This window comes from Diadema antillarum, unplaced genomic scaffold (genome assembly GCF_040938485.1).
Source record: "Diadema antillarum isolate AM-2024a unplaced genomic scaffold, OU_Dant_1.0 seq00000891_RagTag, whole genome shotgun sequence".
Classification (NCBI taxonomy): Eukaryota; Metazoa; Echinodermata; class Echinoidea; order Diadematoida; family Diadematidae; genus Diadema; species Diadema antillarum.
In genome coordinates this window covers 708,071-852,249 of record NW_027271755.1, presented here as the reverse complement: position 1 = coordinate 852,249, position 144,179 = coordinate 708,071, and the positions used below count along the sequence as shown (strand labels likewise).

Genomic DNA, 144,179 nt, shown 5'->3' with positions numbered 1-144,179 from the left:
CACGGTTGTGAACAAAACAAATCACAAAGTTAGAAACATAACAAGCTACCTTAGGTACTTGCAAAGTTATAAGAAAAGAACATTCTTACACACCACCCTATAGAACTTATTAACTAATTGTAGAAAATGTTGCTTAAACCACCAGTGTAGTTTGATTATACAGAATGTTGCTCAAACAACCATAATATTGTATATTGTATATTATATATTGGTATTCTTAAGTCTATGTGCAGCATTTAGACTAAAAGTTTGAAGGAAGCATACATGTACATCAGGTGTATGTCCATACATTGCTTTAAAATTCAATAACAATAGTTGAGTTTCTATAGCATATGACAAGCAACATTCCCTTTGTGTTGTACAATAATTCATCCATTTATATCAGAAATAAGATTCTCCAGTTTGAATGGGAGTGGTGAGTGGTCAGCTTGTGGTATTTGGGTTTGTGTGAGCATGCATGGACTTACAAGGTAGGTCCATGGTGTGAGCAAGCAGGATAATGTTGGAATATGGATATTGGTGATTTAATCAAAGTGCCTGGAGTGCATAGTGTGTATAATCTGGTCTCCATGGGGGGACAAAGGAACCTCTATGGCTATTGGGTTTGTAATCACCACCAGTGTCACACAATCAATACAAGGTGGGTACTGTATGCAAGCATTTATTGGCCTCCTCTCCCCCCCCCCCCCCCCTTCTCTCCCTCTCCCTCTTGCCCACTCCGTCATTTCCTCTCTGGCATAACCCCCTGTTCAGACGCAAGCCAGTTTATACCAAAACTCGAAAAAGAAACGACGTAAAGAATCATCGTATAGCCGACAGACTGTTCAGACGCTGATTTCAACCATTCTGGGAAAACGTCGTATAGACATGCAGTTTCTCACTGCACATGTTGTTATGGTCATGAGTGACAGGTACAAAGTCACCTTTCATGCTCGCTCCCATTAAACCCCGCCCAGCTATACTGTTCTATGGTCGCCATACGTTCAGACGCACAATGGACACGATGGAGTGCTGATTCGGTATTGAGTTCTAGTTCGCAACAATGCTCTGACTGTCGTTTCGCTATACGTCTTTTTGTTAGTCAGCGTTCAGACTTGTAAGTTCTCATATAGCTACATGTATATCGTTTTTGTATAGCTATACCATTCTAGTATAGATTTTTTGCGTCTGAACATCCTGTTATTCTCACCTAGCATTCACATACTAAGAGTGCTTGATTTGAAACATGATTGTAAATGGCCCATCACTAAAATCGTGTTTAATTATTTCGCATTGTTGCTGTGTAAATGCGAACTGGGATCATGGATGGTGATTTGAATCATAATTCCAGTAGTGTTTCAAATGACTGGCCGGAGGTGTTTTCCAATCGCGTTTTACCAGAATTAAACAGCGAAATGACCATGAATGTGATTGACCTCCATTTGTGTTTCGGGGCGGCGTTTATGGTGACCTTTGGACCCCTTCCACAAAAAGACCGGACTCCTCAAACACTCGCACTGCAGTCAACATTTTGCGTTTTTAAGGCTCAAAAGTGATTGATGTGAACTTGATAAGAAGCCAAACCTCCCCTCCTCGCTCTGAAATTCAAAATCGTAGAATCCGCGAAGCCTTCCTTGGTCATATGAACGAAAGATGAATCGAATCATGATTGCAGTCATGTTCGTAATTCAGCATTCAAACCAGCACTCTCGTAACGTGTGAAAGTAAAGTAATTCTCCTCCACTCTTAATTTTCCTTCTTTCCTTCGTGGTTGTTGAACCAATTTCTCCTGCCCTCATAGCTCTTGTCTATCTTTACCTCCCTTCCTTTTCTCTTTTCTCCAGTCCTCCACTTAGTTTTCTCCCCCCCCCCCCCCGACTTTATCTGCTTCATCATCACTAACCCTTACGCTCTCTGTTGTACCCTAAATCTTTCCCAACCCCTGTGCTATCATTGTCATCATCATCATCGTCGTCGTCGTCATCATCATCATCTTCATCATCATCATCATCATCGTCGTCGTCATCGTCATCATCATCATCTTCATCATCATCATCATTGTCATTATCGTCATCATCATCATCATTGACATAACCATCACCATCGTCATCATTATCATGTGTTCTCTGAGCATCATATTCGGTGCGGTGGAGTTGTGGCATTATAAAGTCTCATTCTCATTGTTACCGTCATTATTACAATCACTATCATAATCATCGTTAAAATGATCTTTATTATTAGTAGTAGTCAAAGTTGTATCAGTATCATTATCATTAAAGATTGTTGTTATTGCAACTCCTGCTATTGATATTACGATACTGCTAATATTACCGTTGCCATTATTGTCATCATCATCTTTCATCTTTCCTTCCAGACAATTCAATATCTACACATGATGCCTTGTTCTGTTCTCCCAAATTCTGCCCCAGCACCTTCTGATATATCCTTTTTTCAGGCTCACTTTCTAAAACACTTCTCCAGATGTGAGCTGGGTATCTGGTTCCTCCAATCCTCCATCCCCTACCATTTCTAACCCTTCTTCAGTGATGCTGCCCAGTGATGCTTCCCATATACTCATCTTCACATTTCCAGCTGATACTCCTTTTGTCTCTCACATCAGTATTCTATTACTTTCCGAGAACATTCATGTCTGGAAAGAAAGTTTCCCTCAGCATCCCTGCCTTCTCATCCACTCTGTTTGTGTTTAATATTGTTCTCTACAGAATTTTCGAAGCCGAGGGTTTCTCTTTTGTTCTGTTTCTGTATGAAAAAGCTTTTTTTTTCCTTCAACTTCTCATATTCCCCCCCTCCCCTCCCCACTCATTGTTATGGCTTGCCTGCTGTTGTTTCATCTGTGCAGAAAACATTCTCTATCTTCATGTACACAAAGGACAATGTGTCCAGACAAGTTGCCAATAGTAAGGACAGAAGCGTCACTATCCTTTGTCTTGCTGCCCTTTTAAAGGCATAATTTACAATTTGCAGAAGAAACAAAAACCCAGCATTAGTGCTCTAAAATAGTTCTAAAATGTGAGTTAGGGATCAAAAACAACCACTGTAAAAATTTGAAGCTGTATTATCAATATTAAGTATTGTTAAATACACAGAATGTGAACAATAGTTATAATAAAAATGTTTCCAGACTAAACCGTCTACAGTTATGGTTTAATGAGAAAAATTCTGATATCTCCTTATATTTTAGGATTTATTGCAAACATTTTATGTGGTAGGATGTTTTGTGATACAACAGACCTACACATATGCATTAAATGTGATATATTGAACATTTTTTTAAATCACTGCTCAAAAAGTAAACAGGACCTTTCAGTTGCACTTCCCTGCTTTTCCACACCCCAACATCACTACCACCAATGCCACCAATACCACTCACTACCACTAATACCACTAATACCACTACTTTCTACAACTACTTCTACAACTACCACCACTACTACGACCACCACTATCATCACCATCACCACCATTACCACCACTACGACCAAACCACCAACAATACCACAATCATCACCATTACTACCACCATTGACACTACAACCATCACCGATCCAACCACCTCCACAACAACAGCAACAACAAACCCTCCCCCTTCTTGTAGCTCGCCACAATATAGGTCCTACAACCAATCTGTAGCAATTGCATTCTTTGTCAGTGTGTACACATAGATGGTACAAGTATCTGTGGTACGCATCTACACCCCTCTTCTTTTGTCTGTCTCTGTGTGATGTCCAATCTTGGCAACCTCCGATCCTCCGATCCCCCCCCCCCCCCCCCATCCCAACTTCCTCTCTTCGTGACTGTGATTTGTACTCTGCCTGTCATCATTACTCTCACTTCTCATTTTTCTGAATTTCTTCCCTAAATGTACACACATTTCTCAAGTATACAGTACAACAGGGACACACACACACACACACACACACACACACATACACATATTTCACATGCATGCACATATACAGACATGTAAGTATACACAGGCAACACATGCGCACACACACTCTCATGGACCCACACTCACATGCAAAGTTCAAGCAGCAGACAGAAAATATGATAGGCCTATACAGTAACGTATGTACAGTCCCCAAAAGTATAAACACTGACAGTTTTACAATTTTTCTTCCTCTTTTATCAATCAGCTGTAAAGGCAGTGTACTAGATTTATAATTTGTGATCTGTGCTACATATTGTACTTTTTAAAAATTTGTGTCACAATAATGATTATTTCTTCAGGTTGTATAATCTATAACACTATAATAGCATGGTAATCTGTGTCATATTTGACTCTCTCTATTCCTGTTTTTTTTTTCTTGTTTTCATTCACTTGATATCTCCCCCCTCCCCCTTTCCTTCACACGCACACCCTTTGTGCCTCAGCTGTTAGCTTTAGCCGTGGGGAGAAAAGCTCATTTTGGAAGTAATTACAAAGTCAGTCCCGTCTTGAGGGGCTTCCATAGTTACGCTGACCCCCTACCCCCCCCCTCCCCCCCCCCCCCCCCCCCCCCCACACACACACACACACACATCCCTGTAGTTTACAGCAGGCCATTTTGATTGTCCTAGGTAGACCTATTGGGGAAAGTTGTGTCCATATTGGCTATAATGATGTGCCGGTAGGGAGGAGGTTTGAGCTAGGGGAGAAGAAATACATGTAAATTGTAGCTCTGACAAACAAGCAAATGTTTTTCTCCCCTTAAAAAAGAGAGACTTTTGTTGACACACTTGTCAAGTATCCTTGTCGCATGTGGATTTATCTCCACCAAAGCTATGTGGAAGACCACCACACCACTGGGCTCTGAATTGTTCCTGTGTGAGTCTACAAAGCGGGGCTGGTGGTTGATACTCCGGCACAAGATTAGGGTGTGTGTGTGTGTGTGTGTGTGTATGTGTGTGTGTCTGTGTGTGAGCAGGAATTGTTGGATTAGCCCTGGAAGACCGATTCGTGGCTATTCTCATCTGTAGTGTTCATTCACGACAAATCCTCCTTTGTGAAGTTGCTACCGGTCGCATTGCTGGAAACTGGATGGGACATAGGTTTGGTATAACGGTGTCACGTGTGGAATAATTGCACGCTTTTTATCTGGTGGTGTCTGGACACTTTCTTTTTTCTTTTCTCGTGATGAAAAGTCTTTTTAATAAGGTGAGGACATTTGTCTTCGAGAGAATGTTGACCACTTCATCATCTCTTCAATTTTTTTTTTTTTTTTTTTTTGGGGGGGGGGGGTAAAATCGCAGGTATTTTTTGTTTTGTTTTGATTTGTATTTTGTGTTTTGGTTGTCGCATTTAAAGGACTGGCAATCAGATCCTTTGTTGGAACATCAGTGCATATAGCTGATTAGTTTTCTGAGGCAGAAATGGAAAGGAACAAACGAGGATAATGAAATGCCATGTGTCAGTAACGGACAAGCAGTTATTTTCTGCTTCTCTGCTCGACCATCTGGATGTTGACAGCTGAATGCGGAATGCAGACCAAAGTCAGGTACGACATTAACCATAGTGCTTCAGAGAGAACTCATATTTTTTCTCTTCTGTTTTGAAGTGCCAACCAATTTGACAGTGTATTCCACAGATTTGTGATTTATTGCTGTGACGTGCAGACGCAAATATCAGATTGGTGTGACATTGAACCGAAAATGTGTCAGCCCAGTGCTGCAGCAGTGTGGACCATTGTGAATGAAATGGAACAAGGAAGGAATTCCTTCCGAGACGGCCTTCCTCTTGCTGAAATTGACGACGACCCATCGCATCGAGAGGGGAAGCCAGAACAAATAAGAGGCATGTTTTGGTAATCCTTATCTGGCAGATGAATTTTGTGAAATGACATCGTTGCAGGACAAGGGGAAAGTGTATGTGTGAGTGTGTGTGTGGTTATGTATGTGTGTTTTCAATGCATACATCCAGTGAAATTACCGGCGACCCAACCACGGTGCTGTGAGCGATTGAACGTTGACGGAATCAGGAGTTATGGGATTATGTTTGCTTGATGCTAGCATCAGTGGAGTCGGGGGTTATATTAAATTTCCCATGCCACTGGTTGCCCCTGGGCACTCTTCATTTAACCTGCATGGGAGATGACGGCACGACGACCACCAGACCACGGGGATTTGAGATTGGTTGGGCTCATGCATGCACAAAAGGGATACGGAAAGCTGACTTCTACAAGGGGGCAGCAAGTTTAATAGCTGCAGTGTATAACTACAGGTGGTTTTATCTCCCCATAAAACGAAGAAACCTCAGATGCAGAATATTGCCTCAAGATTCTTGAGTTGTAGAGAACTTCTCCTCCTAGTCATGGCTGATGGAACTTTTGTGCATTGTAAAATTTGGAGGCCATCTTCCATCTTAAGGCAGTTCTTGCAGCACCTTTAAAAGATGGTGGACATCCCTCCTGCCAGTTTGTTTTGCTCAGAATGAAATCAGCATCACTGGATGTTAATCACAATTTCGCCACGACAACCTCTGTGCGAATCTCGGCTTGAGGTTAATTGGATCATTGACCATTCGATTGCAGACAAGCAGGTCGTCCATGGCAAGGGTCTCTCAGATTTGGAGGATATTCGTGCTATCTTTGCGGTGTCCGTCATGATGGAATTCGATTCGATTTCGTGGAGGACATGGAGCTCATTTCATACCAGCTTGTCGAGCTTGGTGCAACCTGCTGGGTAAGATGCAAATGAAAGTACAGTGTATGATTCAAACTAACTTCAAATGTGAACACTTTGTCAAAATGAATTAGAGCACATTGAATTGAAAAAGTATGTATTTCTATATCTCTCTTGTTTTTTTGAAAGCTGTATCATATGTTGTCCAATGGAAGTTCCAGAAATTACACTTTGCGAGGACCAAGTGATCTTTCCCTAACCCGGCTTCTTTGAAGACACATATGTTTGTTCTACTGTCTAATTCTCATAGCTTATCCTTCACTCTATCTAGGGCTCTTTTGACCTGCTCTACAGTTTTTACACATTCGTCTCACGCACAATAGGTGCCTTTCATCAGAACGAAGTTCAAACTAGCAGGCTGTTGTGCAGTTTAGGAAAATAGCCCGACACTACGAACGGTTGCATCTTGATCTTCAGCTCTAAACCAGCCCTTTTGGGAAATTAGCCTGAAGTTGATGCTACATTAGTTACGTTCAGACGGGAGCCCTTAACCTCGAAGTTAGGAAACTTTGAGGTTAGAGCTTGTAGTTAGGGACCGTGAAGACGCACTCGTAGTTAGCAAACCTCGAGGTTTGCTCGATGTTTCGAGCCACGAGAAATCTTATGGTTAGCGCTCTAACCACGAGCCGCGGGGGGTCCCCACTCGTAGTTAAGCACCGTGTGGACACAAAAAACAACGAACTCGAAGTTAAGAGTGACCTCGTCGTAAACTCCAGCCCCCACAATTTCCCTCTGCTTCCGGGTCAACCTCCCAAACGTACACCACAAATACACTACACGTGAAAAATCTAGGACGCACGACACAACATCATTTTTTCTTCCCATGCGCTTAATCTCTGAAACTGAACACGTCGAACTCGCTACTGTATTCTATATTCTTCTCCGACGCTAAAAAAAATATTTTCGACGAATATCTTCATAAAGGCATAAAGTCATCAGTGCAGTGCTATCTCTGCATACCATGACAGAGAAAAAGAGTACCTGTAAGCGAGTCCGACAGGATAAAGAATAAATAGACGCCTTGTTGGCAGTGTGGGCTGAAACTTCTGGTTTTGTGGTTTTAACATCGAGTGGGACCCACTCGTTACGGGGGGGGGGGGGGGGGGGGGGGGCAGAAGCTTTACTTTAAGATTCGTCGTGTGGACACACGTCGTAGATAGGGGGCAAGAGCTAAACCTCAAGGTTTCCTAATCTCGAGGTTAGGGCCTGCCGTCTGAACGTAACTATTGTGTACTTTGCATCATTACTTGGCTTACTCACTCAGCCATAGCACTCTGTGGAGAGTTCTGTGCGGTCAGAACACAGTGCCCCAGCGGTGTGGGCTTGTGCACAGGATCAAGAAAGTATCGGGCTGATGAAGACGCAATCCGAATGGTGCGCTAATTCACGAAGAAGCATGCTATTTCACAAACTAGACCAAGATTTTTGGGGAAATATATCTGGTCAAGTAGGCACTTTTTTTGCACAAATTGCAGGTTGTTTTGACATCAAGCGTATTTTCTATTATCATTAAACAGCAAAATAGCCCACTAGTTTGAACTTCGGTCTAATGAAGGCATGCCTATTGTATTTTGCCTGGACTGTCACTGATTAATCACATGGGGCTCTATTTGTCAAGCCCAAAAGGATGTTTGTCGGCAACATTTTGACAGATAGCTGGTATGGTTGACCCTCACTGTGTATATGCCCCACCACGTAGGGTTTACGAGGGATGCCTACTGGGCTGGAATGAGGATGTTTTGATGGGTAAGAGCCCAGAGTAAGAACTGAAAGAGCATTGTTTTAAAGCCTTCCACAAATATTATGCTTACACTTCTAACCGGATTTGTGTGTGCTTAAGAGTGTGTGTGTGTGCTGTGGAAAAATTGTGAAACTGTTGAAAGCAACTGCAGATTATATGGGAGCCAGTGGAATCTTGTGAAAGCTGTGTAACCCATTGAGGACGGGGTGTTTTTGCTACAACACGCATATTCCCATAGACACCTGCCTGAGTATACTCGCGACTCATCCTCAGTGGGTTAAAACTGTGGAGCTGTGAAGTATTAGGATTGCTATGCAGGTAACATGTGAACCTGCATGTGGTGACTTGTAGGATACATCAGCGAACACAGCCCCACGTTCATTCTGCAACCAGTAATTGATATTTAATTGTTCGTTGTGCCTGTGCATATTCATGCAACTTTAATGCAGTGTGATCTTTGTACAATGTAATAGTATTTGTACCATCCTGCAATACACATACACATGGGCCTGCGAGCTTTCTTTTCTGGAGGTGCTCAGGTTTACACCGTAATTTATCACAAATTCACAAAATGATGAAAACATGGTTTGTTTTGACACAACAGCAGTATGTCAAAGTTAATCACATGTTAATAGCTAGAATATCTGTGATTTTAATAGGCTCTGTGAATTCTAGAGGGAGTGAAATTTTGTTTGCATACTGTACTTTCAGAACAGGCCACTGTCAAGAGGGATTGTGTGGTCTACGTGAAAGTGACTATACTTCACCTCCAGTCTGAGACCAGGGCTGCCAATACTGGAAACTAGTTGAGAGTGAGACTCCCATAGGCCAATGCTATAATTTAGGAGTCAAAATGAGTGAGATCAATAGAAATGCATGCAAATGAAATAAAGTTGTAGAGTGAGAAAGGACCAAAATGAGTGAGTCTCGCGCTCAATGCGTGAGAGTCGGCAGCCCTGTGAGACTGAAATTAGTGCCATACATAGCAACTCTTTGTACTTGTTCTATATCTACTACAGACAACATTTTCTCACTATTAGAGAGGATGAATGTGATCTATCATGTTACATCAATTTTTATGACTCATTTGTGTGAACCATACTGTAAACATACTCTTCCTCGTGAAGAATACTAATATGCAATGGCAGTTTGGTTTAGAATCATAAAAAAAGGCAACAAACAAAGCAAAACACAAATTTTATATCATATTATCTGTGAAACAACCTGTCAACAATCAAAAGTGTGCTGTTTCCCTATAAAGAAAGTGCAGAGGCCTTTTAGTTTCCAATAATGGCTGTCCTTTTCAAGGGGAAACTTTCAAAATCTGTATCATTCCCTGCATGAAATAATATTGATATTATGTCATTTTCACAATGTAGTGTAGAACCCTACATTGTATAGATGCAACCTCGAAACACTGTAATGATGAATTTTCCCTTTACACAAAATGGAGCCTTGGCAGCTTAGATTTAAGTGATTTCTGCACTCTATTCTGAGTAAAGGGAAAGAAGAAGAAGAAGGAAAAAAAAACCCACCCAAAAACCAGACACTCACAAAGAAAGAAAGGGAAGCAGACGATTCAATTGGTTTGTCTCCTTTACCACTCAACGGTCAATTGGTTGGAAATGGTAATAGCTACCCGGCCACCATTAGGGGCAGGAGTGACAGTGGCTTCCCCAAACTTTCGCCAGGCAGGCAGCACAGCGGCCACCACGTAAAATAGACCCCCTTCCCCACCCCCCTCCCTTTCTCCCTGCCCCAATTGGTGGCCAGTTTATTGGATGGCAGCTGATGGAAATGACTTCTATTGATTCTTCACATCTATATTTGATGACCGGCAAAGGTCAGTGGGGAGTCGCTGTGACAATCCCACCCCTCCGAGGTAAAGGGTGTCGGCTCGACCGGTGTGTGTTGGAGGAGCACTGTGAATACGAGTCCCTGCTCATGATGACATTTTATACATAGACTTACAGATGGCTGTACATGAGAAAATTATAATACATGGGGGTGGCTGGAGAATGAAAATGAAAAAATATATATATTTTATCATGAAATGAAGTATTTGTTCATATCACCTCGAAAAAGTGAAAACAAATGCGTAAATTTAAGGTAATGTTTTTTTTTAATTGTCCATAGAATGAGTGCACTATTATCTGCACATTCATTTTATCCCTCCCCCCCACAGAACATTGAACTGAACATATTAAAGGACAAGTTCACCTTCATAAACATAAGGATTGAAAAAATGCAACAATATTAGTAGAACACATCAGTGAAAGTTTGAGGAAAATTGGACTATCGATGCAAAAGTTATGAATTTTTGAAGTTTTTGTGCAGTACCCGCTGGATGAGAAGACTACTGCAGTGTATGAATAACTTAGATGTCACATGCGTACAACAATATAAGGAAAATATAAAGAGAATTTCACAAAATTCCATCTTTTGAAAAAAGGACACACTCCCCTGACTCGTTACCGACAAATGTTATGGATAATATTATTCCCCCTGCTTTTAGAAAGAGGCAAGTCAAGTGCTCTTTTATTATGCGAAAAAAGTGAAAATATGTTGAAATTTCTTTTACATTTTCTTTATACTGTTGTACGCATATGACTCACAAGCTGTAGTAGTCTCCTCACCCAGCGGTTCTAACACAAAAATTTAAAAAATTCATAACTTTTGCATCGATTGTCCAATTTTCCTCAAACTTTCACTGATGTGTTCTACTAATATTGTTGCATTTTCTCAATCCTTATGTTTATGAAGGTGAACTTGTCCTTTAATGTCATTTGTTCCAACTTCATTCATTTTTATGTATGGATTCCACTGTGTTTGCATTAATTATTGTTGCCGTGATTGGGTAATCCTCGGGCAAGAGTTGCGTCATTAGGAGGGCTTGTGTACAAATGTGGAAGTGAAGTCTGTGTACTGTTGTGTACAAACTATGCCCAGCCAGCGAATTGTTTGTTGTGGTGCCATTTCTTCCCCATGATTCATTGCTTTGAGCTCTGATGACCCTTTCCATATTGAGACCCTTCCCTTGATGTATTGAAAATCCATAAAATAAAATTAGGAACCTATTTGTAATTAACTGTTTTGCTGCTAAAAGTACTCTCTGGCATGAAATGTAAAAAGAAGTACTGTATACGCCGAATATTTTGCGAGGTTTTTATTTTCGCGAATTTTGCAAGTCAGGTGCTATTCGCGAAATTAAAGACACGCGAAAATATTGACTCTGATCCCGATCTGAATGTGACGTACGTGTGTACACTTCTCCGTTCAATACAGGCCTCCATGATCACAAATTTAACCACTTGCGAAATTGTCGGGAAGTCCCGATTCGCGAAAATTTAGACTCGCGAAATATATGGCGTATACAGTATGCAGTGTGATGTGGCAGTTGCCTTACATTGCAGTGCACATGCACTGAAAAGTGAACAAATAGGCCTATTTTTGGTTTGTCCAACAGTAGTCAGCAAATGGTATCAGCTGGGCATAATGAATGAATAAATGAGTACCGGTATGTGCTGGTGCATACAGAAGCAGCAAATGAATGAGTGAATGAATGAATTTGAGTTAATGACTAAGAACATGAATACATGTACAGGTACCTGCTGGACACATAGTATCAAAGGGATACAAAACAAATGAATAATTGAACAAATGAATGAATGAATGAATGAATGAATGACTGAATGCATGCTGGGTATGTGGTATCAAATCACTATTATGTGTATGATAGAATTTAAATGAAATAGGAAGGAATAAATACATGCTGAACGCATAGTGTCAAATGGATGGATAGATGAATGAGTGCATGAATGGATGCATCTAAAATGACTGACTCGCTAGCATTAAATACTGAGTGAATCAATGAACAAATCAAATATCACACATATGGGTCATTCCATGGGGTTGGGCCTGCTCTAGATTTTCATGTTGTGCAGGGAATAAAAGTCATATTCTGAAAATTTTATCAAATAATTGCTTGTGGTTTGTGGTTATTCTTGGAGAGAGATGTGTGAAGAATTATTTGATGAATAAAAAACAAGCCTGTGTACAAATTTATTTTGTCTGTGACTGTTTCATTGTTGATGTCTCATGGTTTTTTTGTGGTACCAGTTGTGACAAAAATATATGCCATTTTCATGGCAATGTAATACAGAAATACACAACCTTTCAGCATTATGCCTATCATAATTAAGAGAGGCAAGGTGACTTCTACAAAGACTATAAGGCACATAAACATGTGTCACAAAATAAGAACACCAGAGCATCTTGAAGCAGCCTCATACCGATGTTACAAACGAAGTCCGCGGCGATTTTTGTTGTAACATCGGTATTGCATGGTTTTACATACACTTATAATCATAATATGATCAGAAACTTGATTTCTATAATTAGACTCATATTTTAGGAGTATTATTGTCCAAAAATTAGCATCAAAATCCTCCAAATAAAAGAGAAAACACAGAACATATTACCGTACTTCCGTCCGAAGTCCGGCCTCTTCGTGTAACATCGGACAAGAAAGTCGCGCTCGCGACAAAAAGACGAGCTACTAACTTCAGCAATCGTATTTACGTCACTGGCAGTACTTCCCCAACGGCGGGAAGACCACTTACAGCCCGTTCACACCTACCTGGACGGCGCAAGACCCGTTTTTCTGCTGCAGTCCGGGTTACATCGGTACGTGAATTTCGATGTTTCCGATCGGGAATTTCAATGTTTCCGATGTCAATCAGTAAGCTTGTACGCTATTTTACGAAGTAAATAACTTTTGTCACATTTTGTAAACTGTATTGAAGGAAAAAAAACGATATTAAAACCACTGAACTCGCCAAATATACGGTGGACGATGATGCTGTTAACACGCTGTAGTCCCACATACTGAGATATTTGTTACTTGTTCATGTTCGTAATTGTGATCGCCAAATTTCCCCTTTTATGCCCGTCTCTGCAAAAGGAGCATGTGTTCCTCTCTTAGAAAACCGTACAAAAGTATGTCCAGTGTATCTTCACGGCAATATCACATTATTTTACCTCCCGATTCTTGTGAATTTTGGACCTTACTTATGTCATTCGTATCTACCGAGTAGATATGCTGAACGTTAGTACGGTACTATGAAGTTGGAATACGTAGACGTCCAGACTGCGTCTGAGCTAAAGAAAGAGTTTGCCCAATTTTGTTGTTGATATTTTGGGAATTAAGAGCTGTTAGATTCTTTCTCTTGAACAGATTTACAATGTCAGTGTTTTCCTTTCAAGATTTCACTGACCTGTTAATAGTGTTAGATGGCTTTACGGTGCTCTGATGAAGCAGTACATGGGTTCACTGTTTCCATTCCACGTTCACCCACTGTAAAGTCTCAAAGCTAAAATGCCAGTTTCGTATTCATTTTTTTTTTTTTTTTGGTGGGTGGTACACATGGAACTCTAGCCAACTGGTATGACAAGAGGTAGAAAGGTAAGCAAAATTGTCCAAATTATTTAATTCCATTCATATACACAGATACATCAACAGGAATATAAAGAGTACACAGACACAAATTTTCTGTTAATTCTTTTATTTTATTTCTCTTCACACCTTTTGTCCAGTTTGTCGATGAATCTGCCATGGCTCCTCCTCTGCCGCCGCTACGTGATTAAACTATGTGAAAGAGTGAAAAGGGCACAGCCACAGCACTCCACAGACAGAGAGAGGAAGCTGACAAAGCAACACCAAAGAAGAGCGAACATAACAAACTAGACAAAAAGAAAACTGCACGGAGGGAAAATGGACATTGTAGAAAAGAGCAGGAATTAACTTCAAACAAAGAGCATGGAGAAGTCAAGAAAACTTGTATGATTTCTCTTTATTAGTTTTCATAGTTGACAGTTGATGAAGTTGTTAGTCAGAGTATCCAGGTCAAATTGTGTAAGGCTCGACATCATTCTTCTAATTATTATTATTAAGTCTACCTTCTTTCATACCAGAGTTACAAAGAATTGAAGTCTGTGTAACATAGGTATTGTTCCAAAGGTATACAGCAGGTATAATTCGAAAGAACTGTTACATTAGTGTTATTCATGGGAACATACATAAAGTCTATGTGTGTAGGTTTTAACATCTGACACCACAACAAAGGAAATCAGTTGATATGTCGTAATGTACCTATGTTACGAAGACATACTGTCCGTGTAACATAGGTAGTATACTGTGGACAAGGTTGTAGTACGAAAACCCCTGATGATAACAATAAAATCATGTTTTCACTTGAATGTCCATACAACTCACTTGCTTCGACTGTAGTTTTTTAAAGAATATTGTTATTGTGTCACTCTTGAGGAAAAAGTTAAACCTTTGGTTAAAATTGTAAATGGTTTGTAGAAAAAACTTGTTAATAAAAGTGTCTTGCAGTTGATATCAGAATGGACAATCTTACTAATAATGATCTCATGTGCCTGTCAGATAACATGTTGATGTGTTATGGTGGAAAAAAACTGGGATATGTTCATTGTTATCATTTCAGAACACAAAATTATTGAGGATGTCACAAAATGAAGTCCATGTAACGTAGGTATTTGTCATACCTGTTTACCCATGCTGACTGAAAGTGTGCGAAGTAATAAACAGATTTCTAGTGGAATAAGTTGAAGAATGGGAGTAACAAATCAGCGGGAAAAAGAAAATTTCAATTTACCCAACTTGAATTTTCAACTTGTATGTCACAATTTCAGTCCCAACCCCATGGAATTACCCATATATATGACTTAAACATAGCATTGCTTCAAAAGAGAGGCACTTATATGAAGAAATGTCGGATCAGTGTGTGTGATTGAGTAATTAGGGATAATTTGTTGTTGTTTTTTGTTCACCACTGCTTCTTTGCTTTCTCAATACTGTATGACTCAGAGATCATAGAACTACCCATACAGATGAATTATTAGATTGAATGAAATCTCAAGTTTGACCATGGAGATTACATGATATAGTTCCATGTCTCCACTGTTTTTTGTGCCCCCCCCCCCCCCCCAAACACATAAGAAAAGACCCAGGATTTTGTGAAAAAGGAATTTTTGATGTACATTTGTATGCTGCAGCAGAAGAAGGTAAAAATGCCAAACTAGGGTCCAAAGAGAAGTATTTTTAGGTTTGGAAACTGTCTCTCAGATTCCAGGGGTTTCCGTGTTCTCCAGACAGCGATTACATTATGTCAAATGCCGGGGAGCTGGAATTTCTGCCAACCCAACCCAACCCCAACCTCAACCCCCCCCCCTAGTTTCCCATCCCTTCTCTAATGAAGTAATGGAATATTCATTAGGCGCACATGTAGGACCGCTAATGACGGCTTGATTAGCCGAGATGAAGATGGTTTCTCATTATGTGTCCCCGTCCTGTCTTGGAAAAAGTCATACGAAGGTCTCTTTCCCATCTTGGGATTTGTATCTCGGTTGAGAATGATCTACCTTTTCCTGCGAGCAGCAGGATTTCCATATGCCCATCTGCGCTGCTCGATCTCGGAAGAATTTCAGCAGCTGCTACAAATGCCCTCTGCACGGCATGTACAGTATAGGCCCTACATGCATTACCCCGATGATTTCTGCATATTCAGTGAGTAGGTACAGCGAGTGATGAAAACCATCGAGTGCCCAGCAGTTTCCCTGTTCTACCTTCTTGGGTTTAGTAGCCAGTGAATTCAATTTGTAAGACACTGGCTCCTTACCTGCTTGATTGAATTTGTTATAATACAGAGTATCAGATACATGATGTAGAAGAAAAAGAAGATCCAACATGAATGTCCACACGTGGGACTTAGCTCCCACACCATGGCTAATAACTACCTGCAGTGGACAGTGCTTCACAAATGACATAAAGAATTGATTGAGTTAGGAGTAGGTAGATGAGGACTGACTGTAAATTCTTTTGTGTACTTATGCAAAATGCTGTTTAACCCCAATAGCCTAACTTAAAAGCACCATGATCATTTTTTTTTTTTTTGCTTACCAGTAAATTACAATGTTTAGTGTAGCTTACACACATGTACACGTACAACTGTATACCATGCTAAAAGATCATTGATGTCCGATACGTGAACTATACATTTTGACAAACGATTGTATTAAGTCCTCACTTTTTTTTACTGTTATGGAAGAGAACTTAAAAGACCATGTGTACTTTGTTTGCTTGTCCCAAATTTGTTGTTTACATTTACGGAAACAAGAATCATGTACTACGTATTCTCTGGCCTGGAGCAAGACTAGCCCAGCAAACCAAATGAAGAGTTCAACTCTGCCCAGTAATTGAGATAGATGTGATGTGTGGCATGGCTAAGGCTACTGCGAGGGCAGCTCCTGCAATCAACAACAGCCTGGCAGTTCTCCACTTGGCCCGTCTGTCGCTGGCCTGCACGCCACCCTGCTGTGCATTTGTAACACCAGAGGGAGTCCTACGCATTCTAAACCAAATTTGCGGGGTGTGATTATTATGGTTTTTCATTGGGGGGGGGGGGGGTGCATATATTGACCGAAGTGTGGCCGAGAGTTAATGGTCATTACGGAGCTATTAAAGTGTGTGAAATTATTGGCCGATGACTCATGCACTGATCCGTACCCCAATCAAACCCAGCCTGTTCTTTTCCTTCATAAACAACAGCAACGTTGGAAAACAACAATCTAAATGGTGACCAGTTTTCCACCACACGGTCTGGTTGCCTTTACTGCACAGATATTCTTTCAAGTTTTCTATCACATTTTGTCTCGCTCTGTAATGTGTGCCATAATCTTTTGCTGTGTTCACATCTGAAAGTCTTGATGAATGTTAAAAGATATGTATGCTATGATTATTAAGATATTGAGATACTGTCATGTTTTTCTCATGATAAGGGAGGTGAAATTGTCATTACAATATTTTTCTTTTTTGTGTGCTTGCTGTCACTAAGTTTGTGAAATCCCACTTATACTGGCAGGCTTTTGAGTTTATTTCCTGTGAGAATATCTTCTATATCATGCCCCTTTCTCATCAATCTGTTCCAACTTTTCTTCTTTTGTTATATTTTGTTTTACTGATGGAGCTGGAGCTAAGTCTTGTGATAAAAGGAGAGTAAGGGTATGGGGATTGGACAGTCTTTTTGAGTATACAACCTCCTCTGAAATCCACTCTGCTGATAGACTGGATCAGAAATAGCTGCCACTTAGCTCTTCTCACTCAGGTCCCATTTACGTTTCTCACGCATAGCTGAAGCAAGGGGTGGGATGGGGGGATCAGAACTTAAGGGGGGGCTGGAAGATTACGAAAATATTTGGTACACAGGGAGACTGCTGAGAGGGAGTAACGTCGTCAATCATCGGCCATCGTGGCCGCGGAGAGAAATGCGGGTACTGGCATGGTTTCCATAGTGCTATTCATCCAGACGAAGCTTGGATGCCACTTCTGTACTCTACCGGTAGGTTCAACGTAACCATCTCGCCTCGGGGAGGTTGGGGTTAGAGGCTGACAGTCGCGGAAAAGGAGGCACAGAAAAAGACTGAGTGAGCTCCTCATTTCGCATCAGTGCATCTTTATTTTCCCTCCTGTGTGCATTTTGTTTTTTCCCAAGCTTGGATTATATGATGGGATATAGCATTGTTTTACATTCTGGGGGACAATCTTTCTCCTATTGTGGTAGGGAAATTAACTTAGATTGCTAAGGAATGCATCTTGAATATATCGCTTGTTTGTGTGTATGTGTTTGTGTGTGAGAGAGAGAGAGAGACAGGTTACAAATATGTTCTCATGATACATGTACAGCTTTCTTTAAAATTTTGGTATCTTCTCAAAGTGTGGGTCAGTGTATGGTGATGGTCCTTGGTTTGCCTGCATGGTGACCGTACTCTCTTTGGACGCGCCATTTGAAGTAGTCATGCGGTTGTTAGCCGCTGGGCATATCTGTCTGGTGTGCCGACACGTGTCGCCTGTCTCTGCATTCTTCTCCTCAACTTCGCCTCTTCTCCCAGTACCCTCAGCTATTCAAGTGCATCTCAGTGAAGAGCGTGATTTTATGCTCCATCGGGTTTGCTGCTGCTGGCAGGAATTTGCATCCTTTCGGTTCTGCCTCTTTGTTTTTGATGTCAAATATGCTTTGCTTTTTATGTCAAAGATGCCAGATGCAGGGATGATAAAACATATGCTGAACACATGTTTTCTCTCCGTGAGGTTATTGCGAGCACAAAATATTGTAGTGATCAGAGAGAAATACTACCAGGGGTTTTACGTGCATTAGGATTTTATCTTTGGCAGGTGCGTGACATATAAAAACTTTTATTGTCATTTATCTCGTGAGGCTCTCTTAGAGATGTGGTTGTGTGATTTAGTGTCATAATTCGTGAGGAATTTGTCAAATGCAATTCAGTTCCTTCATGAGCTGAGGGGCAGTGATCTTTTCCTTTTTTTCCCTGTCCGCAATCATCATTTCGGTGCCACTACAGAGGGGAGGAGGGAAAACAACATAAACGTGACGGGAATGTTGCTGGAAGATAATCCAATAAATCATTTTGGCAGGACGGGAGATCATGGGGCAGTGAAAGCAGGAATGAAAAGGAAATGCTGTGTCTCCTTCTGTCCATGTCAGTCCCACCTATTTATAGATGTGTCGAGTTTTGGTCAGTTACTGTTTTTGTGCAAAATATATAGTCTTCCTTGGTGTCTGTGACTTTGTGGATACACTAAAAAGGCAAGTGAAATCAATAAAAAAAATGTAACAGCATGATCAAAATGTTGTTTCCATCATAAACATTGTTATACTGCACTCTAGTGAAGCTGTTGTCATCTCATGTCAAATCATGAATTCATTCATGCTTGAGTCTTTTCCTTGCAATCCTTCTAAAAAAACAAAAATCCAACTTTTTTCTCACTTGAGCAAGGCCTTTCTGTACGATGATACGATGGCTAATAGTGCAGAACTTTTTATCTCTTTCAGAACAATTGCGATATAATACCCATCATGTATGTTTTCTCATATTTTATCCTTCTGATTTAGCCTTCCTGTCTCAATGGAGGATAAAGTATTCATTTAAAAACAATATAATGCCATGTAACTTTCATATTGTTCTCCTTTCCCTGTATGCCTATCCTTCTTAAAAGCGTGACTGCGGTGAACCGTGTACCATCCCTGCCATAGCTCATCATTGCAATGTATAGATATTTCATCACCCCCTGGACAGAGACCATACTAGGACCCTCGCCGTTCTCGCTCAAATGCTCATCACGCCTCCCGTAGGCGAGGCGAGTTCATGGCGGTGTCACGGCATAATCGAATTAATCCTAGGCAAGCAGATACTGTTGACTTGTGCCACGGTGGCCCCTATAACAGTGTTGAAAGTATTGGCCTTCCTATGGAAGTCTCTTGCATCCCCCAGTATACAAAGAAGCCCCCTTCAATGTCAAAAGTGAAATTCCATCCCGCATTTAAGTTGGCTTGAAATTGGTAGACTAATCTTAATTGATTAGAACTGTAGACGTTTCCTGAAAATTAGACCTGGAATAAAGATTGCTTGGGATTCTCAAAGCGTTCACTTTTCAAGTCATTGGTTATAAACGGTAACCACATACATGTACTCCAATACACTGTATCTGTAATTTATTCCAATTTGTGGGTGTTTCTTTCCTACAGCCTAATAACAAAGTATTTCATACCTGCTTCCTCCCATTAGGTTCCATAGGCAGGATGTAAGAAATATCCACTAAATTTGAATACCGGGAACTGAGGAATGTTTGCCTGCATTTTAATTTTGCAAATTTTGTTGAACTGAGATTCCCGAAATTAAAATGCACGCAAAATTTCTTGTCTATATATGTGTTGAATGCCAGTGACAATTCGTGAAAGTTTCATGCCGCAAAAAAGGCGCTCCAATTCCAATATACTGAAATTATTACATTTTTACTATGAAAGTTGAGTAAAAGCATTTTTTTTTTTTGCTGTACATTTTGAAATGCATTACAGTAAAACCTGAAGGGTGAATGACCCCTAGGGGAAAAAAAAATCCATTAAATCTGTTTTGATAGTGAAATTATTGCAAAGAAAGACAGCTAGAAATGAGTGCCCAAAATATCAATATATTTCATGATCCATGATAAATATCAAAAAAGTTTAACTAACCTCTAATTGTTGCAGCTAATTCATCCTCTGGTACAGTATGTTCAGTGGACACCAGAAGAGAATTGTTTGTTGTTGTAATGAGATTGTGACATCACCTGCACCATAGCACTTTGGTCTGTTGAAATCATGATCACGATACATCATAAATATCAGGAAAAATCCAACCTTTAATTGTTGCAGCCAATTTAAAAATTTGTCCTCTGCTATGTTCAGTGGACATCAGAAGAGAATCAGCACTTTGATCTGTTTTGATCATGAAAATGTCTCAAAGTGTACTGCCCTCAAAATTCTTACCTTTTTTTCAATTTCATTTATTTGCCCAGTTTTTATACTTGTCTGTCCCCAAGGCATTAAGGAAGTTGTTCTTTTATGCATCCTTCAAGAACGAAGGAAGTTATTCCCCTTTAGGAACTGAATTAGGAAATGAGTTCTGTCTTCATATTTGGATGAACCATACGCCCACATACTTGTGATTTCCGTGGATCCCTTTGGCAATGAGAGCGCAAGCAATGCACGTCTTTTCAAACAAATTTCATTGAGCTAATGAATTCAGGTTGTATTAATGAAGGCTTTTCGGGGATTACAAAGTTACAGGGACATGGAGGGGTTTTACTCAAAATCCTTGTTATCTACGTAAAAACGAGAAGGATTCATTTCCATTTAATCCCGCAGAATAGAGTAGTATCCGTGAGCCTTCTCTTTCTAGATTATATTGTGTTTCAAACAGGGATTTGTTTTTGTTTTTTCTCGCTGATGAGATACTTTTCATTCCATAATGCATTTGTGAAGGAAAACATACACACAAAAAAAATTAATCTATTTGTGACGTATATTTACAGATACGCAGAAAGCATTGTCATCATTCATGGGGCAGATGAGTCAATTCTAATCTGTAGAATCACATGTCATACTCATTTCAAAAATGTGATATGATGTGGGATTCATCACACTAACTGACTGAAAGTGTCTCATACAAATTAACAGACAAGTTATTTGGCAAAATAAAATCAAGTTATACATCTACCAAATAGTCTCTCAGATCACAAACATGTCTGCTTCTGTCTTTGCGTATTATATACAGTAGGCGCAATATCTTCTCTAATTATTTGTTCTGAAACTGGCAGCTTGTTGGTATTTGTGAAGAAAATTTTGCATCACGTCCCTCTCCTGTCACGTTTTGGATAAGATTTTGTAAATTTTGTTAAAGTTTTGTTGATTCAGTACGAGGGAACCAAAATGAAATTACCAAAAGCGCATGACCAACAGGATGCTAATAGAAAGTCAAGTTGTCTTTAATGCGAGAAAGTTTTGAAGACCATTCAGTATTTCAGTTTGCACCGTTCTCATTCACAAAATATCATGGTATTTCTGGCTCAAAAGTACACTTCTGCTTGGAGGTAAGCACTGTGCATGTTCATCACTTGTAGGGGAATAAGACAGGAAGTGTGGTAGGTCACATTAGAAATACACAGTGGTATGCTTGTATATTATCGTTTATCAATACACAATTAACACACAAAGCTTGCATGCATATTTCTGGCAAAGTTTGATTTACCACCATGAATACCACAGTATTTTACAAGGTATTTCATAGTGTCTTTTGCAGTCACATTCCAAAATATGACACAAAATACCCCAGTAATTCACTGTAGCGGACAGGGAAAGATATCAGACTCACGGAGTAGCTGCACTAAAGTACGGAATACTGTTTACGCCGAATATTTCATGAGTTTTTTATTTTTGTGAATTTTGCGAGTTAGGTGCTGTTCGCAAATTGTAAATATTGATTCTAATCCCAATGTGAATGTGAAGTGCACATACATATTGCATACTTTTCTCCATTCAGTACTATACTCATGATCGCGAATTTAAACACTCACGAAATCATGGGGAAGTCCTGATTCGCAAAAATGTAGACACTTTTTTATATGGCGCATACAGTTGACTTCAAAGTGTTGGTTATTAGTTGTCAACTCACTAAGACCAGGAGCGATCAGAGTGCAGAGTAATCATGCTTAGAAGGGAGGAAGGGGTATCACTGCACAATCTGGAGACGGGAGGAGAACGTAATAGTTCAAGGATGCAGATGGAGCTTGCAGGGGAGGACTGACGAAGGAATGATGAAATGAAACAAAGTTCGAAGTCTCTCGAGAATTATCAAAACTGTTTTTAGTTTATTAAGGCGATGGTCTTTCATACAGGCGCAGGAAAGTACACAACAGCACAAACCCTCATTTGAGGAGCCACCTTCTAGCACCTGCCAGCTGTGGTTATTGCAGTTACCATGGTGGTATCGAGGAAGTGACCACTCAGCTGTGAGCATTTTAGTTGTTGTCATGGCAACTGACATTGTTGTGGCAGGCAATTATTGCTGATCTCTTTGAAGGAAAGAGTTCTGGATATTAATGTCATCAACAGGTGCTGTGCCATAAAATGGCAATACAGTTTTTATGCCACAATTCTGTGCATGTTTGTGTGTGGGTGTTTTTTTTTTTTTGTGTACAGTGTGTCTTTTTTAGTGTTTGTTGTATGGATGCATTCTCAACAAAGAATAATGCCATGGTGCTCCATCTTTCGATGTCATCGAATGTAGTTTGCATTAGGCTGTCATTTTTTGTCATTTGTATGTGAAAACAAGTGTTACCTCGTGATTGCCAGTGGACACCGTAGTGTTTTACAGACTGTCTGAAATCCATGACGTGAAAAATTGTAACTAAAAGGACTTTTGAATTTTCTCATTTCATAAGCTTTAGGTGTAAAATTTAATTTTACTTGGCTATTGTGTCCAATTATGATAATGTGCTATCTTCAGAATCTTGTAGGGGTAAAGATGCTCTTCTATGAGCTTTGAACAATGATATGAAATGTAAAGAGTAATTCCAGCAATGCTCTTAGTACAGTTATGATCTGTTTTTGTCAAAGGAAATCTTCCTAACGGAATCACCAAAGCAAGGAGAGAGAGAGAGGGAGAGAGAGAGAGAGAGAGAAGGGAGGGGGGGGGGGTGAGAGAGGGGAAGGGGGAGATACATGGAAAGGGAAAGGTGAATCAGAATCACGGTTTCTGTGGGGTCAATACAACTATGAGCTCAACACCTGTGATCATCTGCTTGATATTTGGCAGCATTTACAGCATTGAGAAAATTAGGGAGATTAGGGAACAGTGATATCCCAGCCAAGTTCTGTTGACCCTCCTCTTCCTCTAATTGTAGCCCAAATGCTCTGTGTGTCGTCTCTACGGCAGGAAAGTAATAATATTTTGCTTGAAAAGTTCAATTAATTATTCCTCGTTCTGTTGATGCAGTTCTCAATGGCCTACAAATCCCCTTGTGACATTCTTTTTACTAGTTCGGACTTGTGAAATATGCCATACCTACAAAATTGTTATCATTTATGCATGTTATCCCCCCCCCCCCCAAAAAAAAAGGGGGGGGGGAAACAGTATTAGATAATCTGTGGGAAGACTTGATTTATTTTGATGCAATACTATTGATTTGTCATTTGGAGCAGTGGTTCCTTGAAATGAGACTAATCAGTGCTGAGGAGTTTGCCAGGGCAGATGCAATAACTTCTTCCTGTTCAAGAAATGGTGGTCTGTGACTGTTGCCTGAGATGGGTTTCCTGAGTTTCGCTGCTAGTGAGAATGGCTCGCAGAATTTGGCTCCATAAAACATTGGTATTTAAAGTCGGACGTTTGTCACCCCTAATGGTACGTTATGTCACCCCTAATGGTACGTTATTTCGTAAACTCCAGAACGACCGAAGTTTGTGCATGCAATTGCGCAATGCCAGACTCGGTGCCATATCCATAAATGTGTGGGACAATGCTGCCACTGAGACGGTCGTGTGTGTATGTGTGTGTGTGTGTGTACGCATCATACACAAACATTGAGACCGCGAGCTGCAGTGATTGGAGGAGAGAGGTCAGAAGACGGGTGGCTCTTTTGACCTCTCTTCATGCGCATGCGCACTGAGAGTGTGCGTCCATTCGGAAGCTCGCGTGGCTCGGACAGCCATTTTGGGTCAGGTGAATTTGAGTCTCAGTGTTGTTCGCTGACCCATTGAGCCAGCACTATTCTCATTCGGTGTCATGACATTTGATACAGAATGGGGGGAGGCAGCGTGTTGCATTCGTCTCTGTGCTGCACAAACCACTCGCCAAGATTGTACGGCTTTAAAGGAGAAAATCGCAGCAAAGCCACAGGGAAGTTGGGGGAATTAGGAAATTAGGGAATTTTTGTGTTCATTACAGAATCATGGGTTATTAGGCAAATGGATTTTGATTTCTTCTTCTTTTCTTTCTTATTCTTTTTGCCTTGGTGATAGTGATTGGGATATGCAAAGAATGCTCATCGCTTTGTATGGAGAATTACAAAATGTCAGCGGAGGAAAAGTCACAATTTTTATTCATGCATATTTTTTATTTAAACCCGTTCTGAATTTTGTGATATCCACATTGGTGCTTGCATGAGTATTAGGTTGCATGCCACCGTAATTACTGTTGGTCAAACAATGGAGATATTTTTGAAGTTCAGCAATTTGGATGGGCGCTGGGTGATGTAATGAGAGCTGTCGTGCCATATGGGGCTCTATTGTCTAATTAGGTGCTTACAAATATCTGTCATTGCTAAATTGTTCCAAGTCAATCTGGGCACTACACCAGGGCAGCGTGCGGAGCAGGGCATTTTGGCTGAATATGTGGCAGATATACGATCGTAGTACTCTGTGTCATATTTCATTGCATGTATCGACTTCTATGATGCATGGCTATTTCCTTATATAGGCCTGTCTATTTTGTAAACTGCACTTTTGAAGAGGTATCATTTTTCGATGGGGATATATGTGCAATAATTATTGCAGTGGTTTGCATCATCGTGTCATGAAGTTGATTCTTTCCGAAGTGGGTTCCCGGACTTTTCATGGCTGCTGTTACAGGTTTAGGTTTCCATTCGTGTAATAGTCCTGACCAGATTCAGAAAGCCTGTATAATGGTCATGATGATATCATTGTGGATATTATGTCACTTATATTTTTGTCTGAAGCTGAACTTACGCGGAACTTCATGTTGGTTTAAACAATCTTGGCAGAGTATTCGGATTCTGTCAATCTGATAGAACTTGATCAGCTGCAAAAGGATTGCCCATCCTTCAAACTTTGGTGAAGCACATTCTGGATCTGTTATATCTATTAAAAGCAGCCTAGTGGAATGGAGTCAATGATGGATTTTACCTTCTCTTCAGGATTATTACTTTGAAGACACCTTAGGCATCTCAGACACCATAGATGCTAGTGATGATGGCGCAGTTATACCCAACTCTGTGGTTGCCATCTGCCTCAACCTCCTGAGTTCAAAAGGAATCGTATCCTGGAATTTTAAATGCATCACTGACGGCGAGGAAGTGGGTGCGAGGGAGTGAACGTGTTGCAAAGAAATCAAGATGCCACTGAGCGATGAGAGACAGAGCATTATTCTAGAAGAGGAAGAAGTGGCTGGAGCCGAGACTAGTGCACTCTACGAGAATGCAGAGGTCAAAGTGGTCTTTCGCAAAAAGAGCCAGAGGGGTCGGAGAGGTAGGCGACCACAGGCCCTCGATAGGTAAGTGCCCAGAGCTCCCCCCAGGGTCTTGAATCAAGCTAGGGGAGGGTTTCATTCAGACTTATTGTCTGTTATCATGCTCCTTAGACACATTTCTAAATATGTTTTAAGTGATTCAATGCGCACACACTGATACTTGTCTTTTCATTTATTCAAACAGTTATGTTCTTTCAAAACTTTTCTGTCAAAAGCATGTTTGAAGTGGTGTACTTGGGTGCCCATAGTAGATTAAAACCAGGAATCACGGATTAACCACCAAGTGGTGTAATATTATTTCAGAGATATTTCCGAGAAAGACTGAATTCCGGCGTGCTTTCATACGAATGAGATATAATGTGTTTCTAACACACATACAAACTATTTTTTTTTCTTGCGTGTGCTAGTCAAAGTGATGCTAGTTAATGCGGGTTGACCAAAACAGGAATGGCTGGAGGAAAAGTATGTATCCCAGGGGGGAAATTCCCATTTTAATGAACATAGCAAATCATCTCACCAGTGAATATAGCAAAAGCATCTTATCAGTGGAAAATTTGAACATGGTTGAACGAAATTTGTGGCAATTTTTTACTATTTATCATGTGTATGCCCATGCAAATATTGGCAGTTCATTTGTTATTGGTGCTTGCAAAGTTCCATTATACAATGACCTTGGTCTAATGACTATGGCATTGCTTCTTTTAATAGGCCTCATTAGTTTTATTCCATGCATAAAACATCACCAATTTCACATCATTTAATATTTTTTCAATGGATGAGGAAAGATGCTGTTATCTGCTTTTTGTGCCTATCACAGTCATATGAATAATTTTCATAAACCAAAATTTATGTCTTGATTGATACTAAAATCTTGTCTTTGTTGAGTGCATACATGTACATGCACGCTCAGGTACATACAATGTAGTCTCAGGTTTGCTAGTGGTAGAATGATCTGAAAGTGTGTGTGAATTATGTTTTGATGCATATATGCCCATTTATTGAGCTCTGTGTCGTATGTAAATGAATGACTTTGTTTCCTCCTATAACCGGAGAGCTGCTTGATCAAGACATCAGGGTTCCAAGATCATCAGGGAAATCAGGGAAGATTATTTCACTCTTTTCCAGTCAGGGAAAAGTAAGGGAATTTGATAAAAAGGCCTCAAATAGGGAAAAGTCAGGGAATTTTGATTGGCCAAAAAATCGAAAGTAGTCAGTAAGACTCTGTTATTTTTTTTTTTTTTTTTTTTGCATACTAAATAAAAATCCACTGGATGAAACTGAATGAAAAATGGATGTGAAAGTGGAAATGAGTTGAAATAGTTATCGTGGAAATTTGATATTTTATCAGGGAAATATCAGGGAAAAATCAGGGAATTTTGTTTTCTTGAAATGCTGAGAACCCTAGACATAGGCCTAAGTCTTTCTCTTGAGTCATTGTGATTTTAAAAGTACTGTGAGACATTTGACTGACTCTTGACATTTGACTGACTCTTGTACAAGGATGTTGTGATCTGGTTTTTGTCCAAGTCATGTAACGTGAGGTCATTCACTGAGTATTAAGTCTTGTAAGGTTGAGTATCTCATTTGTAATCATTAAAGATGTATGTGTGCATGGGATTGATTGCAGGTATCAAGGCCAGTGGCGCTCACTCTGCTCTCGAACAGTGTTTAGGTTCCTCTGCTTCTTGTACTCCTCGTGGGGGGGGGGGGGGGGGGGGGTGGGGGTGGACGGGGTTGGAGGGGGTTGACTCCAGTAGGATGCAGCTTCAGATACCAAAGATCATATGATATCAAAACCACTTTTTTCTCTTTGTTTATCCATTCATCTGGAACATGAGCATCAACAACTTGAAATGTTAACCCATTGAGGACGGGTCCCAATCGGGCAGGTATGTATGGGAAATGCGTGTTGTACTACAGTGTAGTTGTAGCAAAATCAGTCCGTCCTCAACGGGTTAAAGAAAAAAAAAGATTAGGCACATCGGAGACCCCTCAAGGAAAATATAACAAGACGTACATTCAAGCAAGATTGCCCTCCGGATGCAATTATTGGATTACTGTGACAATTTATTTCAGTTTACAGCCGACCAGGTAGCTTGTCGGATTTGATGACGGATCCGAGGCATGCTTGACAGTCATTAACCACTCCCACCACCATGCAATGTCTTGTCTTGCCGCTTCTTTGTACCCATGTGTGTAATGAAGTGAATTTGTTACACCGGTATTGACAAGAGGGTGGAAGGGAAGATGTGAGGTGAACCCATTTTGTTTCCATCCCTGGAGATTTTGGTCAGTGAGAGAGAAGCAGCCCTAAATGTGCTGCGGGCAGTATTACAGTACATACATAGGCTTTGGAAGACCAGCATTCGCCCGTATATAACACATTATGGTACAGGGGATGGTGGGTTGAAAGTGCTCATGTACATGTATAAGATGGCATGCTTACGGAGATAGGAGTGTGTTCTAGGGACGTTGCAAAGAGTTAGGTGCACACAACATTTGTAGTCTTTGAAGTTTTCAGCTTGTAGTTTTAAACTGTGATACACGTCCACACCACCCCTGATCCTTAAAATCAAACTTTCAAGGTGAACCCCACTCAATGATTAAACCACCAAACTGGAAGAAATACATACAGTGCTAGCCATAAACCCAATAATGTGTGACTACTGTAAAACCAAAAATGTTTGCGAGAGACAAGATTTGCAAAATGAAAATGCACCCAAAAGTTTTTGTCAACACAGTGTAAGCATTGAATGCTGCAGGGAATTCACAAAAATTTTATGCTGCAAAAAAAGGCCATTGGATCCAGTTTGTGAAAATTTCATGCTGCGAAAATATCTTACTTTTCAGTGTACAGTAGTATACAACATGCTCTTGATGTTGACCCAGAATCTACGGGGGGGGGGGGGGGGGGGGGGGGGGGGGGGGGGGGTTTCATGGAGAGGTCACTTTTGAATTTGTTGATTATGTTGTCCACACAATGCAAGACTATGACCCCACCCCCCCCCCCCCCCCACCCCTTTCTGCAGCAGCTTGTGGATAGAGAGTAAACCCTAAGAAATCTTGTGGTTCAGTTCTAAATATCAATCAAACATGTTGGAATGCTATTAACTTTTGAGTTCATATACGGGGTTGAGCAAGGAGCTACTCATTGAAGTTTAAAACTTTCAGCTAATCTTTAAAGGTTAGTAGCATCATGGGAACATAACTAATGTTTACAGGCGTGACACACCAGCACCGCACCATGAGACAAGCAGCTGGGTCTACAAACCCACCAAAGGGGTAAGATGGAAGAGGCATTCCTAGAATGACGCCGTGCTGGTTTGCGTGCAGCGTCAGTTGAGAGACGGAAGGACGTTAATGAGGTGTGGAATTAAAGCCCTTTGCTTCTCAACTAGTAACATGGTTTTCCCCATTCTTCATGGTCCATAGTGACTAGAATAGTAGTCTCATTCAAGGCTCTTAAACATAGCACTCGATTCATGAGATACATGTATATTGCAAAGGAGCATCATTAATGATTTGACTCTTCGAAAAAACACAGATTCCTGGTACGTAATTGGTGAACTCTGTCGGTATCCATAAGCAAACTGTATTAAGGTTGAGCTGGGAAATACCTTTTCTTGAGGTGTGGCTTATTTTAGGATGTAGGTCTACTGTGAAACACTAAATTTTCGTGAATTGGAGCCGACGGCCTTTTTCGCGGTGTGAAATTTTCACGAGTTACCTCTAACATTCAATGCATATAGTGTAGACAAGAACTTTCGTGTGCATTTTAATTTTGTGGATCTTGGCTCTCGCGAAATTAAAATGCACGCAAACATTCCTCCTTTTACAGTATCCTTGATGTTTGATTAGGTACTGCTCCTGGTAGGTTCTGCATTAAGAGTCTTCATCCTCAAAGGTTGCACTGGTGTCCGCACCACTCTTTCATTGGTAGAAAGCGGCTCCCACTCGGGCTGTCTTGAGCATTGTCTGTGGCCGGGGGCTCTTCATACGGTGTGAAAACCAGATCCTGTCTGTTGACCCTCAACAAATATTCCGAAGCATCCTCAACTTGTTGGTCGGCCTTCTCATGTGACCAGTCTCCATGGAGATGAGACAATTGGGTCTTCTGTGTGTATGTCTTTCTCCGGAGTTGAATGTTTGAATATTTCTCCAGCGATTGCTACAACATAAAGGGCTCCGCACGCCGAGCACGGTAACGGCGACAGTCCTTTTTTTCTTTTTCTTTTTTGCATTGGTGCGACAAAAGGAACCATTTCTGATTCTGTTACAATTATCACTTAACCCTACAAATAATTTTGTTACTAAATGAATCTTCAACTGATGGTTTTCCTGCTCTTGATTTTGATATGAGAATAAAATTTTTGGTGATTTTGTACCAAAATTATGATTTTTCTTTTTAAAACAAGACATGGTTCCTTTTGGCACGCCATAGCAAAAAATCGGACTGCTGGCATTACCATGCTTGGTGTGCGGAGGCTGTAAAAGACATTTTGATGCTATATGCCCGATTGTGCCCCATGAGTCATGAGTCATGAATTAAGTCTGCCATTGTGTGCTACTGTCAAGTGCATCAGCCAGAAGCTTTGGGGTTAATAAGCTTTGATGTGGTCATAAGGTGAAATATAAGACATCTCTGTAGCTGATTGCAAAATTTCAAAGAGATTAATTGAATATTCATTTTTACGGAGCTTCCTTCATTATATGCCCAATTTAGAAATGGATGGTAAAATACATTAATGAGGACTAAAAATTCACTCAAGGGAGACTAATAAGCCACATTCTCACACACAAGGCAAAAAAAAAATTGAAAAAAAATTTTGAATTCCCAAAGTACAATGTAAGAATTTGGGGGGTTGTTTGCCTAGTAGTTGTGGACAGACAAATTTCTCATATTTCTAAGAGTCTACTGAAAAATTTTTCTGTGTTTACATGTTATATTGAAGGAATAACATATGAAAAAAAAGAATTGCGAATAGCGTTATCTTATTTAGTTCTGCGCCCTTCAAAAAATAGTGCTATTTCTGCCTCCTTGGAATCCGTAATTTCAACTAGAGCCTCTTTGTGCAATGAATATTTTGTATTACCATGTGCAGTTTAGAAGCCCCCAAGCAAGTGTTCTGGTAACTAGTTGAGAACAATTTAGGGTTTAAGAGTTAGAATAATAAATGTAAGATTTGAAGAACCTATACTAGTAACCACTGTTGCGCTAGTTCATAGCGAAGCACTTAAATTGACTGTGATAATGGAAATTTGGTATGCCCTGCATGATGTACTGTGAAAGTAATCTTTGTACAGCCAGTCTGTAATCAAGGGAGGGTATAGGGTGGCAGACGATTGGATTTCCCCTAGATCAACCCGTGTCCGTGGGCCTGGGAATTAGCATGCAGCGACAGTTTCCTGACTGCCAGCGCAATTCCAATGCACTGTACGCTTGGCGGGAGAATGAAGGGAAGTGCATTAATCGGCTCGATTAACTAACAATGTCAAGTATATTGGACGTTTACAAACATATTTTGAAGTGGGGGTGGGGTGGGGGGAGAGAGGGAGGGGTGGAGATGAGCGTCCCAGTTGTGCACAGTTAAAGGTTATGTTAACCTGTGCTTAGATGCATATGCGACAAATTGCTTTTGCAGTGACATTAAAGCTCCAAACAAGATGACGTGCTGTCTGATGGGTGCCTTGCAATAAATGTTTGTGTTTATTGTCACATTTGCAAAATTTAGAATCTTTTCAGCCCTTATTCCACATTAGATATTAGCCACTTTGTGAAATCTACCTCTGTAAAATCACCCCAATCAATGAATAGGCATGTACATATTTCATTCTCATATTCTCAAAAGTAATACATGGACTGAAGTAACACACCATATAAATACAGAATATTAGCTTAAAGGTTAAAGGACTTTATCAGACATAAAGAGAGCCAGCATCGTTAGTCGTGCTTCTTCTTTTTTTCTGAAGAAATCAAGACACTTGGAGCTCAAAAAGAAGCTGTAGATCCATTCTCTGTAGGGAAAAGGGAAGCAGTTTAATGATTCTTCACTTCTCTTCGCTTTTAAAACCAGGATGAACTTTTAATTACATAAAGGAAACAGCCTCTTCTGTTGCTACGTGCTGTCTGCAAACAATGTCTAGAAGATGTGTTTAAAGTCACACTCCATAATCAAAGCCACAGTCCGCCTGTGCCCTCTGCTTTTTAGGGATGGCACATGGCTAGCTATCCCAGCGGTGTTCTATGTGAGTTCCCAGAGGAAGTGTATGATACATTAAATACATTTTACTTTGTGATTGGTTCTGTGTCAGACATCTATTATTACAGGGATGCCCTCCAAAAATAGCTGGGCAAGTAAAGAGACTGTCACACTGATGTGGATGAACACACACACTCACACACACACACACACATACATGTATGTATACCAAAGCATCGCTGTTGAAGCGAGGTTGGATTCTAGAAGCGAGGTAAGGTGACATTGGAACCGTGTGGTTTCACGTTTGCCCTATACACCTTGTGATGCGTCGATGACTGTTCATCATTGTCACATGTTGGGGTATGGGAAGTAGAGAGTAAGTATGTAGAGGGGGGGAAGATTCATCTGGCGTCGCTTGCCTCTGTGCACTTTCACTCCAGCGATGGGCACAAACCCCTGTGACCCATTCAGTCTCTTGTGACAATGAGAAAGTCATTTAAGTCGAATTCTGTCGCATCATCCGTAGACTTGGTCGCGGACACCAATATTCCTGTGATTTGGACTTTAAAATGTGCGGGACGTAAAATTTGGATACTCACCTTCACCATCCATTGAATGTGGGGTTTCCATTAATTTGTGTGAATGCAGTCAACAAGGAATTTATGACTTGGATTAAACAAGTGTCATATCGACCGAGGAAAAATGATTAAGAAAAAAGCTGGGAGGTAAGTCTACTTGATTCTTTGCCTTTCCAGTTTTGGAAACCATTTTTTTTTTTTCAATGACCACATGATTATGAGCTGTCATAAGAAAACTGTATTTATATGCCAGATCAGTAGAGAGTCTAATTTTTCGTGAATCAGGACTTCCCAACATTTTCAGGAGTGGTTAAATTCTTGAAGAGACCCCGACTTTGGAAATTCACGAAAATAAAAACCACTACGAAAATATATGGCGTTTACAGTATGATAATGTTTTTTGATAAGTGTGACCTATCAAAGTGCATTTTAAAGCTGATTTGGGAAAGGACGAAATTCAGATGAACAGAAGGATGGAAATTTTCTATGGTAGTCAGAAAATTGAATAAGAAAGTTGTAGAATTTTTGAAGTTTCACATGTTTTTGCCAAATTCCCATGAATGAGAGGAGACAATGATGTGATCACCTTACAGCTCTCCATTGAATTGTTCGAAGAAATATGAAAATTATAATTTTCTTTAAAGGCGTTATTTACCATTTGCAGATGAAACAAAAAACCCAGCTTTAGTGCTTCAAGATACAAGTTCTAAAATGTGAGTTAGGAATAGAAACTTCCAATGTAAAAATGTTAATCAGTATAATCAATGTTAAGTATTGTTAAATATACAAAATGTGAACAGCAGTTTTGATGAAATTATTTCTAGAATAAGCCATCTACAATTATGGTTTATTGAGGAAAATAGCGATATCTCCTTATGTATTAGGCTTTATTGAGAAATGTTTATATGTTAGGATGTTTTATGAGACAACTGATGACCTACACGTATACATCAAATGTTAATGTAATAACTAGAACTTTTTTTTTAAAAGTCACTGCTGCCAATGGTAAACAGTACCTTTAAGATGTGTGTGCAGTGGGAGACTTGTGAGATGATGACATTGATCATCACTGTTGCCAATTTGAGTAGACCTACAAGCTGTATGAGGTAGCAGTTCATATCGCTGATTTGTGAAAAGGTAATAAATGGAGTTGAATATTAGTATATCAGTCTTCTGCCTGTATATTGTTAGGGGGGGGGGGGAGGTTACTAGAAGTCGATATTCTGGACAGACATGCCCCCTCTATGAAACCCCACCCTTGACAGTTGCAACGAAAACATTTTGACACGACGGTGACGAATGACATACTTAGTTTTCACCAACAGGAGTTTCACAATATTTCAGTGTCGAGACAGAGACAGATCCAGATATCGGTGACAACTCCGACTCCGACAACCCGACAACTTTGTATTGTAGGATTAATGACAGCTGTGAATCATTTTGACCGGCATCAAACACTTTTGACTTTGGATGAAAACATTTTTTGAATCATTGGTGGGAAACAAGTGCCTGGGGAACAAGTCTACAATCCCATGCCTTTGCCCTTCCACAGTATGTGCCACATTTCATGTTGCAGACATAACCTGTCACTTTTAACTCCCCAGACGTGTCTGTGAACCTGACTGGCAACACTGTGACTCATGAGCAGTGGACAAAAGAAAAAAGAACTACAACAACAAAGAAAACATAACATCAACAACAGGGAATTACTATACTGTAAAACATGATATATTCGCGGCATGAATTTGTCGCGAATTGGAGCCGACAGCCTTTTTCATGGCATGAAATTTTCGCAAAGTGCCACTGGTGTTCAGTGCATATAGTGTAAACAAGGACTTTCGCTTGCATTTTAATTTCGCGAATCTTGGCGCTCGCGAAATTCGCGAAATTAAAGTGCACGCGAAAATTCCTTGTTTTACAGTATATGGTGTTTTTTTTCTGTCACCTTCACAGATTGAGGTAGTGGCACACTTTGAACAGAAATATCAGGTTTTTTGATTTTTTTTTTTTGTTTTGAAATGCTGGTGAGAGCTTTCTGCAGTTTTATGCTGTGAGGGATTTTCTAGATATTGTTGGCATCAATTTCATGATTCTAAAAGCTTTATTTGACTGAAACCATTTACTGGAATCTACACCAGAGCTTCATTGAAAGATTGATATGACAATTTTTTTTGTTGTTGGAAAAATGATTGTATTTTCCTTTTTTTATCAGATATTGAACGGTGCTTTGTTCAGCAGGTAAAATCCAGATCACATGTCATCTCATGAGGTGTTTTGAATTAGCCCTTCCCCCCAGGAAAAAAAAAAGAGACAAATTATACCAGGATTATGGTCAAATGACCCGAAATACACTCAACTGTTTTAAAAGCAAAATACTGCTGGCTTCATGTTGTGTGAATGCGAAAGCTGGTTGAAAAGAAACAAACTTCACAGCTGGAAGAAAAATATAAGGAGCTTCCAGCCTTCCCTTCTACAAAGAAACCATTCAAATGAGTTGGGCTTGGTTCTGGTGACTAACCACATTGAGATTATTGCAGACCAGTGAGAGTCAAGAACCTTTCTAGGGCCTGATTATTTACCGGATGTGTATCGAAAGTATCCAATCTAGGGATAACAAGGGATTGTTATTGAAAAAAAAATTGGAGCCAGGTTCTTACCATTGACTGGCTCTCCTTCTTTTACTCCTCTTAACTGTTGTTTGGTAAACATATATTATGTGGGTTCAGTGCATGCAGAAATATTGAAATAGCACACATCAGTGAAGTTTGAAATGAAAAAAATTTAGAAGTTTTGGTATAAACCAAAAACAAGGAGGTCCTAATAAAAGGTGGGACCCACCTTTTATTATGACCACTTTGTTCTGCTATGATTTTGGATATCTCAGCCATTCCAAAATCAACTTTGAATTCTTCTTAGAAGTGTATGCTCTTCAATATTTCATAAGTGTTTTCTAATTATCTTGCAAAAAGTTAAATCTGAATGCCCCATCTCAACCAAGACTAGTTCCTTGAGACTGTAGAGTTAGGGATTAAAGGCATAATTTACCATTTGCAGATGAAACAAAAACCCAGCATTAGTGCTTCAAAATAGTTCTAAAATGTGAGTTAGGGATAGAAACAACCAATGTAAAAATCTGAACCAGTATAATCATTTAAGTATTGTTAAATATACAAAATGTGAACAATAAATGTTCCCGGACTAAACCGTCTACAGTTATGGTTTAGTAATGAATTAGTAGTGATATCCTCCATATATCTTAGGCTTTATTGCCAAAATTTTATATGGTAGGATGTTTTGTCATACAACTGACCTACACATATGCATCAAAAGTGATATCTTGAACATTTTTTAAAACACTGCTCCCAAATGTAAACAGGACCTTTAATCTGCCCTTGACTTTTTTCCTGGGGGGGGGGGGGGGGAGGATGTCAGGGTCGATGATGTCTCAATCCAGAATTCACAGACAATATTTGGTATAAAACATTTTTTGTCATTAAATTAGTCATTTCCATCAAGGTTGAATAATGTTACCTGTTTTACAAAAAAAAAATCAATAAAATCTGAGAATTTTTTTTGTAAGCCTGTCATTCCAAACATGCATGATTGAACAGTGCATTATTAAACATAAGGGCAAGGGTCACCATTTTGGTAGGTTTCGGGCAGAGTACAGGCTGTCTGTGTTTGGTAACACAATTATTATTATTTTGAATACTATTTTTTTTTTCTAACCAAAAGTGGATGGGAGGGAGTGTAGGCAGATTCTATACATAGGTAGGATTGATACAATGTACAATCTTGAAGGCAAACAGCCTAAAATTAGACATATGCCAGACAGTGTGGAAGGGATAACAGCCCACGATAAAGGGGGATTGAATTCACATTCTTCAGGATTGCATCGATAACCGTCAGATTGGATGAGAAATTGCAGAGTAACGGAGTCAGATATTGCAGGTATCGGTTTTTGTCCCCCCCCCCCCCCCCCACCAGCTCACAGCGAGGGCATATATTCGGGAGCAGTGCGTGCCAGAGATTGGTTGCAACAGGCATAGTTTTGCAATCTGCGATAGCCCCCAGGGCGAGTCCCATTTGCACCTGTCGGCAATCAGACTGGCCACCACGGAGTGCGAGGGGTCCTGACCTCAGCATCAAGAGAGCGGCTTTGTCTTGGTTTCCGTGAAGAGAAAGTGCAGCCACTTGGGGTGATATTGGCTGTCTTTATATCATATTATATAGCCTATATCATGACCGATGCTTTGTTGATACACCATCTTTTAAAAGATGTGTGAATCTAATTGATGTATGAGGTTGATTTAAAGGCCATTGCAGCGTTGATTGAGGAGCATTAGTACTAAGAATTCACTTACCTTTTGTATGCTTCTGTTCATGTTGTGCTAATTTTTCGGAAGACATGAATTTGAAATAAGATCAGAAGCCAAAGTGAGATGTCTTTATATATGCTAGGAGGTAGTAAATTATATGTCTTATTTTCAAAGCATTTACATTAAGCTGAAGCTCATTTTAACCCAAGTGACAGCTTATATTATTATATGATTTTATCTCAACATTCAAATTATGGTCAATTCATCATAGTTTCTTTTTTTTTCTATTTGGGCCTTGAGAAGATGCTTCTAAAAGACTTATTTTCATTTGTCAGTGTTAAATACAGTGTATTTGGGTCTGTGGTATTTGGAAATGAAATTTGACTCCACAATACGCTCCCGTTTGCTGAAACAAAATTGACAGAAACTTGGAGAGTTTTGGAAAGGAGCTAACACCTTTGGAAGTCATGTTCTCAGATACGACTCTGTGTGGGCACTTGCATGTACACGAGTACCTCAAGCACTGATAGCTGTTTGAAATTTAATTTGTGTGTGCATAAAATTTGATGAATACAGTTATGCGATATAGATGAGTGCTGAAGAGAAATCAGGATACCGGAAGGAACAAGAAACATTATTAGAGACGCTCAGCAAACACCCTCTTGATGTGATCAATGACGTCGGTCCTTCCCCATCTGAAACTGATGCTCAGATGAGCATGAAACATACATGAGAAGTAGACAGCCACAGTGCTAAAATTTGATTGGTAAACCAGATCGTTGATTCGTTCAGCATGCAAGCAAGCGCCGCGTGTGGCGGCCCATTTTTAACATGTTTATTTTGGCAGCTCATTTATCACGCATCATTTCCACGGTTACGCCATTTGAATGTGACATCAGGAACCGAATCAGCATCCCACAGTAAGGTTCCTGGTAAAACTTCTGCTTCTATTCTTTGAAGAAGGATTCACTCATTAGATAGGTCTCTTTTCTTTTATGTTGGTTGGCAAAACAACCAAACTTTTTAACAAATGAACAAACAAATGTAAGTTGTGAAGGTTTGCTCTCAGAATAGCTTGATGTTTACTACAGTTTCTGAACATACACAAGGAAATACTCATCATTTGCAAAAAAAAAGGAGTTTCATTAGACTCTATATAATTCTGTTTGTGATTATGAATGCAAATTGAATAACAGAGAGAAAATCACTTGTGGTTAATTGTTACCAGGCTAAAAGGAAGTTGATATTATGTAAAGACACAACAGGTGCATACATACTGTATTAATTCCGCTGTCAAAAAAAATGTGTCATGAATCTCACTGGCTGCGTCAAGCTTATACGATGAAATCATCGTCGTATTATTATTATTTTCCATTTAGAATCCCCTCCCCTGTGTGTCTGGCTCCCACCTGTGTAACAGCCCCCCCCCCCCCCCCCCCCCCCCCAGCATGCACTTCAAAGCCTTGTTTGCTTGTGGTTTGATGGTCACTCATTATGGCATACACTTGTGCTGGTAATTCAAGCCTCTACATGTACAGTGATTTGCTGGGCTTTCACCTTGCGCTTTTTGCATACAGCTTTGTGTGTAAGTTGTACCAGCCGTGTCCCGAAAGTTACTAGCACTCCTCATCACGCCCATATGTGTATAATTAACACTTTATTCTCTCTTTTTTTTCCCTTCTTGCAAAGAGGTCATTGTTGCCATTATACTTTATTTCATGCAAGGATGGCAACAGTGACGTTTTTGCAGGGAACTTCTGACATTTCTCTTCCTCTGGATGTGACTAACCGCCCTCTGTTTCATTTATTCCTTTGTGACCATGAAGTCTATTTACCTGGGAAAATGTGAAAACCAAATTCAAGTAAGTATGCATTCGGCCCCTTTGCTAGGCCTTTGACTGTGCTCTTTTTGAGTGGTGTATATCTCATATGTACATATATATACTGTATATATATTTTTGTTATATATTCTTAATTTTATTTTTTGCAATCTTGATTTTTTTTTTCAGCATGATCTTCAATCAAAATGCTTTTAGTTCTTATAGTTTATGGAATTCACATGCATATGTTACTCAGAGCAGCACTAACTTGTGAATGTTAGTGAACTCTAGAGAGCCTCGATCAAAATGAGATTCGTGTGGTCGGTGGTGCTCTTCACTCGCCGCTTGCTTCGTGGCTGGCATGTTAGCCCGAGGGTTGCGGCCGAGCTCTTGTCATCAAATAGCATCCCTCCGTAGAACATGAGCCATGTTTTCTGCGTGTGTTGAGGTTGGCATGCAAACTTTTTATGTTTTCATCCGTGATTCTTAATGAAAGTGCTGTGGGGTATATTATGTAGTACCTAAAACTTGATGGTAGTCATCCTCCCGAGGATGGAGTCTCAAATTTTGATAATGAATATGTTTTGTCCACTGCCAGTATTGCCAAGTAGTGTAGCCATAATAACAATAACAACAACAATAAATGGGGAAAGGAAAAGAAAAGAGCTACTAGTTCATCAAACTCATTTTCCGTTTGATCCAATACTGCTTCAGCTATTAAAGTTTATTTTTACATGAAACTACATGTAACTTGATGTGGAAAGAATTCAAGGTGTAATGTGGGTAGGATGTACGTAAGTAGAAGTAACCACTTGCTCGTAATTACCTTGATGTAGGTGAAGAATTGCAGGTCCAGAATTTGGATTTTTATCAGCAAGGGCTATTTCAGAAAAAAAAAAGAAAAAAAGACACCTTTCAAAAGATGGATGAAGTTGAAATATTGCTGGGTTCCATTTCTTCTTGTGTTTATTCTGGTTTTGTTGCACTGGACATCAATCAAAACTCAATTAGAGACTTTATGTTTTTGTGTAATTTGCTTTAGCTCTTTTCATTTTGCTTGGTGTTGGGATACTTGGTGTGGCTACGAAAACAAAGTTCTCCAAAAATTGGATGTGTTTTGATGAAATGGGTATTAATAATGCATGAGTAACTTTAAAGAAAACTGTTTAAAACATCATATTTGTGACTTTGTACAATCTTTGATGATGAATAAAAGGGATGAAGATGCCATGTTGTGATTTTTTTTTTTCTGCATACCAAGTTTTTGCAGGCATGTGAAGTAAAGGAGCTGGTAAATGAGAAATTTTACTTCCTCCAGACAATGTTGCTGAGTTGACCACTCAGTGTCAGAGCCTGGCGCCTGAAGAATTTCTGGGACAGTGCTGTTTAATGTGAAATGTTGCCATTTAATTTGAAATGATACCCTTGACATCATTGTGGGGTATCATAAAACATTGCAGAAAGTTTTGCTGCTTTCACTACGTACTGAGATAGAATGCATTTTCTGTGTTCAGTAAATCTTTGATGTGGGAAAGTGGGGCATTACAAAGAATTGTCTGTAGGATAAACCATAATTGTGATTAATTGGACAGTCCAGCCCGATTATGGACTTCCATAGAGCTCTCAATGCAGTTTAAATGACCACACTGTCTGTGAACAAAAGTACGCGAGACATACAAGGCGTATCAAGCCTGACTTTATAACTTGTTATGCGCGGTGTAATGTGTCCCATATTTATGTTTTTGGCTTTTCGTTGGCATAGCAGTGAATTGTGGACTCCGCCAAATGCCAAAGGTAACTTTGACCTTTTTAGACCAGCATTTTGTATGTGTTACAGATGCTTTAGTGCAATCCAGCTGCATTTACACTCTTTTGGAAGGGGGGGGGGGGGGGGGAGGGAGGGGGGATAGAAATATCCCCATAGATGAAAACTAAAGGTTGGCATCTTCTCATATGCTTTCTGTAGAGAAATCCCTAAAATGTTCAAAAGTCTGTTAATGTATGGCATATCACTCACTGTGGGCATTAACTCTTTCTGTACCAGGGACTTTGGACAGTGTGTGTACAATGCTATGGGGTTTTCTGTGCCAGTCAACACTCAAAGTTCACATAGAGTTAAAGTTGTCCGATGTCCATGTATGAGTGGAACCAACCCTGTACTTCGCTAGAAGTGATGGGACATGATTCCAAGCTGCTTAAAACTCAGATATATTTATGGTATCAGTATCATTTTTCTTAAACAGAAATAAGAAAATATATGATGCACCATCTCATAAGCGATATGATGTCAGAAAAATACTGATATTTTTTAATTTTTTATACCAGATATGAATTTGTCAGATGCCGAGCTTTAAAAATTAATATATTTCCGTACTATAACACGAGGACAATATTTTCAAAAATAATTAAAAGTTTGAAAACTGTAAAGGTTATGGTTCTGAAGTCGGCATTACATGCATTTTTTTTTTTTTTAATGATCTCTGACTTTATGCGGGTAACGTGATGGCACATCACATATATGCTTTATAGATGGAAATAATTTCTTTTCAAAATTTGATTTAGCATGTGGGAGTATGCAATTAGCTTTTTTTCAAATTCAAATTTGATCTTTGCCTTCAAAATATGTTCATTAAATATATGTCTTTAGATCTGTAATTATTCACAGCCTGCAATTTATTTGATGTTCCAAGGTAGTATAGAGTGACAAGGCATGCCAAATGATGCCCCCGTAAAAAGTCGCCAAGATATTTCAAACTTCAGAATGCGACCAGACACGTATGTATACAAAACTTATCCCAATCCAGATTATTTAGAATGCTAGCACTGCATGCAGACTGCTGCCTTGAGGTATGCCATGTTTCGCTTGTGAAAAAGAAAGAAAAGGAAAAGACGCCAATCAGAAATTTGCTACTGTCAAGCCGCGCACAGGAAATGATGAAATTGGCTCCGCAAGCAACAATAATTGACTCTGTCCCCGCAAATCCCTTTTTTTCGCTGGGAGTGATCGGATGCCGGCATCAAAACCAAATGATGAAAACAGACTCTCATATGGATTGAAAGGAAGAAAGAATGTCAATTCTGTGTACCTGATATTATCCCTGTCTGATCCTGAAAACTGAGTATGTGCATTATTCGTGTATTATTTCCACCGTAAATTGCAGGATCATGTTTCTTGTGTATCTCCTCCACCCGCCCCCAGTTTCTCATGCCATAGAAAGTTGGAGGGGTGTCTGAGCAAATTGGAAATCTGATGGCGAGGAAATTGAAGTTGTGACGCAAAGCTCACCCCGAGCCCATTATGGGTCGTTGGACTCAAGTAGAGCGGCTTACGTATGTCCCAGCAGAGGGCACAAATAGATCTGTAATTCTCATTTCGCAGAGTGGTTTATTTTTAAGCTAGCTCCCTGTAATGTCTCAGTGGAATTTGAGGGAGGGACTCGGCTTGATAAATTAGCCGTGCCCAAAGCGCCCAAGAAGCCCTGCAAATTGGCAACCCCAAAATCCCTCAGACCTCTCTACCCACCCTTTTCCTGCCCACCACCTCCCCCAACTGTGATGGATACTGGCTATGCTAACTTTGATGACTGTCACAGAATTTGCCCGATTTCCATCCTTATATGTGGAAATAAACGGAACAAAGAAATTTTCATAACCTCTGAGAACTGTTGGCAGGCTGTAACTCATACAAGACGAAACGGAGGAACCAATGTGCATTCAGTTAACTCAAATATTTTAATTGTCTATAACCGTGAATCTTGGTGTTACAGCAAATGATAAAAAGAGAAAAAACGAACATAAATCATTCCTGCTCAGTGGCTTTCTGGCTCTTAAGACTTTATTATGTTTAACTTAAATTGGACTTATTTCACCTCGAATGGCTGTCGCGGGTGTACGTTGCGTGACGATGGCTTATGACGACGATGTATGACGATGACAATGCAGGTCGACGACGGTGTCGGTCGACGACGGGGCCCCGTTACGCTGGTGCTGGGATGGACTGTCGCGTGGTCTGTCGTAGCAACTCTTCGCGATTGCCGTTCGCATGGTCGCTCTCCTGACGGACGTCTTAGCGGTGTCTCCTCAGCATCCAGGAATGAAGTCCGGTCGACAGTCTATGCTCCCTTTACTGCCTCCGAGCTGGTCGACAGTCAACGCCTTTATGAACCTGCCTCTTGCAGTGTCAGTGGGCCCTTGACCCTTCGGGAAACCCGGAAACCCTTCAAATATTAAAATATTCAGATCACTTACAGCCAGAGCACTTGAGCACATTCATATTATCCTAATCATCGTTCAAATTACCTCATTATAAATATACAAATGTATCTCAGCTCATGCAACCATGAATAGCAACCATTCTATATCACATATTAACTTGAGCGTTTAACAATAACCATTGTATCTACATCACATATTAACTGAAACCTTTATCACAATTCACTCTCAATTCGGATATCCATTACACAAACGAATTATGCCAATTGAATACATAAACATTTCAGAATTAATGCACTTACCACTGTCTGTGGGTATCTCTAGTTAATACTGACTGGGGTGGCGGCCCCTGTCACCGTTACCGAGTGGACATTCTCATGCAATGTGTCACGGAGACAGCACCACAGCGTGATGTCCCCTTCAAGGCCTGATGTCACACTGCCGCTCCTTGCCACACATAGCACTACCGTGGCTCTATCGAGAGCGGTCTGGAATTTCTTCTATTGAAATGCTAAACAGTTTGCATAAATTTACATGCTTAAATGCTTATTTACAAATTCTATGCAAATTGACCTCAGTGGAGGAGAGCGTCTGTCACTCCACTCGTGACAATGACACTTTTTACTATACATTTGAGTGACCATAGTATTAAAATGATCCACCACTTTCAAGACAAAGAAATAACGTATCTGTCATATTTCCAATCCGTGTATGTGAATTCAGTATAATCATCTCTGAAATAATATTCTGGGACACTTGCCTGCACATCAATGAAAGTATCAAAACAGGCAGAAGTTGAAACTGCTTGTCCAATAGTGGCAAGCCAATGGAGTAAAATAGAGTCTGTTAGAATGGATATGGATATCTGTTAGAAGTTTAACAAGTATGAAAGAACCAGATTAATTCCCCACACACATTGTACTTGTATGTGGACACAAGCCAGCAATGATTTTGCAGACAAGCAAATCTCAAGACAATGTTCGACTTCTCAATAGTGAATTGAATTATAACACAAAGTGTGATATCTGCTTTATGGTCACACATCATGTGTATGACAAAAAGGTCATCACCGTTGTTACATTGCCCTTGATATCTAATACCCTTAGGCCTTTGTGCTATAGGGATTAGGAGAGGTGCACTTGATGATGAATCATATTAAATGAGGAGAGACATATATGAAAAGGTATTTTGTGTCAATATCAATATCAATGCACAGTAGAATAAAGTCTTGAATCTAGACTGGGCCCTGTTGCATAAAACCCTTACCGCTGGACTTACCGCTCCTTTCTAGCGGTAAGTCTTCAAATTAGCTGTAAATTTTATAATATTTGATGCTGATTGGCTGTGACGCCTAATTTTGACAGTAGTTACCATTGAAATTCAATGGTAAGTTTTATGCAACGGGCCCCGTTTAAGATTCAAAACGGTAGGATGTACCATACTGTACAATTGATATTTAAACGCAACGTTTAATTTTTTTTTTTTTTTTTTTTTGCTTTGGATATGTGTATTGATTTTAAAATGATTATATTAAAGGATGAAATGAGGGTCACCCTGTCAGTGCATTTGATTCGTTGAGCTCCAGAATCTAGGATGGTCATGCAGTGGGAATATCTATGTTGTAAAGCTGAAATACAATTGTAGATCAGGTGTGAGTGAATATAATACACATAAAAATATACATTTTATGTGTGTGAATGTAGTGTGGCAAGGACATACACACATTCCTCTTCGGAAGATGATGAACAAGCAGGTTGTGAGAGTATTACTCATGTCGGGTGGATTAAAGACAGAAGTTCCATGTCTCTTTAACCCGGCGGGCGTTGTAGCATGATATTTGAGGCAAAGCTGTGGTGATTAAATGGCACAACACGTGAATGCATGGATGGGACTGTTGCCAGAACTAGCTTTGATTGCTTTTGCCGCAATCAAAGTGATTCTTTCTGTAGTGTACTGTTGTTGTCTGAGAGTTGCATTGCAAGTCTGCATGGTCGGGGGCATCTTGCCGTGATCCCCTCCCCTGTCATACAATGTCAGGTGATATATCCCCCCTCCCCCTCAGCTAGCGGTACGCTTCCTGTGACTTTGCGCGACCCCTTCAGCCGTCACATCCTCAGGAACTCGCAGCAACGTCTGTACGTGTCATTGCGCATTAGCAAAATCTTGCTGCAAGAAGGGAAGGTATTAGGGAAAGGGAAGAAATAATGTTGCAGGATAGTGCACGGAGTGAATAGTTTCTAACGAAAAGACTGATTCTTGTGTATGGAGCCAACCTCTTCAAGGAACCATGTGCCTTTTGTGGATCCGCTAGTGTCTATTTATAGAGAGGGGGGAAATAGCTTTGAGTCATAGCTAACTGTGCTGGTGGTGCACTGTTGGCTTAGTTATCGTGCATTATGGGTATATCAAGAGTGTAACGTGGATCAACAGCAACACACTTATATGGACTTTTTAGGTGGACCCTTGTAGAGGACCTTGAAAATCTCACCTTACCCATGTGCCTTGGCGTTTAATGTGAGGTGACAGTAACAAGGAGGGCACAATGAGATACCTTAACAAGAAACAGACTGCAGCCAGATCCAGCCGGTATGACCCTTCAGAAATTATCGTTTTCTAATCTTGCAATTTATTACACCTTTCATTGCATTGTTATGTGATCCTACGAAGTATTATTTGTGATTCTTATTCATAGTTTGTGTCGTGTATTGATCATATGTTGGGACTTCAAGTTCCAAAAATCTACTTTGAAAGCATTTATCAGTTTTATAATCATATCTTTGATTGAATTAGACAATTATAAAAAAAAAATAGTTGCATGTGTTCAAAATTCATCAAAAAGTACACATCTTGTATGTCTATGTGATTCAAATTTACATACTGCAATGTACAGTTAGTATATCTCATTCAGTGTTGCGGTAAATTGGCGCTGTGCTTCATGGATCCCAGAAAGAAGGGCTTGCTTCAATTTTGCAGTCACACTAAATTGTTGCTAGCCCGCACAAAGGACGCTATCGCGCAACGTGGGTATACAGTTATACCAAATTCGCCGATAGCGGCCTTTGTGCGGGCAAGCAACCAAATATAAATCTACTGTCAATGAGATTAAGTTTGGGTTTTCGGCATTTTCTGAAAGAGTAGTTCTCATTTCTGTTGAAATCTGAAGTGTTGAAATTTATTGCACTGTACATTCAACTTGAGTGGAGATATCAGAAAGTTTTAGAGACCAATATGTGTGTGACTGTGTGTGTGTGTGTGTGTGTATGCATGTGTGTGTGTGTGTGTGTGTGTGTGTATGTGGGAGGCGAAGGTGTATTTCACTTTTTAGCTCACCTGAGCCAAAGGCTCAAGTGAGCTATTGCGATCGCCCTTCGTCCGGCGTCCGTCGTGCGTCGTGCGTCGTCCGTCGTGCGTCGTCCGTCGTCCGTCGTCCGTCGTGCGTCGTCCGTCGTGCGTCGTGCGTAAACTTTTTACATTTTCATCTTCTTCTTGAAAACCCCATGACCGATTTTCATCAAACTTGGCAGGTAGCATCCCTAGGGGGTTAGGAACTCAATTTGTTAAAATGGGCACCATGCCCCACCCAGGGGGCCCCCAGGGGGGCCCAAACCCCCCAAAATTAAGGAATCTGTAAAAAGCTTCTTCTCTAGAACCAGAAGTGATAGAGCTAAGTTAATACTATGAGTTAGTACATTGATGACTGTAGTTTCAAGTTTGTTCATGGCAGAATCAGGGGTGCCCCCCTTGGGACCCAGGGGAGGGGGGTGGGGAAGGGTTCTAATGGGGCCTAAATTGTACATTTTCATCTTCTTCTTCAGAACTCCATAACCCATTTTCACCAAACTTGGCAGGTAGCATCCCTAGGGGGTTAGGAACTCCATTTGTTAAAATGGGCACCATGCCCCACCCAGGGGGCCCCCAGGGGGCCCAAACCCCCCAAAATTAAGGAATCCGCAAAAATCTTCTTCTCTAGAACCAGAAGTGATAGAGCTAGGTTAATACTATGAGTTAGCACATTGATGACTGTAGTTTCAAGTTTGTTCATGGCAGAATCAGGGGTGCCCCCCTTGGGACCCAGGGGGGGGGGGTGAGGAGGGGTCCTAATGGGGCCTAAATTGTACATTTTTATCTTCTTCTTGAGAACCCCATGACCCATTTTCACCAAACTTGGCAGGTAGCATCCCTAGGGGGTTAGGATCTCAATTTGTTAAAATGGGCACCATGCCCCGCCCAGGGGGCCCCCAGGGGGCCCAAACCCCCCAAATGAAGGAATCTTTAAAAATCTTCTCTAGAATCAGAAGTTATAGAGCTGAGATAATACTATGAGTGAGTACATTAATGACTGTAGTTTCAAGTTTGTTCATAGGAGATCCAGGGGTGCCCCTCTTGGGGGTAGGGGGGGGGGGTGGTTGGAAGGGTCCAAATGGGGGCCTGAATTGTACATTTTCATCTTCTTCCTGAAAACCTCATGATGAATTTTTGTCAAACTTGGCAGGTAGCATCCCTAGGTGGTCAGGATCTCAATTTATCAAACTGGGCACCATGCCCCACCCAGAGGGCCCCAGGGGGCCCCAATTCCCCCAAATTAAGGAATCTTGAAAAAATTGGGCCCTTATTGTACATTTTCACCTTCCACTTGAGAATGCCTCGTCAAATTTTGGTAGAGCTGTGAATAATTTAGATTAGTGACTGCGTGAAAGGTGAACTTGCGATACTCAGGTGAGCGCTAGACCTGCGGGTCTCTTGTTTTTTTTTTAAATTTCTAGTCATAAAACATTTGAAAGTGCTCATAAATGGGAACAAAAATCCACCATAGATTGCCACTGGCAGCCAAACAATCAGACATAGCCTTGATACTCATTAAAGTTAGAAATTATAATGACTATATGTCGTGCCTAATAAGTACATTGTATTTTTTTATGCCAAGTTGCAGGATGATCGGATCCTGTAATCCCTTCCTAGCCATCACCGTGGGAGTTCGATATCCCCATTGTCATGTACACATTAAGAATGAATTGATGTGGTGTAGCTTCAGTGCTCCTGTTTTAATTCATCAAGTAATGTACCTCTGAAGTTTGGTTGTGTATTTGATAGATTACTTTTATTTTGGTGGGTTGAGAATATCAATTTTTCACAAATGGTAAGCCCTGTATCATAAATTCTGATAATCTCCCAGGCTCTTTGCTAATAATAAATAATAATATCAATTTATAAAGCGCAAAACCTAGACATATATTCTTCTGCGCTCAAAAGCTTCTTATGTTCTTGATGATAATAAACAGTTAAATGACAATATGTGTTTTGAGTCGTGTTTTAAAGACTGCTACAGTTGGGGATTTCCAGACTTCTAATGGTAGGTTATTCCAGAGTTTGGGAGCTGCACAGGCAAATGCTCTGTCTCCCAATGTTACTTTTGTTTTACTCATATCTTCTCAGGGAAAAAAAAAAATCTTATTAGATGGCATGGCTTAAATAAGTATATATGGTGCAAGATGAATTCACATTCATGTTATTTATGAAAATGTGTAGAAGTATTAGTAGACTCTTTATTAATTTTTTTTTTCAATTTCCCACTGTGGCTGAAAGTTACATTTACCTGTTCAATAACCGCTTTATAACTTTATAAGCTAATGTAAAAATTAACCCGAATGTATGATCTGAACGCTCACTGGCACTCGCTTGATGTTGGTCTGTTGCATTTTTCAGGAAGGTCAACATTGTCAGGATGCCAAACTGGCATAATTTAAAGCAAATTATTGAAGGTTTTAAAGTGAGAAAGTAAGGAAGGTCTGACATTCACTGGTGAGATAATGAAACCATAATTCTGTTCCACTCTTTTTAATTTGGAGATGGAACCAAGTGAGAGAAAAAAAAAAACAGCAAAAAATGAAAAATCTGTCATTGTCATTGCATTTCAGCGTTAAAGACAAATTTAGTGCTCATTTGGCATCATTTCAGAGAAAACTGCATTGTTGAAAGATAAAGCGTTTGAGTGGCGTTATGTGTAATATCTACAGGCACATTGCAAGAATGAACATGTAAAGTCCTGCTTTGAATTAGAGTGCTGATTGACTATCTACAACTGCCACTAGGTGGCAGCTGCAGTTTGTGGGTGAATCTCTACTGTCACACGTCAGTGTCAGGTGCCTGTGTTCAAGTGCCTGTGAGTTGCGCAAGGGTGGCTTATCGTAACAAGACCAGCGAAATGCCCGCTTCTGTACATGCAGTAGCAATGAGTAGACAAAACTGTGCCTTTGTGAGGCTGTGCCTATTAAAAGGGGAGCTTACCCTATTCATGAAATAAATAATGTGGATTCTGTGAATGAAGGGAGGTTTAATATTGAAACGCCAACTGACATACATTGAAAGAAAATCGAACAATGTGATCGAAAGTTAAGCATCTTTATAAATTTTGGGCCATTGCACACACTTCCTTTTCTACATTTGCAACTCTACAAAAATGTACATCTAGACACAATATTGCAAACATGTTCATAGAAAACTTCCCACAAATCATTTTCCCAGGACACTAAAAAAAGAAAATCAATCCCTCCTTCAGGAGAATGATGTTTTCTGAAAGTCAGTATAGGAGAATGTGTACTATAAACAGTGGCATGGAATCTTCGTGTGTGTGTTCTTTTATATATAAACTTTAAAGAACTTCAAAGATTGATAACATTAGAAATGATTGTCCAGGGTTCTTTAGTCTTTTACTTTATGTTTTATGTATCATTCACCATTCGTTAAATCCTCATGATGATATGAATATCATACTGATTATAAGATTGCAATGACAAAAGGATAACAGAGCTGATATCTCAATGTATTATGACAATAATTTTAGTTTTGATGATGTTGTAACTATTCACTTATTGTTTGAAAGAGCCAAAAAGATGACATTTTCATGAATTTTAATGGTTATGAACACATAGCACAAAAGACAATGATTTGCATGCTATTTCCACAAATTCTGCTGGGAATATAGGAAGTGTGTCTGGGCATATTTTCTTTTCAATGATAATTCATTTTCAGTGGCTAAACAAAGCTGTCTATATAGGAAATGATTATTGAAAATAATGTGGATAGATGTTGAGTGAACCGTTTAGGCTTTCATCCAAAAAAGAGGAGGGGGGGGGGGGCATTAGAAACCAACTGCCAGATGTCCCATAAACCCTTCAGCATCATTGTTTTGGGGTGAACAATGGGTGAGTCACGGTACCCCTTTCACTCCCGTGTACTTCCCACAATCCTAACTAGATTACTCATCTATACCACTGCTAGGTCATGCATGATACATCAAAGGAGAGGTGGGGGGGGGGGGGGGAGATGAAAGAGAACCCCAAACAAAAGCAACAAACATAAATGGGAGGGGGTATGAATTGTCAGTTGACGGGAGATTATAACTTGCAAATGCAGGGGTAAATAACTTGCAAATACAAAGGGGGGGGGAGAGTTTGGAGTTTTCACACATAATCAGATTGATCAACAAATATTTATGAAGGCTGGTGGTATATATAATAATTTGTGCTTTAATATCAACATGCCATTTCCTTGTAAAACATCTCATGAAACCTATGATTTATAAAAAATAACTTGAATTAGCAAAAAGTCTGCCTCTGCTATTGAATGTATATTTTGTTAGATATTACCATACAGGAAATTTCACTTTGTTGGGTTGCTTATTAGCCAAAGAATTATACCTAGTTCTCCACATTTCCCAATTTGTGGTACATTATGGTTAATTTTAATTGCTAATTTCCAGCGATGGGAAAAATGAAGATCGCTTCTCTCTTGACAAGCGACTTCAAGGACAAAAACAAAGGAGAGGAAAAAGAAAAGGAATTTCCAGACTGTTTTCAAATTTTGCAATCACTAGCTGTGTCAGACAAGAAGACCTTGGCCCATTTCATTGCTGCTTATAGAGCAACGGACAAGAATTGCAGACATTTAAGAAATACACTATCCCAGATTTTGTTTTCTAAAAATTAACCACTCTAGAGAGAAAGTGGCTGTCTGCTTTGAGTAATCCCTCTTCGGTCACTTGTTTGGCAGAGAGAGTTGTGGTCAGGGTAAAGCCAGAGTCTCCCACAATCTCCCCTCTGTATTCTTTCTGCTTCCTGCCCACACAAAATGCTATGCATGGGATATTCAATAATAACCCTTCAGCTGGTTGAGGTCTTACAGTTTGTGATGAGTCACTGTCCATGTTACACGTTACTCTGTTAGAGCCGTATCAGTACTAACGTGGTGCCAAGTCCTTGCTATGAATTCCCTCACATCAGTCAAATAAATGAAAAGCCCCGATTATTTAGAAAAGAAGGAGAAAAAATTATGATGTCACCTATTTAAATTAGAGAAACCTGAGTAGAAGAGTAAGAACAGGTAAAGGCATGAAGAAACAAAGAAGAAATAGGAAAGGTACATGCTGTACATTCCACATCATTTCATGGTCCCATGCTTTCAAAATCAGGTTAGTGGAAAAACACAAACAAGTAAACAAAAAACATTTAACTAGTGAAATGTTTTGAATAATTATGTTCCCATTAGCCTTCATAGGTAGACCTGTTAGATAGACACTTTGATACTAATTTTCTTGAACTGTCAGTATAGTACTTTATAAAACGTTATTGCATGAACATTATTGCAGAAGATATACATTGGCGAAAAAGGATACTAATAGTATGCATTATGTGCATTAATTTTTCAAATTGTAATTTTTTTCCCATTATTTAGAAGAAGCTTTATAAATTTGAATATAGCCTAGTTTGATAAACCTATGCCACATCCTTGTCAATGTTAGTGAACAGTGGGAAGATTGACCACGAATACAACATCAATTTTCTGTTCAACCATTTAAAACATGATAAAAACAATAATTTAAAACATAAACTGACATATTATGAGAGTCACTTTTAAAAGATATGTTCTTGAAGTAGATAACTAAATTCTATACTTGAATACTATACTTCAGTCTAAAAGAAACATTTGATATCACTTGAATGATGGCTATACATTTTATCAGCAAAGTTTCATAAAAGTTATAAAGCAGTCAATAATTACATGCATATAGTATTCAGAAGCATTTTGTGTGCAAGGTAAAAGCTTATGAGAGTTAGTTTAGTGACGTTATTTGATGAAATTGTAGGTAAAGTGTGTGGCATTGGGCTGTGTGACGTGCCAACCTGTTACATTCAAGTTGAGGCACCGACTTGCTATTAAATACCTGAGTGGGAGATTTAATGAGGCCATCGGAAGGTCAACGGAAAAAGGGGCACGTTGCCAATGTAAGTATGATATGAAGACTTGTGGATATAAAGGGATTATAACGAGCCAAATACATATGAAATCATGGTGATTGAATACCACAGCGATGCGCTTTTTTTGCTTTGAATCATTGCTTGGCACAGTGATGTTTCAATATTCATAGATTTCACATGTCACCTGTGGGATGGATTATGATTAATAATGCATGGTGTTTCAACATCAGCCTCAGATCAACATAGAAAGAAGACAGCGGATGTGATGAAGGTTAAAAGAACCAGAACAGAGGAAATACGTCAAGGAATAAATTTGTTACGAAGTGGCAGTAGGAAAACACGAACAAACAATAAAGCGATAAAAGTCTGTTCGACGTCAGACGAGATATTTAAAATTGCCAGTGTTTGAGATCGAGAAGTCATGTGACGTGGTGCTCAAGGTTGTATTGGTCACATGACACAGATATGAATGGCAAAGATTCTGTCACCTAAATTTTGTTACCTTTTTCACTTTCCTTGAGCAAAGGCCAAGCCTACTCTTTTTTTGAATGGATATTCTGATATGATAAACATCTTTTATGTCAGAGGGTGTATTATGAACATCTTAACCAATTCTGAAATAGAATTGTGCTGAAAATGGATCATGTAGTATTTCATCTACCAGATAAATTCAGGGTAGACCCTAGCAACCTCACATTGATTAGGCAAATACTTGAAAATAATATTCGCAGCATGAAATTTTCACAGATTGGAGCCATTGGCCTATTTTGCTTGGTTTGTCATTATATTATTCTTTATTTATAGAGTGACAGATGGATAAGATTGTGATAATACTATCAAACAATGATAACATTAATCTATTTGTGAATCATGGTATTAATCATCATGATAACAGGCCATTAATACAGACTTCTCTCAGAATTTCCTTGGCAGCTGGTTAGGGGAAGGTTCCATACTTATAACAATCCATTTACTTGGACTTGCCCACAAAATTCTAATTACCATGTGTAAGTGGGCAAATTGGTTTGTAGCACCTATTGGTAATGACAATGATGACAAGAGTAATAATGATTTTGAAATACAATGTGGGGTAGAGAATGTGTTCTCCTTAAAGATATATTTGTATTTAAAGGACAAGTTCACCTTCATAGACACGTGGGTTGAGTGAATGCAGCAATATTAGTAGAACACATCAGTGAGAGTTTCAGCGAAATCGGACAATCCGTTAAAAAGTTATGAATTTTTAGCTCACCTGAGCCAAAGGCTCAAGTGAGCTATTGCGATCGCCCTTCGTCCGGCGTCCGTCGTGCGTCGTGCGTCGTGCGTTGTGCGTCGTCCGTCGTCCGTCGTCCGTCGTCCGTCGTCCGTCGTCCGTCGTCCGTCGTGCGTCGTGCGTAAACTTTTTACATTTTCATCTTCTTCTTGAAAACCCCATGACCGATTTTCATCAAACTTGGCAGGTAGCATCCCTAGGGGGTTAGGAACTCAATTTGTTAAAATGGGCACCATGCCCCACCCAGGGGGCCCCCAGGGGGGCCCAAACCCCCCAAAATTAAGGAATCTGTAAAAATCTTCTTCTCTAGAACCAGAAGTGATAGAGCTAAGTTAATACTATGAGTTAGTACATTGATGACTGTAGTTTCAAGTTTGTTCATGGCAGAATCAGGGGTGCCCCCCTTGGGACCCAGGGGAGGGGGGTGGGGAAGGGTTCTAATGGGGCCTATTAAATTGTACATTTTCATCTTCTTCTTGAGAACTCCATGACCCATTTTCACCAAACTTGGCAGGTAGCATCCCTAGGGGGTTAGGAACTCCATTTGTTAAAATGGGCACCATGACCCACCCAGGGGGCCCCCAGGGGGCCCAAACCCCCCAAAATTAAGGAATCCGCAAAAATCTTCTTCTCTAGAACCAGAAGTGATAGAGCTAGGTTAATACTATGAGTTAGCACATTGATGACTGTAGTTTCAAGTTTGTTCATGGCAGAATCAGGGGTGCCCCCCTTGGGACCCAGGGGGGGGGGGGGGTGAGGAGGGGTCCTAATGGGGCCTAAATTGTACATTTTTATCTTCTTCTTGAGAACCCCATGACCCATTTTCACCAAACTTGGCAGGTAGCATCCCTAGGGGGTTAGGATCTCAATTTGTTAAAATGGGCACCATGCCCCGCCCAGGGGGCCCCCAGGGGGCCCAAACCCCCCAAATGAAGGAATCTTTAAGAATCTTCTCTAGAATCAGAAGTTATAGAGCTGAGATAATACTATGAGTGAGTACATTAATGACTGTAGTTTCAAGTTTGTTCATAGGAGATCCAGGGGTGCCCCTCTTGGGGGTAGGGGGGGGGGGGTGGTTGGAAGGGTCCAAATGGGGGCCTGAATTGTACATTTTCAACTTCTTCCTGAAAACCTCATGATGGATTTTTGTCAAACTTGGCAGGTAGCATCCCTAGGTGGTCAGGATCTCAATTTATCAAACTGGGCACCATGCCCCACCCAGAGGGCCCCAGGGGGCCCCAATTCCCCCAAATTAAGGAATCTTGAAAAAATTGGGCCCTTATTGTACATTTTCATCTTCCACTTGAGAATGCCTCGTCAAATTTTGGTAGAGCTGTGAATAATTTAGATTAGTGACTGCGTAAAAGGTGAACTTGCGATACTCAGGTGAGCGCTAGACCCGCGGGTCTCTTGTTGAAGTTTATGCTCAGTCATGGCTGGATGAGAAGACTACTATAGCTTGTGATGTCATATGAGTACAACTATATAAAGAAAGTATAAAGAAAATTCAAGATATTCTCACTTTTCTCACATAATAAAAGAACACTTGACTTCTCTCTTTCAGAAGTCAGGGGGAATGATATTACCCCTAACATAAGTCAGTGACAAGTCGAGGAAATGTGCACTTTACTCAAAAAGTCAAGTTTTGTGAAATTCTCTTTTTATTTTCCTTATATAGTTGTACGCATGTGACATCATACACTGTAGTAGTCTTCTCCTCCAGCAGTGATTACACAGATATTTTAAAAATTCATAACTTTTGAACAGATTGTCGGATTTTCCCCAAACTTTCACTGATGTGTTCTACTAACATTGTTGCCTTCACTCAATCCACATGTATATGAAGGTAAACTTGTCCTTTAAGTAATCTAGCAAGCATCCCCATGCACCCCAAAAAGACAAAATAAGGTCAGATACGTATTATATATGTTTTGATACAATGATACTGAAAAAAAAAAAATTAAGATGCGGATGTCTTGATTAGAGTCGCACTGATAGACGTCAGTGAGGTGTTTCATCTTGCCAACTCAAAGATGAGACAGCCATATGACTGACAAACAACACATACAGCCTCAGGATTGCATAGTTTTGACTCATCGCCTGTGCAACGTTTTCATGCACATGGTGTGCATTTATGTTCCCTTGTCAAATGTAAATTACTTCGTATTAAAAGTAAGTCAGTGATGCAGTGAACTGCTAGTAATTTAGAAGGAGAAAGAGAGAAAAAGATAGGAAGAGTACATATGTATGTATAGTACACATTCGTGCATATACCTTTTATGCCATGTGATATATAACTACGCCTCTTTTGGCAGAGAGTACTGTGTGAGTGGAAGATTTCGCTGTGTTTTTATTTCAAACTTGGGAATGTCATGAGCCGATTGATCCACAAAGTATCTCACAGAAATATTACCACCCATAACATAGAAATATGTGTATATTATTCACATCTCATATCCAGTTTGGGAAATACACTGTATGGCTGATTTCTTTTTCTAGAAAATGGATATACACTACATATTTCTCGTGCTATATGGCTGTGGTGAACATCACAAAGTAAAATCATCATTGTGCTAACTGGTTTGCCTACAATGTGGTTGCTTGTGACATTACTGTGTAGGAAAAGTATCCTAAACCTCAAACCTCTATGTTCTATTACACTCGTGTATGTAATATACCGTGAAACTTCGACTAACTATGCTTCCTTTTAAAAGCCAACTTAAACATGGATTTGGGCTTCCTTTGATTATTGGAAATGTAGCCTTCAGTATATATGAATATCATATTTTTTCTTTGAAAGTAATGTAATCTATTTGATTTGAATTTAAGCCACAAAGAACTCTTCAATTCTTTTTGAAAGCAAGTGCTCCCATGTACTAGTATAGAACCCCTCTGAGCCAGCTTAGCCGATTTTGAATGAAATAAATCTGTCAGTGACCAGATAGATTCTATACACATATTAGTACAATTATGTTGCATACTGTCCCTTTTGAAATACATTGTACATGAAGAGGTCTAATCAAAACTGTCCAAACAGTCGTAAGGTCGTTAAGTTTGAGACAGATGTCCACTTCAGTGACGAAACATGTCTCTGCCATTGAGTGTGATCCATATCTGACGTACATGCCCGTAAGCTCTTGGACCTTGAAGGAGCAAGCGAAGCGACAATGCGCGATATCTAATCAGCGCTTGATTTAAACCCGTAATATGGTTAATGCTTCTGGGCCTTGTTAGCCAGCGGACCGGAGTCTATAAATGTATTTGTGGATTTGTGTGACTCCAATGCCATTCTTAAAAGGATAACGGGAAGGCGGTATCTTCGTCACAAGATAGGGCATAAATAGTTAATTGTGCGTTAGAAGCCACCATAAAACATTCTCTGTGCGAGGCAGGGGAGAGAGAGTTTCCCTTGTAGAGGTGTTCGCCTGCTGTAGGGAGAGACTTGGGGGACGTTTGATCGTGGAAACAGACGGGCCATTCATTGTTGACTTTCGTAGCATGCCTGGCATGGCGCTCCCGTGAGTATCAGAATCAAAGGGGGGAAGGGGAGGAAGATTAAAGAGCCGCCAAGAGCGGAGACGGCATCTGGATAAAGTATGAGTGTGGCCAATTTGCAGAGGTGAAGCATTGTGTTGAAATATTCATCAAGATATTTCCTGTTGACACCTTGTCTTCCGTGCTCTGTGTAGTGCATTGTAAAAACATTTCCATGTTGATTAATCCCTTTTCAAATCTCAAGCATTCTAATACTTGGTAAAATATCTCTCTCTTTGATGGTAATTAGGTTTCTAGGATGGAGATTCAAAATATCTTGACGTATCATATGTTGAGATTCATTGCAGTGAAATTATCATTATGACATGGCAGGAGTTTGCTCTCATGATATTTTGGAACTTTATATGAGTAATTGATATTTGTGAATGATACCAGATCTTGCTTATTTGCACATTTGAGAACATTTATGGTATCACTGTATTGTGAAAAGAAGGCATGTTCAATTTCCTCAACCTCAACATTTTTGTCCCGTTACAGTTAATATTTTGATATTTTCTTTGAATGTACTCTATTATTCGTTCAAGTTGAGTTGAACATGGAACAGAGATTTTTCTTGATACATATAAATTAAATGAAATAATTAGAAGATGCCTATTGTGTTCAGAGAAATAGTGAAATAATTGGTAATTTTTGTGATGTTTCATAAATCATTTTTTTTATCTTCGAACTGTTCTTAGCTTAATAATTCAAATCAGTGTACCAATTAAAGTATAATGATACATACACCATGTATAATGTAATATCTTTAATATTGTTACTTTCTTAAAATTATGATATAAAGCCATTTGTTGAGATATCTCTCTGCTGCAATGTGACATCAGCAATCCCTCTCCCCCCCCCCCAAAAAAAAAAATAAATAAATAAATAAATAAATCAGGCTGTCAACTTATAGAAGAGATATGTGTGATAGTAGAGTTTAATAAAGAGTGTCATAAAAGATGAGACATATCTTTTAAACATCAATTTCAATAACCTTTCATGGGAGACTGTGAGGTGAGTGCATGATTGTTTGTCGGTAGCGATCATGCCATGAAAGTAGATTGATGCTGACATGTTCCCGTACTGCTTTTAACTCTGCGAGGTCAAGCTACAGGGTCAATTTTGCAATAAGTAAATGTAATTGCCAAACAAAATTACATTCAGCAAGATAATCAGTGTATTGACCTTAGCATTTCATTCTAGAGAAGTAATGGCCTTCGGAATGTATTTGTATCCATACAAATACTTTGATGTGGTACTGTAGCAATATTCTCCATTTGGACAATGCAATCATATCTTGTTTAGCCTGGAGTGACAATATTTGTTGTGTGATAAGTAGAGGCACTTATGCTGTCATTTTCAACTAGTGTAGACACGATGTTGTAGTGAACTCTCACTGTGTTATATTTGTAAATATATTTCGGGGTTGTTTTTGTGTTTGTGAATGTTGCGAGTTGACTGATTTTCACAAAATTAACAGCATGCAGATAGTCTCCTGGCACAAAAATACCATGTGTGTTGTCTCCAAAGTTGGAAATGACAAACTTTGCTTCTTGAAAAGGAAGATATTGATCTGTCGCTGTAGCTCTCAATCATGAATTTGACCACACATGAAATTGCCTTGCAAGTCTTGATTTGTTTAAGAAATATACTTGCAAAATAGAAAGTGTACATACGGTATGCCATGTCGACATTGGGTGTGGAGACTGTGCACTTGTATGGGAAGACAACGTACTGCTGTAATCTATAAAGCCCATTGGCTACCAGAAGCAAATGGCATCTGCACATGGTCTTCTTACATTTCATAGTGTGGTATGAAACGGGTTAACCAAAGGTGCCAACTTTTCAGCTTTTGTTGGGCGATATCCAGCATTGAGGCCATTTTCTGAAAATCTCCTGCTCTTGCGCTTGAGTTTGAATTCCTCCTGGTCCAGCCATGTGTCTCCTGTGCACAAGTTGTGTTTTCTTTTTCTTAAACTCTTTGCTTTCTCCCGACTGGAGTCCCGGTCAACTTTAAGTTTTGTCATAAGTTCAAAGAATGAGGCTTAGATAGCACCATAGAGTATCTGTAACCCCATCGAGCTTCCAGGGTCCTGAAGCGGTCTCTGGATTGACCCTAGCCACAAGGGATGTAAAGGTTGTGATGTGTGCTACCCGCACAATAATGCAAAAATATTGTGCCAGTGTTTTTGCAATCAGAGTCACCAGTTTGCTTGGGATTCCAGGTGGGAGAATCACCTCTTTAACCCGTTGAGGACGAGCTGATTTTGCTACAGTATGCATTCCCATAGACACCTGCCCAAGTATAACTCGAAACTAGTCTTCAATGGGTTAAGAGATGCTTGGGGTTTTAGTCTCAAGTTAGTCCTTTTAGATCAGGTTATACTAAGACAAAACTCCCAACTACAAAACCACTTCTCTCTCTTCAGGGTTGTGTGAGTGTTACTAGAAAAAAAAAATGCACACAAAACAACAACAATGTCGTATGCTATTTCAACATCTTCTTAAGATAACCGCACCACTTTGCTGAGATACTTGAGTGTTATATATTGATATACACATTGATGTCACATACTCATAACTTGTTCAGGAAAAGGAATGATACTGTAAAAGTGGATATTTTCACTCAGGTAATATTTTTGTGCTTTTCTTGGGTAGACAAACTTTGCATGTTAATTTTGCAAAATCAAAATTGTAAATAGTATTACATATAGCAAAATATATATTTACATACTTTTATTTTCATGCTAGTTTCTGCTCACATAAAATGCGGAAAATTTCTCTCATTGTAAAAATTTCAATTCCTACAATAATACCCTCTTTACCTTTCATCTATGTTTGATGTTCTTTGCTCTTCCTTTGCTGTTGCAGTCGGTTGATGTCCCAGACCGCCAACTTCTTTGGCGTCGGTGACAACTGTCAGGAGGACCACGACAGGTGGCGGCGGAGGCAGTCCCGGTACTTGAGCCGGCGGCATGGCGGTATCAAGAGGGAGTGCGAACCCGCCCCTCTTCAGGAGGACCTGTTCGGGGTGCCCCTCCCAAACATCGTTGACCCTCTCGGTAAGAGTGCACTTCTTCTCAAAAACCAAATTGAAGGGATGGTACAGTTTCGGTTAAGATGAGACTTCAGGTTTCCAATGTTTTTTGATGATTACTTGAGATAATGAGAAACCTTGTGAGATATGAAAAAGCATATCATTCAAAGTTTATTTGATGAATATTGGTTTTGAAATATATGAGAAATCCAAAACAAAGCAAACCTGATAAAAGGTGGAACCTACCTTTTTTTATTAGAATTGTTTTGTTTTACTTTGTTTTTGGATATCAGCCATTTCAAAAAGAAGTTTTGTCGAATCAACTTTTGAATTACTCTTAGAATTTTATGCTCCTTAACATTTCTTAAAATGTTTTCTAAGTATTAAAAAAAAAAATTAATGCTGAGTCCTTACCTCAACCAATACTATACTATCCCTTTAATAAGTCTTGGGAGAAAGTACCATTTGTGTCATCATTAGAGTGGTACCTGCAAATTTCACTGCATTTCTTTGTATTAGAGAAAGATGAGATGGAACTGGTCAAATCCATGAAAATTTGCACAAAATTAGAGTAATATGTTACATTATATTTGCGTAAATCCAAAAAAGAGAATTCTGAGTGTTATGCAGAGTACATGTGAGGTCTGTGACCAACCTGGTAGTTGGTTTGGATGCACAATATTGTGTTTATCATGAATGTTTTTTTTTTTCTTTCTTTTGCTGGTTAGAAAGAGCAACAGTTTCCTTTTTCCTGTGTAATTTCAATGCACCACTTTTTCTTTCTATGTACAGAAACCAGAGAGTCAAATAACTTGAAAATGAAGCTGGGATGATAACTGAAAACTTGGGTAGTCTTTCATTCCGTCTTTTTCTTTTTATCTCCAAAGCTGGAAATATTTGTAAATTCTCAAGCAGATGTATGACACAACCTGAGGTGTATATTCTGGTACTAAAGATGCATGCAGTGGTCACATCAGTGATGAAACCTGTGAAAAATAAGAGTTTGATAAAATGATACCATTCACCAAGTATGTTAGTATGACTATATCTCTCACCATTTATCAAATATTTATTGTATGTCACATTGCCCTTCACTGCCTGTGTGATTCCACAGTGAATCCACATTCACATGTAATTTGGAAAAGTGCCAGACTGATATTAGGGGAAAATCAAACATTTATTCCCACACCATGCGGTTAACCATGTATCAAACTAATTTATGGTATATCAACACACTCTGGCCTCAGACCATGCATTGTTTGCCCTACCTGCTGGAATTTTTTCCCCTTTGAATTGGAAAGAAGTGTATGTCAGAATGATGTACATTCATATTTGAAGGTAATGGTTCATGATACAGGCGTGTACTACTGTACCTTTAGACTTTTGACATACTTTATAAGATAATGTCAAATGGCAAGGCAAATTGATTTAAGTTTCCTTTACATGGAGGCATTTGTCTCTGGAAATGTTAAGAGAAGCACCAACAGTTGTTTGTTTGTTTGTTTGTTTGTTTGTTTGTTTGTTTTTGGATTGATGGATGGATGGATGGATGGATGGATTGATTGATTGATTAATTGTTTGTTTGTTTATCATGGCCAATGTATGTGCTGTGTTGTCATATATTATACATTCTGATGTGTATGTCACACCTCCCTGCACTCAGGGTATTCACTCATGGATTAACTGCTGGAGTTGTATGCTGCCATCTGTTGACCAATGCATTGTAGGTTCACACATCTACAGTCACTTGTTCAGTGTTCTGACAATAGAAGTACATTGTGTATACCCAAAGCAGTCTGTAAAGGATATTGACCTCTTACGCCTTAGACAGACACATGTTTGAAAATATAACCATTGTGTTTGAGATAATTGAGTACTACAAAGACTGTAGTACGATGAGGTGTACTGCTTAATGTCCCATTTGCTTTTAAACCTTTTGTAGTATCGATATTTTTAAGTGTCCTATTATTTGGTGGTATTATTTTTGTAATTGGTAATATCCCCCTGTGACTGTGTTGCTGTTCTTTTCCACAGCAGTTTTAAGTGATGGTTTCAGTATTTCTGCTCAAATAAAGAAGTGGTATCTACAGTATTTGTGGTAGCAATATAAAATGTAGCAGTAGTAGTAGAAGTAGTGGTGATGATATTAATAGTACTAGTGGTAGTAGAACTAGTAGTAATATTTTCAAAGTAGTATCAGTAGAAGTAGTAATAGTAGTAGCAATAGAAGTAGTACTAGTAATATATTGATAACTGGTAAAAGCTGAGGTACATGTACAATTTAGTAATAGTAAGTCTTATTGAGCAGCAGTAACCTCTTTAGAGCTGAAAATAGCAATAGTCTGGTGATTGGATGTTGGAACCAATTGTGATGCATTTAAACTACTCATAAAGACTGTTCTATTATTCATCTTCCTGTAGTGAAAAATATTGAAGACTCATTTTGTTTTGGATTATGAACTTCAAAGAGGCAAAAATCTTTGAACATTGCACAAAGTTATGGGTGTGTCATTCTGGAATTCTAGCTTACTTAGATTGGTGACACAGAATCCCCCCTTTTTTTTGGGGGGGGGGGGAGAGAGATTATAGAAATCAAAGCATTGTCCTTGCTGCTTGTAGGATAGATTAACATCATATTAAATTTCTTAAAATGGGTTGATTAGTATCACTGGAAATTTTGACCCATAGGGCTAGATGTAGACACTTGGGTATTTGTAAAGTTTAAGTTATCTAAAAATTGATCTTAATTGAACTGAAGTAGCAGCCGATTGATAAACCGATTTTTCAGGATTTCTATCACTTAAAGTTATGTTCACATGATGCTCCTAATCTTAAAGATTAGCTCAAAGTTATAAACTAACATGATTATCTTGTTGTTTAGCCCTGTGTAGACGCACTTGAAAGTTAGCAATCTTAAAGATTACTGTATACGCTGAATATTTCGCGAGGTTTTTATTTTCGTGAATTTTGTGAGTCAATTGCTATTCGCAAAATTAAAGACACACGAAAATATTGGCTGTGATCCCGAAATGAATGTTATGCACATGTATATTTCTCCGTTCAGTACAGGACTCCACGATCGCGAATTTAACCACTCGCGAAATTGTCGGGAAGTCTTGATTCGCGAAAATTTAGACTCGCTATTATATATGGCGTATACAGTAGCTGATGATTTGAACCACAAGATTTCTCAGGGTTTTTTACTCTAGCCACGAGCTGCAGGGGGTCCCCACGCGGATTTTAGCATCATGTGGACGCGATAATCAACTAAACTTGATAGTTAGCTTGACCTCGCCATGAACCCCATTTTCTCTTTAGCTTCTGGGTCAACCTCCAGCGCGAGTTGTACACTACTAGCTGTATCGCCATACATTATTAGGTTTTTTGCTAGTGCTGCTTGCATGTATTTCTGCTGTTTCTGTGGTTTAGTCATCAAGTGGGGCTCTTGTCAGAAGTTTAATCATAAAGATCTGGTATCGCGTGGATGCACACCATAGTTTAAAATTCAAACGTGATGTGAATCTACCTTTTATGTCATAACTCCACAACATATTGATTGATTTGGTAGTATTCCATGAAGGATATTGCAGCTTATCTCATGTAGAACTCACCCAAATTCTTTAACTTTTAACAAAATAGACTCAACCAGTAGGGGTGAAACCAATTTACAATTTCAGGCGACATAATGACTCAGAATATTTTTATGATCGCTCTTTTCCAAGCACAGCTTCGAAAAAAAGAAAAGATCAGTTCCTGCACTTGTCATTCATCTGAAGGAATTGGGGCCTTGCCTTTACCTGTTCATTGAATTTCCTGATCATGTAGATAATTGATTCTCTCTAAAGCTGTCCTTGCCTGGCACACTGTCTGAAAGATATTGCTGTTTTCATTGTATGTCCATCATTAAAATCCCCACAGAGATGATATCTTTTGTCCCTGTGCCTGGAGATACTAGGTGCATTCACATTTGAATGTTAAATTTTTTATTTTTATTGAAAGGTTTATTTATTCATATCACATCTCGTAGCCCAAGGGCTAAATTGCGTGTAATATAACATAAAATATGTACATACAAATTCAAACATTCAGACAATTACAGAATAAAGCATTTACACGTGTGATAGAAATGAGTGGGAAAATATCATAATTACAGAAATCAATAAGTTGAGCATTATGCAAGATAAGAACATATTCCGCATTTGTCAAAACAAACAGAATTACACAAAAAATACTGTGACGACTGATTTGCCTCTACTCCATTAAAACTACAAAACATCATACACAAAACATCAGGTTTACATGACTGATAAATAAAAGGTATTTCGAAATGTGATTGCACAACCCCAAATATAATTAAATCACTGTTTTTACATTTCATAACAAAATTTCATTCTAATGGCTGAGTTATCACATATGACTTATATACCCTACATATAGCACTCTCAACCGACCCTTCCAAAGCCCCGTAACCCACATTCTTCTTTAAACATCATCAAAATAACATCAAATTCACAGAAAAATTCGTCTAACTGTACAAAAGTATGGATACAAATTTCATATTTCTCCATTCAGAATTTGCAGAAATATTATATTCCATGTTATAGTGTTGTTGTACTAATCCTCAACACTATTCAGTGGTGGCCTTTGTAGTTTTGCTAGTACAAATGTATCTTAGAAATAGAGAAGTAGTATTTGTGGTAATAGTGTGAGTAGCGGTAGTAGTGGAAAAAGTAGTGATAATAATGTCCTAGCAGTGCTTAGTAGAAGTAGGGATATTTTCTTTTAAAGCCGCAGTAGAAGTAGTAAAAGGGCAGTTCTTGCACTCGCTGTGAATTCATCTAAATGCATTTGGGCTGTGCCTTACTATTTGCCACCATTCTTATTAGCTAAATGATTATACAGTAATGTACTACAGTAATAGATACATTGTACTGCTGTATTTTGGTTGGTCCTGTTCTCATTCACAAAATACCCAGATATTTCTGGCCAAAAAAAAATGCACCTCTCGGAGGAAAGCACTGCACATGTATGCCATGCATACAATGTATTATCTTCCAAGACAGGAAGTGCTCCGGGTCACGTAAGAAATAACACGGCAGCGTGATGGGTGGTACGTGTGTAGGCCTACATATTTCGTGTTGATGCACACTCAAAGTGTTTCGAACAAAGTTTGAATTACTTCCCTAAATACCACTGTATTTTGCAAGGTAAATCCTGGTGTTTTTGCATTCACATTATGAAAATACCACGCGAAATACCATAGTTTTTCAAATGCTTCAGTATTTCACCACAAAGTGCGAATGGACCTAGCTAGAACTTAAAGCAAATAGTTTCTGTAACCAATGGATTAACCCATAGAGTCCTGAGGGAATTTCGCTGCAAAACTCATTACCTTTTCATCAAATGTTATCAACATTTTAATTTCACTGTATGTTGTATATTTGAGAAAGGATAGATGGAAGTGATTAAGTTTCTTAACTCGGAAAAATCAGAAATTTGCAAGATGTTGCCAATTGAGCGAGAAATAGGATTTTTTACTTTTAAAATGTGTTGCCAGTTCATGAGGCAGTTGAAACACAGATAATGCCTTAATGGGACTGTATGGCTTATATTTTTGCTTATGCAGTGAAAGTTCTAGTTTCAGGTTGCTGACTTAGTCGAAGATGGTTCTGATTATGACACACACACACACACACACACACACACACACACACACACACACACACACACACAATCAATTGTACATCATACATGAATTCAGCATGCAGTTAGGATCGTAAGTGCATGTATTTCATTCATTTGCCATATAATTTTGCTGGGCCCCTGTACAGTTCCCGACAATATGTCACTCCAAATAAGTGATGTGTCTGATGCCAAATCCACAGACGAAATCAAAGCGAAAACGAAGTGGCATATGAAATGCTTGGATATCTGAAGAGTGCTTTCTCCCAACTCGGCAAAGTTAATATTTCTCTTTTTGTTATCACTCTCCCTCTTTTTCCATCTCTCTCCCTCTCTCTTTCTCTCTCTCTCTCTCTCTCTCGGTCTCTGTCTCTCTCTGTCTGTCTGTCTGTCTCTTAATGTACATATAGTGATGTCTTTGATATTTCAATATAAGCTCTGTAAAATCATCATGACCTGGGAAATTCTGGCCGTCTTTCTCTGTGCAGCGAATGATGGCGAGGGGAGACGAGCTGGAGGCAGATTGGAATGAACGTTTATTCCATCAAAATGCCATTTTCCACTAAGCTGCCTGGCAAATGTCAGCGTCAATTTCGACCTCCTTTTAGGCATCCAGGCTTCACTTCACACATTTATATACGATTTGTTACAAGTGAGGACGGTGCTGTTTGCGATGGAAGTCTCAAGCTACAGTGTATTGTATGTATTGCAATGAAACGAAACGATGCAGTGTAAATCTACTGGCAAAAAAACATCCGATTGGATCGAGATGACATCGTTTGAAGGGAAATATTGAAGCATTTTTTTTACCACTGAAAATGGCATAATTTTTGAAACTATTTTTAAAGGTATTTACTGTGTATTGTGAGGAGGAAATATTGATAGGCAGTGGAATGCATGTATAGACATTAATGGATAGACAGATCAATGGAATGATAGATAGATGAATTGAGACAGACAGACAGACACACAAGATTGTGAGACTGATTGAACTAAGGCTGTGGTATTGACTTCCATATGATAGCAATATAGCTTTTTTGATGGCGTGTATGATACTGTAAAACGAGGAATGTTCGCGTGCATTTTGATTTCGCGAATTTCGCGAAGCCAAGATTCGCGAAATTAAAATGCACATGAAAGTTCTTGTCTACACTATACGCATTGAATGTTAGAGGCAACTTGCGAAAATTTCATGCCGCGAAAATATCGTGTTTTACAGTATGCTTTCCTGTCGCAAGGGAAGCGTTGTTGTTATAGTTGTGAGAACCTTGGGATGATGGGAATTTTTTTTAAGGTCATTGCTAGGTGTGTGTGTGTGTAAACATATCATGTGATAGTGCAAAGAAATATGTATCATATCTACATTGGATCAGTGACTCAGTGATCATAATATTTACTGTCTGTTTGTGCCGAGATCAAGGTATACCAGGTGATACAACTTTTAGTTTGCTTAGAAGATTTTGTAGCTGTTCTTTAAAGGGATGGTATTGTATTGGTTGAGGTGAGGATTCAGCTTATAACTTTTTGTAAGATACTTAGAAACCACTCTATGTAATCTTAAAGAACGTACAGTTCTAAGAGGAATTCGAAGTTTTGTTGGTGAAAAGTCAGTTTTGATATGACTGAGATATCCAAAAACAAGGTAAAACAAAGTAATCCTAATGACCCACCTTAGTTTTATTAGCATCTCTTTGTTTTGTATATCTCAGCCATTTCAAAACCAACTTTCATCAACTAAACTTTGAATTCCTCTTATATGCTCTTTCATATTTCATAACAGATTACCTATTATCTCTAAAAATCATAATAAAAAAATGTTGGAAACCTGATGCCCCATCTTACCCAAAATTATATCATCCCTTTTAAAGGTTTTGTCTATGAAAGCATTATTAAAAAAAAGAAAAAGAAAAGATGACATGTTTGAGATATGATTGACAACTCTTGGCAAAGAGCCAATCGCTTTAGTGAGCATAGCTGACTCTGTAAGTCCAAGGAAACTCAAGACTTTATGATTTTTTTTTTTCATCATTTCAGGTCCCATTTTGATGAGACCTGTACAATTACATATTTATCATTTGACTGAGCTTGAGTTTGAACATGTACATGTTGTAGAATACACCATCAGTTCAAGGTGTGAAGTTAGTTCACACAGTACATACAATGTAGCGCTACTTCTGTTTGTAACACCCATGATGCTGTAGTGCCCGCAAAATTAGGAGCTGCTCACTCAGTCGCCTAATCCCCAGGTACGAAACGGAGCCGGGGAAATCTGAGCGTTTCATTCATGTGACTCAGTTGCGATGACTTGATGAACTTTGTCTGCCGTGGATGTCATTTCGTGTCTGTGAAGTTCTTAGTCACTCGGTGGGGGAGGGTGCCCCGATGAGACCCTGCCTGCCCGACTGATGAAAATTGGTGAGGCAACACCTCTCCTTCTATGCCACGTTCACTAAATGTCCTCCTTCCTCTACTGTTATCCCTGGCTTATGCCAATGACTTATACCTCCCTTTTACACCAATAACTTTATCTTCCCCCACCCACCTTCATACAGTTTTTTGCCCCCCCCCCCCCACATTTTTTTTTCAGTCTTTGAAAATTTGTGGAGCAAAACTGTTCCTTCTGTGTACCACTTTTATCAATAATGATGAGAATGATAATGATAATGATAATGATAATAATGATTATGATAATAACAATAATAATCCTAGTCATAACCACAGTAATAAAAACAATACCGATAATAATATTATCTAATAATGATAATAATAATAATAATCAGTTCTTAGAATGCGTAATGCTGTTAGATAGTCACAGTGCGTGTACATATGGAAATACAATCATTGTACAAACATTTCCATAGTCATATAAATACTGTCATACGTAATCAGCAATTATCAAGAAAGATGAGTTTTAGCACGGATTTGAATTTATCGAAATCTGTAATACATCTGCAAAGTGTATCTGTTCAATATAACTTGTAGATGTGTAAAACACATCTTTCATCACTGTCAAGCAATGCATTGCCATGATGACGGCATTTTTAAAATTAAAATCATACAAAAATATTATACATTGAGCCAACTCCCTCTGTTTTTATCATTCTCGGCATTGTACCAGTACAGAAGTGTTAGAAGGCAGTATTAATCACTTTTGGTGATATTTCTAGTTTTTCCTGTCTGTATGCCATTAATTCCATCCTTTATTTGATATCAGTATCAGGTGGTGGTTCTGTTTCATTTAGCCCATTGCTTACAGGAAAGCAGTAAGCACAGTACAGAGTTTGTGGGGATTTCAGAGTCCAAGAGTGAACAGATGAAGGGTATTTCCTCCTGTGTGTCTTGTTTATAGGATTCTAGCCGCTAGACATTCACGTGCATACTATTACTATCTGTCATGCTAAAATTCATTTTATATTTGTTTAAGGTATTGAATACATTTGCATGGAAAGAAATCCTTGCTGGGTAAAGTTACATTTTCGCCCTTCAGTGTCTCATTTGTGACAATTTCATCGTTGTCACAATTCTTCAAGAGAGGTCGTTTCCATTTTGTTTCTGCATATAGATAATTTTGTCATATAACTCTGTTCCAGAAATGTCAATCAGGCAACCTGTGCAAAGAGATAACCCCCAAACCTGCCAGACCATGGTTATCATCCTATGAATGTGAAAACATTTTGAAACTCATTGTCCTACAGGAATGTGGTTGAATTCATACAAAGTCTAGGGGGATTTCAAAGTCTCATAAGGAACTGGTTACTCTAAAACCAGAAACATTTGTGGTATAAAACTTTCAGGAATTGGAGTCAACAGCGTTTTTCGTGACAAGAAACTTTAGCAGATTGTGCCACTGGCTTTCAATGCATTGTGTAGACAAGAAATTTCACGTGTATGATACTTTTGTGAGTCTTGGTGCCTTCTACAAAATTCACAAAAGTTTCATGCATGAGAAAATTTTTTGGTTTTAGAGTCGCTGCCTGCATCGAGAATGCTTGCCCGACTTTCCCCTGTCCGTCAGTGAATTGAAAGCCCTGTTACCCCCGTTTGTCTTTTCGGATTGATACCCACTCTTCATCGTCATCGTCATTGTGTCTGACACGAAGGCCATCTCCTGATTGAAGGAAAGATGTGTCACATGACCAAGTTGTGGGAGTGCACATGGCTGTGCAGCTGACATCACGGTTTGAGCGTCGTCGTCAATCATCCTGTTAGCCAGTATTGCAAGCCGTGCCCACAATTTGTCTTCATGCCTGCACAGTGGAATCCGTCTTGGTGAGGGGGTGGGGGGGGGGGGGTGAGGGGGGATGAAGAGGTGTCAGTGCCCCCTTTTTATCATGTTCACCATCAAGGACTCCAGTCAAGACTTTGCCATTTCAGCCCATTGTCTTGATAGAGGAGGTAAGAATGTAAAAAAAGCAAAGCAAAACAAAACAAAGCAGAAACAAAACAAAACTCTAGCCGTTCAGTCTGATTGGGTACTTTTTACACATTTCTATTAACTAGAGATTATAAATTCAAAACATAAAGACAATGACCTGTCTCAGCTATGTTACTCTTGTTTTTTGGGTTTTTTTTTCCAGTTATGAATAGTTAAGTGTCAAAGGTCACATTCAATGGTTTCTCAGTGAAATTTGTTTCTCAGGTGCCACACTATTTTTTTTTTGCAAAAGAAAATGACTTTCAAGATATTTGATGGAGGAATGATATACTTTCATATACTTTGTCATTTTTGTAAAGTGATATTTGGCTTCCATTGATACTAGCACCAGAAAAAGGATAGCGAGTAGGGACATGATGAGTAAAGGAAATTAAACAGTAAATAATCTGTCCACTGAAATGTGGTATTCTAAAAATTAACCCATTGAAGATGGACTGACTTTGCTACAACACACATTTCCCATAGACACTTGCCCAAATATTGACCGATTCGGGTTCGTTGAGGGCAGCAGACGTTTTATTACACTGGGCACAGCCATGAGGTGTCTCAGCCGACCCCCCTGCTCTCCCCCACCCCCCGGGCAACATGTTTATCACGCACTTGTAACAAAGGTTCGCGCACTAAGCAAGCATTCGCGCACCCAGTACGAGACGCCCATTGGCTAAAGCAGTTTTTCATTCTGCGCGCGTGCTAATGTAGGGAGAGGGGTGGGGAGTGGATAGGGGGGGTCGGCTGAGACACCGAGTAATGGCGCTGCCCATGCCAAAAATACACATAGCGCGTCACAGAATCGGTCAATATACTCAGGACTAGTCTTTGAAAATGGGTAAGATCAGATATTAATCATAGACATTACTATTTTTATTTTCAATTTATATATCTCCAGAAAAGAATCGTCAGGGTTTCTTGGAAAGAAAACAGCGATAACCTGCAGAAGATTTCCTTCTTTTTTTTTCAAGCAATATTTGTTGTGATGAACAGAGGGTGGTAATTGGTTCGATATTTTGGAAAATGACGGTGAGGCATGTAAAGTTTGCAAAATTGCAAGAGAAATTAAACGATGATTGCCGTTGTATCCTAGTTGACTGATGACAATGTAATAGTCATTCATGATGTTCATATTTTCATGTGTAGCTGCTGAGTTGATATCAAGGTAAACTGCTGAAGTGCACTCACCTGCTGTCTGCTTCCAGTTAATTTAAAACAGGAATTATGGGGGGGGGGGGGGTACTAAAGTGGTTAGAACCTCCTGTGAGTGAGCTACATTCCATAGCAACATTACTTTGTCAATATGAACCCAATAATGTAGGGTAAACAAACAAAGATGGGGGGGGGGGGAGATACCAAAAATGTACCTCCCCACTGGGAAATGGTAATGATATTCAAGCAAATTAGCAATGAAGTTTCTACCAAATCCTAAGCCAACCTTGGGGTCTAATGGAAGGGGGGGGGGGGGGGAAATGCTCTGTTCATAGGAGAATGGCCCCAGGGAAACGGAGCAGGACCAGAGGTTGAGGAGGATGAGGACAGAGCAGGGTACTCAAACTTGTCCAGACTTGACCCAGTTGACACTTTGATAGGGGTCGTTGTCGATGTGATGCAATCCGCTGTGCAGTATACAATGGGGTTCCCCGCCCGTTGTCATATACATAGCAGGGGTTATCTCTGAGGCGGCCACATGCACCTGCTGGGCCGACAAAAAGATTACAGCGCTGCCAGTTCTTCAAGATGACTCTCTTCAACTTGGACTTGCTGTGGGTGTGTGCCCACCCCCACAGATTCTCTGGCGTTGAGAGTAGATTGTCATCCTGGTTTTAGAGGTACAACTTTATTAATAAGTTCATTATTTCCTCTTCGTTCTGGTAATAGTGATACAGTGGTGTATAAAGCATCTTCCAAATTTGGGTGTCATTTGTGGTCACCTTTAGCAGGTGGCATTCCCTGGTTGGCATGGAGCCGACTGCAGATCCTGTCTATTTTTATGTTGGACGTTGCCACTTATGATGGATTTTCTTTCCAAAATCATAGAGGCCTAATCTTTAAAGTGACAGTTTCACAAAAGTTTATGATATTGCTATTTGCCTTTTGCTAGCAGTGAGGGATTACTTGGTATTTAGAATAACTGAGCCTGTTAGAATTTGGTGCAAATGTTGTTCATGTACATATTTCATGTATTGATAATGATTATTGACTTGGTATGGTCATTTTGGACTGCTAGATCTTTTGAAGTGACTCTGTATGAGATATTTGACAATTAAGATAATTGTGTCAAAATGTATGGTTTAAAGCAAAGCCCTTAATTATATTGTCTATGGTTTTATAAACAAGGTTTATAGGTGCAATGAATATGACAGTGATCGATCTCAACAATCTATAAGTAATGACTTAATTTTAAGGGAAAATTATTGTTTGAGAGCAGTTATAAGTTTAAAAAAAATCCTATACCATGGAATTATCTTTTCCATTCACAGCTGTTTCATGAAATATAGCTGTTGTTGCAAATCTGTAGAATTCATTTTTGTGTAGCCGCAAACCAGATCATATGAACAGAAAGTGCCATTGCGTTGGTGCCTTCCTCATCGATTGGATACCTGGTAGTTTAGTTATAGTGAAACAAATTGTATTGCATTACTCACTGGTTAAATGTGGCTGTGTTTGGATGAGAGATTCACATTGTGATGTAGGCCTACAAGGTATAAATCTGACAAGTTTTAACTTGTGCACAGAGAAACTTTGAAAATCAGGTGCACTTGGAGCAGAAACCAAACACCATTGACTCAAATGTTCACTAATTTGGTCAAGTGTTTACCATGGGGGGGGGGGGGGGAGGGGATGTTGAAGGAAGATTGAGCAAATTTGATTTGAAGTTTGAACCTTGTGTCTCTGTTCATACATGATACTGATGAATACACATCAGTGACAGATGCCCAGTAGTGACAAATACACATTGCAGTATACAGTTTGCAGTGTGAATGCACCCTCGCTATACTCCTTGCTTTGCTGTGGTTGTCACCAACATTGGGCAATGTTTAGGGATCTGCTGTTATTAAAGGACAAGTTCACCTTCATAAACATAAGGATTGAGAGAAGCCAACAATATTAGTAGAACACATCAGTGAAAGTTTGAGGAAAATTGGACAATCGATGCAAAAGTTATGAATTTTTAAAATTTTTGTGTTGGAACCGCTGGATGAGGAGACTACTACAGCTTGTGAGTCATATGCGTACAACAGTATAAAGAAAATGTAAAAGAAAATTCAACATATTTTCACTTTTTTCGCATAATAAAAGAGCTCTTGACTTGCCTCTTTCTAAAGGCAGGGGGAATAATATTGCCCATAACATTTGTCGGTAACGAGTCAGGGGAATGTGTACTTTTTTCAAAAGATTGAATTTTGTGAAATTCTCTTTATATTTTCCTTATATTGTTGTACGCAAGTTATTCATACACTGAAGTAGTCTTCTCATCCAGCGGTTGCTGCACAAAAATTTTAAAAATTCATAACTTTTGAACGGATTGTCTGATTTTCCTCAAACTTTCAATGATATGTTCTACTAATATTGCTACATTCTCTCAATCCTTATGTTTATAAAGGTGAACTTGTCCTTTAACAAACTTGTACAGAGTTTGATGAATACTTTGCAAGCTTATATCAACATGTACAGTTTGTATCCATTAGGAAATGAATTTAGTTGATGATGATGAGGAGGAGGAAGACAACAATGATACTGATGATGATGTTGTTAAGGACAAAGATGATGATGAGGATGGTACTGATGAAGATGTTGTTAAGGATGATAATGATGATGAAGATGATGATGCTACTGATCACACTACAGATAATTCTGAGCTTCAGAGGGGTCCAGTGCCACCTATAACTCACTCAGCCACAATCAAGAACTGGGAACACCATTTTTTTTTTCAATATTTGTCTTCAACTGGGTATGTAAGGATGAATACAGTGGTGAAAGAGTTCACACATCAATATCCACTCCAAATGTTGAGACCCAAAGTGTATTCTTGCCAGGGATTCTTATGTATACAGTCTAATTTGAAAAAATTATGGAATTTTGAAGTCCTCATTTTCCCCCTGAATATTGATATCGGCTGCAACTAAACATGGAAATCTGAAGAGTTGATGATGTCATCATCTTACAGCTCTCTCATTGGCTAAAAATACAAAAACATTAGAAAAAATCATGTTTTGTGGTTCATACATGTTGTAAGTGATTGATTAAAAAAAAACCTTCTAAGAGTCATCATGGCTGAATTACAAAACTACATTACAAAACTACAGTAATTCTATGTGAAGGATGCAACTACAGTACAGTCAACCTTTCTTATGAAAGTTGAATTCAAAGGGACCCGTGAAAATCCTTCAAATTCTGGGAATTTTGACTTACAAAATAGAATTAACATATCAATCAGGGCAGAATTTTTCTTTAACTCAGTAAATTATTTGACTTGCGTGAGGTCGACTTTGGCAAGGATGACTGTGCTGTTGTTGATTCCTATCAAAAGGTAAATTAGAGATTTACAAACAGATGTCAATGTGCTTTAATTGCAACTAATAAACCTTCTCTTAAAGGGGAAGGCTAGTAACTGATCAGTGGGAATCAGTGGAAATGCTGGGAGATGATTGTTCCAATCCTTATGGGATTCATTCAAGAGTTCATTGTATATCTATTGTTGTGTGAAAATGATTTGCTTCAGAATGGTCTCATATTCAAGTAATGTGCAGTTTAATGCTTCCAGGTTAGCGTCCCTGGTCAGTGACGGAGCATTAATCTGCACATTACTTGAAAATGAGACCGTTCTGAAGCAAATCATTTTCACACAACAATAGATATACAATGAACTCTTGAATGAATTCCATAAGGATTGGAACAATCATCTCCCAGCATTTCCACTGATTCCCACTGATCAGTTACTAGCCTTCCCCTTTAAAGGAAATATGCATGAAATTTTGAAATAAGACATAACTTTCTCACATTTCGTTTGTTCTGTTCTTTATGATTATATCATGATATATTTATCAACACCAAATCGAACGTGGAATAGAATTGCAACCTCATGTCTGATTTGATCACTAACATCTACAATGTCAATTGATGGTATTTTAAGGTCTTGGTCCTCTATGGGTTAAGTCGAGGTGAATGGTTTGATCGCTCCTTTTTGGTATTACCCCTTTCATTCTAGATGGCAAGCTCTGTAATTTCCAATAGAGTACAACAGTGTGATGTCATCGCCATTCATCGCTATGGAAACTAGTTTTAAGCAACATCACCTGGCCCGAGTGTTACTGCATGCACCTGATTCCAACCCAAGCTACTTGTATAAACAAAAGACTGCATGGCACCATTACTTTCGTAGTCTATAGGTGATGATAATGCATTTTACCAGCCGTATGGATGCTGTTACGGCAGATAAAGACCAGAAATTAGTCGATACTGTCCAAAGTATGTAATTTGTGCGTGAAGAGAAGGAAATCTGGCAAGTCAAGAGGGGTATTCGTAGGCCGCCTTTGGCAGACATGACAGACTTTGTTTTGGTTCCTTTACTCCTCCCTGAGCTGAGGAAAGCCTTTAGCAGCAGATTGTATCCACAGAATTATCCAGGGAATAGAGCTCTGTCATGAAGTTCATTGGTGGACGTGATCTCCGATGGCAGGTTGCTCGTTACCGGCAAGGTCGACGCTGAATTTGCACATTTTCGGCAAGTCATGCCCCCACCCTAGATCGTCGTAATAGACTTCTCAAGTGTACCTCCACAGGAAAGCTCGAGTTTGTTTGTGAATTACCAGCTATTAGCCGTTCACTTACACTCTTTATGTTTCTTTGTGTTTGGCAATTGAGCGTTTAATTCTCAGATTTGGATTCTTAGCTCTCTCTCCCGTATCACTTTGCAATATTTGAGAGAATAGATGTGAAAATGCTTTAGTCCCATATCACTGCAAGAGCAGTCATGTGCTGTGGCAGCTTTCATCAAATTTCACTGCTAAGTTGTGTATGTAATGGTACTTTTCAGTCGATTGTGTTGTTTTTTTTTTTTTATAAATCATGAACTACAGAGATTTCAAAATACTGCAAAGAATCCAGTCTATAAAATTCACTCATTCTGTTGAAACCAAGTCTCCATGCTACCAATGTTGTTTTAAAGTACCCCTATTCTCCTTTGTGTAATAAGATAAAGAATAAAAATGTAATTTGGCAACTTATTAATGGCTGAATGCCTGTACTCTCTAATATACTGGTCACCCAAAAATTAAGGGATTTTATAGAGATATCTTTTCTCAGACAGAAAAGGAAAGTATGATACTTCCTTGCACAGTGTTAACTTGCTACATTATGCAGTGCAAGTGTACTTACCTCCATCTGTGATAGTACATGTGTATCTATTACAGGCCTTTGTAATGATTATCACCCCTCACTGATAATTGTGATCATTACGATAATGAAATGATGAAAACAATATGATAATACTAATAGTAGTATAGTAATGATAACAACAATAGTAGTGATGGGAAATGATAATTTTGATGATATAATGATTTAATATCATCAATGATATTATTTGTAGTAAAAGTAATTAGTAGTAAAAGTAGTTGTATCATTATAATTGTTTTAATTATACCATGTACTAAGGTTATGTTATAACATGTAGGCAGCTCCTGTATGAATCTCTGACCACGGTCCCAGCTGGATTCTCCTCTAGAGCATTTATGTGCATGACCTTTTAGCTCATGTCTCTGCAAATGAGCAAATTCTTCTTTGCCGAGGCTTAAACCTGTCCAAAGATCGTATTAGGTCTGTGGCGGGATGACTTGATGTTTTAGAGGGAGGGGAAAAGCCTGGCGAAAAATGAAAGGGGAGGGCTAAACTTTCTGGACATTTCACAGGAAGCGTCTCTGTCAAGTAAATGCCAAGGATCTATCGATATCCTCCAAGATCTTGATGTTTGTCCTCCTAAGTCAGATCTGACAGGGGCAAAGTTTCGTTTGATGAATTGCTGTCTTCCTGTTGCCATAGTGATGGGAGGGCAAGGAAAAAAACCTGAGGTTGCCTGTTGATGCTCTTTTGCTGGTCGTCGTCCGAAATTCTCCCGAAAGCTTTGACGCTGGGCAGCCAGCGGGTGATATACACTCCTACTGTTGTCAGTGGTTGTTTGCCGAAAATGTATTATAGCTCTCTTGTTTTAATGCGACAAGAACATGGATGGCTTCCAACGAATAAGGTCAGAGTACGAGGATGCATTACAGTCTGATGCTGTGTCTAAATTTGGAAATGCTCAAAGATTAAGTACAAGGAAAGTTTCTAGGTAAGGATTTACATGACCAGTGTACACATTTTGTCTGTTATGATAGATTCAGTTGGCCAAGTGGACTCAGTATTCAGTCAAAATTTGAAGAGAAGTAATTGATTCTGATTACAGTAAGCCTTTCTGAGCCAGGGACTTTGAACAAGGCTTACAATGCATTGGGGTTTTTTGTGTCTATAGATGCCCACTGATTGTATATTTCTATGAAGTGTTAACTGTTATTAGCAGTCACAGGATTCTAATTGATGTATTGTCATAGAGTTTCATTTTGTGGACAAAATCCATCTGAATTTGTCTCTTGTGAAAGACGTCTATAAACCACTATGTTAACATGAAATTGCTGTACACAAAATGTGATGTAACATGGAATTTACCTACAAACTGTACATACAGTGCGCTATAAAAAAGAATACTTCGTGAAAATGTACGATATTTTCCATGAAATTTGCCAAGATATTTACATTTAATACTAGAGTGATTAATTCATCAGTCAATATTAGTATACAAAATCAATTGATGTTACTTGTTATTTTGGAATTTATTCATCTCTTATCATACCAGTAAGCCTATATAATTTATTGATTTTCTTCTTCTTTTTTTGACAGAGTACTGTAAAAGTTAACATTTTTGTAGTATGGAAATTTGTTGCATTTCATGTGATGTAAAGCTAGTGTGAAAGAAAAGCATGCATGCTATTTTTTTTTATTTTATATTTTTGATTCCACAAAGTAGAGGCACACAAAACATGTCTTATTATACTCAGCTTAGTGCAAAATTTTACCCGCACTGAAATTTCCACTTTTACAGTAATTAATGTAGGCCTATTCATCATGTGTTTATGATAAACTAGAGGAAGAAAGTCCAGGAGTAGCCTCTGAGAAGTACAGTAGAGGAGTGAGAAGCTCGATGTCTTGACGTCAGGCTAGCTGCAGTCAAGCGTTTTATAATGCAAAGGGACTGGTACGAGGATGGGAGCTGACACTCAAAATGAGCTCGGAGGAAAAGCGTCTGGCAACTTGCCCTTATAAGGCCTTTTTTTGTCTCTGGGCACAGCCATGGCATTATATGGTCCCCAAACATGTTAAAGAGTGAAAAGCCATGCCATAATATTAAAAGTTGACTTTTGATATATTAAATTTGTCAAAAGTATATTTACCCGAACAAACAGGATAGGAAAAGTTGAATTGGGAAATGACACTGGAGTAATAAGAAATTTATGGGAAATCATCAAAGTTTTCCGTGTTGTCACAAAGCATATACACATTAGCCTCCAACTACTAAATGCAAATTAGATGAGATGGCAATGTTATCTCCTCAATCTAGCCATCGTTTTTGTACAGATATATAAAATGCAGAAATTAAGTTTTGTTGTTGTTGTTGTTGTAACTTTGCAAATCTAAATTTCAAAAGTCCCCATGGCTGCATTATCAAAGTGCTTCAGTCCTTTGAAAGTAGGATAAAAGTTCATTCTCATTCTATAGTAAGGAGAAATTTGTGATATTTTGTGAGTAGGTCATTGGTAGACTTCAATGACATCGTATTTGATTTGCATAGGTGTGATTGTAACTGATAACTTCTGAAAACCTGTCAAATTTTTCTATGATATAGGCCTACCCAGTTTTAATGGAACTTCTGTAATTTCATTTGTTTTAATTTTAACTATTCATTACCATAAGCATTTAATTCACAACAAACATTTTGCATCTTGTCATGAAATCTTTTGATCATCCTATGAGGTGAATGAACGTTCTCGAGGTTTACTGATATTATCTAATCGGGCTGAGGTTGAGACTAGCACATAACTATTCGTGAGAAGGTGTTAACGCAGAGGCGCAAATCAGTAGCCAGTGTGTTTGCGTAGAGGGTTCATTAAGAGCAGCTGTGATGCCCTCATGGGCGATAAATTTCCGCCGCATCCTAAGGACGGCTGACGGAATCAAAGGGTGATGATGATGTAAGTACGTTTTACAGTAGGACGATCGTGTTGTTGTGGCATTCCGGCGGCGTGGTACTGCCCGGATTCCTGCCTATCAGTTCTTCAAAGTTTCCTCATCATTCTCTTGATGCCCTCTGCCCCTCTAAATGAGCGAAAAATTTCCTCCTCCCCACTAGAGTGGAGTGATTGTTCCTTCAAACTTGTGAAAGGAAGAGGGGGGGGGGGATGGGGAGAGACAGCTACAAAAAGGTACGCAACCAGACTAATGCTGCCCCTCAGTCCTCAATTTTCCCCCCTTCCTCTCCTCGATCTCCCCACCCACCATCCTCCCCATAAAGCGCTCTGCCGCCTTCCCCTCGCAACAGTATCCTCCCTTCCTTCCCCTTCACATGAAATTTATATAACATCGGGAGTGCTTGCCTTTTATGTGGGCGCTACTCAGCTGCGGCTAAAGCGTTCCTCTTTTTTCTTTCTTTCTTCGTTCCTTCAAAGTCATTTGCCAGACTTCTACAGCTACTCTTAATATATTCTCCAGAATGGGGGCTCTTCACTCTAAAGCTGAGCCTTTCATAAAATGATTAACCTTTTTTTTTTTTTTTTTTTGCTCATCCTTGAGAGAAACTTTGTTCGGCTGCATGGGGTGTTTTTTTTTCCCCTCCTTGCTGCCTTGTAGGCCGGGGTGAGCTTTCATCATTTTGCACCACCTACGCTTGTGGCTAATTTTATTACAGGGAGCCTGGATGAATCCCTGTGTTTGGTCAATCTCCATTGCCCTCCCTCCCTAAGGCAAAGTGTTGTAGGAGGGGAAAAAGAAAGCAATGAAGAATGCCCGGCGTAGGCCAAGAAGTGAGCGTTTGGACGGCCAACCAGCGGATGAAAGCAGACAAGACAGGCAATGATATGAGAAGCGGGAACGTAAAAAGCGGTAACCGTAAAGAGCTAATGGGAGAAAGAAGCAGCAATGGAAGAGCAACTTTTGTGTGGGAGCCGAGGATGATCTCAGGGAATACCTCTTCCAGCGGCCTATTTGGATAAGACGAAATCAGGAGGTTATTCGGGGGGAGATCAATAAGTGATTCGTGGAATGTTTCTTCTGCGATGGGGACAGACACGCTGATGAGGCAGGTGCGATCGGCGGTAGCCAAGTCTCTGTTCAGTTGCTGCAGAGGTGCTCTTGACGCCAGATCAAGTTGTTTGCACAGTTTTTGCTTTTTAAAAAAAATGAAAATGTATTTGTATGTGTGAGTGTGGAAGTTTATGAATTGAACATTAGTCATCTATGCCAAGTGGAACCATGGAGTGAGATTATTTCAAGTGAAAAGCAAGAACATTCATTCAACTGCAAAGCTGTCCTGAGGTCTCATCCTCAATAATTTGTGAAGGAAGCGGCAGGACTGATTTCACAATTCGTGCTGGAAACTTGGAAGTTTTTGTGTGGGCTTTTGTCACTGAAAGCATTCAGTGGAGGCCAAGTCATAAGTACTCTGAGAGTTAAACCCACGGGAGTTCTCTCTTCTCTCTCAGTGTCCGTTTGAAATGGATCTATCAAGGAGCATCGTGGATGGAGGCTCCTCAACTAGTTTGGATTTAAATGGAATAATTGTCATCATGGGCTCTCTGAGTGGTATTATGTAGACCTATACAGGGTCTTCTCACTGGTGGAAGCTGTGTTGTTTAAGGTATGGCTTCATACGAAGTTGATATAGTATTTGTTTGAGTGATGCAGCGTCTTAAATACTCCTCCTGTGTACATGTACCTTACTTTCATTTGATGTTCTCATCAAGATGAGGATATCCTTAACATATTTTTTATGCAATCTCTCTTTTTCTTATTTGACTCTTTCTTTCAAAACTATTGGAAATATGATAGCTTTATACCAATTATTTTTGATATAAAATCATTATGTAGTCTTCTAAATTAACTCGTTGAGGATGGTTTGATTTTGCTATAACACGCAATTCCCATAGACACCTGCCCAAGTATACTCAGGACTCATCCTCAACGGGTTAAAGGCATAATGTACCATTTGCAGATGAAACAAAATCCCAGCACTAGTGCTTCAAAATAATTCTAAAATGTGAGTTAGGGATAGAACAAGTAAATATTTGAACCAGTATAAGTATTGTTAAATATACAAAATGTGAACTATAGTTATGATAAAAATGTATCCAGACTATAAACCGTCTACAGTTATGGTTTAATGAGAAAAATAGCAATTTTTGTTTTTCCCCAGCACTTAGAAATATGATATTAGGAGCTTTATAAATGTTATGTATTATTATTATTATTATTATCTCCTTATATTTCAGGCTTTATTGCAAACTTTTTATATGGTAGGATGTTTTGTGATACAAGTGACCTATATATATGCATCAAAAGTGATATCTTGAACATTTTTCAAATCACTGCTCCCAAAGGTAAACAAGATCTAGCTGTAGACCTTGAATACCTAGATGTAAAAATTGTACTGTACCAAACATAGCTGCCTTCTGTATTTTTATCTGCAGAATGACAAGGATGATAATAATGACAAAGATTATCATAACTGATGATGCACATATATACTCCTGTCAATGTTCAGTCTCTTTTTCTTGATTTGTCAGAAATATCATCTTTCACAAAACATCTACAAATGATGTACAAACTCTTAATCATTGCAAGACAAAACAACAAGAATAGGGAAATGATATTGATATAAAGATGCATTGTATTAAAGCAGGCCTGATGAAACTCAAGTCGCTGTCGAAACCTAGAAAATCTGAGGTGACAGATGGGAGCTTTTACGCTGTCAGTGGCTTTTCATCAAGTTCAGTGTGTAGGTGGTACTGAGGTATTTAAAAGAGTTTAAGTGTTGGAGAAAAGCACTGTAAAAAAAAAAGATCTACACAAGCAAAGACAAAATAAAGAAATATCTTCTGAAATATATAAAAAAAAAACAAGCAAAAAACAAAAATGGAATTTCAAAGCAGGTACAGGGTCAGTGGGTAGCAGATTATTGATGCAACTGGTATATTTAGGAAGAAGAGTACCGTACTTGTATCATTCAAATTTGTTCAGTTAGTTCAATGAATGTTATCTGTTCTTTTCTTAGAAATATTGATGTAGCAGTTTCTATGTGTCTAGTTTTCCTTCCTTCCTCCCCTCTTCCTCACACTAAGCTCCAGGATGAAGGTATGTTGGGTTTGATGTTGATGACAAACGCGGCATCATCAATAACAATCGGCAACACATTGAGTGGATGAGGAAGCGGATGATTCCACCCCAAATTAGGCAGCGTCAGTAAGGGGCGGCCCCGCCCGACACCATAATGGAATTATCAACGACTAGAGCCCCTTCCCCCCCCCCCCTCCCTCCCATATTCCATCTTTTTTTTTCTCCCCCCTTCTAACATTACAGTGGTAAATTAAAGGCACAGTTTACCTTTGGGAACAGTGATTTCAAAAATTTCAAGATATCACATTTGATGGATATGTTTAGGTCTGTTGCGTCACAAAACATCCTACCATATAAAATTTTTGCAATAAAGCCTAAAATATAAGGAGATATCAGTGTTTTTCGCAATAAACCGTAACTGTAGACGGTTTAGTCTGGAAACATTCTTATTATAGCTATTGTTCGCATTTTGTGTATCTAACAACACTTAACATCGATTATACGGATTCAAATTTTTCCAGTGGTTGTTTCTATCCCTGACTCACATTTAGATTTATTTTAAAGCACTAATGCTGGATTTTTGTTTCATCTGCAAATGGTAAATTATGCCTTTAAGGATGTTTGGTTGCGTTTGGGTCGGCCTGGATTGACCCATTAGCGGATAGCACATGTCGTCATCAGTTGAAGGTGAATGCAATAAGAGCAGTCAACGTCGATGATGCACTGATAGTCGGCATATAGGCGCTAAACTCGTGGTTCCGCCACTCCTTCCGGTGCAGCAAGAAGTGTCTATTAGAAGCATGTTAGTCTGAATCCCAAGTTTAATGGTATGGATTCAATGTCACCTGTAAATAGAAACCACTGAGAATGTTGACATCACTGGTTCCGGATATAAGCGCTGCAGCATCTAGTGACGCCATTTGAAGCGCGTTCACCACTGAGATGGCTCTGAAACTGTTTTTGCTGAGGTCATTGATTTCGGTTATTATGTAGTACACATCTCTTACACAGACATCACCGAGACTCGCAGGTATCACGCCTGTTATTGCTCCTTATTCCACTGAAATGTAAATTTACCACCACACAGGGCCATAACCACACATATATGAATATATGGGACTACATCATCAGGTGCCCTTATTCCTGTTTGAAACCTGATATTCCAGCAGATCAATTTTTTGTCGTACGTCACCCATGCATGGAACTTTTATATCCCTATGAGGTGAGAGGTGCAGGGGACCATTTTTTTTAATGGCACCCATTACCTTTGTTGGAATATTCGTTGTCAATTTTATATCCTCCATTCATAACTTTTGTTAACGTGTTGCACGCTTTTGTCTTTCTAGCGAGGCCGGGTGGGCGGCTGAGGGACGAGTACGACGGCCCCCGTGGCCAGCTGCCCTCCCAGCTCAGCACGGGAACGGCCACCAGCAGCATCCTGCAGAAACAGCGCTCGCAGCGGCTGATCCGACAGCGAAGCAAGCGCCAGTCCGTGGCCAAGATGGGATGGGAGCTTATCCGGCACTCAGTCAAGGTAGGTGGCCAGCGGATGCACATGGGCAAAATAGTGGGATTTTGATCGCAATCCAAATACAGGGATTTATTTTTTACGGCCATTTAGATGGCGATCGCAGTATTTTGTTGTTTGCACGGGTCATACCTGAAATCCACGTGTTGTGAATGATGGGATAGAAGATGTCGAGATTACTTACTCTACCATTCAGGCACCCACGCAAAGTGCTAATGATAAAAAAGGGGATCCACCTTTTTTTAGGACCACTTTGTTTTACATTGTACTAGAATATCTCGGCCATTTCAAAACCGATTTTTATCAAAATAACAAACTTGCTCTTTAGTCTGTCATATAAATGGTTTCTAATTATCTCACAAAAAGTGAAAGCGTGAATCCCCATCTCAACCACAACTATACAGGTATAGTTTTGGTTGAGGTGGGGATTCAGGCTTGAGCAGTTACCATGGTGATTGTGATAGCTGTGATGATGAAATCATGATGATGCTGGTAATGATGTGGGAGAAGTGATGTTGATGACCATTTTAAGATGGATGTGACTGGGGTAGCTAGTGGTGGTGATAGTGGTGGTGCTGAGTTGACTTGGGATGAAAGGTGATTACGGAGGCCGCGGTCCCAATGAGAAGTTGATGTCCGGGCAGTGGATGTGAATCGTCATCTAAAGATGATTGCTCATGTGGTGGTAGGTGTGGCTCGTTATGTGCAATGGATATGTGGGGGGGGGGGGGGGTACCTATTAGAAGTGGTGATGATGTTCAGGAATGGTGGTTGACATCCAATGGACGAGAGGTTGAGAGGGTTTGAGATTGTAGTGAAAATGGAAAGGATGAGAGTGAATATTTGAAACAAGGCTGTCATGTATGTCAAAAAGTAGTTCAAAGAAATTCATCAAATTTAGCAGAAAAGTGTATGAACCATCAAAGAGTAAGTAGCTTGGAAACAAGTGTATGTTGTGACTGCCATGTCACCTGTGTGACACACTTGAGTACTCATCTATTGAAATTTTACTATATTCTGTAATTCTTGTGGAAAAGAAGTTTTTTCCCATGTCTCTGCTTAAAGATTGATAAAACGACATCTATGAAGCATGGATTTGACAAATGAGGACAAGGTTATTTCTGTTCAACATTTTGTTTTTGTGTTTGATTGTTTTTTTCAAACAAATTTGAAATCCTTTTTCACATCACTTGACTATTTATGCAACGTATAGATTTGTGACAGGATGCTATTTTCTGAAGACTTTCAAGCAATCAAGATGCTATCACTCCTTTGATACTTGCCTGAATTCTCTCAGTAAATGTCATAATGCAAATGTGTACATTCATTTTAGAAGTTTTTTTTTTGTAAGAACTTCTTTTGGACAGAGGTAACACACGTATAATAAATGAAAGCACACTTTCAAGGTTCTCATTTCTCAACACAAAATGATGAAAAATGAGTAGGCTGTGGATGAAAATGAGATTATTTTTGGATAAGTCATTTCCCTTGGAGAAGTATGTATCTTTGGAGCACTAAAGTTTTATCCATATGATCATTCAAGGGATAAATTCGGCCATTAATGAAAGAGGGATTTGCCTCCGACTTGATTTCTGTGTGGTAGCATTAATATCAAGGAACATGTGGTGTGTGATTAATGTGACATTGGTTATATGATTCTATCCTTCCACATGGAGTGGAATTAAAGTGGGGCTTTCCCCTCACATCTGTGTCTCTGACTATTACATGATATTCCACATTAGCCTTGGTATTAAAGCAGCTAAGCTTTACAGACAATTATGCATGCATGTGTATTTGTAGCATCTTAAATCATTTGGGATGAGGGATGAACGTACCATGCGCGTTGACGTACCAAGACAAGAGACAAGGTTGGACATTTTGCAGAAGGGGCTTTTCGATAATCCCACCTTTGGGAGCTCTTGAGCTCCTGCAGGCTGCAAGTCGGTTTGATGAATCGTTTCAAAGACCTTTTTAAATATACAAATCAATCCTGGGATGTTAGCAGCAACTTGGCACAGAAATACCTTGGGAGTGGGGTGGGATGGAGGGGAGTTGCAATGACTGAATCATGAATGTATTCTGTAGGCCTACTGGATCATGCTGATACACTTATTTTGCTGCTCATTTTGTGATAAGTTCCACAGACACTCGTGCTGTTGCAACACTGCATTGCAGTGAGGTGAAAGCAACATTTTAAAGATTTTTCTCGTGTATGGAACACAATTTTTCTGCGGACATGTTGAGCATGTCATTGTTGTGGCTGATTTGATGTTCCTCAGATATGCAGACTGCAACATCAGGCACTTTTGATCTTTCATCTTATTCATCTTTAGTTTTAGATCAAACTAAGATTTTCCAAAATCCCTGGTCAACATTCCTCTGACAGTAACTGATTGTGCTAGTACAGTAGAGTGTAGGTATGATGACCTGCCTTTGGCTATTTTATGCAAATTAAACTAGGATAACAGGGAATATGCAAGGAGCTACGTGTAGGCATGGATGATGCTTTGCGTCTGTGAAATGGCTCTCTCTCTCTCTCTCTCCTTAACCCGTTGAGGACGAGTCCCGAGCATACTCGGGCAAGTGTCTATCGGAAATATGTGTTGTAACAAAATCATCCCGTCCTCAACGGGTTAAGACTTTTCTTCGTGTAGCACTTCACGTTGGCCCTTTAATGGCCACTGGTATCCGTGCCGCGGTGGTATCGTGACCATCAGTCACTGCGTATCAATCTCTCCGATCTTGACAGCCACTTTCCCCCCCAGCTCCACTGCTCGGCTTGGTAGGGGGAAAAGCCGTAGGAATTATCTCTTCCCTATCATCTCCCAATTTGGCAGCCATTAGGGGCACATTACTTTGTTCCCCTTAAAGTATGTACTCTTGGTGTATCTAATGCTGAGAGCAAGAAGGTTGCTAGTGCAAGAACTGCCGATCAGTGGCATTTTCGAAGATATCAATCCGTTTCCATGTGTGCGTGGGTACACACACGTCAAGCTACTGCATGTGGCATTGTTAAATTCTGATGTTCCGGTTCTATTTGCAAAGGTGATTGAAACTAAGTCTCTGGCAAGTTTTAATGGGCACTTACAATGTAGGCCTAAATGTTATAATAAAAGTTTGTTTTTTGTGGTATTACTATAAGCTACTGTAAAACGAGGAATGTTCGCGTGCATTTTAATTTCGCGAATTTCCCGAGCGCCAAGATTCGCGAAATTAAAATGCACGCGAAAGTTCTTGTCTACACTATATGCATTGAATGCCACAGGCAGTTCGCAAAAATTTCATGCTGCAAAAAAGGCCGTCGGCTCCAATTCGCGAAAAATTCATGCCGCAAATATGTCATGTTTTACAGTATATTATACATTGACTGTGAATACTTCTCTCAAAACAACTGAAACTGCCCATGGCCTTTTGTTTCCAGTTACAAGTTTGATATGGAAATGGATACGATATGCTTCAAGGCAGGCTTAACATATTCAAACAAATGAAGGAAGGAACAGTATTATAGCATTTTTTTTTTCAAGTTCCCTGAAGAAATGAGTTTAATGCCCTTTTGGCTCTGTCTGGAAAGCTTTATTTAGAACATTACAGCACCCTGCCATGGGCCTCTAGTCCCACTGGTTTCGGTTCGCCGAAGGCAGATTTAACAGTAACTGCCCCACATAATAAGGCAAGATTTATCCTGGAAACACTAACTGCCCGGCCAGACTGGGGAAAGGTAGACCTCTAGCCTTACTCGACCGGTCTAAATCACTGTACAGACAATTTCCCCCCTCTTCCTTCGCCAGCTGAGTGGATGCTATTTTAAAAGGCCAGATTAACTCTGTCACTGACCATTCGGAGCTTGCTTCTTTGCAGGGTCAATAGGACTTTGAGTCAGTGGTCCTGAGAGGGTTACATTGAGTATAGATTGAATTCATTATTGTGCTGAAAGTAGTCCTTGATATTAGTACCTTAATCGTTCAAAATGAGAATGGTGACTCTTTGCTAGGAAACTAAAGAAGACTGATGGCCCTTGGAATGGAAATGATTTATCTTTGTGTGTATAGAGAAGTGTGATTTCACATTAAAGGAAATTCCATCCTCATATTATGTTGTTCTGCATAAAAACAGTCAAATCAGATAAGTATCTGTGATTGAAAATTTGGAGAAAAAAACACACACACACACACACACACACACTTTAGAGAGTACTTAATTGGTAACCCAGTGGCATTAGGCTGGTCCCCATTTGTTTTGTCCACAGAAATTCACTGATTTTCTTTTTTTTTCTCAAATATTTTGGCACATACAAAATTTATCTGCTGATCAGGAGGAGAACATGTACAAATGTACTGCTCTTATCACATACCAAGAACAGTTCTGAACTTAAAGACAAAAAGAAAATTGGGGAATTTTTTTTTTGTACAAAAGGATGAATAAAATGGAAAACTGCTCCACACAATTCACTTCAATTCAATTGTTTATCTATTTCCATCAAGAAAAGAATGCATGATTAAAGAAAACACCTAGGGTCTACACATTTGTACATCACATTTATAAAGTTGTCACTTTTGTGTTACTCTCTAGACTTAAGCAGAATATATTTCGTAACTCTTTTATTTGTCAGATTTTTTCTTTAAATGCTCACTGATGTACTTCCTTGGTATTTCTGTGTATGATATACAAAGTAACATACTTGAAAATGGACTTTCCCTTTAGAGTGTGAAGATGTGATCACAAATTGCATATTGTGCTGACTGAATCATCATTTTGAAGCAGTTGTTTTCTGAAAAGGGGGCTACTGGCTCAATGATGACAAATCCTACCTTGTTACATTATGATAAATGACCTGAAAAGATCTAGCTTTCTTTGATGATGATGTCGCATCCAATTTTTGGAAGTGTGAATTAAGCAGGAGACATTGATTTGAGCGAAGCCATGCAAGCTCGGAACGCTAGCATTAAGCCACACATCTGTTAGGGCAGTGGATCAGTTGGGAAAATGGCCAGTTCATGGCTCTGGTGGGTCATTGGCTTTCACACATTCTCAGCTTTAATACGTGTCTGTCTGGGCCTTTCTGGGTACGAAGCCATTCAAAATCGTAGTATTTACCCAAGTCTTGCATTGGTCAAGGTTCTTGTACTGTCATTTGCCTGGAATGTTTGTGTGAAAAAAAATAAAGAGAAGAGTAACTTGCAAATCTGAGGCACATCTCTTACCATCCTGATGATGGTTGTAATTTTTGCCAATACATAGTCCAAATCAAAGGAAATTTCATTTCATTGCTTGACTGATATTATATTGTCATATTGAGTGCTCAGGCTACTTCAGTTGCAGTGTACTTGACCTCTATAGCAAAGATATATCTATGCAATATATCAATTTATTAAGATAAAATTAACACTCTCAATCAAATTTTGTTCCAATTGCAAAACCAATCTTTTCTCGTGAGCCTGTTCTCTCTTTGAGGCGAGATTTTCATGACACCTATAGATTTTGTCAATTATACAGCAATCATGCAATCATCGCTCTGTTTTTATATTCATTGGGACTGCAGTTCTCGGCGCTCCGATGAATCGACATGTTTGTGTGATGAGCGAGCTCTGGAAATGTCTTGTTTAATTCGATTATGAATCGATGGGGGTCTGAATGAATTTGATTATGAACTTTGAGCTAGTGAACAAGCTGCTGAGGACATCTTCATGAATCTAATTACAGGAAAGGGGTGGATGGGAAACGGGCAGAATGTAGAGTGCTGATGAAATGGGGTAGAAATGGAAACAGTTTTGATTTGATGCTCAGTTCATTGGCAGTAACACCTTCATTGCCAACTGGGGGGGGGGGGCAAAATAGGTTCTGCACAGCACTGAAATAACAATACAAGTGATTTCACTATTTCACTATTTTCTATTTCTATTTCTGTTTCTGATGCCAACTGATAAATATGTTTTTGTTGAGATGTACCGCTTTGTATGCTACCTGAATTGACAAAGAAGCTCCCACAAAAATTGAAAAGAAAGAAAAAGAGCATATTTATTGAATTGATAGTTAGAACTGCATTCCAACACTTGTGTTCATTTTATATATGGTAGAGATAGCTTATAAGATTGATGTTAGGGGCTCCTAAAAATGAGAGCCACAACGTTCAAAGAAAGATGTTTAAAGACAAAGATCAGACTTTTTGAAGGGCTTCCAATTGAGGCTACTCTGGAAAACATGTCCCTGGATTCCTTATCTTTATTCATGAATGTGTTAACATTTTCCAGAACTGGAGACTCTCTTGAGTCTTGCATTGACATGCAGTCCATGACAACAGTTAACTATCTGTCTATCTTTTGTGTCCATCTGTATATATGTCTATTTGTCTATCCATCTACACTTTTTATCTCAAGATCAAAATATTTGTCTGTCCTGTCTGTCTATCTGTCTACCCATCTAGATCCATATTTTGATTTATTTGATGTGTCTGTCCATGCCATGCACGACATTGAGAATGTGGAAACATGACATTGTACATTATATGCTTCAGTTTTTTTCCGGACTAGCAAAATGATCAAAACCTCCACGTCAGCCCGAGACAGACCTTTCATTTCTCAAAAGCGATTCTGAATTGTCCCCCGGGGAGGAACCTCTACCTCGCATTTCATCTCCGCGTGTTTGCCCACGCGAGATCTTCGGCGCAGATGCGGTAGAGCGACAGAAAAATTTTCTGTCGAATGCGGGCTCGTCTTCCCCTGCCGGCTAGCTAGAATTTCAGCGTTGAGACAGCTTTGCCCTTCTTGCAATAGAAACACAAGGCGACAGGGAGCCCTAAAGTGCTGTATGTGGTGGAAAAGGAAGATCGTGAGATTGCTGTGGAGATGAAATTCAGCCCAGGGACAGAGATGCCCCACATCTTTTGGCCCTGTCTTCCGAGATAGATAACGCGAGAGAGAGAGTGAAGATGTTAACTTTAAGCCACTTAGCAGGTTTCCAAAATATCCCAGCGGAGCACCCGAGGTTGTTAACCCGGCTGAGTTCCTAATAATCATAGACCACTACATAAGGCTGTGCGACTTACCTGGAAGTCTTTTTTTTCGGGGGGGGGGGGGGGGGGGGAGGGGTAGGGAGTTCTTCATGGCTAAAAAGAGTGTTTTGCATGGAATCTTTGCAAGGAACCTTTACGGGATGAGCTGAGGTTTGCCACGATGTTATCGATGTTATCTTTGTACCCCTAGAGGTTGCCAGGGTGCTGTTGTTGCGCCTCTGGAATGTCACGGCATGCTCATTATTCCAGGAGTGAGGGCAGGTTGGAGGCGGAGACATACTGACTATATTTTATTTTCTAAGCTAACTTTACATCTAATGATGTCAGCAAGGGTTAGCCTTGCCTCAAGTCTGAGGGCTGCCGATCTCTACTGCCTTATTGCTTTCACGTGGATTCAACGTGACTGAAGGATCGAATATGAGAGTTAAAAGCGGAATAAAAGAATACTTGTGTTAACTTATTCCCATGCTTTCCAACATTAGTCATTATGTGAAAAAAGTACTCATACAAAACAGCAAGACAGTACACATCAAACCGAACCTAAAGCCTGATCACAATCCTTACCCTAACCCTAAGTCCTTGGAGAAAATATGACTAGAGCCATTGTCGCAGGAGCAAATGTTGTGTCACTGGGTTGTTTATGATCACTGTTTGTTGGATGTGGGGATAGTAATGTCTCAACTCATCTTTTTTCTAGTTAGTTGGTATCGGTGAAACTTAGTCCTTGGTCGAATTTCTAAAGCCAAGAATTGAACTCTTTCATAACAACTATTGAATGAGGCCAAAAGAATCATAACTGAGATAATGATTGTCATTAGTCTTGAGAGTCTAGCCTAATGATTCTAAAGATTCATTTTTTTCTCTTTTTTTTGAGAGAGAGAGATAGAGAGAGAGAGAGAGAGAAAGAGAAAGAGCTAGGGTGTGGGAAAGAAAGAGAGTCCCAAGAACAGAAAGAATCAAATTGGCTAGTATGAAGAATGCTATTAGAAGCCAGTTGTACACATGTGTCTCTGTTTTTTGCTTAAAAGAGGCATTTATGTATTACTACTATACTGGTGCTCCTTTGAACTTTTAAAAACAAGCTCATTAGTGGAGGAAATTGCTTTTGTGCGGGTAAACACACGAGGCCAGCTGGTCACAATATGACTGTCAGCAATCAGTGGTTGAATGTCTGGCATTGTTGGGGGGGGGGGGGGGGGGAGTATAGGGGTTAGGAATCACTGGAAGCTTTCTAATGCAATGCTCAGAACAGTCGAGGTGTACTCTGATTACTGAATGGCTTCTAATGACCCAATGTAGCCATGAGTAGAGCCGAGAGTTGACCTACCTTTTGGCGTCATACTCAAATATGATCTTTCAGAGAAATTTAACCCACCAGATTGGTAGAAGTTCGCTTCGCAAGAACCAGCTGGTAGGGCTTAAGCTACAGCAGGTGTGGGTATTGAGCTATGCCTGTGACACTTTCATATCCCTTCCAGACCAAATGTGCCCACTAGTATTTTTTTGATCTCGCTATAATTTGGTGGAAGGAATTCTGACTGTTATGCTCAATCAGCCATGGATTTGCTTTTTTCTTTTATTTTGTTGTTGTTGGGTTGTTGTTTGTTTGCTTGTTTCTGTTTGTTTGTTGTGTTGTTGTTTTTTGCAAGTGGCGTATAAGTGTGGAAGAGCTTTCATTTTCCTTATTTCTTCTTCTTTTATCTTTTTTTACAAAGCCATCTGCAAGCATGAAGCAGAAGATATAATCAGTGTTATTGACCCATGGGTTTCGTTACTGTGGTTACCAGGATGGGACAAGCACCAATAATGGTGCACATCCCTGGGAGTATGATATCATGACTACACTCCATGGTGCACACATGCTAACCACAACCGTAGTAACATTCTTCTGGCAGGCAACAGTACTCGTACACTGTGAGCAGAAAGAAATATATCACAAGATGGATTGTCTTGTCGTGGGACACAAGTACTGAGGAGAGGCTAGAACCCTGGACCTTGCCATCTGAAGTGTAGAACACATAAACTAGACCACCACAGTAGCTCCCAAAATAAGTTGACACTGATTAGGAGCCATGTCGTGATTGAAATACCCTAGATGCTAAAGGTAAAATCTGCACCCATTTTTCAGTCTGCAATTAGGCAAAGGCCACGTTGCCATCTAATTTTAGCTTGGCATTGTAGGGCTTCGGTGGCCTGCGCAACAAAGGAAAGCAATCATGCAAGTTTGCATGGTTTCTTTTTGACGTTGTTTGATAAAATGATAAAGAAGCAGAGATGTGTCTGGTCAGTTTGCTGACCAGTGTTTGTAGCATGTGGACAGTCTGGCTAGGGGACAGAGAGGCCAAGGAGGCATCGTCTGCACCTTTCTCCTCTGGGTGAGATTTTGTCCTGGAGGGTGATTTGACCTGTCTTCCAGCCCTCTCTGTGGAGCTGAAATTTAAAGTCACGGTTCTGTCACTGTTACAGCGGCACCTCGATTGATATGGAGTTATGACATATCTAGATGGTGAGAGGATGACTTGGGTGAGCTAACAGTTGGTGATGATGTCAGAGATGTTCTCGTTTGAATGCTACTCTTGCTGGGGATGACAGTGTTGGTTTCATTGATGTCTGTATAATAACGATGATGATGGTGGTAATGTTGGTGGTGAGGGTGAAAATGGTGGTAGTGATGATGAAGATGATGTTGGTGTTGATGATGATGTTCATGCCATTGCTGGTGGTGATTATATTACAGGTGTTGATGATGAAGTGAGGGTGGTATCGACAGATGATGATGATGATGATGATGATGATGATGATGATGATGATGATGATGATGATGATGATGATGATGGAGAAGATGATGATGATGACGTCATGATGATGATGTTGTTGACGATGATGATGATGATGATGATGATCATGATGATGATGATCATGATGATGATGATGAGGAGGAGGAGATGGAGGATAATAGAGTGATGATGTTGGTGAAGATGATGTAGAAGGATGAATTAGTAACAATGTTGATTGTGATGATGGGAGCTGTAATGCTGACCATAAACTGGTATCAGTAAAGATAGCACGAACTATAGATTGGTGATGGCGATATTGGAAGATTAAGTGATGATGCTGCTGATGACACTGATAGATGACAAACTGGTATGTATTTTCATCTTTTTCCATCCTCCATTCCTCCCTGTCTCCCTCTTGGTGCCCATCCCTCCACAGCAGCATCAACCCAAGGTTCAGCAGAGACCACCCCTCATTCACAGCAGAAGCTTTGCTCCGGCGAGCATGATCTTCGACTACGAAGATGACGAAGAAGTTGATCCAACGCAATTTTTTTCTCCGGGAGTGGTAAGTTCTCATGACAGTTGAAAGGGGGAAAATTGAAAGTATCCTGCTATATAGGAAATCTGTAAATGGTAATATAGACACGATTGAGGATGTCAAAACAATAACCATGATTGGCAGAACGATGTGATAAAGTATGATCATACCTAAATTCATTTCAAAATTCAGTGTTTTCAAAGAGCATAGTTACATGAGGATTAAACCAATACATGTTTTAGACCTTTTTAGTCTGAATTTTTTAAGTTGAATTGAAAGGGAGTAGTGACTCAATGATAGTATGAATACTACAATGAGAAATTAAGAATTCAAAATGGAGAAGGCAATTATTGTTCGATGAATATTGTTTTGTCAAAAGATCAGTGTTTATGTACTGTGGAGCAACACTTTTTTTTCTGCATTGTTTGTGGTTTTTATCGCATGATGTCTGAATGGGAATTTGTTTTTGCTTGATTTGTGCTTTTACATTTTGTGTTTTCTTTCTTTTCAATGTTCACTCTGAAAATGACAGAATTGTTTATGAGGCACTACATTCATTTTCTTGGCTATTGATATAACAATGGGGTTCTTAGATACTGTTTGGAAAGTTTGTTTTTATCCAAGTAGTCTTCTGTAATGTTACATATTTTGTCAAAAAGTTTTGATATACAAAATGGATGTAGTGTCTCATCTTTAGACAAATGTAGCTTATGAAAATGTACATGTATATATTTCAGTTGTGTAATTTTTCATAGGCCATGATACATGCATTTGGTGATGTTTTGTCTTTTGTACATGTATTTAATTTTTGTTGATGAGTATAATTTTGATCTTGCCATGTCTGCATGTGTTTTGAATTACTTTTGGATATCTAGGTTTAATTGTGATGAAACACCTTTTTATATGTGCATGTTAATATGATTTTCTCATTTTATATATGCATTATGTTATAAAGGGATTGGGTTGGGTTTTTTTGTTTTGTTTTGTTTTTTGGACATTGATATTTAATCTGTTTGTTTGAACATGCTGAATAGCTGAGTGAGTTAATATCACCTGCTAGTAAAGTTGGGTTTCATCATCCTGAAGTTGGTTATATCCCTTGAAATGTGATTTTACCTTTGCAGTGGGTATACCATAGTTCCTCTTCTTTTATTGTCAGTTCATATGATTTTTGAATGATGCTTGCAGTGGTTTGCATGACTTTATGTTTTTGCATTTTGCTTCCTTACTCTCCCTGTCCACCTCCCCTCTACCTTCTACCCCTCTCCCCTCTCCCCTCTCCCCTTCCCCTTTCCCCTCTCCCCTACCTTCTACCCTTCCACTGTTTTTCGTCTCTGCCCCCACCCTTATATCCCAACACCTCTCCACCCCTCTATCCATATACATTCCTATTCTTCTACCCCTCTACTCCTCTCTATGTCTCTGTATCCCTATACCCCTTATATGCCCCCCACCCTTCTTTCCCTCAACCCTTTGCCCATCCACTCCTCCACCCCTCTGTCTTCTACCACTCTACTCTTCCACTCCTCTATCTTTATACCCCTCTACCCCTCTACCCCTACACCTGCTATACCCTCTATCCCTACACCTGCTACACCCTCTATCCCTCTTCCCTGTCACCCATCTACCCCTCTGCCCCTATATTACTCTATCCCTATTATACCTCTCTACCCCTCCATCCTTACACCCCCATCCTTCTTCCCCTTTCTTCCCCTCAACCCTTCTACCCCTACACCCTGACAATCTCTTTCTCTTCCCCTCTACAATGCTACCTCTCTCACCCTTTATTCATCTACGCCTCTTTCCCTCAATCCCTTGCCCCTCTACGACCCCACCCTTTCTTCCTCTGGTTCCTATTATGTCACCATTGGTTTCAACCATTCCATCCTACTTTTGTTGAATTTCTTACTTTATTCTTCCAATCCTCATTTCATCCACCTGTTGCTGTAATGTTCCTATCCTTCCTCCTCCTCCTCCTCCTCCTCCGCCTCCTCCTTCCCCTCCTTCTCCTTTTTTTTGTTCCTCTCCTAATCTTCCTTCCCTGTTCACCCATCCCTGCCTTCCATGGCATCCTCTTCTGGTACCTCCTTTTCTCTTTCCCTTCCATGCCCCTCCTTTACCTCCACCTTACCTCTCTTCTCCCCTGCCCATTCCTCTCCCATCTCCTTTCTGCTTTCCTCTCCTCCTCCCCTCCCTCATCCCTTTCCCCCTCTATCTTCTCTCACCCCTAGCTTTCCGACGACCTCAATGATGAGGTTTTCTTTGACTTCTCACCGAAGGCACAGCGAAGAGCCCCTCCGCCATCTTCTCAGCCGCCCCCTCCCCCTCCCCAAGTGGCGCGGCTGGAGTCTACGACGGATGAGGCCAGCGAGTACGAAGAGATCAAGGACCGGCCGCCCCCGGAAGAAGAGGAGAGGCTCCGGGAACTGCCACGCCTCCCTTACACAGATGAGCGACTCGCCGGAGTAGACGAGCAAGACTTTGGTAGGGATGCGTGGATGATACCACCAGAAGCCCTCTGCCTGAGGAGCTCTCTCATCCCGTGTTTACATCCTCTTTTCACCCCCCTTTCTCTTCAGTGACCGATCTCCCACTGTTACCATTAAAGCCAGACCATTAGGATTTCCCCATGCAGTACTTTGGCTGTAAAATGTCGGACACAAGACCATCAGCGATACTCGTACCTGTGGAAGAGCCCCATCAGCAGAGGTTAATGATGCCGTAATGGTCATGATCTATCCCTCAGGATGAATGATATATGATGGCTGGAGTATTTTACCATTTTATTTTACTGACTTTTCTTACGCTCACTTAATGTGTTCCACAGAGTTCAGCCAAAAAGCAGTATGGATAAAAACAAAAACATTGACTAAAGCCAGATTTCAGGGATATAAACCCTCCTGAACTTGAGGTTTCTTTGTCCTTTTTTTTTTCTTCTTTTTCAAGAGAGTGCCATACAAATTTGCTGTTATACAAAGGAAGATATATTGGGACTTTTCTTTTTAGTAAACCTGCAGCAAATGCCAGGGTTGGATCCCCTGAGTTTAATCACCTTTCTAATAGTGTTTTCAGACCATTGCCTTTCTGTATAACCTCCAATTCTGTTACTTCAATGGACTCCAAAGAAAGTGATATTTGCACGCCACCCACATTTATTATGGGGATTTATGCCCCTGGGAAAAGAGAGGCCCTTAGTTTTAATGTCATAAAGATGTCATATAATTGTGTCTTTTTGTATGGGTGTGTAAACCAATTGACCAACCAACCAACCAACCCACCAACCAACCAACCACCAACCAACCAAACAAACAAACAAACAAACAAACAAACAAACAAACAAACAAACAAACAAACAAACAAACAAACAAACAAACAAACTAGGAATCGCAGGGATGGTGATAATGCATTGAGACATATGAAATTAACCACATATGGTAAATCTTTGAAATCTAACCTCAAAATTGTAGGAGTGTTACTGTGCACACTGTATGAGGATGAAAACCTTATGCAATGCTGAAAAATTAAATCCAAATTAAATGAGTAATTCAAAATGGAAAAAAGAAAAGGAAATAGGATAGATTTTATGGATTATTGGAGGACAGTTTTCCATCAACATGCAGCACGAGTGTTAATCTGTTCTAAGGTTCAGGTAGCTAGTTCCCTCATAAAAATAATGCAGCAACTCATTTATAGATATGCATCAGGGCGGCCTTGAGATGGCAAAACAACGTATGTTGAAAATTCATGAAAATTGACTCAGTCACATATTTCAGCTTATTTTAGCATAATCTAGCTCTTGACCAAATCTTGAAATCGGAACCTATTCTGTTACTGAGATATGACGCTCCCTCCCTGTGGGAATTGTTCAAACTTTGTTGGTAAAACAACGTAAGCAGAGATACACTTGCCCCTGCTCAACACATATCAGGCATAGTCTTGGCAAAACAACGTATATTGTTTTGCCATCTACATGTTTACGCAGTAATAGGCTGCGCATGGCTGCAGAAGCGTGCACATACCATGTATGACGTTGTAGGACATTATACATGCACCAGTGATCGAGGCGTATGTTGTTTTGCTGTAGCAATGACAATAACATGGTTATGTTAAGACGGCAAAACAATGTACAATGTTTTGATTAAATGCAAATTATGCTAAAAATAAAGGGTCTAGTGAAATCAATTCACATTCACTGTATTACTGATACTTATGGTCCTTCTAGGGTAAGATATGAAGTGTTTAACAAAAACAGAAAAAGAGCTGTAGGTTTGCGAAACTTCAAACTCAATTGACTGGAAATAATGTTGGATGTAGATACGTTGTTCTGGCATCTCAAGGCCGAGGGATAGGGATGAGAGAGATAATATGTCTGGTTGTCTGTGAAGCCATTAACATGGTTACCCATGGATACTGTCTGTTTGGCCACTTAAACTTGCATTGGCCAGCGCAAAGGATGTACCAATTTGGGCTTGTTTTTGTAAGCGAGGCTAACAAGACACAGATTGATGGGAAATATTGCAAGTGAGAAAAAACAGTGAAGATCTGGCACACTCCCAGAATTGGCAGGAAAATGGATGATATAAGAGATGTTTGAGGGGAAAGAAGAGACATAAACATTGCATGGACAGATTTTTGGGTTTTTTTTTTATGTGGGGGGGGGGAGGGGGAGCGTGGCAAGGTAAAAATATGGTGCTAATTCCCAAATACTGAAGTTTGTGTTACTGATTCAGTGAAGAATATGAAATATTCCTACAGCCTAATAATCTATATTGACCATTACAGCAACAACAACAATGGCAAAATGACCATGAATGCAATTTGCTTAATACCATTTGACAACCTGTTTGTGCACAATGTCTGACATTTCTGGGCATGGGGGGTTTCACTTTATTTTTATTTTATTTGTTTGGTTTTTTTTGTCACCCCAAGCTCCCAGATCCGGCAAAGAGGGCTACCTCCCCCCATACAGAGATGCCTACCCGGAGGACGATGACATGTATGCCATGCCAGATCTCCCGGACGTCCACCGAAAGGGGCGAACGGCCGGCGATCAACTGGACTCGAGGACGAACAGCGTCCTGGCAGACATGATGTAAGTGCACACTTGAATGATAGTCTGTCTGGCTTCAGACACCTGCATGCGTAGAGGCATTTTGAGTCTTACTCCTGACTCCTTGAGTTCTAAATACAGAGCAGAAAGTCTGAGATTGTGCTGAACTTTGAAAAATAGAGGCTTGTCTTTGTAGGATGTCTTTTAACAACTACTTGAACATAATCCATATTTAGTGGTATATAAATGTTTTAACAGGAGAGGTAATACATTGAATTGGAAATGACTGGAAAAAGACTAGCTGCTCTCCTGTTGTTGCATTTTTTTTTTTTTTAATGTCTCTCTGCTGGACTATTAGTGTAGTGGTCACATTTCACAACATGTGACAGCCGTTGCTGGCCTATCCCCCTCCCCCTCCCCACAAACAGGGTGACCTGGTATCGTTCGTGATTTAATGATTGTGCTTAAACGGATGTGGTCTCTCTTCAAGATATTTCCATGAATAATCATGCTGGGAGGAAAGACCTTCTGAGGCTAGTGTTATGACTCTTGAGAACTTCCTGTTTTCCTGTGTGGAAAATTAGAGATGAGGTGAATCTTAAATCTCTCCTTGGAGTATTTCATGGCCTGTCTGGAGATATTACTTCACTATTTCCATCACTAAAGTTTCTTGCTTCATTTAAGGATTTATGTGTGTTGAAAAGGTGATACACAATGACCCCTATCCCCATCACAATATCCTGTTATTTCCTCACCAGGAGATATAAATATGTTTTTGCTTCTATATTGCAAAACCAGCAAATAGTTGTTAGGAGTTTAAGATTTATTTTTTTTTAGATCAGATTTTGACAAAAGTGTTTATCAGCTGTGAGAGGAATATTAGATGTTCCCTACTGACAGAAGTGATAGACTGACCAGTCTCTTGGATCGCTGCCTTAAAAAAAAAATATATATATATATATGCCTTGAAGATTTGCAGCCATTGAAGTACCCTAAGTTACTCTGAAATGCATTGCATACAAAAGAAGAATCAAAATTCCATGGGAACCAAAATGTAGAGGGATTATCACATTGTCCTGACAATTGGTAATATATTTTGATTTGATTGGAATTTATTTCCACTTTGTGTTCACAAGAACAAAAAGCAAACATAATTGAGTTACAATGATAATACAACAACAGTTGTCCTTTTGACATACCAAAAATAATCAAAACACACATTTTGTAAACATAAACATTTGCAACAAATAGCACGAGTGATGATTGCCTTGGCTGTTATTTTTTTCTGTGAAGTTTTTTATGTACACTGTCACATTCCTCATTGGTAAATGTGGATCTGAGCAATGTCAGACTGAAGAAGAAAAAATACACATATCCACCAATTTTGTGAATATTCATATTTGCTTCCATCCTTTCGATTAGATTATTAAAAAATGAAATAAGACGGGAAAAATCATTGTCGTTCTTTCAAAACATGGATTTTTTGAGGTAGCCAGGGAATTAACAGCAGCATTATTTTTTTAGCTTATGTGATAAAAGGCAGTAGGTGTGTCTGCATGCCCTGCCCTGGCATGTGTTGTTAAAATGTTGATAATTTTTTTTTCTTTATCAGTTCTAATCAGTTTTCTTTTCAGCTCACTTTTCTGGTTCTTTTTATGTTGTTGCTTGTTTATCATGTCCACATGTATCTGCTTTTAACTATGAATTCTTTCTATAGTACAGCTTTGCCTCTTTTTAATAGTCAACAGTGGAACAGACAGAACATGTAGCTCTACAAATTATTTAACCTGTTGAGGACAGTTTGATTTTGCCAAAACACGCATTTCCCGTAGACACCTGCCCGAGTATACGCAGGACTCGTCCTCAACGAGTTAATATCGCTACACATATGCTTTCCAATGAGCCTTTATAATGTTTACATCGTGCAAGAGTTTTCCTGCCAGTGCCCTGTAACAGAGAGAAATTCTTTGTGGAGAGCCAATTTTTGTTTTATTTCCATTTTTGCCCCCTTGGAGGTCAGCAAACATAACATGTGACATGCAGGATAGTAAAGTTGTTTACATCATCAGTGTTCGAGGATTATTGAAAGTTATCTGTGCTTTTCCGTGGGATGCGGTCCTCATTGCTGCCAGTGAAAGTAATTTTTGCAAACTGCCCTCATCACTTTCCACCATCACTTCAGTTGTTTCAGTCTATTTTTTAATTTTACTTGATTTGGACAGTGCATGCAGTTTGCAGAGACAACTAGATTGAATTAAAGTTTCAAATTTCTCTTTCAGTGTTGAATTGCTTTTTCTCTGGATGTTATCAGTTACACAGTTGAGTTGCAAACATCTTTATATCATAATCAGGGAATCAAACCTTCTTTTCATGCTTGCAATTTCATACTCGTCTATCTTGTCAGACCAACGGGTATCGGCTGGCGCAAGCCAAAGACAGAGGACCGATTCAAGATTCCTCCCATCGTGCCAGTGCCAGACGACCTTCCGGACGGCGGCAAGCCGCTGCGGCGCACCAAGATTCGTGGCAAGGTTATGGAGATGGCATTCGACAATGCCGACCGGCGCGAGCTGGGCAAGGGGCTGGTGGGCCGGGTGCTCAACCGGCGGTACCGATCCCGTCGTATGGACAGTTATGTCAAGAAGCAGATGGAGGAGATCGAAGACCATAGGTGAGGGGTTGCCATGACAACATGATTGGTGAGGGAGATGAAGGCCAGGGGTTGAAGACAGTGATACAACAGAAATGTCAAGATCAGTGATGAGTCGTTGCCATGACAACAATTCATTACAAGGGAATGGCTGAATACAAGGCAAAGGGGGTAATAAATGAGAATGAGATTAAGATTGCTGAGTCACAGAAAATTGTTGTCATGGAAACATACAATGTAAGTGTTAGAGGAGTTTGAAGAAGGGGTAATGGGGGCAATTGGAGTGACAATGAGGGATCAAGCAGTTAACATAACGATGTTGTAGTAGGAGGGTTGCTGAAAAGAAGTGGGGATGAACAAGAAATTTACATTTTTGCAATATTTCCCTGGTTCTCTGTCATAAACTCTTCTTGTCTTTATCTTTCTAATCATACCCTAGAATTTTGACTCTGGCCTTTTTGAGTGTTCAAAACTAATTTGCCCAGCTTTCATGACATTAATCTTGGAGAAAATTGGTACCACTTCAAAAGGCAGTATCTTTATTCCAAAAGTGAGGATTTTCAAGATGCCGCCACAGTCCACAAAAATGTATAATCTCTTTGATTTTGTATCTCATTTTTTGAAAGAATTTCTGATTATTTCTAGCCGGAGAGAAAAAAGACATATAAATGGAAACCAGATAATCAGAGTTTGAAAAGTTATTTATGTTTTCTCCCATTCTCCTTTCCACTCTTCCTGCACAGTCGGCCGTACTTCACATATTGGGTGACCACAGTCCAGATCGCCATTATGATAGTGTCTATTGCCTTTTACGGCTTTGCGCCCATCGGCTTCAGCTACACACAGAAGACTGATCTAGTAAGTGTGGCTTCCCTCATTCATACAATATATGGTGAATTGTTGTACTTGCATTACATTGTGTGTGTGTGTGTGTGTGTGTACAGTATGCTTAGCAACTGGACTTACACGTACTGTAGTCCATTAGAGCTAGTTAAAAGTGGGCTAGACCAACAAAGTGGTCATTTGGCATATGGGTCTCTTGTGTGTGTGTCAGTCTGTGTGTGTGAGTGTGTGTGTATGTGTGCATGTGTGAGAGTGTGTGTGTGGGGTTTTTTTTGTGTGTGTGAGTTTGTCTGTTAGCCATTACCATGCCCAGCTGTTATTTTATTACCTTGTGTATGCATTGTTAGATCCTCAGTACAGAAGTCTTGTTTAAAGTCGACTTCCATCCTTTCTATGCTTTCTACAGGTATTACAATCCAACCTTGTGGTAGAGGCAGTTGGTTACATGGAGCCTGATAACTTCTGGATAGGTCCACGGCCGGTGAGTGCACTTTCTTTTTGTCATTGCTGAAGATTTCTAGTCTGTTTTATTGATAAACTTTGAAGAATTCTTTCTTTGTTTTGTTTTGCAGTCAATCATATTTTTCCCACAATCTTGCAGTGTGGTAGGTTATTTGTATTCTTCTTCATCATCATCATCATCATCATCAATATCATCATTATCACCATCGTCATCACCGTTATCATCTTTATCATCACCTTCACCATGACCAGGAATATAAGAATATATGAAGAGTTTGTTTGCAAAAACCGATAAGTCCATATCTGCCAAATGGAGATATTTGCGATTAAAGGTCAAGAAAAATAAAGAGAATAATAAGAAAATTGTTGCTTCTTTTGACCATAACTTCAAAAATGTACCTTTATATGTAGTGACCAATATATCATTTAAAAGGTATTATTTTGTACTATATGACAGAGACCGTACTTCAAAATCTTTAAAAATGGACTTATCGGTTTTTGCAAACAAACTCTTCATATGATTTTTTTTCTTTTTTTTTCTTTTTTGTTGTTGTAATTTTGAAGTGGTTCAAGAAACAGACACAATAAAGAAGAAGTTCTAAAGTGAATTTCATTCTGTTGCTGTTTCCAGGGGTGTCATGTTTTATTCACTTTTCTGAGTATCAAACAATTGCTGTTCTTGTTACAGGTTGTTGAATATATGTATGTCCCAGCACAATTCCTAATGAAACGTGATATTGCATCAATCCACAATGACGTCAAAAGGCAAGCTGCGATTGCTGTTCTACATATCTTTACAAAAGATAGCACAGCTGGCCAGTTTTACGGTTTCCTCTGGAAGCCATATGCCAAGAACTAGACCTAGATCTCACACTGCTGAAGTAATTTGCAGCAATATCGTGTCACAAGTAGACCCATATTTAGCTCCTAATATGGCTTCATGTAGTCAAATAATCTCTCTTATCCTTGTGCCTCTCAAATAACTCACATTTTTCATAAAGAAAAAGGATTATCTCTGACAAATAAGCAAAAAAGGAGTGGCCTCGTGTCATCTCATTTTGCCTTTCACACTCAGAAGTTGACTAAACTGTACACGCTGATATTTTTGTGTACAGATATTTTCACAGATAGCAGTTGATGGGACTTTTTTGCAGTTCTCTGTCAATTTCTGCTCTTTGGTCTTCTCATTATTATGATATTCACACGAAGAAAGAATAATACAAATGTTCACAAGAACGAGGGACTTTTATTCAAACATTGCTCGAAATGAGATCAAATCAGAAGAAAAGGTGTGAGTATTCCAAGGCTTTGAGCAGGGACGTGTATAGTACTAGTATTAACATATCTGTGGCATCGGGGCTCTCGTACTAGTAGTCACTTGATATTCCAGTGCTAGTGTGCTGGTCTGGATCATATCCCTCCATGTATGCATGCTTTACTGTGCAGTCAGAAAGCTTCTGCAAGAATTGCGAAGATACTGTTTTTGTACTGAAATGTTCACAGTTTTAATTTTGCAAATTTCACAGATAGGCTCTCAATCACGAAAATAACAACGTACGAAAATATAGACAAAAATGAAAACAACAATTTCCCCGGCACGTACAAATTGGTGTACTTCTGCGCCAGTCTCCAGGACAATGGAACCATTGACTCACTTTGATTTAAATTTTTAAATGTTTTATCCCATATGATCTCTCACTCACAAATCGTGTCTCACTGCCACAGGCTGACCTGATCCACCTGGGGGCCAAATACTCACCGTGCATGCACAGAGACGAGCAGGTCGCCCTCAAGATGGAGGCCAAGAAGGCGGAGGAGAACGTCACGGGGTGCTGTATACGAACCGACGAATCGGGATGCGTACAAACCACTCAGGAAGAATGTTCGGTTAGTAGGCCCCGTCGACAACAAAGTTGCTGTATTGATATTGAAGGGGGCAATAAAACACTAAGTTTTTTCCTCCTAAAGTCCTGTAGAAGGGACCTTGCCATATGGCTTGTTGAATACTTAAACATACTCCAACATTGTTCTTTATCAAGATATAATGAGGAGATTAGTTTTTTTTTTTTACATAGATTTGGAATTTTCTTTCTTTTACCTGTACCTTCAGGCAGTATTGCGGTGCATAGGTCACATTCAGCTGTTATGTCATGAACAGAACTTCCAAGTCAAGTACTTACTGTCACTGGCAAAAGAATGTTTACAGTGGCGGATCCAGAGGGGGGCGCAACCGGTGCACGCCCCCCTTTATTTTTCGTAAAAAACAAAAGAAATAAAAAGAAAAACAATGAAATGAAACCCGGAAGTGGCACCAGAAATATTAGTCACGCCCCCCCCCCCCCCCCCCCCCTTTTACAGAATTCCTGGATCCGCCCCTGGATTGTGCAATCATTACTGTATTCATGTATATGTGCACCCTACAAATATTGCTCTTTAGCATTCCTCCTCAGTTCCAGCATTTCTGTATGCATGAAAAATTTTGAAAACTTTTTGAAAATTATCGTTTATTGTACATTTTAATGTAATTATAGCTTCAACTTCTGTATAAAATGTGTATGTTTCTGTTGGACATGGACAAATGAATGAATGAGTGAATGAATGAATCAATCAATCAGTCAGTCAGTCAATCAATGAATCAATCTATCAATCATGTGATATCATTTGCATATCTTCATGTGTAGTCGCACCTCTCTATTTGGATAAATCATTCTACCGAAGAAAGCACTGCAGTAGTAATGCAGCTGACAATATCCGTATAGTCATGTTCCCATGAATTGTTTGAGCAGGATGTATTCATGTACATGTACTTTTACCCTGTATATATTTTTTTTTTGCAGACAAGGTTTGCTACTTTTTCAAAATGGTCGCCGTCCAATCCGGTTGAGGGAAGGACGTCTGGACCGGTGTGTGGTCAAGATCCAAGGTTGGTCGTCTTTTCTTTTTTTCTTCCACCCCCCCCCCCCCCCCCTCCAAACTTTTTACAACAAAATTCAATACATTATGTCTGCATACTACATGTACGTTTGGATATTTGTGTGGCTGCATATTCAGTTTCGTGAGAAATATATTTTGTGTTGTTTCATCCAACCAAGCTATATATTGAACATCGCAGTGTGTGATACCAGTCAAACATTTCGCAGATTACAGATATCTACGGGGGAAAAAAAACAAACAAACATGTTTCCAAATTATGAAAGCCATCAAAATTACATGATTTTGTTTCAATTCACTGTTCAATTTTATGATTTTAACAAATTCAAGTAATTTTATACTTTAAGAACTGATGAAGTCAAGTTTATTTCCAAATTAAATGAGGCAAATTGATATTGCACTTTGATATTCTGTTGAAGGGTAAATTTATTCTTAATGAAATGGATGCTCCTTGCCTCTCTTTGTCTTGATGGGAAAATTTTTGTGTTGTTACCAAGGTTTTGTTATTTCTTTCTCCAACCAAAGGGAGTGCCGGAATCCGTCATCCAGGCCACCATATGAATGGCCTGATGACATCACCAAATGGCCGGTAAGTGTACGCAAAATGTCAAAGTATGAGTTTTCTTCAATTTGTCTCCCTTTGTAAGAATGAAATTGTTCTTTCTTTTTTTTTTCCGACATGTCTGTTATAAATGTGAATCAGCAGTTGCAATCTTATAAAATTCATTTGTACAGAGAGAGAGACAAATTGAAGAAAACTCATGCCTCAATCTTCACCCCTCTGCTTCATAATCTTAAACACAAAACAGAATAAAATGACCAAAATGGAAAAGAAGAAACAAACAAATCAATGACACAGACCTTACAGCGGTAGTCAAACCAACACAATTTTCTACCCCCAGTGAAAAGGAGAAAACGAACACTACAATTTAACTCTTATCAAACTATCCACATTTCAAAAATGTTTTCAGCCAAAACTGTCCATGACAATATGTTAGGTCAGTGCTCCCAACTTTAACACGTCAAAGTCAGGATAGTAACGAAGAGCTGTCAAGAAAACATGCACACGTTATGCATGCCCCTCATGGGCAATGGGTGCTTTTGTCAACTCATTTCTGGCACAGAATTGTTGGGGGTAGCTAAATTCGCAATGAAGATGTTTGTCACAACTCTGACATTGCCCATTTCCTGTGAGATGGAAGTTTGGAATCTTCTTTGTTTAATGCTATTTGTTATTTCGTGACAGAATGAGGAATGTCTTTCTTAATCCCCATGTGCTTCTGTTTGTTGTTTGTGTCTGTATCGTACTTCAGCTGTGCCTAGATCCGTTTGAGGTGGGCGTACAGCCACACACGCAGTGCGACGTGACGGGTCATCCGTGCTGTATCGGTATCCAGGGGGAGTGTCAGATTGTCAGTCGGGACTACTGCACCTTCGTCAACGGCTTCTACCACGAAGAGGCCACGTTATGTTCTCAGGTACTGCATACACCGAATATTTCAGAAAGTTTTTATCACAAATTTCGCATAAGTGACCATTCGCGAATTTAAAGACACACAAAATTATTGACTCTGATCCCGATATGAATGCAATGTGCATGCATACTTCTCCATTCAGTACTGTACTATGCATTTGCAAATTTAACCACTCGCAAAATCATTTGAATGAAAGTCCCGATTCGCAAAAAAAAATAGACTTGCTAAATATATGGCGTATATAGTAAGTTACCTTGCAAGCTACTTTATGCGTCTGGCGAATGATGGAAGAGAAATCATCCCTATGCATTTATAAAGTTGATTCTGATGAATGCCATAAATTGAACAAGCAGAACTTAGTACAGTGAAACTTTTCTGCATTTTCATTTTGTATTTTTCTGTGTGTGAAACTTTATTGAAATGTTCACTGTTTAGTTTGTTGGACTTAACGCTTTTGTAATCAGAGCCAGTTTAATCATCAAATGGAGTTCCCTTGTAGGATGTGGAAGTTGTGAGCTCTGTGAAGAGCATTTGCTTTTTCTGACCGATTAAAGGGGATGGCTAGTAACTGATCAGTGGGAATCAGTGGGAATGCTGAGGGATGATTGTTCCAATCCTTGTGGGATTCATTTAAGAGTACATTATATATCTACTGTTGTGTGAAATTCATTTGCTTCAGAACGGTCTCATATTCAAGTTATGTGCAAATTAATGCCCCATCACTGACCAGGCACGCTAACCTGGAAACATTAAACTGCACATTACTTGAATATGATACCATTCTGAAGCAAATAATTTTCACACAACAATAAATATATAATGTACTCTTAAATGAATCCCACAAGGATTGGAACAATCATCCTCCATCATTCCCACTGATTCTCACTAATCAGTTACTAGCCATCCCCTTTAATCTTTCCAGCACTGTAACTTTTGAACTGTCCATCTGGGCAAAGAAGCATGGCAGTTACATATGTGTGTAGCTGCTGTTCATAGGATATGAGATGCAGCAAGGTTGATGATCTACAGTACATAACTAGCTGTATGCAACAATAATAATTTGGACATTCTTTCACTGATGGAACATAAGACTTGCCTGGTGCTATCCTGACTGATTCCCATATACTCTGGATCTTTTTGGTTTGCTGCAGTCTGAACTCTTGGCCTCTTGGTAGTTCTCAGCATTGAAAATTTTGTGTTACGTAAGAAATGTTTCTGTGTGAAAATTTTGGTCAAAAATCTTGACTTCTCTGTTATTTGCATTCTTTAATTTGTTAGAATTAAGTTATGTGTTGTGTGCTAGACTCCCTGCATTTAATAGGAAGTTGGGAGATACCATTCAGCAGCAACCAATGAGCTTTCAGGGTTTCTTGCTTGTTACCAAGATAGATTCTCGTCTAGTGAGTACAGTATGTAACTCCTATGATGAGCCTTTTGATGCCATGATATGCTGGTCATATTTACTGCAACAACCTCTTCATTTAGTCCTCATGGGATTTGTGTCCTCTAAATACTACATGCAGAAGAGGAGTATAAAAATGTTTATGATTTTTTGTTACATGTTGACCACCAAGTTACCATGTCATTTTTCCAATTTTTCACATCTTCCTATCTCACCAGGTTTCTTGCTTGGATGATGTTTGTGGATTACTCAACTTCCTCAATCCGGATTATCCAGATCAGATCTACAGATTATGGCTGTCTCTCTTCCTCCATGCTGGGTGAGTGTATGTTTGTGTGTGCATATGTCTGTCCGTCTGTCTGTTTGTCTGTCCGTCTGTCTGTGTGTCTGTCTGGTTATCCCAGATAATTTCTGCATGACATCTGGGCAGATTATATATGAGCTTTCTTCTGTAGTAAGAAATCAGTTGAGGCCTGAGGGATTGATGTTTTTTTAGTGTTTGTGTGTGTGTGTGTGTGTGTGTGTGTGTTTTCATGGTTGACCATGTTGAAACCTCTGCATGAGCCAATAGGGTGACTGAGATTCTTTGTTGTGCAGTCATGCGATGAGAGATGTGTGTGTATTCAAATTTCTTTTCTTACTCAATCTCACTTCATCTTTCTTACATGATTAGTCATCATTTTGTTCTTTTGGTATGTTTGTTTTTTATTTGGATCAAAGGTAAAACTAAAAAAAAACATTCATGATGAACGTCGGCAGTGATGTGTGTGCTGACTCAGATATCATATGACATATCTTTTCTTTTTTTCTAATTTAGCCATTGATCTGCATGCAATTTTTTTTTTTGTGTGTGTATATAACATTCATTGATTCCTTTTGGAATTTAGGTTATGTGTGTTTTGTTGTTGTTGTTGGTGTTGGTTTTTTTGCCTTTCCACTTTTACTTTAATTGATCGTGAATCTTTTGAGCTATGAATCCACCTGTCCATTATTGTATAATTGTGGTTGCCTTTATCCTTCGATTAATCATTTTGGTGCATAATTATCTTGGTCTGCTGCAGCATCTTCCATTGTGTGCTGAGTTTCATCATGCACATGACCATCCTACGAGACTTGGAGAAGCTGGCTGGCTGGCTCAGGATTGGCATCATCTACATCTTCAGCGGCATCGGGGGCAACCTCACCAGTGCAATATTCATCCCCTACCGGGCTGAGGTGAGTCCCCTCCCCACTCCCCCCACTCCCCCTCTTCCCCCTCCCCACTTCCCACAATGTCAAGACTTTCACTATCACAACATTACTTACCAAGCAAATGTTTTCATCTTAATCATGAACTGCTCTCGCTAAATGGTTGACATGTATGATGCAAGGTCATAGAGATGAATATTCAATGACCCAAATATGAACTGCATGCAGTTTGCTGTGTGTAATGCTTTGTTGCATCAGTCAGTTACTCAGTATGGGCAGTCAGTCCATGGCTAAAACCTTCGCTCTGATGCTAAGCCAAGTCAGAACTTGTACCATTTAATTCTACCACCATGCCACATAATATAGCATATTTCACAATTATTCATGTGAATGCTGAAAGTGGAATCGAGCCCTCAAGCCCATTCATATTTTGGTCGTGTAAAATACCAACTGATGCATATTTCGAGCTTCATCCTTACACGAATTGTTTTTGACCACATCCCTTTACTGAGATCTCACCCCTCTTGGAGCTGCAAGTTTTCATGTGACATATATAATTCCCTATCTCTCTGTTTCTGTCTGTCTCCCCCACTCTCTATCTACATGTATGTATGTATGTATGTATGTATCTATCTATCTATCTTATCTATCTGTCTATCTACCTATCTATCTATCTATCTATCCATCTATCTATCTTTCTATCTATCTATCTATCTATCTATCTATCTATCTATCTATCTATCTTTCTATATAACTTTTTTTTTCTTTCTATCTTTCTATCTATCTGTCCTATCTATCTGTCTATCTGTCTATCTGTCTATCTATCTATAAATCTATCTATAAATCTATCTATCTCTTGTGTAGGTGGGTCCTGCTGGAGCCCAGTTTGGTCTCCTGGCCTGCCTGGTGGTGGAAGTCTTCCAGAATTGGCAGATCCTGCGTTCTCCAGGGATGGCGCTACTGAAGCTGCTGGCCATCATCACAGTCCTCTTCCTCCTCGGCCTCCTCCCGTGGATCGACAACTTTGCCCACCTCGGCGGCTTCGTCTGCGGCATCTTCCTCTCCTTCATCTTCCTCCCCTACATCTGCTTCGGCGAGTTCGACCGCAACCGCAAGCGCATCCAGATGGTGGTCTGCGCCGTGCTGCTGGCGACGTATTTCGCCGTCGGCTTCACGCTCTTCTATGTGCGGCCGATCACGGAGTGCTCGTGGTGTCTGTACTTCAACTGCGTGCCCATCACGGAGGACTTCTGCAACGACATGAACGTTAAGCTGGAGGACCCTTCTCTACTTCCGCCCTAATGAAGAATAGATATTTAAAAAAAAGAAAATCGATGGGGCTTCCCCTGGCCCCGCCCGTCTTGTGTGGAGACATTGTCCAGCTCAGACTGAGAATTCAAATCATGGCACTAGCAGCCAAGTGGCTCTGCAGGACATTCAGACAAAAAATCTGGCATGTTGTGTGATGGTAATAGTGGTCACATGTTGTTCCCAAGTTGTCACCGTAAGACGTAGCAGTGTACACCATACCTGCAGTGTGTTCAGTTGGAAGTCTTTAGAACCCCAGGTTTTTGTGTTGCTGCCCCGAAATCGAACTCGCCTTTCGAACAGTTTGCCCTGGTGCTGCATCACACAGGCTCGCAGCAGTTCCAGCAATTCCCGCACATCGTGCAACAACTTCTACCAATGTTGCAAGCAACTTCTGGGTGGTCCTACTGCAATATTTGAGTTTTCTTGATGAGATACAGAGCAGGAGAACCAAGGGTATATTTTGTTGGAGGAAGACATTATCACCAGCGTTGCCTGAACATGGTGCCTGGGGTACGGTCACCACCTTTCAGGGGACCGCGTTGACCACGGCAGGAGTATGATGTCCAATGGTCATTTGTCACGACATATTTGCATTGATATCTAGACATTTGCGATTCCTCTGGATGCTGTTGCCTTTATTTCTCCTTGCTTGCCCCTTTTCGACTTCAATCAAATGAATGATTTCTTTTTAATGATGGAGACATTTAGTAGAGCCTAAAGCATGTTGTTGCAACAAATTTTTAACTTTGCACATCCTGTTGATACCATTATCATTTTTAAAAGAATGCTTTTAGATTTTTTCTGTTTTCACATATTTAGACAGAGCCCACTGTAGACAATGCCTCATATCCTTTTGCACTCTGGGATAGAAAGGCACCCAGGGCTTAGTGGAATGCAATACATTCAATGTTTTCATATATGACCACGGTTTGATATACATTTTAAACCCTCTATTAAAGCCATTACATACTGGTGGCTAGTAAGAACGTGCCTCTTTTTATCGCAAGTAAGCTGTTGTTCTAGGCCATCAGATTTTAGGAAGACCATTATTTCATACTTTTATACCATTTTAGATTGTAAATGAGATGTGTGAATGTAATTTTAAAGTCAGTATGAATCAATTGATCCCGACCTACTTATTGAAGAATTCATTGAGTGCAGCTGGTACCATGATGGTAAAAGAAAATGCAGTCTTACCCCACTGCCTGATTGTGGCAAAAGGAAGCAAGTCACAAATCGTCCCAATCAGAGTGAAAGATGTGTATAGGCTGGACTTAGCATGTTCCACTCGGATTCCAAGTGTATAGGTGGGCGAAAAGGGACACTCCTGACAGATATAAAAAATCCAAATGTTATCACACTGCACAAGTGACAAAGTAAACGACAGATACATTTTACTCATTTTATATGAGGATAAATGGCATTTTGCTTCTAACTTGCTTCCTTTGTTTGCTGCAATAGGGCAGTATGGTTCATGCAGTGTAAGGAGAGATTGATGCTGCTCCTGTGTGTAACTAGACCTTTCCTCTTTTACCATGGCAACCCGCAGACTTGTACCTTGTCCATTGTCTGTGAGAACCAAATGTGCCATGTATTCAATCCATGGGGAAATTACCAAATTTCAGAGATAAATAGTGAAGCGTCCCATGACTTTATTAAAATTCCTAGTTTTGGCAGTGTAATAAAGGAACCATGACTTGATTTGGATTATTGATGTGCTCTCCATTTTCATGTGGCATAATAATGATTATTGCAATTGCAGAATATGTTCAAGTTGGGGGAGGGGGGAGGTAAAACTATGTAGCAATTTTGTGCAAGATTTCACATTTGCATCGACACTGTTACTTTAATCTGTTTAATGTAAAGAGAAAAGCACTGGAATCACAAGAAAGATTTCACAAAGAGCACTCCATGTTCCACGGACTTGATTCACATGCTTATAGCTCCTCTATCATTATCAAAGTTGTTTGAAATTTTGTGATTGGTCTGGCCTGATTTGTTCCAATCTCTCAGGGATGAAAGGGGAACCTTCTTCTTTTTCCTCCTAACGTTTCTTTTTTGTCTTAAGCTGTTTTGGTAAATCTTGAAGTTATTCAAATAAATGATTTTGATTTTTCGACTCCAGCCCGAGTATGTATGCCCAGGATTTTTTGTCACGGCTTCTAGTAAAACACTAATCAGTGCTTATTTATGTCGATATAGGGCAATCAGTTGCAATAATCATTAAGTTTGTGCTGCAGTGCTAGCATTCTTCAGAATGACATTTTCTTTGACTGGAACTGACCGTTGCATTTTTGTAGGAAGTCGACATGCTGTTCAATGTTGAGGGAATCTTAGTAGTGCCACCGCGACTCGGGGCTATCATTTTCTGATATGCTTTCACTAGGGTTACTAGTAACTTTTAGTCACAAGTCTAATCTAAATTCTTCTACTTCAATACGAGTCATGCTGTGTAACTCTGATACAGGATTTGGCGTGTCCAGGAAACAAGAAAACAGAGATTGATTCATTTGTTGTGGGTGGGGTGGGTGTAAATCCATTCTTTACATCATTATATGTTGTGTATAGCATACATGAAGTATTTTTTTCATCATTTTTTAGTGACCTGTAGTTTGTTTTGTTGTCATTGAAATTCCATTCTTATGTTGCTCCCTGATTGGAAAACACGAGATAGCTTTGATATATCTTGCCAGTTATTGGTACTAGGACAATGTGAGTGAAAGGAAATGATGATTTTTTAGCTAACTTGAGAAGAGGATTTTAAAAAAAAAAGGTGCAGATATTCAAAGTCCCATAATTTATCTTATTCTTATGAGTTTCCATCCTTTTCTTTTTCTTAGCAAGGCTTTTAATATGGTGGCATCAATGTGTTTGCTTAAAAACTGCACTCACTTTTGATTTACAACTGGCTAACAGTGTAAGAAGTTCTTGATGATCAGGTTTCAGATACATTTGTCATTGTAAAGATCGTTATTGGCCACAGACTTATGAAAGATTTTCTCTCTTTTTTTAAATGGCATTTTGAATGAGATAGAATTGTAATGCAAGTATTTTTACATCAATATTCTTCATGAAAACAACCACAACATTTTTAAAGAGTAATAATTGATGAATTTTCAGATCCCAGAATGTGAGAGATAAAGAACTGATTTACAATATGTATGTCTCTCTGTCACTGTGTACCTTATATCGTAACCTTTTAAAGACTCATCCAGAGTATACTCGGGCAGGTGTCTATGGGAAATGCGTGGGGTATAGCATAATCATCTTGTACTCAACAGGTTAATCACTCCCCATTTTTTAGCTTCTTCTTTCCTTTCTCTGTTTTCTGTTCATCCTTCTCTCCATCCCATTAGGTATTTGTCTAATTGTCCATTCATTATTCTTCCTCTATCACTGAATCACATCTATCTCTATCTATCTATCTATCTATCTATCCATCCATCTGTAGTTATGCTGGAGCAAGACAGGTACCATTGTGTTGTGTGGCAGTGACCTTCTGTAAGTGAAATACAGTGGTGCTGATTATCCAGACCACTGTTTAGAAGCAGAACGGCGCTAAAGTCCCCAGTCTGTGTGCAGCATTCATGCTGGTAGTGAACGTCATATAAATGTGAGAATTACAATATGCAAAATTGGTGCTGTTTTGTGTGAAAGGATAGCAATTGAGATGATTGTTTCCAAGTGTCAGACTTATTTAAAGTCTGCATTGGAGACTAAGTCAATTAACGTGACCTTTGACATGGGTAAGATGGGGGGGGGGGGTCGTACTGATGTAAGTATTGCATTGATGGTTGATGTTATGTGTTTACAAGTTCATGTAATGATTGATATTGTTGAAATATTTATATATGCATCAGTGTATGGTTGCCATATTATGATGACTTTATGTATACATTAAATGAACATGTGCAATTTATTTTACTGTGTAAATAAAGACCTTTCCATCTTTTTTGGAATAAAAAAAAGAATGAACGAAATATTGGATTTCTTGTGTGCTTTATTCAGAATGTGGTCCTTTCAATCAGTTTTATAAACTTGTATGTGAAATAGCAAGCATAGTTCATTTTCACCATGAAACAGGATATGGACATACTCATCAAACTACACCTTGCTATCCTTGATTTCTATTAATTTAAGTCATTTGACTTTATTCAAATCACCAGATTAAACACAATTTAATTCCTGACAGGAAAAGACATAACTAACATGGTGGGAGAGTTGCCTGAATATTGTGTGCGTATCAAGGCTTTTGTGGCATCTTCATAGTGATAGGGTATGGAGGCAGGAGTGCAAAAAAAAACGGAAGAAATTAAGTTCAGGATTTAGAATTAATTAACATTGTAGGCAATGATGGAAATCAAGAAGATGAATATTAAAGAAACTGACATGATGGCTGATTCCAATGTATGCTGTATTTAATGATCCAGTAATGTGTGTTTGTTTGTGTGGTAGTGTGTGTGTAGGTGTGTTTATTTTAGCCAAGTACTGTACTGTCTTACAACAATATTGAAAGACAGAGGGTCTACATTATTACATTGTATTACACCTAACAATTATCAGAGAATGTACAACTAAGCAAATGTACTGCATTATCAACACGGGTAAAATGTTTGTTAATTGTGTATACAGTGGAATCCCTTTATAACGAAGTCCTCGGGACCAGCAGTTTTCTTTCGTTAATCAAAATTTCGTTATACCCGAACAAATAATAAAAAAACGCAGAGTGGACAACATTGCAGCCCGAATTTTTACTTCGTTGTATCAGGAATTTCGTTATAACCGTATTCGTTATAACGGGAGTGCACTGTATACACCTGTACACTTTGTATATGTAAAGTGTGAGACTGCAAAGGCACTCAACTCTAAATAAGAACCTTTGTGCTTTGAACTACTATGACCACCAGCATTGAGCAGCATATGCAGTTGCGGATCCGGAGGGGGGGGGGGGCAACCGGCGCACGCCCCCCCCCCCTTATTTTTCGTAAAAAACAAAAGAAATAAAAAGAAAAACAATGAAATGAAACCCGGAAGTGACACCAGAAACATTAGTCACGCCCCCCCCCCCCCCTTTACAGAATTCCTGGATCCGCCCCTGAAATGTACTGAGATGTGTGAAGTTATGACAATTTATCATCTTGCCTTGGTCTGTGAGTATCACATTCAAAATCGATATAAGTCTGTAAAACGAACGTCTTCAATAGAGCTACAGTAATAGGAACATTCAACAAAGAATAGTTCTCGCATTCCTTGTGTGCACGTGTTTGTACCACCAATTGCTGAAGTAATTTACCGTTAGTGTTTACATCATTATCATTAAAGGTATTATCTCACTTTTTTCTTCTCCGACAATTTCAGTACTCGGAGGAACAAATGAATTCTATTTTTTTTCATTTTCACACCTTTTTCTCGCTACCCTAAAATGTCACAAAATGTTCGGCACCTTTTGCTTGTTGATATTAGTGCTCAGCTATTAATGCTTGGCATGGGCCAGAATTTTTTCCAGCAAATTAACAAAACAGGTAGGGGCCATCTACGAATTGCAATGCTTGCGTAATTATACACAGAATACACACACATAAACTTGTTTGCTTATGATAATCCAAAGTGATCGTGTGTCCTTTCTCTACTTTCTTTTCTTTACATAATTCACCCATTATCGTTCTGTGTATGTTATCCGAAACCTACAAAGTTTTTCATGATGTTCATTTGTCTATGCAGCCATGTAAAACCTTAATCACCAAGTACAGGTACTTCTACTTTACCATTCTTTTAGTTAATGGTGATATTCTCCAGTTATATTTTACTCCACTGACATAGGCCCTAATAAATACAGGCGAACCCTGTTAAGGAGATAGTCGGGACCAGTAAGCATTATTTTTTTCGTTAAAACGAATTGCTAAAATGGACAAAGTAAATGAAGAAAAATAAAAATAATGACACTTTTACCAGACAAATCCCCTCGTTCTAACGAAATCTCGTCAGAACGGACAAAGTAATGACATTTTTACATCACAAATCTCCTAGTTCTAACCAAATTTCGTCAACACGGACCTTACCGAACAAATCTCATTCTAATGAAATCTCCTTGTATCCGTGCTCGTTATAACAGGTTTTGCCTTTAGCCAATCTGTCAATCAATACATTGCCTGCGTAGATTCAATAACCCCTGTATAAAGTCTATGCGGGATTTTGAAATCTCGTATGGAATGGGTTAAAGAGCACTCTTCAGGCTAGCGATGACGTCGGGTCGTTGTCATTCTCTTCGTCTGACATGACGTCATCATACAGATCGTTGAAAGCCGTCACGTCTTGGAGTTTGGTGCTGACGCCCTCTTTGTCGGCCAGGGTGCGGAGAAGGTCGCTCTGTTGCTTCTGTATGAGCATCATTGTGGCAAGTCTGGGGAAAGAAAGCAAAAAACAAAAACAAAAACAAGAGGAGCTTACATAGAATGTATCAGTGTGTAGTCAATGATGGTTCAAATCATGTACCAAATTTTAAACTACTGAAACAAAACAGGAGTATAGCTATGATATCATATCACCAACTGATAGGTCTTATGTAATCCAATTTGGCTGTTATGTTAACATTCTCCTTGAATAGGCCTACTTGGAAATGTGCTTTCACGGCAACGTAGAGAAACCGCGTTAAGACTCCATCCATGACTTTTCTCAAAAGAACTCTGTCCCATATTGTTTTTTGGTTGTTGTTGTTTTTTTTCTCAGAAAACTGTAATCTCATGCGCAGAATGTAACGTACAGTAGGCCCCTACTCCGAGCTGGCAGGCTTCTTAACATTCTCCACCACCGTATCCATGAGCCATTGTCATCGTATACAAACGAGTGGGTATAGTGAGAACGACAGGGTTAGATAGTTTCTGGGATTCATAGATAAGGTCTCCGATATCGCAAGAGATTTCAGATGAAAACCTCACTGCAGCTTGATGATAATGGAATCAAAAGTATTTATCAAATGATCCTAATCCATTCATATATTATTTACTGCCTCATATTCGGATTGATATTATGGTTTCCAGTCAAACCATAGTAGGGTAGTAATTTCTTTTCCTTTACAGTTCGCATCTGGCAAATTTATGACAATATGAATGTAGCATAGTGGTTGGTCTAAAGCGACTGCTCGCTAAAATCCGAGATGTGCCTTCACATCATAATCGATTATTATGCTGCTTCTAACAATGACTTTATCATCTAATGCTTAGGACCTATATCCCGTCTACTTCTTCATGAAAATGTGCCCAAAAAAAAAAAAAAAAATCATGAGATCATAATATCAGCGTTGAAGATCAAAGATCATACTAAATCTCGAAAATTTGAAACTCTTTGAGATATCCAAAATGATGTAGCTGGAAAACTTGTATATCTATACTCTCATGATATTACTTCAAACAAAAATTCTGAATGTATGAAACTTCATACGAGTACGACGGATGTACTCGACTTACGTGCTCTTTTGCCGCTGCAATTCGGCCAAGACGTGCTCGGCCGTTCTCGGGTCAGACTTATCGTCCCTTTCGACTAGTGCGTCGTTTTCATCAGGGAACAACTGAAAAAAAAAATCAAAAGCATTTCAAACGTCATCCTTTGTTTTATGTGATTTTCGTATGTTTTATTTGTTTTTGTTTCATTTATTCATGAGCTAATAGCATGATGATATAAATGTTTGTCAAATAAAGAGTAATACGTAACCATTCACACTCTTTTCGAATGTTTTTGAAGAAAGAATGCTAGTCTGGTCTGCCAGTCAAATTTGTCAAGTTAGGTGCGGTAAACCGTAAGCGTCGTGTTCGTCTCTATTTCTTAGTTAATTAATTCTTAATTATAGGGTATGAGAAATCCGGTTGTGAGCAGACTTGTCTATCCCTTTGCCAATAGTACTTGAAATATTATTGTTACTATAAAAATTTGTGTGCTAGACGAATCATTATGTAGAAAATACATCTCTTTACATATGCGTTCGCTGAATTTACACAAACATGGTGGAGGAATTATCCTCTTCCATATTCCTAGAGGACTTACCCAAGAGAGGTACTTCCCGCCCCGGGGCTTCACCGTGACTACGTTCTCAGGCTGGTAAAGGATTCTCTGCATACAACGAGGCCACTTAACTTCCATGTGATAAACATAGTTCGCCTGCACAGGGTTTGAAGCGCGCGAAGCAATATTAATATTTATAGTGTAACTCCACTACTCCGTCATTACCAACAGACTTTGACGAAGAGAATGAATACCAGATAACCAGAATGGTAAAAGGTTCGTCTATAAAATCAGGCATTTGTTTTGTTTTGTTTTGTTTTGTTTTGTTTTATTCGTTTTTAATACGGTTTAAAAACAGACAAAACGAAATATTCTGTGGAACGGTTGTTATGTTTTCATTTGATTTGCAATAAAACCGAAATTAAATTGAATTGAATTGAATTGAATTGAATCGATTTGAAATTCCGTGTTTTACTTCCTATCTAAACGTCTCTTGTCATCTCCCAGACTCAACGAAATAATAGTCTTTTTTGTTGTTCTTATTGTTGGTATAATCATTGCTTTATATTGTGATCATTATAATTGTTTTGTGCATGCTAGCGTCATATCATATCAGTATATCATAATATTGTGCCACTGTTGAACGTGGAACAGTTTACCCAGCACCAATATAGAAAAGCAATGGAAATAAGAGAAGTAAAAACAAAATACCTGCATAGTATTTCTCCTGATAAACGCTTTCTTTTTGATCCCGTCAATGTCACCAACAGCGATACCGATCTAGATATTCGGAGTAAAGTAAAATATGACACATTTCAGCGGCCAGTAGGTAATGAAATAATTTACATGCGATTTTTTTTTAATCATCATTATCATTATTATTTGCAAGTGCATCAGAACATTATATATTTCCATCTGTTTTGTATGTCACGGTTCATGTAATTTTTGTTTTTAAAATATATACGCTTTCCTAGATACGCGTTTTGACGATGCCGATCCTTGTAAACTCACCAAATCATTTCATAAACGAACTATCTATTCAATGATATTAAGTAAATAGGAACTGTAGATAATTATTCTGAAACACATTTCTTTTCGTGTACATAATGCTGTTCAAGTTTGGATCCTTGGAAGTCTCTGACTACTACAGGACGTCTAGTTCACAAAGTGAAGGCCACTCAAAGAGATTTTTCTCCTCAGTACCATGTAGGGGGAACCCGGGGCAAGAAAGTGGACCAAAAATGTTTGTCCAGCCAAAAACGGGAATTCAAAGCAGAGTAAAGCAATATTTTTTGTTTATACTATTACCTGAGGACTACCGCTAACAAATGGCAGTAAAATTTGTTTTCAAATTATCAGTTTTATCAATTACTGTGAATTTGAAAAAAAGTATGAAAATTCCACTTTGCCCCAGACCATTGGGGCAAAGTGGAATACAAAACGCAATGCATGCGACGTGCGTAGAAACGCAACAAATTTCATTTTCCCCACAAGCCCATTAGTTAACATGTTCCACCTTGCCCCGTCCACTTTGCCCCAACCATGTATAATTTTCCCATCGTGCATCACTCTGACGTTGGCCAATAATTGTTAGCCCTGATATCACGATTTATGGAAGCTTATATTACTTTGTATTACTTTATATGGAAACAAAATCATTTTGAACTGAATTGAATTGAATTGAAATCCATGCGTTGTTGTTACCATGGTTTCCGAGATACTATTTCAGATAAGCATGATAATTTGGCATAAAATATATAATCATCAAATTGTTGGTTTTGAGGTATGCAAAACAGATATTTCCCTAAAGACACACATACGATTATTGATTTACGCAGCTCTGATATCAAAAGATGGAGCATCCCTAGAGGGATCTTAATGCATGAACTTAAGATTCAAGACTGAATATAGGTTTAATGGGGGTGTTCCACTTTGCCCTGTGTTCCTCTTTGCCCCAGGTTCCCCTACTCATCAAGCTCTTTGAGGCCCCTGCATCACCTGTGCATGTCACTACAAAGTCACTTCGCAACGAGCACGTCAAATAATATCTCACGCCGTTATTATACCCATAACAATACCTACGTGTATCTTTTTGTTTGATCACATGACGCATTATTATTTTTGCAACTTACCGTTAAGTTGTTGATGACGACTGGCATAATGAGGAGAAATATGACAAATAGAGCGTAAATTGTAAACTCAAACGGTGACAGGTCGACGTCCTCCGCAAAGATGTCGCCCTTGTTGATTTCTCCCAGCATCATGGTCAGTACGGACAGGAAGGCCATCGGCATGTTGGAGAAGGCGTACTTGGGGGGGGGGGGGAGGGGAGGAGGAGGGGGAGGGGGGAGAAAAAGATTGTCAAAAATGATCAAGAACAAACTTATGTCTATTAACGTCTATTCATAGGGGTTAATGTGGGGGGGGAACGGATCGTCACAAGTGAACAGCAACAAATTCTGGCGATATCTGTATTTTTTTCTTCTTCGTTTAATGTTATTTTGGTTTTGCATTACCCTTATGTTATTGTATTTTCTAGCTTTCTTGTATAGATAGCACCAGTGCGCGTATAAAAAGCGCCATATATAAGTGCAATTAATATAGGCCTAGCTATCATTATCATTAATCGTGGTTTATATTATAAGTGCGTCTGAGTATGCAGTGGTCAATGTAATCAATGTATACTATCAATGCGTGGAAAGCACATCATTGCATTGCAGTGCACATCAATGCAATGATCTACTTTGTGTATTGCGCGTAGGAAAGGAAATCTTGTGACTAAATGATTTAAAGGATGCCTTTCCACAAAATTTCATTTTCTAAATAAAAAGTATGCATTCCCTCGACTTGCTACTGACACGTGTGTTCCCCCTGCTTTCTGAAAGAAGTGAGTCAAGCGATCTTTCATTTTGCCAAAAAATATTATGAAAATAATAACACTTATCAGCTTATGTTGATTTCTAGTTATATATTCCCTATAGTTATAGAACTTTACAAATAAGCTTGTTTAGGTTGTAAGCTAACCCCGAACAGTCAGTATTTGTGACTGAAAAATGGCAAACAGATAAAAAAGTTCAGACCAGATCACATAATGATACAAAATAAAGGAAATGAGATGTTATGATAATTGACCAAATTGTGAACCCTAATTGAGACTGAGTTCTCATTTGCTTTCAGAATTAAACGTGAATGATTGTATGTCATGTACATTAATTCCATGCACAGGACTGACGTTCAGTGTATTAGGACTTTAAACACAATAAAGTGCAATGTAGGCCTACATAATCATTGGGCCATCATGCGCTAGCCGTCAAACTCTCTATTAAAAACAAAAGAAAAAAAGAGTGATGACAAATGACAATTACACGAATTGGCTTGAAGACCAGACATGCCAGATGGAAATCAGATCTATCGGAATTACAATATTGAAATAGACAAAGTGAGTATTGTTCCTAGTGAAATATAGATTAGTAGACAAAACAGTAATTAGACAAAGTAGACTAGATTAGATTTAGACGGAAAACAGACCGAATGGTATGAGACGAAATGAGGCAAAAACTACGTAGACGAGATGCCAATTACATTATTTGGCCAGTAGACGCCGTGGAGACGTAATGGCAATTAGCCAAAATGGGCATCAGACGAAATGATGATTAAACCAACCATTGCCAATTGGCTATTAGACAAAATTGATAATAGACCAAATGGGTTTAGCCATGTTGATGTTAGACAATCTGTGGACTAGACCACCTGGCATTAGACTAGGTGACAATAAACCTATATAATATGATTATTATTTGGGTATGGAAGGTTAGTCCTGTATGAACACATACCATTCTTACCATGGTTCCAAGGCACATGTTGAATGACACGCTGAATGCGATGATGAACATCACATAAACTGCCATGGCCTGATTTAGAGAGAAAGAAAAAAATATAAATAGAGAGACAAAAAAAAATCCTCGAATGATTTCTAAATTTGATAAATATTCTCAAGACATCGAAATATAGTGTAATATAATATAATGTAATATGATATAATATAATATAATATGATATAATGTAATGTAATGTAATATAATATGATATAATATAATATAATATAATATAATATAATATAATATAATATATTATAATATAATATGATTCTGATATAATAAAATATATTATAATATAATGTAATATATCATAATACAATATGATATGATATAATATAATATAATATAATATAATATAATATAATATAATATAATATAATATAATGCAATATAATATAACATGATATAAACACACTTACATTCATGCAATATAAATTTGCATTAATGCATGTACAAGTAAATCGGTAGCGACTAAAAACTCGAACACGTTACCACTTACCCATATTCATAGAACACTAATCTTTCGCCTATATCATAGTTGGATTGTTAACCATTAGCCAAACCTGTAGCAACACAATATTCTTGGTTGTTTTACCAATATTTTTAAAATGGGGCAATCCTAAACAGCTAGACTTTATAACAGTGTACCTCAAAATCTTGTATCCCCCCCCCCCCCCCCCCCCCTGTCACCAAATAAAATTTGTGTTCATACAGGGTGTCACGATCCGGTCTTATTTTCCCCAAACATGTGCCAAGGACTTAGGGCTAGCCTTAGGGCTGTGATAAGGTTTCAGGTTTAGTTTGATGTGAGGATTAGGATTAAGGCTATAGAGTTATGTTTGTGGGTAGGTTTTATGTTTGGCTTAGCGTGCAGACATTTCATGGGAGCGATTGTCGCAGGAGTAAATGTCGTGGAACCCATGCACAGCTAAAGATAATCGTAAGAAGATGAATAAAGACAGCACCAGCATTTGTTATCTTGTCTATGTGTGTGACGACGTCGGCACAGACGCCAAATAGTCAAGAAATTACTTCCTTTTCGATTGTTTGGTAATACTTTTTATTTATCATTTTCAAAGTCAGCGTGAAGGCGAAGCTGTATGTTTACTTCATACTCTTACCTTAAGAATAGATGTGAATGTTTCAATGAACATGAGCACGTACAAACCAGTGGCATGGAATCTAGAAGAAGACGTAGGAAAAAAGGGGGAATAAAACGTCACAATCAGTAATGATAGTCAATAAGTTCCTTGTCTGCCAAGATCAGTCTTCTACAGGAAAAATTTTCTCTGATGATTTCTTCTATGCTGTCTTTAGAGACATTGTGACGTCATCAGCACGAACCTGAGTATATTCCCCAGAGGTATAAACCCTGATGACTAATTTTCACTGTCCAATATAACTGCGTACATATCAAACTGCTATGAAACGCTCTGTCCTGTGTTAGGTTTCAAACATTATAACGTCATTTTGGCAATTACCGTCTACCTTTGATATCATATCACACAGTGTGTATTTTGTGTGTGCGTTCGTGTGTGTGTTCGTGTGTCTTGTTTTCTTTCTGATTTGTTTTTCTATCTCTAAAAACATGAACACAATACCTAGATTATAACAATTCAACGACGACTCAATCATTTAAGCAATAGTTTTTTAGTCTGATGGTTTATGGTCGTATGATTCGGAATGTCATCACACGAATTATTAGATACTTGTTATTTTTTATACACAGTGTCACGAAAAATGCATGTCAGTTTACAAACGCAGAGTAACGGGAAAAGAAAAACCCATTCAGGAAACCGTATAATCGAATAAAAATAAAAAGCTTGATTATAATATGGTTTTCTTGAAAGAAATGAAAACAAAAGAAGTAGACCTCTACTCTTCTATCTACGCGACATACCCCCTGAAGTACATGATGAATTTCATCCAAACGCAGAAGACGGCAATGATACCGGCGTTCCAGTTGTAGAAGCACGGGGGACTTCCCGGCGGCATGACGAACACCGTCGCGGTGATGATGGTCACCCAGTCAATGAGATTGCTGACGTCGGTGAAATATTGGAAACGCTTTTGGAGAATTTAAAACGTGACAGGAAATTGCGTCATTGCCGGAAATGCTGACAAACAGGTCTCATACTTGTAAATGATCTTGTACCGAGACGTGAATCAAAATATTGGAGAAAAGTGCATGAAAGCTTATATGTGCTCCGTCTAGGGTATCTAAACGGAAAAAAAAGAAACCTTAAAGGGATCGTATAGTTTTGGTTGAGACCTGACTTCAGATTTTTGGTGAGATAATTATACTCAACTTCTTGAATATGAAATATGAATAAGCGTGTCATTCCAAGAGGGATTCAACTTTTAATTGTTGAAAATTGGTTTTGAAATGACTTAGATATCCAAGAGCAATCCTAATAAAAGGTGGTATCATGCACTTTTTATTACGATCGCTTTGTTCTACTTTGTTTCTATATGTCTCAGCCATTCCAAGACCGATTTTCATCCAATAAACTTTGAATTTATCCTAGAATGGTATGTTGTGTATTATTTCATAAGTGGGTTTTTTTATCTAGCAAAAAGTTAAAAGCCCAATCCTCATCTCCACCAATAATATGCCATCTCTTTTCGTACTTTTATATCAATATAAACAGTGGCATGGTAAAACGTTTCTACTTGAACTGTGGTTCTAGTCCTTTTTGTCTAGCTTCCTTTGCAAGCAGATGGTTTTGATTCGTAATTTGCTGCATATCAAAATGTGTATATATTTTACTGAGCACTATAATAGTGCGAAAACAAACAAAGAAAGACATGAGGCTCAGATTCAAGCTAGATAAAGATGATGAGAACATTTATGTATGTTAATGATAATGATTACCTTGACATAATAGATAAGGATGATAACAACAAGCTAATTCTTTTTAACAACGTAACCTCCTGCGTTTATACAAAAATGACATTCAATTCTCTTTGAGCCCTTAAATCGTGTTTAGTCTACAGAATTTGACCCCTGATCAGAAAACAGAAATAAGACGAAACTCAAGTTCAAGTTCATGAATTTCTGCCGTCGAGATTTTATCATTGCAACTGATTAACAAAGTGCCCTATGTCGACGTAAATAAGCACTGAATTGATCAGTGTTTTAGTAGTAGCCATGACGAAAGAAATCATGAGCGTACATATTCCGATAGGATTCGAACCTACGATCTCCTGATCTCTGGACAGACCACTAGACCACCGAGCTTCCACCCGACAGCCAGTGCTGGCTTTAACCATGGTAGTTTGCAGCGGTTACTGCGTAATTCTTCAAATTCATGAAATTCTGCCGTTAAGTTGTTTTTATTGCAATTGATTAACAACTGGTTTAGTTCGTCGAATCTTACCCGATTTATGACCATGATTTCTTTTATCATGGCTGCTATACTAAAACACTGATCAAATGCTTATTTACGTCGATGTTGGGTAAATTGTTAATCAGTTTCAAGAAATTCAAGTTATTAATAAATGAGTAACTAAAAGCAATGAGAGGGTTTCTGTTTTATCGTATTGTTCGTCGTGAGCAGAGAACTACAAATAATTGAAGCTGAAAATGATGTAATGACGCTCTACCGCAGCAACAATTTTAACCTCTCAGTGCGTATACGCCAGTCGGCAACATAAAACCTAAAGTTCGATTTAAAAACTTATCAAAAAAGGATGATCAGGAGGTTAACACTTTGTCAAAATCAATCGCCACTGCAAACAAAGTGATTGTGCCTCCCTTACCATTATGTACATCTCAATCAGCTCTCCAAATGCGATACCCATTGTGTACGAAAGGACGGCATATCCCAGATAATAGGTTACGGGCTGGATGTAGAAATACCTGTCTTTCTGGAATTTGCAAAGAAATGATTCCAATTCAGAATATTGAATCTATGAATGTACATACAGTAGAATTCACACATACAGAATGTGCATAGAAAAAGAAAAAGAAAACGACCATATCAAAGGAAATGAATGTTTGGTCTAGGTATAGGTCCTACGAAAATAATGGTTAGAAAATTAATCATTATCAGGATTGAGGGAAACAAAATTAAATTTTCTGGGTTAGCAGTGGTGAAAAACAAAATCAAGAACATAGAAAGAACACTTTCCTTTGGTTCCAAGGCTCGTTTTCACTATCTTAATATTGCTTTGCTTTAAAAGGTGAAAATCTCCACTATATTTCCATTTCTCAGCGTGTAATAATGCAGAAGTATAGAATCGAGTTTATAAATACCTCTGTGTTGTAGTAGACGTACCACGCCAGTTCCGGATACCGGGTGAAGTTGTAGTACGGGCAATCACCCCACTCATTGATGTCAGGGTTGTAGTAAGCTTCGGTGTAAGTCGGGGTAAATAAACTGTACGCCGTCACCACAGCTATGAACATCATGTACATCAGCAAGTCCGTGAAGTAGAAGAAACGCCCAAATTTGTCCCTGAACGTTTAGAAGGACAATCAACAAAATATTCTTGAGTAATTATGTCTTTATTAGTAATTCTAAATATCGATGTCGATGTTCGCTATGTTAGAAAAAAAGACCTAATCTAATATGTGATGTTTTTTCTTAACGGCACAGACATAATGATGATTTGTATTATGCAGCAAAACAAGACCATTTAATTGACCGTTGATTTCCTACACCAGTACACTACTTTCAGAAGCTTTGAGATATCTTGGTCTGTCTTACCATTTTCGTTTGAGAATGTTCTGCGAGAGTTCGTGTTCCAGGAGCTTTTCCCGCCCAAACTGGCACATCGTCTGCAAAGGAACGTGTTCAGTATCATGATGCCGAGTGATTATGGCGCTTGCGTATTAATTTACTGAGGCATATTGTACGTCGTCAAAATGATAGCTACGCAGTTGCTGATTCGACAAAAAAATAATGAAAGTGTTCTAAACACTACATTCAATAATGATTGAGCATAAAATACGGTATTAAACTAAAACATGAGACAAGTACAAACCACGAAAAGGGTTTAAGGGAGATAGGTGGGACGATATCAAGACGATATTTAAAGGGTTTCTAATCGTTTCTATCTCGTTGTTTGTACCAAGTTGAAAGACAGAAAGACTTTAAAATAATGCGTAGGTTGGAAAGGGAGATAGATGTTTGGGAAAGAGAGATGTAATTAAAATCACCAGGGATAAGCAGTAGGACCTATGAGACGTGCCTCACACAATCAAGTGACACGATCAGCAACATAATTAACTTGGCAGCACGTTAATGCAACATTATGTGTATGTTCATTGGGATTTTCAAAATGAAAAAAAAAAGTCCAGTTCCACTTACCCTAAGAGCGAAATATCGGCCGCTTACATTAGTCGATTCATCGTCTGGTCCTGGATCGATGTACTTGTAATCATACCTGGTCTGAAGAAACGACACAAATACACATAGAAACACATACAGACGTAATCGCTATCAATTCATTTTTTACAGAAACCATAGTCATGCTATCCGTAAAGTCAATGAACAGATGTATAGATTTATCACCACCCGGAAGCAGTAAGCGCTATAAATTCCTTTATCATAGTTTCTAAACATTCCATTTTCTGCCATTTTTTATTAAGGTTTTGGGAGTGTTTGAGCAACACAAGCTGGATGCATGATATATTTTTGTTTACGTATTTGTTGTTGTTGTTGTACAAAGCATAGAAAAAATACTCAAATTTCTCAATTTAATTTGTATTTGTGATGTAGGCCTATTAACTATTTGTTATATTTTTGCTTCTTTCATTTCACAAACAAAGTTTTACGTAAGTGCAAACAAACCGAACTCAGCAACTCAGCCTACATAAAACTTTGTGTCAAGCATTAATTCGGTTTAAATGCACGACGGTTAGAGGACACGTAAGTTTTCAGTCACTTCACTCATCTGGGCAGTGATATAGTGTCAATACCGCAAAAGTTATACACGTCATGCCATTTAAAGGTGGTAGACTTCCGCTACAGCCTCTTTCAATGATATCATGGCAAATCTTACGATGAAGGACGGATTCTTCGGATCGTTGATCGACGTCTGGTGAACGCACCGGTCCATGACGAGGAGCGCGACGTCGGGTAGCTTCTCGATGAGAGCCTTCATGGGCGAGATCATCTGTTCGTCCCTGCTCTGCATGGCCACCCGCCAGCTGATCAAATAGGAAGTAAAGTGCACATGCCAAGAAATCACCCATCAAAATCGGCTTTACAGAGTAAAAAAGGTTGACTGGTTTTAACAAAGATCAGCGCCAAACCTGTAATGGACTCACGAATTGAATGGCTGAAAATGTCTTGAATTAAATAGGTCATGTCTAAAATAACAAACAAATAAACAACTCTGCAGCAGACAGTAACAAATGCTCTGACTGCATGTCAGATGCAACATGCGATTTTTTTTTTTTTTAAAGAACAGTCGCAGGACACATTTTATTTCACCGATAGAGATATATCACGCATAAACTTATGGAAACATATTGAATTTTGTAATGAAAATGTAAAACATGCGGTACGAATCGGATTGTGCTCTGTTCCACGATATTTTCAAACGCAGAGTTTCAAGAGGTAGTGCGATTAACAAGCATATAACTTGTGTTCGACATCGTACTCACTCTTTGCATTTGATGATAGCGGCTGCGATCTCGCCCTGCTCCCTCTCGATGGCCAACTCGAGCGGTGTGAAACCCTGGTCGTTGGAACACGACTGGTCGGCCCCGGCTCGGATGAGGAGATTGGCCGCCGCGATGTGGCCCGCATCGCAGCACAGATGGAGGGCCGTGTTCTGACGGCGGGTATTATAGGATGGGATAAAATTGTCACTCAACAGCTTAAAGGGATCGTATAGTTTTGGTTGAGACCTAATTTCAGGTTTCTGACATTTTTTGGTGAGATAATGAGAAACCTCTTATGAAATATGAAAGAGCATGTAATTATATGAGGAATTCAACGTTTATTTGATGAAAATTGGTTTTGAAATGGCTGAGATATCTAATAAAGTGTGGGACCCACACTTTATTACGATCGCTTTGTTCTACTTTGTTTCTGGATGTTTCAGTCATTCCAAACTCGATTTTTCATCAAAGAAACTTTGAATTCCTCTTAAAATGGTATGCTCTGTACTATATCATATGTGTTTTCTTGGTATCTCGCAAAAAGTTAAAAGCCCAAATCTCATCTCCACCAATACTGTACCATCCCTTTAATCGCCTGATGATAGCAGAGGTACATGTGATGTGAAGATTCAAGGAAATGTCGAAAGTCCAACTGCTTTATGAACGATTTCATGTTAGATTTACCGTACTTATTTCTAATGAGATTTCATCAGTAACGATCCAGTCCATTGCTTATCAAGGCTTCACCTTTTAAACATGAATACTGTAATCATTTCATCCAAAATAGTGTCTCTGTGAGCATAATTTTCGGGGTTTTGTAAAGGTTAATATTACCCGGATAATTAGCATACCTTAGTCTTGTCGATGGCGTTGACGTCACAGTTATGTTCAATCAGAAGACTCATAGTCATCACGTGATTGTTGGCGGCAGCCAGGATCAGTGCCGTGCGATATTCGTCGTTACTGCATTTTTGATTAGACGAGATTTAGTCTTGATTGAAAAATTTGTCATAACAATTATGATAATGACAACGATAGGCAATGGTCTAATTTTACGGGTGCACACCACGAACTCGACACCCACGATTCATACAGCCCATGAGCCATACACTATATACGTGAACACTATAAGGCCCACGAGCTCGACATCGGGTGAAAAAGGACCACGATCTATACGGTCCACAAGCTAGACACTAGGCAAATAAGGCCCACGAGTTAGACACTAGAGTCAAACAAAAATGATGACGGGGCATAACTTAGTAGTGTCGAAATCGTGGACCTTTTGGTATGACTCTTTCTTCTTCAATTCGTCTCCCTCGATCTGTACAAATGAATTGGTAAGATCTCAACTGCTGATCGCAACTGCTGACACGATGAATAAAAATCATACCACATGAAGTATATTCACCCCTCTTCTTAATAATATCTTGCTCTGATTAATAGGCCTTGCCCGCCTTGGACTATTTAACATAACAGTGTCTGAATTTCAGAGCTTATACTTGTTCCATGTTCATCGTGCCACTGCCAGCAACCAGGGATTGCCTTGTGGTAGTGTCGCTGCCGTAGATGACAGGCTCGGTTCTTGCTGGTTCCTTTTCCCCCCGACATGTTTTCCCGAAATGTTGATCAGCAGTTTCGATCGCACTAATAACAGTGGGGGATATATTGAAGAAAATTCATACCCAAAGGTCCACGATTATCGTATTGCGATAAAGCAAATAATGAGTTCTGGGCGTAAAGACAGATTGACTGGTACACGTACACCTTGGAGACGTCTGCTCCCATCTTGAGCAATGTCATGGCAACCCTATGGTGACCATAGTAACAGGCTGTTAGCAAGGGCGTCATCCCGTCCCGGTCATCTTCGTTGAGGAGATCGGGTGTGTCCCGGAGGAGTTCTTCCACGCAGTGGACGTAGCCAGCCCTGGTGGTGTGGTCAGGAGTGTGCAGGCGGCGGAAAAATAAAAAGCAACGACAATATACAGAAACATTTTCAAACTTACGTTGATATGTTTGTATTGTCACTCTTTGAGGAAAATGAAATAAACGAAACGAAGCAGACAAACAAACGAACAAACAAACAAAGCCGGAGAATATTTAAAGGGGAAGCTTTCATGTGATGTTTCACTAATAAGGTTGTTGGGTCTTCAATGACAACGTTCAAAATACCAGGAACCACTGCTCATAAATCCACCCTGAAACCTCTGTACATCTCAGCTAAAAGCTTATTAGTGCCACAGTGAATAAGACAAGACAATTACTTTCCTTTTTTCACCTGTTCGGGTCCGAGAAGTCGAGTCGTGAGATTTTGTCATTTCGACTTCTCAGGTGTAAAAAGGCGAAGAAGGCTAGATATGACTATGAGATCTGGTTTTTCTTGTTTTCTCGGACCCAAGAAGTCGAGAAGACGAGATCTCGCAAGTTGCCTTCTCGCTTTCCCTCCTTTTTTCTTTCCCGGACCTGAAGAGGCCGAGAAGGCGGGGAATTATCTTGTCTCCTGTGTGGCACTGGTAAGCTACCTTACTCGGCAGCAAACTAACAGGAATCTATCATTTTTTTTTTTGTTTCAGTCATTTATAAAGGGGCGAAGGCACTGGATAAGAGTTATTTGAGTTTATCAAACACGCGGCCTTGTTATAAATGCATCGTTTACATTGGTTTGAAAAATGTTTCATCTTGTAAAATAAGTCATCGGCTAGATCGGCTAGATCATAGCGACACAGTACCTTAGTAACATAAGTGAGAATTCCATCTGTCTGTGTTCCAACAATATTAACCTTATCTTGCTTTGCTAATGATTTTAGAAACAAAACTGGATTCCATTCCAGTAACAGAAATCTCAACTTAGACTTGAGGAGCGAGTCGACTTACTGAGCAGCCACGTGAACAGGTGTTTTTTCTAGTCCGTCCCTGGCATCAGATCGGGCCTTGTATTCCAGCAACAGCCTGACAATCTGGTATGTCATTTGAAAAGAAGATATAACATCTATAGTCCTAAATATGGGACAACGATGACTAATAGATATAGTATTCAGTGTCAAATATGATCTCCTACGAACGCGTCGTAAAATTATGTTTGAACACAGCTGAACATTTATATCAAAATTTACTGAACTGACAGAGTGAAGTGAACATGACCAAAAAAAAAAAAGAGAAATTGAAAATAAAAGAGGAAATATATAATTCACTAATAACATCAAAGTATTAGTTTGCGATGATATACAAATGGATGAAAGAAAGATAATATTAAGGATACTAATCAATGTTATCCTCTATGCGGAAAGCAGATTTAAGAAAGCTCATGCTTCACATCTCCATCCCTCTGCTTAAATAATCTCTCATTTGATCCTGTCCTAATTTTCTTCATGCATGCAGCGTTTGTCTCAGTTACCATAAACAACATCTTATAACAGTGTATGATGAATATAAGCACTGTTTTTCTGACGGCTCTATCCATACAGTCGGAAAACACTTCAAGCTGTGAGGATGATTCAAATATCATTTCTTCATATGAAAATCAGTGACGTCATAATAGCGACCCCACAACTCTACCTCGACGTTGCCAACTTCAGCGGCGTAGTGCAGAGCCGTCCTCTCGAAGATATCGGGGAGGTTGTTGAGGTCCTGCCCGCCGTTCTTCAGGAGGAACGCCACGAATTCCGGGTGATCCATCTCAGCAGCCCAGTGGAGAGGGGACTTGTGATGGTGATCGAAGACTGCAGGGTGGAAAGAGAACAAACAAATTGGTAAATTTGATGACGAAGGCAGAATGCAATGTTTATAATCAGTAACTTATACTTATAAACATAAGTTTATACGGATTTTCTAATTTGATATCTATTGTCCTTTCAAAGAATGTTGTTTGTCAGTGGAATACATCACTTAGTCACATCATTAATTCTAATTATAATCATTTTGATATGCATACTAGAAAGCTAAGAAGCTATTCATTTAACTCCAACGGAGGTGTACGTTCCATTTTTACTGTTTTGGTTGGGTTTTTTTACAGATGATATTGGTATATGATTCTAAGTTAGATGGAGCTTTCAAATTTGAAAAACGATTATAAGTGCTGATGATATTATGCTGCGTTTCACTAGCACAATATTTGATATGAAGAAAGTGTAAATGTTGTTTTTCTGTCTGTCTGTCTGCCTCTCTCTCTCTCTCTCTCTCTCTCTCTCTCTCACACACACACACACACACACACTCTATCAGTTTGTTTGGCCGTTTGTTACTTTGTTTAGTCTGTTTTGTTTTTTTAGGCAAGTATCATCTGATAGATCGAAGGAGTGATATTTCTCAGTCACCGTTTATGTCGGCGCCACGAGTTAGTAGCAGATCTCCGGCCGGGACATGCCCCTTCCAGGCGGTGCATAGCAGGGGAGTGAAGCCGTTATTGTCGACTTCATCGATCACGGCTCCCTCGTGGATGAGCAGAGCCACGGTTTCCACCCGATTGTACAGGGCAGCTCTGTGATTAGGTGAGAACAACAACAGTGGCACAGTCTGGATTACCATTAACATGCTTACCCTGCTCTCAGCAAAAGCTAATATCTTCGAAATTCCATAACAATACTGGAGTAAATCATGATTCAGAAAGTCATCTCTGTCAACTTTTTGAGACATTTCCATTTAATGCAGTGTAGTGAAAAATAACATAATTTCCTCAGTCAAGCTTCAACGACAAATGCAAACTCTACCATTCCTTACAGGGTAGGATTGTTCGAAGAACATTCAATAAGTATCAGCGACAGATATCACTACCTGTGTAGTGGCGTCATTCCCTCGTCGTCTACCAGCTCGATGTCGGCACCGTTCCTGAGCAGTTGGTAGGCCGTGTCGGTGGCGCCGTTGACGGCGGCGATGTGCAGAGGGGTCATCCCGTTTGTCTTCTGGACATTGACGTCCACTCCGCCGTCCAGCAGAATCTGACTCACCTGCGATTTTCACAGACAGAATTCCACACTGTTTAAACGACATCATGTTTGCTAAGAATACTTTCGTTTGCTGCAAGCAATGTGCATCTGTGGTGGCATGGAACCATGATTATTCAGGAGAAAATCACGAACTATGACGAGTGTAATGATGATGACTGTGCTGGGGAAGAAATGTCGCTTAAGGACTGAAGATGACGCAGGTAAATTGCTATGTGGGTTTGTCACGTATCCGTTGACTAGGCGATAATTTCACAAAAGGTGATAAGGTGATACATCGAACACCTTTATATTTTGCATCTACCCCTGACATTTTTCTCTGCCATAAATTGTAATCTTTCATTGAAAAGAACAATCTATCCAAATCGATATCACGCCTTATATGTCGCTTGTGTTTTATTACTCCCACTATTACAATGACTTCTTGAAAAGATTGTACAGATGTCTGACACACAGAGACACAGAAAAAGGGGAAGGAGGAGGAGGAGGAGGAAGAAAAAGAAGAAGAAGAAGAAGAAGGAGAAGAAGAAGAAGAGTGAAAACGAATTCTTCACCAGATACCTTGGTTCTCCTCTTGGATACAGCAAGATGCAGACAAGTGTTGCTTTCGTTGTCTCTATCGGCAAGATAGTCTTTGATGCGAACTCCACTCCTCATAGCTACAATGTTTGTAAAATGAGAAAAAGATAATCTCTTCATTTTTTTTTTTGGTTGATCCTTATTCTATAAAAATCAAAAACATGCTTTGCATATCACTTGAATTTTATATAATTCCCGTCGTCACACAGACTTCTCATCATCAATGTTTGATATAATTTATAGCTGTCCGTTTTGAAGCATTTGATTCAAACTATGCTGAGAACTCATTTTATTGTTTTTGCCTATCAAACAACAACAACAAATATTATTTTGTTCTTACTGCTTTCATGCCACTGCTACCTAATGCCAATTGGTACTCTCTTCATCCAAACATCATCATCATCATCATTATTATTATTATTATTATTATTATTATTATTACTATTATTATTTGATAACAGGTTAAACTTCAGAAATGGATACTTCAAAATGATATCGCAAAGTTTGTTGGTACAATTTACCTTACATTCATTGCTATCATACGCCTGCTAAAGTACTAAACTTCTTTCTTTATTCATCTATTCATTTATCTTTTTAACAAAATGCTCACCACAGCAGACTCGAAACCTTTAATTGCCTGACATGGCATAACGGAAGTAAGCCGAGTGGCCATTATAAATACTTATAAATGCTTAATTTTATACCAGCGCAGTGTCTGCTTCGCGAGTCTAATAAGCACACCATCACAGCAGGACGAAAGCACACTCAATATTTTGCTCAAGTAGGCCCTATACAAAATTATTTCCTCTGTATGGCACTCAATGATTCGAGGATCCGTTATCATTCAATCAGAGTCTTTAACGAGGAAATGCTCGTACCTTTCTCAATGAAGATGTCGACCAGGTCTTCGTGCCCGCTGACGATGGCGTTCATGAGTGGAGTCATGTCGTTCACTTCTTTCGCCCGGATGTCGGCCCCGTGCTCGATCTATATACATCATTGTCCACGGTCAGAAATAAAACTACTTCGATACATAAACATTCGATTTGCAGAACTGAGATCATCTAGCTCACGTTTTGTAACGTTTTGTATTCTATCTGTATTCTTGTCAAACATAGCTGGCAATTTTGATCTAATTTACTCATGTTTTTTTTACATTTTGTTTTGCTTTTGTTTGTTGTGTATGTATTTTCTTTTCTATTTCATCAAAGCTATGTGATTTCTTCCATTCAAAATTTTAGAAACAAGGTAGATAATGATAGTAACGATCTTGGGCAGTGAATGGAAAAGAGACATTTCTCTAACTGTTCCTTTAAGAATTCTATACGAAATGAACTTACTAGCAATCTGCAGACGTGCGGGTTGCCGCTCATGGCGCCGTAATGTAGTGGTGTAGCGCCCTCGGAGTCCTGCGCGCTGACACTAGCCTTACCGAGTGATAAGAGCTCCTGTTATCGAGAAGTGTACAAAGTTTTATGACAGATAAGTACGAAAAGAAGATGGCACTTACTAAACATGGATATGATTTGAAATCAACAGATGGCGTGTGAGGCGTTAGCAACCGGGGAGCTTACGAAATAGAAATAATGATAAAATCTAAGGCACTGCGTTAACGCAAAATGAAAGATTCTTAGTTATAGGAGGAAAAACTTATGAACGAGAATATGGGTGTGTGTATTTGTGTGTGTTTGTGTGTGTGTGATAAAGAGCGGGGGAGGGGATGGAGGAGAGGAAAATATTTCTGTAATGAAGCATAACGTTAGCTTCTGATTGTAGCTCGCATGCACATCTCCTATAATAAATCACGTTACATTCACACAACGTTAAAAAGAAATGAAGGTTTGTTGATTTATTTCCCTAAATGACTTTATTACGTTGTTTGTTTGGTTGTTGTTGTTCTTTCTTCTTCTTTTTTTGTTCAAAAGAATCAGCAATTTTGGCTTTTGTTGTTACCTTGGTAACCGCAATATGTCCTCGCCTCGCGCTGATGTGAAGCGGTGTCATACCAGCGGTGGTGGCGCTCTCCACATTGGCGCACTGGGCCAGCAAGACGTGAGCGACTGCGGCGCTGTTCATGCGAGCGGCGAAGTGAAGAGGGGTGGCCTTTGTGTCGAGTGTCTTCACTTCCGTATCTGGGCCGACGACGCGTAAAGTATGGCTTAATTTGCATATTCTTCTAAAATGTACGACAGTACTGTCTTTCAATGGTATGTACGTATGGCATATACAAACAATATTATAATTATAATCGAACACTTGGTCTTTCAATTGCATGATTTACCCGGAAGAAAGAGAAACATGAACATCTTAAAATCATGGTATTTGGGGAATCACAACCTAAGGATGAAACTATAAACTTTGGGTGTAAACTCAACTTGAGAGTTGATGATAATACATAGGAAGATGTAACCGAGTACATGATTAATTTACTATTACATTGTCTATTGTTAGGAGGCCACTTATAAGAAGAAAAACAACAATAACCCACCACGGCATTGTAAATATTTCAGATCAACACACCGTCACTCACACATTTCAGGTGGAACTATGACAATTAACATTTGACCTAGTGCATGCTCATGATTTCTTACCGGCGCCCCGAATAACGAGATCTCTGGCTATGACGTCACGGTTGTTGATGGCGGCGTGGTGTAAGAGGGACATGTGATTTTTGTCCAGTTTGTTGAGATTGAACGAGCTGTACTTATCCAGCAGACTTTTCAAAATTTCCATGTCGCCATCTCGCACAGCCTTTGAAATTAAAAGACCACAAAAAAAAGAAACATTCAAACAAAGAAACAGACATAAAAACGTAAACAACAGAGTAAAAAATTGAAGAGGTGTTAGAATGACTATGATAATTATTAGGATAGTCTCTTCAAAATGAACAGTGATCACCAAGAGAATCTCGCTATTATTACTACCAGTTTTGCCAGGTATCCATCCCGAACTGAAATTTTCACACCACGTTCAAGGTGACTTCAGTAGATACTATTAAGTATACGATTAAGCAAAGAAGGTGGAAGTGGTTTCATCGTTGCCGAACGTGAAGAAAGGAAGTCACTTTGCTGCCTTGTAATATAAGGAATTAGTTATATTGGTTGTTAAAACACACGAACCTCAGAAAGATGATGGTGAAGATCTTATCACTCTACCACATACGTTTTGTATGGGTGTCCCCACAAAATATAAAACTTATGTTTTGGTCAACAACTTGACACACACACACACAAATCTATAACTCTTAGAATTAAAGGTCATTGCTACACAATTGGACATAATAACTTCGTATACACACGATAAATAATGTGCTTATGAATGTCATTACCAATGAAAAATAATATTTACTGAAAATTTTTGTGCTGGTGGAAAGGAGAATAATTGTGAAGCGATGCCATCATCATCTCGGGTAAATCGCATTTTAATGTCGTGGTTCACCGCTTTATGACAATTTGAACAGTAAAAGTTTTTTATGTAATTGAACGTCACTTTCTTTTGACTGAAAGTACTTCCATATTTTTGTTTTGGCTGTGGAGCTTCACTTACACTGTTTCAGCCGATTAGTTTACATAATGCAAGAAAGAAATAAGTCATTGCTCCTTAACGTGCTGAGGAATCTAACTATAGAGGAATATACGACATAATGAAATGAACCAGGGCGCTGAATATTATTTCATCCATTACTTACGTCAATGAGATTGACAATGACCAGTGGGGAGTGTTTTCTCCTCAGCTTTGTCTTCTTCAACTTTGTTTTCACATCCTTCAGCAAGCTATCTTTGTTGTATCTGACATAGGTATGGGATACAGCATCGTTTAGCATGACGTCACCGCCAGAAGGTTTCCCGCCATTCTTCCCCATGGTGACATCCCCAACGCCCTTCCCGTTGCCAGCGTCGTAGATATCCGTGGGAGGTTTCTGCTGCCGGAAGTCGAACTTCGAGTTGGTGAGGACCTTCCGGGAGCGATCCGACCGAGACTTCATGGGGACGCCGATTTCGACCGATCCAGCTTTCTGTCTGTAAGGTGGAGGTTGCGGCAGAGATCGATTCGAATCCCCGTGGTCGGCGCTGTACGCCGCGTTGTCTCGCCCGAGGTCGTTCAAACCATGCCCGAGGCTTCCAGCCGTCATGTCGTAACCACTCTGCACTTCTCGAAGCTCCAGACCTGTCTTGCTGAATCTCCTCCTGTGTAGGCGTGCACCATCCGTGTTATTCGTCGCCATGGTAACGTCTTCGTCCGACATCACGCTTTCCGCTGTTGACTCGGAGATCGCCGACAGGGGTAGACCACGGGAAAGGCTCGACAACCTGATCATCTGTGACGGTTCGATGTCGCCGCTCGGTCCGACGAGGGTCCTCTCGTCCTCCTCGCTAGTCAGGCTAGCATTGCTGTCCGAACTGGCCATGGCTGGATGTATCCCTTCACTGACCACTGATAGCCGACTGACCACAGACGCTCTTCAGGTGACGGTTCCCTCAACTCGCGTCAGTGCGTCATTCCTTTACCATGTTGTCTTAGTATAATTTGACTGTGCTGTTAAACCTGCATAGAATATGAAACATCTTCCTCGAATTATACACGTATAACAGAACGTGTTTTAAGGGAGAATGAAACATAATTGACAGGTGAATTCATATATCAAGGACTGATATGTGTCTATAATGTATATTCATGAATAAATGCATATACTGTATTATTCACAAGCTTCAGATCCACAAAGATATACGCACCCATGATTATTATCATAAGAAATATGTTTATACGTAGGCATATTACCTACATACAAACCATATGGATAAATAGACAGAATGATATAGAGATAGAAAAATTACAGGGCTGAATGTTACTACATGAATAAACTTAGAATCGGTACATTTCCTTGTTTGTCTGTTGTTGTAGTTTCACTGAAGGGCTGTAAATGTTGAAACAGCAAGTTCAGACATTCAGACATTTATTGCTACTGTCCTATCCCAATACCTGTCATAGATACTCTATTTTTGTCTGGAACAGAAGAAAACCACCGTAATTCATACATCGTCATGTGGATGAACATAACCAGGTAGGCCCTAAGAAGCATCTAATGCGTGTGATGATCTTGAAGCAACACGATTAAAACACGTAATATGATGGATTTCTTCCAGTCCTCTTAAACAATGTCCGCATGATGCCCTGTTCATTATAAATTGGCATATAACGTATGTCTCAATATACTTACTGAGTCTGGTATCTTTCCACAAGTAGATAGCCAAAGTATCGATCCACTAAACCAGATTTTATAACCCCGCCGCCAAGGCACTAATCAACACAACAATGTTTATCTTGGCAAGAAGGGAACGGCTAACAAAGAGAGACTTACAAAAAAAAAAAAAACATTTCACGTTGAGAGCTGAACAGTTGGTGTTAAAACCTTCCACATCGCCAATGACGTCCGATCGAGATACCAACAGGACAACGAGAAGGAGAACGATGTCGATAGGAACTCCTATACAGCTTGTACTGTACAGACTGGTCCAAATTACGTGTTGTATTCATGAGTAAGCGGCTAAGAGGTTGGGCGTAGATTTTTAGCATCAGATAAGGATTTAATGACTAATGACTGTGCAAAGCAACGATACCTTTATCGATACTGGAGATCTACACGATTTGTTGATCGACTGTCAAACTTAATCATGAGGAATGTTTACATTTGGGAAGAATGTTATTATTGTCTTGGTTTGTTTGTTTGTTTGTGGGTTTTTTTTCAAACATCTTTCTCAAAAATCTTACATTAATGAATTTTCGACAGTAAGTCTTTAGCGATCCCATAGTGCTTTTGTATTTGTTCTTTTCTTTTCTTTTCTTTTTATCATTAATAGTAGGATCATGCACGAATGGGATATTTATGTCCAAGCTATTTTTTTTTATTATTTTCTCATTCTTCATTACCTACAGAAACAAACCAAGGAGGTACTAGGCGAGGTCGCCTAGTACCTCCTTCAACAAACCACACAAATGCTGGGGTTTCCCCAACAATTATCGACATCATGAGGCCCTTTACAAAGTAAGAAAGTTTCTGGAATTATAATTTAACTGGTCAAAGAGGAGAAAGTAAATACAATGTATGTGTTAAGGTGTTGTAGGCATTCTGTAACCTACTTGTGCTAGTATGCGACTCACCAAGTAAGGCAACACTTAATCTCCTTAAAAGCAAGGGGTGTCCATGCAGGTGCAGGTGTGGCGATAGGATGTACATGTATAAAGGTATGGGCTGACTTGACACTGGAATACACACATACACACAAAAAATCACACACACATACACACAACACTAGCTCACACGCACACACAGGCACACATACAAACAAATTACATGTACACATATTCATTAAGATAATGTAATACATACAAATATAAATTTGTATTATATTTGTATACAATCATACTTTTGTACATTATATGGACATAACCCTGTCTAATGAAAATTAATACAGCAGCTGAAATAGTCCATTAATATCTTTTGCGCCATATGGAAAGACACGACTAGGCCCTCAGTATATTTCTGACTTTCTTGAATATGATGAAACACACCATACCCAGCCATTCATAGTGATGTAAACACAGCAAACAAGTTTATTGAACTCCGTTCTGTTGCATATAATTTCCCTATGTCGCACTGCCTTTAAAGGAATGAGCAAAAGCAAAAAAAAAAACCAACAATACAAATATAGTAAATTATGCAATTATGACGTATAATGACGTCATAATTTCATAAGTTATGATCATTTTGGTACTAACTGGGCAATGACACAGAAAACAAATCGTACATAGATGCATGAAACCGGTCCAGATTTATTGACTGCATTCCTTAGTGGGATTTGCTGTACCTTAATCCACTAAACACATATTACGTAATCTGGCCGGTTTTTAGCCTTTACAAGCAGTTCGGTCCATACACCAAAATGAGACACATTCGGTGTAACGTTATTATCATATAGAGTAAAAATCCTAATGCTATTGTGTCATATATGAGCACATTACCCTCGAAACTGAAAGAGAGAGTGTTTAGTTGCACAAGAATGTTACATTCTTCTTCTTCTTTTTTGTACTACACCATGAAAAGAATAATTTAAAAAGTAGGAAGAGCTGAGATATTTCTCCTTCAATGCTGAACATGTACTTTAAGAACATATCATTGGCAAAGTATCCGTCCAAAATTATCTTCAAAAAATTCATTTCAACTTTGGTACTTTCTTTTTATCATCGTTATCAATGATCTTTAACTTTTTTTGGATCCTGTTATTCTATAAAAGTATAATTTTCTTCTTGTTGCTTTTCTTCATCTTCTTCCTGATCTAGAGTTAGCACGATTGTTATTATTATCATTTTAATCATAATTCTTTTTCAAGTACCATCGACATCGTCTTATCATTATAATCAGTAGTAGGCCTATTATGATCATCATCAACATGTAATTACATGTACTAGTATCACTGCATAGTTGCTCTTGCAGCCCATCGCAGCAGTCGCTGTTTTCAGAGAGCACGAATAAACAGTTGAATGAGTTTCTATACGTGTGTGAAAAAAATAAGAAATAGTTGTGTGGCTATATGGGAATCAGTTGCCTCGTTTCTTCCCAAATCTGGGATTGCCGGCTGAAATTGAAGAAACATATCAAACGGTAGATAGTTAATCCAGTCATCAAAATTAGTCTGAAACTGATCCTGCATGCTTATTGATGAACCATCGTAAAATGATATCGCAGACCTCTTAAGTTTGATAGGACAAGCAGACAAACAATAATGTTTATAGAATGTATACTGACATATATGTCTACAATCTCTACTGTTTAGTATGGTTTCTGCAAGTTCTAATTGCAGAAGGATATAAGCTGGTGGACGTGGAGCTAAGGGGATCTGCCTTAACCCTACACTGCGAGCACAAGCAATTTCTCTTTGAAGCAAAAAGGAATTACAGTGATAATGCTGCATGGTATATATCCCTATAAACTTCAACGAACGAAAGGAAGAAAAAGAAAATAAAGCAGAACTGATTGTCAGGTCACAAACCGCTTGGAGTCGAGACACGGGTGGATTCTAACCATGGTTTCAACTAGAGGTAATATGAAACTGCCTTCAAACGTAAACTCAGATATCTTCTCTTTTTTTTTGTGGGGGGGGGGGTAAAAAAAGAATA

The 144,179-nt window shown here is 39.2% G+C and overlaps 2 protein-coding genes across 2 annotated transcripts; one reads left to right on the top strand and one right to left on the bottom strand.

Annotated features, from left to right (window-relative positions):
• The first annotated feature begins 25,301 nt into the window (after nt 1-25,301).
• On the top strand, nt 25,302-113,754 carry LOC139740919 (inactive rhomboid protein 1-like). Its single transcript, XM_071651507.1, has 16 exons — nt 25,302-26,107; nt 60,145-60,335; nt 84,182-84,369; nt 94,589-94,714; nt 96,919-97,171; nt 99,617-99,779; nt 102,142-102,408; nt 103,131-103,245; nt 103,637-103,711; nt 105,418-105,579; nt 106,530-106,615; nt 107,149-107,212; nt 107,937-108,101; nt 109,719-109,819; nt 110,562-110,715; nt 111,553-113,754. The coding sequence occupies exons 1-16, from the start codon at nt 25,950-25,952 to the stop codon at nt 111,988-111,990; spliced, it is 2,706 nt and encodes a 901-aa protein (XP_071507608.1). The 5' UTR covers nt 25,302-25,949; the 3' UTR covers nt 111,991-113,754.
• Nucleotides 113,755-118,227: 4,473 nt separating this feature from the next.
• On the bottom strand, nt 118,228-140,412 carry LOC139740949 (uncharacterized). Its single transcript, XM_071651535.1, has 26 exons — nt 139,693-140,412; nt 138,596-138,755; nt 137,958-138,136; nt 137,345-137,452; nt 136,883-136,991; nt 135,987-136,084; nt 135,256-135,428; nt 134,799-134,962; nt 134,041-134,204; nt 133,360-133,442; nt 132,251-132,412; nt 131,340-131,451; nt 130,489-130,658; nt 129,882-130,029; nt 129,188-129,268; nt 128,585-128,655; nt 128,131-128,332; nt 127,635-127,742; nt 125,773-125,939; nt 124,994-125,054; nt 123,837-123,905; nt 122,127-122,303; nt 120,706-120,774; nt 120,037-120,150; nt 119,463-119,563; nt 118,228-118,399 (listed from the first exon to the last, which is right to left on the bottom strand). The coding sequence occupies exons 1-26, from the start codon at nt 140,410-140,412 to the stop codon at nt 118,228-118,230; spliced, it is 3,942 nt and encodes a 1,313-aa protein (XP_071507636.1).
• Nucleotides 140,413-144,179: the final 3,767 nt, after the last annotated feature.

What these genes read in the sequence shown, in the direction of transcription:
- LOC139740919 (XM_071651507.1), top strand. Translation starts at nt 25,950, where the DNA reads ATGCCACTGAGCGATGAGAGACAGAGCATTATTCTAGAAGAGGAAGAA. An exon ending in TCTCTCTTCCTCCATGCTGG is followed by an intron (nt 109,820 to 110,561) that starts GTGAGTGTATGT and finishes GGTCTGCTGCAG; the next exon opens with CATCTTCCATTGTGTGCTGA. An exon ending in TCATCCCCTACCGGGCTGAG is followed by an intron (nt 110,716 to 111,552) that starts GTGAGTCCCCTC and finishes TCTCTTGTGTAG; the next exon opens with GTGGGTCCTGCTGGAGCCCA.
- LOC139740949 (XM_071651535.1), bottom strand. Translation starts at nt 140,412, where the DNA reads ATGGCCAGTTCGGACAGCAATGCTAGCCTGACTAGCGAGGAGGACGAG. An exon ending in ACGCCATCGACAAGACTAAG is followed by an intron (nt 130,659 to 131,339) that starts GTATGCTAATTA and finishes ACCCGCCGTCAG; the next exon opens with AACACGGCCCTCCATCTGTG. An exon ending in TCGTCATCAACAACTTAACG is followed by an intron (nt 120,775 to 122,126) that starts GTAAGTTGCAAA and finishes CCGAATATCTAG; the next exon opens with ATCGGTATCGCTGTTGGTGA.